Source organism: Homarus americanus, unplaced genomic scaffold (assembly GCF_018991925.1).
Source record: "Homarus americanus isolate GMGI-L3 unplaced genomic scaffold, GMGI_Hamer_2.0 scaffold8020, whole genome shotgun sequence".
Classification (NCBI taxonomy): domain Eukaryota; kingdom Metazoa; phylum Arthropoda; class Malacostraca; order Decapoda; family Nephropidae; genus Homarus; species Homarus americanus.
In genome coordinates this window covers 129,833-274,011 of record NW_024712315.1, presented here as the reverse complement: position 1 = coordinate 274,011, position 144,179 = coordinate 129,833, and the positions used below count along the sequence as shown (strand labels likewise).

General features: G+C 38.8%; 10 protein-coding genes across 15 annotated transcripts in view; 6 read left to right on the top strand and 4 right to left on the bottom strand.

Annotated features, from left to right (window-relative positions):
- LOC121860079 (neuropeptide F receptor-like) overlaps nucleotides 1–3,717 on the top strand; it is a 93,857-nt gene extending 90,140 nt beyond the window's left edge. Inside the window, exon 3 of the mRNA XM_042357095.1 lies at nucleotides 3,333–3,717. The gene's annotated coding sequence lies outside the window, so the exon portion shown is untranslated. The remainder of the gene's footprint in view (nucleotides 1–3,332) is intronic.
- Nucleotides 3,718–14,580: 10,863 nt separating this feature from the next.
- On the bottom strand, nucleotides 14,581–28,254 carry LOC121860071 (alkyldihydroxyacetonephosphate synthase, peroxisomal-like). Its single transcript, XM_042357086.1, has 13 exons — nucleotides 28,009–28,254; nucleotides 27,372–27,467; nucleotides 26,739–26,875; nucleotides 26,296–26,445; nucleotides 25,736–25,887; nucleotides 25,384–25,520; nucleotides 25,033–25,211; nucleotides 24,519–24,698; nucleotides 24,070–24,195; nucleotides 23,689–23,819; nucleotides 23,213–23,327; nucleotides 22,427–22,560; nucleotides 14,581–22,064 (listed from the first exon to the last, which is right to left on the bottom strand). The coding sequence occupies exons 1-13, from the start codon at nucleotides 28,221–28,223 to the stop codon at nucleotides 21,885–21,887; spliced, it is 1,932 nt and encodes a 643-aa protein (XP_042213020.1). The 5' UTR covers nucleotides 28,224–28,254; the 3' UTR covers nucleotides 14,581–21,884.
- An 18,374-nt stretch (nucleotides 28,255–46,628) lies between these two features.
- LOC121860048 (flightin-like) lies at nucleotides 46,629–58,078 on the top strand. Of its 2 annotated transcripts, none has more exons than XM_042357059.1 (4): nucleotides 46,629–46,748; nucleotides 51,676–51,852; nucleotides 56,255–56,482; nucleotides 56,651–58,078. In XM_042357059.1, the coding sequence occupies exons 1-4, from the start codon at nucleotides 46,733–46,735 to the stop codon at nucleotides 56,800–56,802; spliced, it is 573 nt and encodes a 190-aa protein (XP_042212993.1). In that variant the 5' UTR covers nucleotides 46,629–46,732; the 3' UTR covers nucleotides 56,803–58,078. The 2 variants fall into 2 exon arrangements, with proteins under 2 accessions (XP_042212993.1, XP_042213001.1); XM_042357067.1 differs by having other exon boundaries at nucleotides 46,630–46,748; nucleotides 51,676–51,810.
- Nucleotides 58,079–58,385: 307 nt separating this feature from the next.
- Nucleotides 58,386–61,191, bottom strand: LOC121860061. Its single transcript, XM_042357079.1, has 5 exons — nucleotides 61,021–61,191; nucleotides 60,116–60,224; nucleotides 59,752–59,802; nucleotides 59,322–59,424; nucleotides 58,386–59,028 (listed from the first exon to the last, which is right to left on the bottom strand). The coding sequence occupies exons 1-5, from the start codon at nucleotides 61,026–61,028 to the stop codon at nucleotides 58,988–58,990; spliced, it is 312 nt and encodes a 103-aa protein (XP_042213013.1). The 5' UTR covers nucleotides 61,029–61,191; the 3' UTR covers nucleotides 58,386–58,987.
- Nucleotides 61,192–67,534: 6,343 nt separating this feature from the next.
- On the top strand, nucleotides 67,535–71,372 carry LOC121860127. The gene is made up of 5 exons (XM_042357164.1): nucleotides 67,535–67,591; nucleotides 69,653–69,743; nucleotides 69,942–69,992; nucleotides 70,212–70,458; nucleotides 70,669–71,372. Exons 1-5 carry the CDS (start codon nucleotides 67,587–67,589, stop codon nucleotides 70,707–70,709), a joined length of 435 nt encoding a protein of 144 aa, XP_042213098.1. The 5' UTR covers nucleotides 67,535–67,586; the 3' UTR covers nucleotides 70,710–71,372.
- Nucleotides 71,373–71,425: 53 nt separating this feature from the next.
- On the bottom strand, nucleotides 71,426–73,235 carry LOC121860136. Its single transcript, XM_042357177.1, has 5 exons — nucleotides 73,144–73,235; nucleotides 72,946–73,033; nucleotides 72,431–72,529; nucleotides 72,090–72,252; nucleotides 71,426–71,840 (listed from the first exon to the last, which is right to left on the bottom strand). Exons 1-5 carry the CDS (start codon nucleotides 73,149–73,151, stop codon nucleotides 71,809–71,811), a joined length of 390 nt encoding a protein of 129 aa, XP_042213111.1. The 5' UTR covers nucleotides 73,152–73,235; the 3' UTR covers nucleotides 71,426–71,808.
- Nucleotides 73,236–77,352: 4,117 nt separating this feature from the next.
- LOC121860119 lies at nucleotides 77,353–80,469 on the top strand. Its single transcript, XM_042357152.1, has 5 exons — nucleotides 77,353–77,415; nucleotides 78,123–78,201; nucleotides 79,393–79,500; nucleotides 79,770–79,935; nucleotides 80,071–80,469. The coding sequence occupies exons 1-5, from the start codon at nucleotides 77,408–77,410 to the stop codon at nucleotides 80,097–80,099; spliced, it is 390 nt and encodes a 129-aa protein (XP_042213086.1). The 5' UTR covers nucleotides 77,353–77,407; the 3' UTR covers nucleotides 80,100–80,469.
- A 4,666-nt stretch (nucleotides 80,470–85,135) lies between these two features.
- Nucleotides 85,136–93,565, top strand: LOC121860108. The gene is made up of 10 exons (XM_042357140.1): nucleotides 85,136–85,250; nucleotides 86,204–86,289; nucleotides 86,524–86,613; nucleotides 87,260–87,402; nucleotides 88,229–88,382; nucleotides 88,699–88,826; nucleotides 90,175–90,248; nucleotides 91,338–91,432; nucleotides 91,767–91,905; nucleotides 92,748–93,565. Exons 1-10 carry the CDS (start codon nucleotides 85,175–85,177, stop codon nucleotides 93,563–93,565), a joined length of 1,803 nt encoding a protein of 600 aa, XP_042213074.1. The 5' UTR covers nucleotides 85,136–85,174.
- Nucleotides 93,566–98,347: 4,782 nt separating this feature from the next.
- On the bottom strand, nucleotides 98,348–123,784 carry LOC121860016 (mothers against decapentaplegic homolog 4-like). Of its 4 annotated transcripts, none has more exons than XM_042357033.1 (14): nucleotides 123,413–123,784; nucleotides 120,841–120,969; nucleotides 120,389–120,493; nucleotides 120,100–120,274; nucleotides 117,359–117,555; nucleotides 116,877–116,912; nucleotides 116,116–116,212; nucleotides 115,428–115,517; nucleotides 113,620–113,946; nucleotides 112,913–113,016; nucleotides 112,512–112,648; nucleotides 111,431–111,599; nucleotides 110,009–110,141; nucleotides 98,348–109,144 (listed from the first exon to the last, which is right to left on the bottom strand). In XM_042357033.1, exons 2-14 carry the CDS (start codon nucleotides 120,967–120,969, stop codon nucleotides 108,930–108,932), a joined length of 1,914 nt encoding a protein of 637 aa, XP_042212967.1. In that variant the 5' UTR covers nucleotides 123,413–123,784; the 3' UTR covers nucleotides 98,348–108,929. The 4 variants fall into 4 exon arrangements, with proteins under 4 accessions (XP_042212967.1, XP_042212974.1, XP_042212981.1 ...); XM_042357040.1 differs by having other exon boundaries at nucleotides 117,359–117,552; XM_042357047.1 differs by lacking the exon at nucleotides 116,877–116,912.
- Nucleotides 123,785–137,503: 13,719 nt separating this feature from the next.
- Nucleotides 137,504–144,179, top strand: part of LOC121860000 (protein MEMO1-like) — a 19,517-nt gene continuing 12,841 nt past the window's right edge. The window contains exons 1-8 of one of the 2 annotated variants that reach the window (XM_042357023.1): nucleotides 137,519–137,639; nucleotides 139,481–139,559; nucleotides 141,319–141,400; nucleotides 141,751–141,819; nucleotides 141,967–142,079; nucleotides 142,240–142,351; nucleotides 143,610–143,715; nucleotides 143,996–144,179. The exon at nucleotides 143,996–144,179 is cut by the window's right edge and continues 35 nt beyond it. In XM_042357023.1, coding sequence (XP_042212957.1) covers nucleotides 139,544–139,559; nucleotides 141,319–141,400; nucleotides 141,751–141,819; nucleotides 141,967–142,079; nucleotides 142,240–142,351; nucleotides 143,610–143,715; nucleotides 143,996–144,179 — 682 coding nt within the window. In that variant the 5' untranslated portion in view covers nucleotides 137,519–137,639; nucleotides 139,481–139,543. Of the gene's footprint in view, nucleotides 137,640–139,480; nucleotides 139,560–141,318; nucleotides 141,401–141,750; nucleotides 141,820–141,966; nucleotides 142,080–142,239; nucleotides 142,352–143,609; nucleotides 143,716–143,995 lie in introns of both variants that reach the window. The other variant, XM_042357015.1, reaches the window with a different exon arrangement.

Below are 144,179 nucleotides of genomic sequence, written 5' to 3'. Positions count from 1 at the left end.
AGCACTTTTAAAATACACACAAGCATGCACTCATATTTACATACAGACACACACACACACACACACACACACACACACACACACACACACACACCTACCTCTTGTCAACCCTTTTCAGTTATGGAAAAACAAAAACAGAAATCCAACATAAGAGTCCACAGGTAAAGTAATTCCCCACACTACACTCTGTACGGATACATAATACACGGACCGCTGGAACATACAATACAACCCGGATTAAAAAAAAACACCTTAATTACCAAGATGGCGGGGGTCTTTAGGTGAGACTCTTCATTGCCTGTTATAGCGGTGTTTGGGACTGTGTAATGAGGGGGAAATATTGGAACGAGAGCTGTTAGTGGCCTCTTGGAAGTTTGTGTATGTGGGGAGTGTGGGTTATGATTTTAAGGAAGTAATATTGGATCGTGTGAGAATATTACTCGCTGAAGTTAAGGAAATAGTTGTAATAATGATTAATGTTGTAGTAAATGTCTAAAAATAATATTACAGGTAATAATAAAAGAAATGAATAAATTAATTACAAAATCAAATTAAAAAATAATATTCTGGTTTAGAAAATATAAAACCTTCGCAAAAAAGAATATTTTGAAATAAAATTAACATTACGTAGTAGAAAAATATTACTTTCAGATATAAAACTCATCAAAAATATAAAAATTAATAATATTGTATGAAAAAATATAACAACACGGAAATATACAATACTTACAGACAAATAATAAAAAATATATAAGGAAAATTAATAACGATAACTTTTAATAGTTTCTGAGGTGAATTAAGGAGTAATGATAGTTAAGTAAACAACAAAACTATTTCTGACTTTGTACTTTATGTAAGAACTAAAGTGGGGGTTTAAACTGTAATTAGTAGAATTTGTTTATTAGTGTGTGTGTGTGTGTGTGTGTGTGTGTGTGTGTGTGTGTGTGTGTGTGTGTGTGTGTGTGTACTGGTATATTTCATGTCCCTAGAGCTCAACCCGGATTTACGTGTGCTAAAACTGCGGGTTACGAGTTACGCTATGTTGAGGTAAGGTTAGTTTATGGTGTGTGTTAGGTTTGGTTAGGTTAGGTTAAAGTCTAAGCCATCAGCCTTAAAACTGCCGGACTTGACATAACAAGATCATATTACCCTCTGTAGCTGTCCTTTGAGGTACCAGGTAAACGCTCTCTCAGGTCACCAGGTAAACGCTCTCTCAGGTCACCAGGTAAACATTTTCTCAGGTCACCAGGTAAGACGGAACTACAGCATACAAACAGGCATTAAAAAATCTGGTCTTAAACCTTCTTTCACTATCGGAGAATATTTCCCAGGAGTAACTCTTCACCCTGTAATTCCTTTACAAGTCTCCAGTTGAAAGCCAGCAACAGAGAATCCAATCCCTCAGAGCTTCATGTGAATTATTTAAAGCTAAATTTTAATCCTTCGAAGCTTATGCATAATACCTTAAGGCTTATTTGTTCCCATAGAGCTTAATTTAAATCCTTTTCTAACTTAACCTGAACTAACGTGAACCTAACCTAACCTAACCTAAACTAAACTAACGTGAACTTAGACTAACTTGAACCCAAACTAACGTAAATTTAACTTAACCTAACGTAACCTAACCTAACCTAACCTCACTTTACATAAAATGACCAAATTTTACTCGGAGAAACATTTAACATCTGCGGAGGTGAAGTCGAATCATGCCTTAGCTAATTGCGTATGAACAAGCGGCCGTATAACTGTTACAGGACAACCGTGGAGCCTAATTACTGCTGAAACGGAGCAATACCACTGTGCAAATGGGGGTGGAGGAGGAGGGAAGGGAAAGGGGATGGGGGTGTGGGAGGGAAGGGAGAGGAGGGAGGGAAGGGAGGAAAGGGGAGGGAAAGGGAGGGAAGGAGACACTACAGAATATCATATACGATGAGTACAACAAATTAGAAAAGACAGACAGACAGACAGACAGACAGATAGTGGCTGTAAATAAATAAATACTTAAATAATAAATAAAACCTTTCCGTCCCTTCCTCTGACTCGAGATAATGATCCCCGGTGAACCAGAAGAAGATAAACAACTGACAACAACAACACCTGACCGTCGACGTTCAAGGGGGAGGAGGTGGGGAGGAAGGGGGGGGGGAGGAGGTGGGGAGGAAGGGGGATGGGGGGAGGAGGTGGGGAGGAAGGGGGTGGGGGGAGGGAGGAGGTGGGGAGGAAGGGGGGTGGGGAGGAGGTGGGAGGAAGGGGTGGGGAGGAGGTGGGGGAGGAAGGGGTGGGGGGAGGGGAGGTGGGGAGGAAGGGGGTGGGGGAGGAGGTGGGGGAGGAAGGGGGGTGGGGGAGGGTGGGGGAGGAAGGGGGTGGGGAGGAGGTGGGAGGGTGGGGAGGTGGGAGGGGGCAGGGAGGAGGTGGGGAGGAAGGGGGGTGGGGGGAGGAGGTGGGGAGGAAGGGGGGTGTGGGGGAGGTGGGGAGGAGGGTGGGGAGGAACAGGAGGAAGGGGGGTGGGGGAGGGAGGAGGTGGGGAGGAGGAAGGGGGGGTGGGGGAGGAGGTGCTGGGGAGGAAGGGGTGTGGGGGAGGGAGGTGGGGAGGAAGGGGGGTGGGGGAGGAGGTGGGGAGGAGGGGTGGGGGTGGGAGGAGGTGGGGAGGAAGGGGTGGGGGGAGGTGGGGAGGAAGGGGGTGGGGAGGAGGTGGGAGGGAAGGGGTGTGGGGGGAGGAGGTGGGGAGAAGGGGGGTTGAGGGAGGAGGAGGTGGGGAGGAAGAGGTGTGGGGGGAGGAGGTGGGGAGGAAGGGGGGTGGGGGGAGGAGGTGATGGAGAAGGAAGAATTCAAGAAGGTGAGAAGGAAGAGGAGTAGTTCAAGAAGATTCGAAAGAGAAAGAGAAGGAGGCGTTAGAGGAGATGAGAAATAGAAGAAGAAGGAGGAGGAGAGAAGGAGGAAGACGAAGAAAGGAGGAGAAAAAGAAAGGGGTGGAGAAAGGGTTAATATATTGTCTCAGGTCTCCCAAAGTTATAATGAAGCCCCAAGTTTTGCATCAAAAGTAGTGGCTTCTTACTGCTCATCATCCGGGGTAACACGATAACAAAGGGGAGAGGTGGGAGGGGGGGGAGAGGGAAGGGGAGAGAGGCAGGGAGAGGGGATGGAAGAGAGGTGAGGTAAATAATATGATACGGGGAGGTGTAACTATCCTAAAAGTTGATGGAAGAGGAGGAGGAAGAGGTTTGGCTGCTTAAAGTTATCAGAGGTTAATGATGGATGACATTGGGTTTCACTCTCTCTCTCTCGAGTAGTACCTTAAGCCAGTCCTCAACCCCAACATCTCTTACTTCCAGACGATCGACGGAAGGAGGACCAGGAGGCGGCGACAGAAGAGTGTGGCCATGTCCTGAGGAAGACCCACACCTTACATCCTACCACGAGGAGTCTCCAAGATCCTAAACGGGAAAGAAAGAAAAATCCTTCAACACAGGATTTCATTTTTGGAAGAAGAAATTTCATATCTACTATTTCTCTTCAGAAAACTCATGTCTAGGATGTCAATAGTTTCCTTTAATCTAGTGTAGGATGTGCTTTGAATTTCTCAGCTGTAGGATATCACCTAAAAATCCTTCCTAATGATGACTATAATCTGACTGAAGAAATAATACGCCTGACTCACAAGCCTGACTCACAAATGTATATATTAAATAACAACTTTACATTCAGGCAAAAAAAAAACAGTAAAAAAAATAATGAAAGTATATTAAAAAGTTAATTCATGAGAGTAAATGAGAAAATATATTCAAGAAAGCAAATTATACAAAGTTTAATCGTGAATCAGAGACAAAAATTATAATCTAAAAACTGTGCCAAGGAAGAGACGTAATAAAATAGGAAAAATATTTGAAAGAATCATCCCACGTATAAATAATCAAACACAAACAAACACAAACATAGAACACGGGAAGTCTATATATTGCCCTAAGGAAATAAAACACCGTACATGAATAAAATAGGAGACGGACTGGACAGAGGAGAGAAAGAGGGTCAATATACAGTTATGCTAATCTAAAAATCCACCCAAAATAACAACAAAGTCATAAAATCCACTACAAGAAGAGATTACAGCTATAAATGTCTAATTGTCAAGATAAAACACCAAAGTGGGGCTACTTAACTAAATACCTTTGACAGAAAACGTAAATATTGTAGAATCATAGAAAACGTACCTAACCTATCATCAAAGAAAACGTATATATCACCAGTAACTACACTAGGAAGTAACACATGATGAATACAGAACATAAATCCCCTAATGATATAGATAATTACCCTATATATATCGTCAAGGTGAATAATTAGCCCAAGTTTCCTCAATATATCAAGAATGTGACCCAAGATTAAGTTCCGTTGCTGTTAAAAAAATGGAGTCGTGATTTATGGCTCTTTTGTAAGTCTTGGCAAGTGTGGTCGGGTGGAGTAGTCGGGGGAGGTGGAAAAGAGGTCGGGTGGAGTAGTCGGGGGAGGTGGAAAAGAGGTCGGGTGGAGCAGTCGGGGGAGGTGGAAAAGAGGTCGGGTGGAGAAATGGTGGTCGGGTGGAGATAGTCGGGTGAAGAATTCGGGTGGAGAAAGAATAACTGGGATGGAGAAATAAGTCGGATGGAGAAGGAGACAGAAAGAGAAATAACTAGACACAGAAAAACGGACAGATAAGACATGATGAACGAAAACAAAAGTAGACGGACAAACAGACTTAAGGTGAAAGGAACGTAGAGACAGACAGAGATGACAAATTAGGCCAAAGAATGGAGAGATAGTGAAATATAATTGATAAATACATGGAAATAAATAACGATTAGATAATAAATAATGATGAAAAAAGGGCAAAAATAAATAATTCAAACAGACGACAGAAATTAGGACAATAATACCCCGTTTTTTTTTGTAAATATAAAATAGTCTCCCACTACCTACACCCGCTGTGCGTTTTCTATAAATTAACGTTTTCTAAATTAATATCTTTTGAAGACTTATGGTATACTACACTAAGTGGTTTCGAACCTTCACTTAATGAGCCCAAGTAGAGGTTCGAATCCCTCATGATGACAACAACTTGAGCTCGGATTCTGAAACTGACCAATTATCTTAGGGCATTTTCCCTATGCTGGCCAATCACTACCCTTTCCTGGAAAAAAGCAGACCAATCATCTTCATCCCAAGGAACAAGCTTGACCAATCAGTGCTGTTCCTTGAATAAATAAGCCAATCCCAATCACTCCTAGATTCAAAATGGGCAATTACCACATTTCCTATAAATAAAACTGACCAATTACCATGCTTCCTGGAACAAGATGACCAATCATAATGTCTCCTCAAACAAGTTGGCCAATTATCCTCCACCATTGAACAAATTGACCAATCACAATTAATCTCGTTTTTTTCAGAATTCAAGCTCAATTATATTTTGTTCCAATAATATATATTTTCTAAAAGTCTCCAGAAATATATCTACATGTTTGTGTGTGTTATGCATTCAATAATATATATAGTATAAATTGAAAGATATATATAATGTATATATAAATAAACAGTAAATATATATATGCAGTATACTGTATTATGTATTATTTATGTATATGTATATGTATATGTATAAGGTTATATATAATAAACATTGAGTATACAGTAAACATGGGTACTGTTATTAATTACCTGATTAATTTATAATTTGGCTTCAAGGTAAGTTCTGAGCTTAATTAGTTTCAGGAATTGGTAAAGAGAATAATGATGATGATGATGATGATGATGATGATGATGATGATGATGATGATGATGACGTCAACAATCCTAAAACCTGAAATTACCTGCAGGAAACATTCACTAAATCTGCTCAGGCACATCAGTTTAAGCTCCAGGTATAAAGTACAGGTAAGAGTAATTCATTCCCAGGTGGTGAGATTAATAACATCAGATAGGTGTTGTCATGATCTAATTGGAAACTTACCTAGAGTCTAATTAACCTAGCCGTCTCATTATACCTGTCTCATCAACCAACCCCGTAATCACGTCACTCACGAAGTCTTTAATGTGCCAAGTTAAATTAATGTCACCCTGAGTTAGTGTGTTCAGTACTGGTTAAGCTGGATATAGTCAATGGTATTCTCCCTGATCTTCACGCTATCACCCTATCCTCCCTGATGATTGTTCTGTCACCCCATTTTCCCTGATCCTATTTCCATCACCCTATCCTCCCTCATCCACACTGTCCCTTTATCCTCCCTGACACTCCTTTCATCACCCTATTTTCCCTAATCCTCCTTCCATCACCCCCCTCTCCCCTGTCCCCCACAACCTCCTCCTCCCTGACCCACAACCTCTCCTCCCTGACCCCACAGCCCTCCTCCCTGTCCCTCACAACCTCCTCCTCCTGACCCACAACCCCTCCTCCTGACCCCACACAGCCCTCCCTCCCTGACACCCCACACACACCTCCTCCCCGGACCCCCAACCCTCCTCCCTGACTCCCCCCAACCCTCCTCCCTGACCCCCACAAACTCCCCTGCCTCACTACATAAACAGTCCTCAACAACACAAGGGCGCCTGGTACACTGGAGACAATCAGCGTGTCATGTCCACATTGAAAGTTTCAGTGGAGCAAAGTGCCCACTCAGAAGTTGTTTGTGTTGGTAAATTGCAGGAGAAAGAGAGATAAAATTGCTTTTTCGTTCCCCCTCTGATAGATAGCTGTGTGTGTGTGTGTGTGTGTGTGTGTGTGTGTGTGTGTGTGTGTGCGTGTGTGTGTGTGTGTGTGTCTGTCTGTCACGTGGAAAGCTCAGTTCAATAATCCATAATAACATCAATTAAAAGGTCAAAGATGAACATTTTATTACCTCCTGCCTTTATTACTTCAACGTAAAAATAAAAACAATAAAAAATACAAGATTTAATTACCTTAATGATAACGACAGACACACAAACCAATTACAACTGTTTGATTCATAGAGTTCACTTAACTGCAATTAGCATCGTGGTTCAACTTCCTTCTCTCTCTCTCTCTCTCTCTCTCTCTCTCTCTCTCCACACACACACACACACTCTCATAATCACTTAACCTAACCTAACCTAACCTAACCTAACCTAACCTAACCTAACCGTAAGAGCAGCTTTATTATAGAGTTGTCACGGTTACAATGATAAAATATTTCCCCTTGTAGAAGTTTTTTGTAGTTGAATGTGGGTGTGCCAAGTCCGTAGACTTCATATTGATAGATTGAATTTGTATAGTAAACATATTGTTGTTGTTTAGGGAGAGAGAGAGAGAGAGAGAGAGAGAGAGAGAGAGAGAGAGAGAGAGAGAGAGAGAGTAGTATAAAAAAAAACACTCAAACACACCATTAAACAAGAAAATAAACGCAATAAAACACCATCACATGACACAAGAACCCAACAGAACATAACACCAATAAAACAGAAAAGAAAATACAACAAAGAGAGTACAGGTGACAGTGATAATTAATTACCTGAGACCTTACCTTTGGATCTATCAAAGTCGAATGTTTACCTAATCTAACTTAACCTTCCATGAATTACTAAATTATCCAAACCCTTCCAAATAATTACCCTCTTTTTTATTAATCTTAGGATTATTGAATATAATTGTACACCTTAATTACTGTATTGTTAGTTTGAATGGTATTAACCTCGTGTTCCCAGAATCACTACTAACTAATAGCCAAATTAGTAACCAGTCAATTATTCTATACACAACGTTTAGAATAATAAAATACCCAGTAAATGGAGAATTAAAATTGAAATCGAATGTTGCGTAAAATAAAATGTACTCTTGCAATGGAAACACGTTGGTGAAAATAATAGCACCTGCGCTTTTATACACGTAAGGTGATAAAACAGTATGTATATATATATATATATATATATATATATATATATATATATATATATATATATATATATATATATAGATAGATAGATAGATAGATATAGATATATAGAATATATATATACAGATATATCAGCTCACTATTTTACTCGATAATAATGAAGAAGAAAGAATTGGATCACATGGAGATTAGACACACCAGTTTATTTATACGTGACCTCCCTTTACCCTACCCAAACTTAATCTGCCTTAACATACCCTACCCTCCCCTGTCCTACCCAACCCCTACCCTACCCTACCCTACCCTACCACTCCCTGTCCTACCCAACCCTACCCTACCCTACCCTACCCTACCCTACCCCTACCCTCCTGTCCTACCCAACCCTACCCCAAACCTATCCTAAACTTAACACACCGACCCTCCATACACACATATAACATGAGAAGTGGTAAAAGATCAAGTAAAATAAACTGGGGGTGTCTAATCTTATCACATGTTATTCATTTCCAACAATCCCAACGATACTTTCACTCACAATTAACCCCCACAGCTGGCTACCACACAAAACTACGAATAACCACGAAATTCCACAAAACACAAAAAAAAATTGACGCTAACCAAAATCCATCTAGTTGCCTTTTCCCGCGCTCTCTCCACTCTAGGTAAAAATTTCACAGCTTCACCCTACACGTATATAGAGTTCCCAGGGCAACACACAGCAGTCTGGGTGTCTTAAACTCCTGCGAGAATTAACAGTCCGTCATCATATACACAAGAGACATTCGGGTGTGATGATGGGTGACGTTGGGTGAGTAGAGGATAACAGGGAGTGAAATCTATCCCCAGAGTTTGGTGAAAATCTTGCCCCTGTTAAAATATTACCTAAAACATAAAAAAAAATCTTACAAATATTACGTTATTGTGTCAAACTCAATGAAAATAGTGGTAAATCAACGATAATATACTTCTATACTTCATGCTGGTACCTTGTGAATATATTACCATTATTTAGTTCATGGTTTAGTAGCTAGGGCAACCACCCCAAACACACACACACACACACTACCACTATCACCCACCACTACCACCACCACCACACCCTCAGGTAAGGTATCCCACCCTCAGTAGCCTCTCGTACACCCTCGTTAGTACAGTATCCAGTGTTCTCAGCTTCGCCACCATTATTCTTATAAAAGAAGAAACCAGATCTGTAGTCGGGTTCTCAAGACCAACGGGGACGCCACTCTTGATGTTTTATTTGGCTAACGGCAGACGATTTTATTCAGCACAGGGAGTCCCCGTACACAAAGGGTTAGTAAACTATCTCCAATAAGCCAGGGTGAAAGAAGATAGCTGAGGCAGAGTCACAGTGTATTTCCAACGCCATGTTAAATTTAGTTTAAGTAAGCCATTTACCTGCATTTTCACTGTACCTAGCCAGTCTGCCTGTCTATCAATCTATCTATCTTTACCTACGGCATCTCAACCCAACTTGGCAAGTCTCCAGAAGTGTGGGAAAACTGGCCCCAAACTGCGCGTGGACATCCCTCTAGCTTGGCCCGCTCTCCCGATAAACAGATCATTCTGTACTCTGATCCGCGTATATCTCCCAATAAATTCTTTATATTTCTTCAAATTTCTCTTATCACCGTGTCAAGGATAAATTTAAGACACAGTTGAAATTCGCTGAAGCAGAAAATAACAAGTTATTGAGTTAATGTTGTGTGAAGATTACGTCAATGTCTTTCTCGGGAAGCGAAAAACAAGAAATATGATCGGTTACACACCCAAAATAACGAGCTTGTGGCATCCTATACAGAGAATACGACGTTTTATCCTGTACACTGCAAGTATATTGCTACACCTATACCTCTTGGAAATTGGAAGAGACAAGATCAAACTGGTAAACTGTTACAAGAACCTCCTTAAGACCTCTCCTGGAACTGCCCAGTGTGTGTGACTCTAAAATAAGGCGAGAGCTCATTCAACGCCTGACCTGATATTTTACAGCAGTCTGCCCTTGAGATGATTTGACGTGGGGTAAAGTGATACTTGTGACTTATAACTTCCTGTTGAGGCTATTAATGAAGAATGTATCGATGAACTGTGTCAAAAACCTGTGTAAAGTGTATAATATCTCCCCCGTGAGGAATAAATATTATCCACAAGAAATAAAATTATCTTAAAGAGTGAATGAAGACTAGTTTTCGTGTGCTGCTCTCATGATGTTGACTTTACCTGAAGAATTGACACACCATCTTCTTATTTCACCTGATAATTAATCACCTTAACGCTGACCTAACCTACCCTAACTTACCCTGATCTAACCTGACCTGCCCTATCTTAACGTACCCTAATCTAATCTAACCTGCCCTACCCCAAGACTCCAGATAGCGTTAGGTTGGCTAATTATCAGGTGAAATAAACTAAGCTGTCTAATACTCAGGTGATGTTGATGTTTTGACCATTACAACAACAAAAATATCACGTCATATATTTTCCATTTTATTTATGATTTTTCCATAACACGAAGTAAACCTGATAGCGAACGATAATGACTGACCAAACTTTAATCGCCTAACCAGAGTGGCGGGAACAACTTTTGATATCATTAGAGTTTCTGGGAAGATTCTTGTTAATTAAGATGTATTACGTAGATAGCGGTGGCGAGGATACCAACAGGTGGTTCCTTCATAATATTACTTTTACTTTTTTTACTTTTGGGAAAATCATCGTACTTCTGAAAACACTATATTGTAATTATCGCCTCTACATTAAGTTAGGTTGGGATAGGTTAGGTTAGGTTAGGTTAGGTTAGATTAGGTTAGGTTAGGTTAGGTTAGTTCAAATTAGATTAATGTTACGTTGATTAACACTCAACAACACTCACACACACATGAACACAACTCAAGCTAACGTGTAGTAAACCCTAAGCCACAAGTTTTCCCCCATCAGCTACACGCACTTCAAAGTTTAGAAAGGAAGTGCGTCAGCAGTTTGATATGTGCGTTAGAAGTTTGGTAAGTGCATCGCTAGTTTGGTAAGTGCATCGCTAGTTTGGTAAGTGCATCGCTAGTTTGGTAAGTGCATCGCTAGTTTGGTAAGTGCTTCGCTAGTTTGGTAAGTGCGTTAGGTATTGGATAAGTGCGCTAAGTGTTAGATGTCTGTTATTATTTCTGTGTGTGTGAGAGAGAGAGAGACAGACAGACAGGCAGAGATAGAGACAGAGAATGGAGCCGGTCCCTCAACTTACAAGAAGAAAATTAGTTATCACAAGATTGGTTTCTGAGGTCGAACCCCCAGAGAGAAAGAGAGAGAGAGAGAGAGAGAGAGATGAAAGGAAGTGATAGGAATAAGAGAGTAAAAAAGAAACAAAAAGAATAAAGAAAAGAAAGAGATAACTAGAATCACGATAAGTAGGAAGGAAAAAAACGGACAGAGAAACAGACAGAGATTGACCAGTCGCTACAGGGTAACATAAATTAATCCGCGTGGGAGTAGTTTCAACTTTTAATTAAGGAACCCCTTCAAAAACAGTCATATATAACAACAGAAAATGGTACTGTACTCTATGCAGAAAATATATGTTGATTTATGAGCGTAATTCCTGTGCGTGTGTGTGTGTGTGTACTTAAGAGTTATCCAATTAATCACTACCTTTGAGCTAATAAAAATATTATCGTACGAACCATTTTGAGTCTGATTTAATAAATTAATAAGTCTTTGTTCAAAAGTTTTTACCTCACCCAAAATTTCATCTAATTTTTTTTTTTTATATATGCCGCCACGGTGTTATGTATGCCTTTAGTAAGTTGCATATGAATGCCAAGATATGTATGCCTCCATTAAGTTGTATAATTATTATATATAGAGAAATGCCAAACTCAAACCAAAAATATTAAGATAAAAATAGAATAAATATATTTCCTTCCTCTATCATTCTTTGGAACTTACATAATGACAAATATTAAAAACATTTCTGTGGCATTCTAGCTTCAAGTTTCCGTAAGATTTCGCGCAACAGAATTTCTACAACTTTCATGGAACGTAACTTGGTGTCCTACGATTCGTCTGGACAACTCAAAGGCGACACTAAATCATAGTTCCTTCCCTTACGTCAAAGACATTTATACGATATATATCAGACCGTAATCTAGTTACCCGCGCCCTAGTCTGTGATTGGTAGTTGTGGTGTTTAAAGTGTTATGTATACGCCTGACTGGCTAGTTACACACACACTACATCTGGGTCAGTGATGTGATATGTTACAGAAGTTAATATAAAACGATTCACAAATGTCCTCCTTCACTCTCCAGGTAACAAATATACGTAACGAGAAGCAAGAAAAATCCCAGAAATAAAATACTAAATTGGGGCTTTTGATGGCGAACCAAAGCTTCGAGGTACACGTAGGTAAAAAATAAAAATAAAAAGTGTCGAAAAAAACAAACATGAAAGAGTAAAGAATTCTAGAACCTCTCCCATTGTTGGTGCAGAAATCGCCGCCTCTTATCGGGTTTGCCTCGTTAAGCGTTTTTTTTTTTTTTTTTGAGACCGAGACAGCCTTTGTTCTCCAGGAGGGTGAAAAATCCTTTGCGGCGCTGAGACGGATTTGTTGATTATGATTAGAACTACGAGAGAGAGAGAGAATCCGAGAGAAAGCAAGAAGAGGAAGAGCGAAAACAAGAGAAAGGAAGAGAATAAAATAAACAAAAACAAGAGGAAAAAGAGAGAAAGCGAGACTACCAACAAAACAATTTTACCATTTATTTTTGTTATTTTAAGAGCCTAACTCAGCGTAACCTACCTTTATTCCTGAGCATAAATTAACCTAACCTACTCCTAACCCACCGTAACCTACTTTATCCTAACCATCATCTAATTCAACTTACCATATCCGTAATCTAACCCAACTTTTACCTAATTTAATCTAACATACCCTCAACACAACCAAACCTTGAACATTTGACTGAAGGGAGAACATCACGAGTCCTTAATATGTCATCAGGTGCAGCTTGCTCAAAAATTCCCGTCTCAAAAAAATTGCTAAATTACCCTCCAGTCCACCAAGCACCAACATTCAGTTCAGTTGATTGGCTCACAAGTATGAATGAAGTATAACGTAACATCCCAAAATCCGCTGATTGGTTAGATAATAAGTAAATAGCTGATTATTTCGCAATTTCTCTAAAAAAAAATCAGGGATATAAACCAATTAAATAACTCGAATGTTATAAATTTCCATCCAAAACGCTATACAGTATTTTACTTTCTCTACAGTGTCTCCTTATATAAGACTCATTCTAGAATTCTGTCCTTAACACTACTAAATATTAACCCCTTTAACTCAACGTGAAATATGTGTTACAATTTCATAATCATGGCTAGCACCTTAAATAATCAATAAATAAAAGGTATGTGTACTATACATACTGTACACATAAACATTAATAAGACGATAGATCAACAAAGCACCTGTACTCACCTACGTGTTTATGTTGTTTAAAGTTCCCTCCTGTCACCTCGTCATTTCTCTTATTAACAAATCATTTCTTCACTTAATACTAAATAGGTCACTCTTGGGAGATTAATAGTTTGTTATAATATGAATGTTGATGATGTTATTCACTTATAAACACTAATAAACGCACACAAAAAGGACACACACTTTCACGGGTGAGTGGGAGGTTGAGCACTGCCACTGTGCTTACTGAGTTACCTCCTCCTGCCCTCTAATTGGTCATTACTACCCCTCCTAACTTCTGATTGGTTACTGCACCTGTTTATGGTTGTTTGTCAAATTTTATTGACTATATATGCATACATACACCGAGAATAACACATTAAGTATTATTAAAGAAGCTTATGCTATTCGTCCGACTTTCAATGAAGTGAAGACGTTTTGAAACACCTGCACTCAAAACACAAAAACATAATTAACGGTAAGCCGAAATTAGTTTAATATGCATTTAATGTATTTAACAATCTCTTTAATACCCGATAATGCAATGGGACTAACAACATTCTGAGTTACAAATATGAGTTATCATCTGAAGAAGGCAATTCCCTTCCTCTTAAAAAAAATAAAATAAATTGTACGGTACTTTATAACTGCTCCCGTTTCACCTGAAGATTAACCACCCTATGCTCCTCTGTACAAGAATAACATGGCAAATATTTTACCACCTGAAGATTAGCCCCCCACCATATTTGACCGTAAGATTAACCACCCTAATTCTAACCTAGCCCTCCATGTAGCAACAGGGTGTTTAATCATCTGGTGAAATAAGAAAGGCTAATCATCAGGTGATCCAAAAATTGCCTCGGTTTAAGGAAAATATTAATACACAGAATAATTGTAAAGATAATTTATGAAGAATATTCGTTATAAAAACCATAATCTAGACATTCTTTTTTGTTATGGTTTAGCAGTTGAGGTTATTAGATAACATACTAAGGTTAGGTTTCTTATGAGACAAGTTTATAAATTCTAAGATTCAGGTCATATGTATCCTAGTCCTGTACTGATTAATCTTTGCCATGATAGCCACAGTAAATTGATGTACCTTCATCCTAAGACTGTAGAATTTCATGACTGCTGCCACCGAGGGATTTACCAAGCCTAGTAGTACCTCCTTAAAGCTACTTTTTGGAGATTGTGTACTTTATTTCTTAGGTTAGAATTGAAGTGAAAAAAGTATGTTATTAGCATTCATTTATTAATTTTTTATCATTGACTATTCCTTTAAGGATTTCTTCATTCATAAAAAGCGTCGATACAAATTTTGTACCGTACAATAAAACAACTTTATGGTGGACAATAATCAGACCAAATTAAAATTTTGCTGAGAACAATATAATTCACACAATCCAACACAACAAATACTCTTTACTCAATATACTTGGCATACATACTGTACTTTGGTATCAAAGAATCTATCTAATGTCAATACTTTTCACATCATAGCCCATATATATCTAATAAAATAATCATCAGCATTTTAATGAGATCACCACAAAACATCAGTCAATACAATTCTGTTTATTAAATTTCTTAAATCTTATTCTTTGTGCTTTTGCCTTTCATTATCATAAATGCCAGTAACAGATAATCAGACCATTCCAGTTATAGGAACCAACGATCTATCTTTGTATTTATTGTCTTTACTCCTGTCACTACTGTATTGTGTGAGCTGGATTAATAAGTACAGAAACCTCAAAGGATATTGGGCAGGGAATATTGGGAGTATTACGACAGAAGATTGGAGACTAACATACAAATGCCGACTTAACAACTAGAAACATCCACATACGCTTAATCACTCAGGGAAGTACGTCAAGGAACATTAGAGCAATGGTGTTCACTCCCTACATGTTTTACACTACTATACTACCTTATTACAGTACTATATAGCTTCCTTCTTGATCTCTGTAGCCCTTGATCCACCGACACACAAGTGGGAGAGGAGTAAAGATAATAAACGGTAAAACAATGTTGGGTACTTTCTGAGAGTATGTTCTGATGCTCACCTTAACACTTCCCCATTCCTTGACATTTCTGTACCCTTGATCCACCCCACATCAATACAAGAGAGGGGTAAAAACAATTGACAGTAAACATTCACTATGCTAATACTCATCTTGTCAGTTAATGCCTGTATAAGAACACAAGATTCACACTAATGAAAACTGAAATGTTCTTAAAATATGTATAATTTCTAAAGTGATGCCAACACATATCACAGGGTACAAATAATTTAATCACAGTTGTTCATTTCACGATCGTCACTTACCACACTCCGAGAGTAAGATGTGTCGTGACAGTAACATACGTAATAAGGTTGAAAACCAAGTAATTCTTCACCTTTGCTGCATAATACACTACATACCTGGGGAAAAATTTCTTAGAAGACTTTAACAGTTTAAATAAATCTTTACCAGTAAAATTGGAGACTGCATCTTGGCATGTCATACATACCCCACTTGCCTGTGGTGACTTTGTACACAATCCATTGGACTTTTTGTTTAATTCTATTTTGGATCTTTTACTTACGGTAAAGCCGATCCTTTAATCTTCTTTTTTTCAGGATATGTAATCCTGCTGACTGTGTGGTAAATGAAGAATAACGACATAAAAAGCTATTTCAAGTAGCTGTTGTAGTCATTTGTTGTCACAGTGGGACTCAAAACATTTTATTTTTTCTTCAGCCCTAAACATTTTAGAACATTGACAACTAATGATTTTTTAAAGAACTGGTAGTTTTGAGAAATAAAACACCAATTATAATCATATATGGTTTACCTTAAAAATTTATGCTTAACTGTATGATGTGAAGACTAATGTATAATTCTGAATAGCCTGAAATATATTGCTGTGATGACTGAAGTATATTAAGATAAAGACAGAAACATGACTGAGAGATGGAGCTTTATTCCTGACATTTCAAAGTATGTAATGTTCATTCGTTTGAAAAAGTCTTCTGATGAAACGTCAGGAATAAAAAGATCCATCTCTTACATGTTTTCTTCAATACCATATTAACACCTGTCCAATATGAACAATGTTCAAAGACTAACATTACTATATTAAATCACATCTTTGTGAACAAATCCTGAATAACTTTAAGTAAAATACTACAATACACAAAATGTTCCCTGTGATGCTGAACTTACAATATGCAGTTTATGTCATTATACACACTTCAAATGACTTTACTATTGATAACATGGGAGATTATATTGCCACTTCCATGACATATAGTATTTCAACCATAATCTGTTAAGATACTTCTTTTCCAGAAACTAATTTCAATTTATTTTGGTCAGGCTTTATGCAACTTTTCAACTTCTGGTTCCATGGAAACCAGAATAAAGATGTAAAACTAAATGCATGAATAGCAAAGGTTCTTAGGCCAATGGTGGAGCATCTCCCTCATAAGTGAAGATTCTCAGGTTGATTCCCAGCCAGAGTGGAAGATTGGGTTCCAACCTTGTACACTGGCCAATGTGCACTCAGCAAAACAATGAGTACTGTACAATACACTACTAAACGGTGCACTTGCTAAGGAAGAAAAAACAACACTTACAAACAACTAAGTTGATGGTTGTTTAGAAGTGGGGGATCAGCACCCACCCACCTGGCCAGCCTGTGTCACAAGCAGGGAAACACTGCTATGCATAAAAAAAATAAAAGCAAATAAAGCAAAATTTCCATCAAGTCCTTCGTCACTGAAAATCATTGCCCATTTCAGTGCATTTGCAATAAAGAAACTACTGCTTAGTACTTCAACAACAAAGCACATGAAACACGAACCTTTTTTGTCTGTGTCCCAAGAAGCAAATATTAAAGCATAGAAGTAAGGCGAACAATATGCTACACTTGAAGAGTAACAAAAATTTACTACTTGTACTACTGATTACTGCACAGTAATTGCTACCAGAATATGGTAAGCACACATATAGTATACTGTATATAGAGAGCCTTGTGCAATTCCACAATAATTCACTTAAACTAAGAAAAATTACATACCTCTTAAGTGACTATCACTCAAATCAATTCTATAAACCAAGTGATATAATTATACTACAAATAAATTGTAAGTTATAGCAATTAAGCGATAAAGATAGATCTTACACATTCCACACAAAAGACAACTGTGAGGATGGAAATGGATAGGAACAAGTCAACATAAAAAAACTGAGACACAGAAATGAATGGTAGTACTATACTGGACATGGTTACCCATTTTAACAATATAAAACATAAAAACTACAATACACACACTTCAAAAAGTATCTTTACGATTTTGTGTGAAATAATATGACACAACGGACGAGTGATTTTGACAACCCTACCGAGACAACATCGGGCCCCTCCGTAAAGATACCATTTACAGTAAGTGTGCATCTTCCCTTGGGTATATACTTAACCAGCACAAGGAGAGACGACATACAGTAGTTATCATTGTCAAACATGTCCACTAAGGCATCCCTCCCCATAACAGATCAAAGATACATTAAGCAAGATGTTAACTGTATCGATGTCAATTTAAGAATCTGGAGTCTATACTTGTATTAAAAATTGCTATTATTAGACCATGTTATTTCTTGTGTTAAGGATTGAAATTTACTTTAGTCCTAACATCCTAATAATAGAACACAATGTAATGATCATGACTAATAATCACAGTGCACTAAACACTCCTTCCCTAAAACTCTTGAGCAAAAAATAATAAATTATTATTAACTACCATGACAAATTAATCTTTCATTACACATATTACAAAACTAACAACAGCCAGCACATCAAGGCCCCCTCACTATAGAGAAACCAACCCAAACACAGTACAGTACACAATCCCTTCACAACCCAAATATAGCCAAAAATTCCCCCAAAATAAAAAGGAAAAACATTTTATATCAAACTCCAAATATTGTTGAATTGTATCCATTGACAAAATTCCATATAAATTAATTTTTGTTCAAGTTATCATGTTCACAAGTCTGATATGAACACTCATGGACATCACTTCCAAGTTTCCTCCCACAGTATACATGTAACAGGGATAATTATCAGAACAGCAAAATAAATTTATGTTCAAAATTACACTCACATAATTACACCAACAGAAAATTTCATCACTCATGGCAACCAATTTTAATGAAGACTTTACCAATAAAGCAAATTTATGTATGAGTCACCTAATTCAATACCTGTATTCTAAACAGATACAAATCAGGGCACCTTCGTTCATATCACCGTACCTCCATGATGACCAACCCAAATGACAGAAACACATAACACAGCCAGCCAATCTGAGGACAAGTTACCCAATATAAACAAGTTAAAATATAAGACTCTCTCCATAAACACAAGCAATACAGATGACTCACCTTACAACTTAGGTAGACTAATCCAGAAAGGAATCTTTTTATACCAAATTAACCAATATAATCACAGCATCATATTAAAACAACAGCTACAGCTAAATCTATCATAGCACTGTACTACCACAATAAAAGAATAAATATATAACTGAGATCAGAAAACAACACCCTACAGTAAATTCTATGAATAACTACAAATGGTAAGGACATAGAAATAGTGAATCTTTATTGTAAGAGACTCTATACCAGAATATGGAAAGGTAAAGATATCAAACTACAGTGATACAGTAAACCAGTTACCGAGAAAAACATTATGGCAAGAAGCAATTGAGAACCTTGACTTTGTGCATGCAGCTTTGTGCCTCAGTATGCCATATGTACAGTCTTCTTGCACTTATACCTGGTATAGTAGATGGCACATTTTGTGAGACATGGCAAATCTGTGTTTGTTTACATCGTACAGTACTAAAGCTCTCAGAATGGCCGTAAGGAACCTCACAATAGTAGCCAGACAGACTAAGTAGTATTCCACAGAGTTGCCAAATCTCACAAAACGTGCCAGCCACTGTATGAGGTATAAGTGCAGGTGACTGTACATTAAGTCTGCCCACATGTAATCCCTTTTATATAATATATAATGTTCTACAGAATGAAGGTATTTAATCTGAAGACCACATCATTATCATGCAATCTGTTTTGTTAAAATGACTACCGTACAAAACGAGCTTCTTGATTTAAATTGAAATCTAAATAAAAAGATGGAAATTTCTACTTCAAGTTTCATTTAAAAACGTGACACTAAAGTTACTCTGAATCCTTCCTATAACCTTCATGCTTTATACACTGAACACAGCAATCAAAGGCAGTGAACCAAGTTTCTTTTACCCGACTTTATAATGAGTTGAATGCACATCCCCCCCAAAAAATTAAGCCAAACAATCACTGAATATATACATACAGATACTTGATGTCAGTGGCTTCTTTGTTTTCAAATGTTTTTATATCTATACAAATTAAAATGAAATGAAGACCAGCACAAGTTTAACAAAAGCAATTGTCTTACTAACATGTGGGTGCAGTGGCTGAGTGGATACAGCATTTGCCTCCTGTCCTAAGGGTCACTGGTTTGTGCTATGGGAAACCCTTAGTCTACCCACCTGTGAATGGGACCTAACTTTACAGTCAGATAAAAAAAAGCAGTAGAATGCAGTACCAGCCAAAGAGCCTCCTGGGACCCACTCTCACTAAATTATGGAAGGGGAACACCAAAGTGGAACACATCAGCTACAGCCATCACAGAATGAAAGACTGCAAATGAAAGAAAAGTCTATATATACGTGCTTTCACCCATCCTGCATTATAGTGAGAAAAGGATTCAAATGAAAAAAAAATGTTTAAAACTGCAAAACAAAGTCTCTGCCAAGTACTATGGTGCTAAGACTCTCAAACAGTGCATGCAACCTGTGAAAAAAAAAGTACACAGTATTACCCATGTTAAATACATTTGTTTGATGTATCTGTTATATTTATGCTAAATATGGTTTCTGATTAATAAAGGATTACCATCAAAGTATCAAGGCACAAATTAAGGTTGGAATTTACATATACCTGTACGTATATAGTTTGAATGTGTGTGCATCCGTAAGCTCATGCGTACAAATACACACTAACGAGGAAACAGTTGTATAATAGCACTCAAGTTTATACTGTATCTGCAGTTTTGAGAATACACAGGAGGGTCAAGTGTTTCAATATCCTTCTCTTGGCTTTAGTTTAAGTAGTAAATGTCTGGCATACAGTATAAATAATGCAAGTAAAAAATACCAAATAACTATACTGAAACTGTACACTTCTTTTACCACAAGAAAATTATGTATCAGCAGGGATTTTCTAGCCCAATTTCAATGTGTCAAAACTTAAGTATTTAACGTGATACTAAAGTACCAATGACATCAAAGAAAATGGAGGACTCGGGCAAGAAATCTTATATTATGGTGGAGAGCACGGGACAAGTCAATGGGCCAAGAGAATAGTGTAGCCCGCTGCTGGAATGTGTGACGCTCCTTGGTCATGGCAGCCACTGCTAAAGGAATTTCTAGAGGAGATATCTCACATCTCACTCAATAATGAGCTGTAGGCTGTGAAAATAAAATTGAATGTTTTCATAAGAAAAGTCTTATCTTTTACACTGTGTCTGCTGAAGTTTGTTTACAACTAATAACTTAATTCCAGGAATAATTAGTATAGCTGGGGGCAATATTGCCAATACTGTTCCATATTTTGTAACAGAAGACTCCCCTGCTGTTATTTTTAAAAGCCCTGTCATGAGTTGAGGAACTTTCCTCTCACAGCATTCCTACACAATATAAAAATACTATAACCAATTTCAAATTGGAATTAAATGCAAAACAAACCTTTAATGAATGGTACTTGTGGTTTTCAGCTAGTCAATATGTCTCCTTGAAAACCGAGCTAGTACAGTAACATGTACTGAACAACAATGTAAAAGAAGTATGTGTTGTCTCCTACAACACTAGTGAAGTATTTTTGATGTTACATTACATCTTCTGGAATTTGTTTCAGAAGACAGTATCAGTAAATATTTTTATGCTTTATAAGCACAGATCAAACTCAGTCCTATATATATGATCACAAATCCATTATATGAAAGTCAACATTGATGTAACTGCATTAAAAAATGGACCAGAAAAACCCTGCACACACACACTACTGAATATTCAAAACTATTAAAACTTGTCGTCCATCACTGATAAAATATATACAGTATAACTCATCATATCTTTCAAAAATCTGCATACAGAATTGTTCTCCATATCTAATAAATCAATACTGTATATCTAATTTATATTTGCACTTGTAGTTATCATACATATATGTGTATAGTTTAAAGTTAGGGATGACCACATATAAAAAATGTGATTCCTTTACTAATGTTATAAATTTACAGCATTTAATTCATCTAAATTCATGAAATGCCAAAATAACTAAGACGGCATTTATCGGTCTTCCTTTCTTTCACTTCAGTGTAAATTAACACAAAGGACCAACAAGATAAACAATACAAATGGAATCGGATATTAGTCGACGAAAAAATCTTTACAACAAATTGCCATTAGCAAAGATATTTTCAGGATCAAAATATTGCTTAACGGCCTTGATAGCACCTAAACTAGGCTCCGAGAAGGTTTGGCTCATCCACTGACGTCGCACCTTCCCTATACCGTGATGGTGGGAGATGCTGCCACCACATCCCAGAATCTCATTGCGTGCGTTACCCTGAAATAATTATATAGAAAAACCAACTTATGTAAATAAACAAAGAAAAATCTACCCAACTTTACTTTCAATTACCTAAATTAAATAAAATGTAAAATATTCTACAACTACCATCATATATATCTCATATTTTCAAATGTACAAAATAAAGCAAAATAGTTCATGAGGCAATTGATCACTGCAGGTCACTAAATCTATTAATGTCTGAATATATTAGTCAACATCATATAACACTATGCTGTACTGTACCATGAATCGGTAAACTGCCCCATTATGAATTCTTCACTAGTTCTTAATATTGCATCATCAAGTTTAGCTTTAATTCTTGCAACAAAAAGTAAATTAATACTATGACAACCTACCTCAATTTCCTCATACACATGCACAGGATCTGAGAGACCTCGGTAGTTGAACGCAAAGTAGAAGTAAACACAGGCACCGGCATCGTAGGTCTGAGTTACACGGCAGGTAACGAAGGTGTGTTTAATCCCTCTTTCTGTAAGTACACACACACTTATTATTAACCTGTTGATATATTATTCTTAAACTTACAATGAATGGTAACCGGTTGATATTATTCTTAATCTAACTTAAAATGGGAAGGAGTTACCTTGTCTCTAACCCTAATACCCTGTACATGTATCTGTGAATCTCGTAACCCACAGTAGTAGGAATGACCGCAAGAGGTAAAACACTATGAACCAGACCTGCTTTATTTTCAACCTTCTATACAGTACTTAAATTTTCAGCAACATTGTAAAACTGTTGTCTATGCTTCACAATTTGAGTGAAATTTTATTATATTCACAGCATTTTAACTTTTCACCAGAGACAACTAATACCTGTACTGGCAGTCTATCAATTGATTATGCAGCTTTGTTTAAATAGACCGCCATGGCAATACACCTCACCACATACTGCTGCCAGACGTTATTTTTTTTTGGGGGTAATCACTGCAGTGCTGTACTGTTGATAGTTTGACCGACATCATCCAAAAGCTTTAGTCTTAACATTTAGATTTCAGTCATTTACAATAATATAAAATTCCATACTATAGAAAAATATAGTTCGCAGTATATCTCAAGATCATAAAACTGAATATCATTACACATATTACAAACACTACCATAATATACAAGTGAGCTAACCTTTACACTCAGACTTGATGCGATGTTTGACATTATGGCAGAGAGCGTAAACCCGGTCCCACGGAACAGAGGTCTCAAATGACTCGGCAACTATACCGTAGTCAAACCCGAGATCCTGGAAAATAATGCCCCAAGAAATTAGCCATCACATCAGTATATCTACCCAGGTAATATTTTATGATGTATATTCAAGGATCTTCATTTCAATGTACAGCTCCCTGATGGTAGTGGAGCTGTGTCATTGTGATCATGTACTTCCTTCTAAAGTGTAATCTCTTGATGGTATTCTTATCCTATTTGTAAAGCCTCATTCCCACAGGGAGCTTCCTGTTCAGAGGAGGGGCCACTACAGAACTGCCTCCAGTTGTCCTATAATCACATATTTCCTTTGTCCTCTGTATTACTTTTATCATATTGTATCTCTCTCTCTCACAGCATCCCACATAAGTGCCAATCATATGACATCATCAACTCACCCTTATGTAAGCTATGACAAACGTCAACATGTAGCCTCTCTCGCCATTTGCTTCACCGGCTGGGATACCTCCGTTGTTTAGTGCTATGGAGTATAAGCGCTTCTCCTGTAATGCCACATCCTGTTCAGAACCTGTTAGGGAAGACATGAAATATACATAACATGACAAAAGATTTAACAAGACACTTTCTCTCCTTCTTACTCCCAGAAGCACAGGATGCCACCACCATGATTAGTTTCACCAGACCATATCCCTCTTCCCCTTATATAAATAGTGTGGCTGCCCTTTACTCCTGGAGGCAACAACATGACAAAAACAAAAACTAATTGACTAAAAACTCTGAAATATGTTGACATCACTGGTGACGGGACTCTACAGTACCTTCAAACAAGAGAGTCGCGACACACATAGTGTTCAGGTCAAACCCTCGTATACGTGTAATATACATTTTCTTTATACCATCCGTGAGGAGACCCATCAAATCAGTCGGGGGCTTCAAGGCATGACCTGAAAAACAACATCAATTAATACACATAAATAATCTACCCCTCATTTACTGATCTATCACATATGAGAACTTACACTTCAAATGACATGAGTAAATCATATCATCGATCAATAATAATAAAAAAAAATAGGATCATGAAAACAAGTCTTACAACAAATATAATATAAATGAGGATTTAGAAGTTTTATTTATCAATACAGTACTATCAATTAAATCCTACATAAACTAGCTGTGTTATTCAATTTCCTTGTAATGATACACTCAATATAAATACAGTATAAAGACTCGGCTGATAAGATTTGAATCACTCAGATATGCTCACCAAATTTAAACTGTTCGTTGTCCATTAAGCGTATAGAGGCTGGCTGGCAACGGTGGAATGCAACTTCTCTCATACAGTTAACACCGCTGGAAAAATCTGGGAAGGCAATGGAGCCGTAGTGCTTGACAACAGGGATAGGTCGCACCTTCATTGTCACCTCAGTTATCACCCCAAGAGTGCCTGTGGGCAAAGTCACACCGTCAAGTCTTCAATTATCAAGCCAAAAAAAGTCATTAAGTAAATATAACAAGACACTCGTTAAAAGAAATTAAATCTTTAATTACATTTCAGTACATTTCTACATAAAAAAAAATTACTATACAGTATTACGCACTGAAAAGAAGATAATGAGAGTAAATTCATTGATGTGGCAGCACAACTCACTTACCAAACAACAACCATCAACTTCAATAAAATGTCAAGGCAGCCAAGGACACTTATATTATACGAATCAATAGACAAGTCATCAACCACACCCTAGCCCAAGCCTTATAACAACTACAGTATTACTCACCTTCAGACCCTAAAATAAAGTGGTGCACATCGGGGCCAGCAGACACCCGAGGACCTGCCGTGTACCGCTCCACAGTCCCTCTCGGTGTGGCCACTTTCACCTGGACTAGAAGGTCTTCAATATTCCCGTAGATGTTTTTCTTCATCCCTGAAGCTCTTGTTGCAACCCATCCACCCAGACTGAAGAGTAAACAATGAAAAGATAATTATGAAAAAATAAAATATACCGTACCTTATCGAGGACATCTTTATCTTAGAAAATCTGGGCATGTTTTATCTTGTTTTAATGTAGAAAATTAAATACAAAAAACATAAGTTGATTTATACATTTTTCACTCCTTAAAACTCCTACCTAGAAAACTCATAGGAATCAGGTTCATGCCCTGTGGTGTAACCTCTGACTTGAAGTTGTCTCTCAAGATCTTGTCCAATTATCCCTGCCTCTATCCTTGCTGTAAGGTTCTTCTCATCTAACCACAATATGCGGCACTGAAAAATAATTCCATAGCATGAAATTTAGACCTGTAATAATAGAACCATTATTAGCATACTGGGAGGCCCATTAACAACATTTTCTGTACCGTCTAGCCTATTTACCACATCCTGCGCCAGAATTACTCGCTATTTCATCTCCATATAAGCATAACACTTCAACAAATTCCTTATATCAAATCGTGAGTCATGAGAACCATAATGTTACTCACCATCTGTGATGTATCGAGGGACACAATCATCCGGCTCTCTTCCTCTGGACACAACAAAGCACCAGACACACTTGTGCCGCCACCAAATGGAATAAGAGCGACCTGACTCCTGGACGCCAGATCAACAAGTTTCTCTACCTCACTGTGGTTTTCTAAAAAAAAAAAGTTAAACGAAATACAGATCACTTTTTTCTAAACATACAATAATATCCAATAAATTCTTTCATGTTTCTAAATACAAAATGTTTTCAAAATACTGTACTATAATCACCACTAATCATTTCATCAGTCTATCGATCAACTACAGTATAGTACAGTACCATTATTTCATCAGCCTTACTCCTAACTTCTCCACCACTATTTCACCAGTCTCTCTGCCAACTATACTTCACTCCAATATATTCATTCTTGATATACTTCACGGAATTATCACATTACACAAGAACATAATTTACCCAAGAAAATAATCCAAGGTTTATTTACTTTCATACAGTTATTATATCAAAGAGAGAAATGTAAAAATTCATCTCAACCTTAACCGCCCAAACTCAGTGACTTACTTGGCCACACCACCAAGTCCGGGATTCTTGGGAACATTCCTTCTCGTAGTGTAAATATCTCAGCCAGTGTGTGACCATGAGCCCGGAAGAGACGGTCCTCTCCATCTAAGCTATGAGTGATCCCCAATGTTTGTACTTCATCTAGGAATTCTGGTAATATACAGATAATAAGAATCTATCAATATAAAAATCAGATGAAATAAAAGAAAAGAACATGAGGGAATTACAGAAATGCATAAAACACATGAGGAATTGCTTCTTTTTTTAGAGGGAATGGGATAAAAATTATGAAGGAAGAGAAAAGAAAAATGTTGACACAATAACATAAACTTGAGAAAATACAAAACTGAGACAATTATAAAGTTATTAAAATAGAAAATTAATGTTACAATCTGTGGTAGTGTTCTGGGAGCATTAAAACGACCCACGTACTGTACTCTTACCTTGCTCCACGATGGGTTCAGGATACGCCTGGGGCTCAGGGGGTGGTTGTGGTGGGCTACAGTCATCAAACTTGACTCCTAAGGTATTCTTCACCCAATCAGCAAAGTGAGGCAATACCAGATTACCAATTTTGTACCTAGAAAAGTGTTCAAACGCCTTTTTTTTAATCTCTGCGCATAATCTGTCCTACATTCTAAGAAAATTTTTTAATCTTTGCTTATAAATGGAAGATCAGATCTGTACTGACCTACTGACATGTATTTTGTAATGTAGAGAATCAAAAACTTGTGTGAAGTGATGAAAGACTAGTCTGAAAGGCAGTTACGAGACACACCACAAAACCAACCAAACTTAACCTACACAAAGCTAGATTACCTGTGGTTAGTCATAGAGATGTGATAAAAATTATTCTCAAACTTGTCTCTTCCTTGAACTCTAATTGATATCTTTTCTTTGCATTAAAACAAACATAATAGTGAAGATCTCATTAAAAAAATATCATGTCTAGGTATAAAGTGGGAAAACTTACCTAAGCATCTCAATCTATTTTATTTATGATCATTACTGTGTAGGAAGTATAAAATCATTATCGTTTGTGGAAAAATTATAAGACTTGTACCAGCTGCTCTCACCTTTCCCCCGTAAATGCGATGCAATAATCTTTCTCCTTGTGCACCACGAACTTTGAGTCTTTGTAGCCCCAGCCATTCCATTTTAGTAACTCTTGTCTGTTGGAGTAAAGATGATCCTAATAAAATGATTCTTAAATAATTGGGCCTATAACTTACAAAATTATGAAAATTGATGTGAACTAAACTAACTTAACCTATCTAACTTTATCTAGCCTGACAAGTGTAATTCATTTATCAATTAAGCTAGGTTATGTTAGTTATTTTTTACAAAGACCCTTTAATAAATGACATAGAGTATTGCCATAATCCACTGCACAGTGTAAGGAACAGTCAACACTCTTATTAATGTATATAACTTAAATGTGATTCTGAGTTATTTGTAGGGTATCATCAATAAAGTAATAGTCATAGTTATTTACAATGTTATCCTCTTAACTTACAACAGAGTATATAAAGCTCTGTTAGCCTCTGACAGACGGTATATAAAGTTAAGATTATAAAGGCAAATGATACTAAATTATAGTTTTAAATTAGTCTTAGGCAGTATATCTGTAACAAAGTGTGCAATGTATAGTAAATTATACAGTTTTAGGTTCGGTTTAAGTAATATATATGTAGAAAAGGTTATGTTTGTTACCGTCTCCTGGGTACAGTAGGGGCGGTGGGGGTGGGCGGCCTGGACGCTACTGGCTGCCACCCAACTCCTTTATGTTGCCGCCCTTTTCTCACAGCCTCATCACTACAGTTACCCACAGCCGAGCCTTCTGGTGTCTCATGTTGTAATCTGCACCGTTTATGACACACCAAATGTCTCTTAATGACAGCGAGTCGGTCCCCAGCAGACGATGCCATGGCTGTTGTGGTAATGTTCACTAACTCTGCCGCCGCCTTGGATAACACTACTTCAAACGTCAATATCTATAATATAATCTATCTTTTATAAATATAATAAACCATATAAGATTATTTTAATATATAAGTTTCATATATTATTAGTAGAATTTATATTAATTTACTATATGTATATTTTAATGATAGCGGTACATAGTTGCTTTATCGATCAGTATTATCAGTATTAATTTAACAGATATAATAAATATCTTTTGTTTATCATAATAATTATATTTTATAGGTCTTATTTTCAAGATAAAGCTGAAGTATAATGAATCCACTTTAAATTATCAAGACAGTTTGCTTATGTAATCACAATTTCAGGTAAATCTTAAAGTAAAACAACTACAGGAGTTCGGATAATAAGTAGTTTTCATTTTCCGTAATTAAATGACTGTGTATATCAGGTTATTCTAGAGTTTTAAATCATTGATGTTTAAGAGAAGTCAAATAAAATCAGTCTTTCCTCCCCACCACAGTCTTCCCGTTCCAGAATCCAGTCAAGTGAAGGCGTTGCTTAGCCATCCCCTTGTATCTTATTACCTGAAAATTCACTCGCCCAGCTCATTTCACCTTCAGATTAAAACACCCTAACGCTAACCTAGCCTAACCCTTCCACGAATAAGAGGAAGATAAGAGTCATAACCATCACCTCCTGTCTCATAAAGCGGACCAGGATACGCCTTTACCATATGACATGACTTAGCATTGACCAGTAATCACCTAGCCGACACGTGACTATTGTAATTAACTGTTCCACCACCTCCTCAAAAGTCATTATCAAACCACTTGTAAATGATTTCTTGATTACGGGTGTTCTATTGTGAATTCTATTTCTCTTAAAATAGTTTGTAAGTGTGAGATAAGGATTAGGAGTAACAGACACAGAGAAACACACCCTACCTTATCTCACGTCGTGGCTGATTGGCTGAGCTGACACATACCATTTGCATCACCTCACTCTTCAACTTTCACTTAATATAACAAACCTTGACGACTGTGTGCTGAGACCTGTCTATTGTGGCCTTTGGGTGACGCTGGGACAGTTCAAATTGTGATCAAATGTCTAATAAACTTAACCTAACCTAACCTAACCTAACCTAACCTAACCTAACCTAACCTAACCTAACCTAACCTAACATAACTTTAACCTAACATAACGTAACATAAAAAAAAATCTGTTACTTGGCCTTAAGTGTTAATTTGAGCTGCTGTTAGATAGTAAATGATAAGACAACTGAGTGTTTGATTGTCTGGCTCTATGATTCACTTTATCCAGGTTGTCAACACTTAGTTACCTTTAGGCTAAACTATATGTACTGACTACGATAACCTGGTGATTAAATATTATAATGCTATCTGGATGAGTTAGTTTAGGTTAGGTTAGGTTAGGTTAGGTTAGGTATCATTACGGCGTTTAATCATCAGGTGAAATAAGCTTGGGGGATAAGCTTCAGATGATCACATACAGTAAGGCTTTATTTTGCCCCACAAACTCAAGAAGCTTCGTGGCCGACCTAAGGTGAAGCTGACCTAAAACTCACTCATTATTCCTGTCCACGACTGATCTAGGAGGACAAGAGTTGTAATTCAGTAAGAAAAGAAGGACATACTTCTCCTCCCCAGAGAAGAGGAAGCAAAAAGTGAGGAAAAAGTTAGTCACGGGTTAAAATAATCTTCAGCCCAACAAACATCAGAGGGGCGAATCCAGGAATATCAAAAGGAGGGGGTCCAAGTCGTTGGGGAGGGGGTCAAGTAGAGGGTCCAAGACGTTGTGGGTTAGAGGGGTCCAAGACGTTGTGGGTTAGAGGGGGGGGGTCCAAGACGTTGTGGGTGAGAGAACATGACGAGCACAGCGAACCCACTCATGCAGGGGGGCTAGGGGAGGTGATGTAAGCCCCCCCACCGAAAATGTTTGAAATCTGACCAATATCATAGACATTTTGAAGCCATGTGCCTTGATATTAGGAGATATTTTGAGGTCAATAGTAATTACTTTTTACTATACATAAATGCTTGAGTACAATACTGCATTAAAGTATTGGAATTTTCGGATTAAAATGAGGGATCCGGACCCCCCCCCTGGAACTCGCCCTGGATCCGCCCCTGAACATTATTCCATTAAAACAAAAAATAAAAGATCTGAGACAAATTACAACGCCATGTAGGAGACAAATAGGTAATACTATTATTTTAACCTATTGTAGCTAAGAGTTTCCATTATATTTATTTGTATTTGAATGACCACGCCATATTATGTCGATAGTAAAATATACTGTACAGCAAATGGGCTAAATACAGTGAGATTTGAGATTAGTTCCCCTTAGAATACCATTTTCTTCAATAAATAATTTCTAACGAAGAAAACGAAGTTGGTAAGATTGGATGGATAACTATTATATTATTATTTATCTAATTCTCCTTCAAGTTACCTTAAACGAGGAGATGACTTGGATGAAAAGGGTAAAATGACAAAGGAGAAAATTAAAATGAGGGATAGGATATGGATAAGAAACAGAGAGAGAGAGAGAGAGAGAGAGAGAGAGAGAGAGAGAGAGAGAGAGAGAGAGAGACAAGGTGTGAGGGGAGGCGGGACCAACAGGTGAGTCATTCGTCTACAATCTGGCATAGTTACCTCTTGCCAAGCTCTCCTAGTGAACCCTTGCCCCCATCTCTCTCTCTGTCACACACACACTCTCTCACTCTCTCACAAACACACACACAGATAAACACACATTATTCTTACTTTTATCCCTTCCATATATCCCTCTAGTTAGGTTAGGTTGGTCACGAAGGACATTTTCAAAGGGATATACCTCCGTTTGCAGTCATGACGTCATATTCCAAGATGGCTGACATCACACGATATCATCAAAGTATATAATGTCAACAACAGTTATTCCTTGTTCTGTGGAGCTCTCACGTGTTCCTGGGCGGCTGTAGAAGGCATCATGGTGGCCAGAGGAGAGGAAGAGATATGTCTATTTATCACGTAAAAGATTTTCTATGATTTCACTGCACACTGACACACTGTACAGACGAAACAACAATACCATCAACCACTAAGGATGAATATCTCTTTTGGCGCTACTTTCCTGGCAGGACTTCAGCTATTGAGACAGTTACTTTCTTTTACAGGACGGTGTGAAAATCCCGTCAGGTGTGATTGGATGACATACCCAAAGGCGAACGATACATCTGCCAGTTTGTCATCAACGTTTTATAATAAAGTCTCACAACAGTACCTGACCAAAGTGAAAATATACCTTATTGTACAGTCTGATAGAACCAGTACGTACCCTAGATGTTGGTAGATGATAATGTTTACAGATAAATCAAACTTCGCCAGACAGGAAGTATCTCTCTTACACCACAAGAGCTGCTGGAGATATTATACAGTATTAGGGTCACTGCCTCCCCACGGTGCCTCACGCTCCTTGGACTTGGGGAGGGGAGGAAGGCAGCACCACCTGGTTTATACTTCAGTGTACATAACTCCCTTAAGCCTCCAGTTCTTCATCGGTCCTCCAGTGTACAATGCTCACGTGGCCAGGATAGCGTTAGCACAGTGTCTGTTTCTCTGTCTCTCTGTCTGTCTGTCTTCATCTCACCAAACTGATATATAACAAAAAATCACATGAATTTTCTTTCTTTACCCTGTAGCCGAAGTCTTCTTGTGTTTAATTAACCAATTTTAAATACACACTTATTTTTATCGTATACACATGAGTTGTTATGCTGTAGGACCAAGAAGGCATTATTTCACATCTCAGGCATCAAACTCATGCCTTTTATATTCTGTAGCATATTTTCATCTACAACTATATATTTTCTGGACCAAAATTGAATAGAATATATTTTTTTTAGTGGCGGCCATTTTGGATTATGACGTCAATATGCATACGCTTAGACGAGTCAGTGATCTATATTACATAACCATAAGTGATACTAATTCCGGGGGCATAGTTTGGCAGGTGACCAGAGGGTGTGACAGTACGTATTACACTCCATATAGCGACCTCCCCATAACCCATACTCTATTACCCATACTTCTCAACCCATTACTCTTCAGAATCCTAAATAAAATGAAAAGTGAAAACCCATGCTAACAAGAGACAGCGATTTCTGGCTGGCCGACACATAATGAAGACATAGAAATACTCTTTTTTTTGTTTTACTAGACTTGTAGGACAATCTATTCTTTGGAGCTGTAGAAGTAAACAAAATAACCCCAGAACAAGACAACCAGGAATCACGGGAAGATGGAACAAGTGCAGGAGGGAACTAAGAGATGGTTGGGGGGAGGCAGAGGAACATTGCCACCATGACACCGTCTCGTGCACAACATGTAAATTACACCAACTCACCACGTCTGCCAACATTAAATCATTTTCTCTTTGTTATACTATGTTGAGTATTATTAACATCATCCATTATTAGTAATTTACATCATATTTATGTAAACAGTTGTATATTCAAACATTTCATTGTCTGAATTAAGTTAAAAACGTCCCTGAATTGAAGTGGAATAGAATACTGTCAGGGATGACAACTGTTCCCCAAGATGGAGGTGGAGGGCTCAGTGGTGCCAACCGCTGCCCAAGATGGTGGTGAATGTTGTGCCAAAAATACGTTAAACCTCGTTATTTCAGGCCTGGCATTTTTCCCCTAGTAAGTATTGCCGGACCGCAACACTGTGCCAAATTTTCTGGTAAAACTGCACATCCATTAAGCCCCAGAAGTAAGCACAGGTCACCGACGGTCAAAATAAAACCGAATCAGTTTCATGAACTGTAATACAGCAATACCTGCTGGTCCAGACTTATAAAGACCAAGATGATCAATATTCCTCACAGGAAAACATATAACAATATACCTGACTGGTTAAATACCAACATAACATAAATAACAAAAAAATTACACAAAGTTCACTGAAAACTAATTAATATAAACTTAAAAAAAATAACAGAAAAAGACTTATTTTTGGTCAACGTTCATACAAACAATATTATCAAACAATACGTCTTCCTTACCTTCTTTATCAACAGGTGTTAGACAAGTCCCTCTGTACCTATAATAATCAATATATACTGTATTTATTTACCTGACCTGCCTGACCCCCCAAGAACTAACTCACACAAAATATCCGTCTTCATTGTGATGATTAAAGATGTTTTAATTTTGGTTCATGAATCTTTCCACACACACACACACACACACACACACACACACATACACACACACACACACACACACACACACACACACACCTTTATAACCATTAGTATTTACACGTTAGAAAACTAAAACTCTCATATGACCAGGACTGTGTGTGTGTGTGTAATAATATACTCAACTACCCAAGACAAGGACTACCTGATCACCATTAATTAGTCATCGGTCTACTAGATAAACGAGGGGTGTCTGTTACGGCCCAGCTGAGTTACATCCACCGTGGCTCGTATCTTCCCGTGCGAGCTGAGTGTCGACTAGCTTTTATAACCAACCTCCACGTCAAACTCTGTTACGTTACATTATATCACTCTAGGTTATGTTACATGAAGTTACAGATTAATTTATGTCGTGGTTGTGGTCGTGGTTGTGGTTGTGGTTGTGGTCGTGGTCGTGGTGTGGTTGTGGTTGTGGTCGTGGTCGTGGTTGTGGTTGTGGTGTGTTTGTGGTCGTGGTTGTGGTCGTGGTTGTGGTCGTGGTCGTGGTTGTGGTTGTGGTTGTGGTCGTGGTTGTGGTCGTGGTTGTGGTCGTGGTTGTGGTCGTGGTCATGGTTGTGGTTGTGGTTGTTTTTCTATTTATTACGTTTCGTGTTGTGGTTTATCGTAACATAATTGGACGAGTCACTGTGTTTTGTTTCCGCCAGCCAATCTCACTCGATAGTTTCCCTCTAACACTTCCATACCTCAAGGGTCTTTAACCTCTTCACTCAGGGGACGTTACCTTTAAGAATTTATTTGGCTAACACCTGACGATTTTATTCACCACAAAGAGGGCTTCTCCCTCCCCCCACCAAGGCTCCACACACCTGGAGTGGATGAATGTTGCCTCAGATGGGTGCCAGCCACATAGTGCTTCCACACCGTGTGCAGCCTTAAAGGAAGGAGTCCAGAGAGAGAGAGAGAGAGAGAGAGAGAGAGAGAGAGAGAGAGACGTGCAGGATATTGTTTTGTTCCAACACACTCTGAGACCAGTCCTGTGAGACAAACTTACTGATGAACTATGACACTGTAGTGAAGATAAAGAGACTTGTGGTGGAGGTAGAGTAGTGTGGTTGGTGTGTGAGACAATATAAATAACACAGTATCTCTGGTGAACGCGTGTGTGCCCAGGTATGTGTGTGTGTGTGTGTGTGTGTGTGTGTGTGTGTGTGTGTGTGTGTGTGTGTGTGTGTGTGTAGAGCGACACCCTCAACCTTTACATCAATAATCATCCTCAAGAAATGCCCGAGTCTGCCCCTGGAGGAGACGGTGTCAGTGTGGTAGTGTTTACACTTCCGTAAGTCCAACGTCTTATAGGATAAATTAATGTAACAGTAATTCTATGTTTAGACTCCTACACAACTTTCCACTGTACAGACGAATAAGGCTTCATCTGCCTGTGTATAGCGTTGGTGGCCCACACCTGTAAGGCAGTGTCAAGTGTGGTCGTCGACACCTGCAGTAATGTGTCAGGTGTGGTCGTCCACATCTGCAGTAATATGTCAGGTGTGGTCGTCACGTTTAGGAAGACCTTAAGAACTACTGAAGGGGTTCCATTGTGAAGGATCTATCCTCTGGGGAACATCTCCAACGACCACACCTCCTTCAGTACAGAGACAAGAGACCACGACGGAAGAACTGAGACGTTTAGGTCGTCTAATACCTGACAACACCTTAACACCCAATAATTTATAACATCAAGGTCGACACACACACACACCGACAAGACCTGTGGGTTTGATCACACAAGAGGCGCCTTCACCCGCTGAGTTGAGGATCCCTGCAACGTCCACCCAGCCTATAGTGTGTGGTGAGCCAGGAGCCGTGTACAGGGGGCATCACCCTCCACCATCTGTGTCAAATTGGTGACTGTTAGTGATTTACCTCTTACATGATAAAGGCTCTGTGATATTTATACGCCGTTTTGTTCTCCTCACCCACCCACCCACCCACCCACCCACCCACCCCACCCCACCCCACCCCACATACACCCCATACTACCCATCCCACACACACCACCCACCCCCAACACCACACCCTACGCCCCCCACCACCATGAAGCACACGTACACAGTTGGACTCATCAAGTATAAAATTGACCTTGTTGCGTGAGGGACTTATTTCAGCGCTGCCTCACGTACAGCTGGCGGTAGACTGATGATCCCTTGACGTGGTTTATTATTGTACCTCACCGTTTTTGTACATTGTAATCCGGATTCTTAAAATAAATCGGATTTTTTTGTCCTATTAGTGGGGGCGAGTTCTTTTATTTTATGTCCTTGTTAAATGAGTAATTAAGAAACTGAGGGTGAAATAGATAGATAGATAGATAGATATTCAGTAAAATCATCTTACAAGTTAACATGACAATATAGGTATACAATGTTACCTGGATAGTGAAGATGAGTTAGAATTAGTTGTTTAAAGCTTAATGGAGAAGACTAGCAAATTATTACCTGTATACTGATGACTTAATTAGGGAATATCAGGTAAGTTGGTTTTATTTCGAACCATGGCACTCAGAGGTAGGGTTCGTGAGTCATTACCTCTCATCCACGACAATATTGAGGCGTAGATGAGTTAATATATGGAAAGCTATATCTGGAACTAACTTAACCTAACCCTAACCCTAACCTAAGTATACCAGTCAAAATGTTTAGCGTAAGAGAAAGAACAGGATAGTACAGGTACACTATCTAAATATACCTGTGATCCTTCTCTTCCATCCCCCCTCCCTCTTCCCCTTCCTCTCCTCTACCTCCTCCTCCTCCCCTCTACTTTCCTCCCCGTCTTCTACCTCCCCTCCTTCTTCCCTCTTCCTCCTCCTCCTCCTCCTCCCCCTCCTGGCCGTTCACACCTGCAGCAGGAGAAGTCAAAGACCCACCAGCCGTGTCCAACAACATTTCCTGGCGACCACCACAGCGTGTTGACCAGGGCTCGTAGGAGGCGGGGGAGGGGAGGAAGAGGAGAGGAAGATGGAGGAGGAGAAGGGAAGAAAGAAAGAAAGAAAGAAAGAAGAAGAAGAAGAAGAAGAAGAAGAAGAAGAAGAAGAAGAAGAAGAAGAAGAAAGAAAGAAGAAGAAAGAAGAAAGAAAGAAAGAAGAAGAAGAAAGAAGAAAGAAAGAAAGAAGAAGAAAGAAAGAAGAAGAAAGAAGAAAGAAGAAGAAAGAAGAAAGAAGAAGAAGAAAGAAAGAAAGAGAAGAAGGAGGAGGAGGAGGAGGTTAACCAGGCAAGGGGAGGTGGTCAGCTGCGGGTAGAACTTAAAACAACGGAATGTGTAACAAAAAGAATGGGAACACTCACCTTATATAGACCACACCTACCACCCTCCTCCCCTAGGCCTTCTCTCCCTACCACCCTTCTCTCCCCACCCTCCCTTCCCTTGCCACACCTCTTCTCTACCACTTCCCTTTTCCCTACCATCCCTTCTCTACCACATCACTCCCTTTCTACCTTAGCTTATTTTACCTGTTGATTAAATTCCTAAACAAGAAGAAACAAATCATTGGCAGTAAAGTCCGGAAGAGATGAAATTTAAAGGATTCAAATAACGTACAGTAGAGTCAGGTGTGTGTGTGTGTGTGTGTGTGTGTGTGTGTGTGTGTGTGTGTGTGTGTGTGTGTGTGTGTGTGTGTGTGTGTGTGTGTGTGTGCTAATAATTATGCTCTTCACACCTAACCATGAGACAGTTGATTTAAAAACACTGTCACCACCATCACCATTACCACCACTACCATCACCACTACCACCACTACCATCACCACTACCACCACTACCATCACCACTACCACCACTACCATCACCACTACCACCACTACCATCACCACTACCACCACTACCAACACCACTACCACCACTACCATCTGCCACTACCTACTACCATCACCATACCACCACTACCAACACCACAACCACCACTACCATCACCACTACCACCACTACCATCACCACTACCACCACTACCATCACCACAACCACCACTACCAACACCACAACCACCACTACCATCACCACTACCACCACTACCAACACCACTACCACCACTACCATCACCACCATCACCACTAATATGTCAATCAATACTAGAGTTATATTTCCTGCCATCGGATTAACAGACAGACAGACAGACAGACAGACAGACACATCAGCTGTCAACGGGGACATAACGAGAGCCTCTGGGAATAACGCCTTCCTTCCCTCCTTCCCTTACCCCCTTCCTCCCCTCCTTCCTTCCTTCCTTCTTCTTCCTTCCTTCCTTTGATGACTGAATAAGAACTGTATAACTGATGGTAGTAACATGCCCAGCAGCCACACACACACACACACACACACACACACACACACACACACACACACACACACCTCCTATCATCAACAAACATCACATTAATGGTAGTCGTCAACTCATCTTCTTCAGTTACCAAATTATATATTTTTTGTATCATTTATTATGGTCCGTACCGCTACAGTGCGGCCGTCAGCCAGCCTGTGGTTGGTGGGAGGCGCGTGGCAGAACGTGTTGGAAAAGATTAATGAAGTGTGGGAACAATCCTTCTTAACATGACTGCAGACAACACGAGGTAACCTAACCTAACCTAACTTGAGAGAGAGAGAGAGAGAGAGAGAGAGAGAGAGAGAGAGATGTCGTCACCTCACCACACAGTTTACTTACATCAAGACGAGATTCATAAGCTGTTGTTAAGACGGATGCCAGGGCCATAATGTAGAGATATGAAGAACCGAAGAGAAAATAGAATAGAAAGGAGAAGATAAAGAAACGAGAGAGAGAGAGAGAGAGAGAGAGAGTGCCAAAGAGGTCAGGTGCCTTGTATGGGTGCCAGGCTTTGTGTGTTGAGGTCACACCGAGAGAACGTCATTAGTATTGCATTACACACACACACACACACACACACACACACACACACGGCACAGTTTCAGAAATAAAGTTCCACTGTTTACCAAGACGAGACAGTTGTAGAGATTATGTATATACAGTATATAAAGACTTTTAATGAGTATTTAGTATTGGTGTGAGTCTTCTTCTTCTTCTTCTTCTTCTTCCAATTATGATTATTATTATTATTATTATTATTGTTGTTGTAATTATTATTTACTGATATTATTCAAAGTATTATTTTCTATAATTGGGCAAAGAAAAAGTTCCACGGGTTGAGTGTACTGTATACTGTGTACTTAAAACCGCCTCACCTAATTGGCTCATCTGAGAGACCCACCTAATGACTCCTGTAAGAGAATCACCTAATTGACTCACCTGAGACTCACCTGAGACTCACCTGACTGATTCATTTACTGTATGAGAGAGAGAGAGAGAGAGAGAGAGAGAGGTTCCCTAAGAAGATGCCAGTGGTATATAAAGGTGGTATTGTAGAATTGGTACTGAGTAATGATGAAGAACTGCCTCTTGTCATCTCTACCACACACACACACACACACACACACACACACTGGCGTCATAACCTTCAACCTTCTCTGTATGTTGAAGCACTCCCTCCTACTTCCCTCACTTCAGCACCTCCTCCTCCTCTCCCCACCTTCCCCTCACTTCAACCACCTCCTCTTCCTCCTCTCCCCACCTTCCCCTCACTTCAACCACCTCCTCTTCCTCCTCTCCCCACCTTCCCCTCACTTCAACCACCTCCTCCTCCTCCTCTCCCCTACCCAGTTTCTACAGTTACCCCTCTGATACACACAGCATATAGCCAACACAGGTAAACATTATAGTGTGTTTACCTGTCTATCCACGTTAATGAAGAGGATACGTATGTAAACATTACCTGAATATATTAAGTGAGGATGAAGAATGTTTAGGTTGTTACGATAAATGTTTAAGTTTGTTCTTGTTTGTTTTTTGCAGGGTTGGGTTAGGTTAGGTTAGGTTAGGTTACACACACGTATGTTAAAATATTAATTGTAAGTGACAAGTGTGATAATTATGATGTTAGGATTGTTAAGCTAAGAGTTAATTTAGAATTGTGGTAAATATTGTTTTTGTTTATATATTAACTTAAACGTGTTAAAGGTGGGACACACACACACACACACACACACACACACACACACACACTTTACGACTCACTAAATCAGCTAATTTTTCAGAGTGAGAATAGATTAGCTGAGTGTATCCTAGCGAGGGAGGAAGATTAGCTAAGTAGGCAAAGGTAGGGACATGGAGACGTGAGGAGGATTAGTTAAGTAGATAATTAGGATTAGTTAAGTAGATAAGAAGAGGATTAGTTAAGTAGATAATTAGGATTAGTTAAGTAGATAATGAGGATTAGTTAAGTAGATAATGAGGATTAGTTAAGTAGATAAGATGATAAGTTAAGTAGATATACCACCCATCTGCACCATGCCGCCCCTGCAAGACCACCCACCTACCCATCCACCACCCACACCCCACCCCCCCTTGCTAAGTACGAGTGGGTTAACTCGTATAAAACCTTAAGTAGTAATTTTTTGCACGTAGATGATGGTGTTACGAGAGATATGGTAAGCAACACCTCAGTTATCACTCCAACAAACTCACTCCCCTGTGTGTGAGAGAGAGAGAGAGAGAGAGAGAGAGAGAGAGAGAGAGAGAGAGAGTCAGTTGTTAAGATATAGTGGAAAACTAAAAAATACGTAATAATAATAATAATAATAATAATAATAATAATAATAATAATAATAATAATAATAATAATCCTCTTTATTTTTGCAAACACCTTATTTTTTATTTTCAACTGCTTTTAATATAACTGAGGAAGGTGACTCACAAGCACCAGGTGTGAGTCAGAAGCACCAGGTGTAAGTCACGATCACCAGGTGCGAGTGAGTCATTAGCAGTGTGGTTGGTGGTAATGGTAGTGACGATGGTGGTTGTAATGGTGGTAGTAGTGATGATGGTAATAGTGGTTATTGTTTTGATGGTGATAGTGGTGACTGGTGAATAGGACAGAGATAATAATAATAGTGGTGATAATGGTAGTGGTGATAGTGGCGATGATATTAGTAGTGGTGGTGACAAATGGTGGCAGGGGGGAAGGGGGGAAGGGGGGTGGCATAGTAGTGAACTCGGACTAGGCTGCAGAGTGGAAATAGCCGACGGTATTTGGCAGGAGTGTGTTTATATATATAGCGACTCCTCCTCCACTCCCCGCCAGCTTGTGGATCGCTGGCCCCCGACACTGATTACTGGCGTCCAAATAGAATGGCCTGAGGAGGGAGAAGAGGGTGAGAGAGGGAGAAAAGGGTGATAGGGAGGGAGGTTGATAGGGTGGGAGGGTGATAGGGAGGGAATGGGGAAGGGAAGGGAGAAAGGGGGAGAAAATGGGGAGGGAAGGGAGAAAGAGAGAGAGGAGAGTAGAGATGTATCCAGTAGGTAAAAGGAGAGAGAAAGAGAGTAGAAAAAAGAGAGGAAAAGGAATATGGGGAAGGAAGAAGATGGGGGGTGTACCATTCCTTTCCCATTCCATTTTTTCTCACCCCTCCCTCCCCCTCCTACCACCTTTCTGACCCTCCCATAACCCCACCTCCCCCACCCTCCTAACCCCCACCTCACAACATACCTGTCCTCATATCCCCACCATGGAGATAATTAACACAGGTATCCATCTCGCGTTACCTGGAGTGAAGCCAAGTAGGACAACCTTGTCTTGATGGTAAATATTGCTTGTCTGTCTGTGTGTAATACCCGAGAGAGAGAGACACCATCACAGCAACAGGTAAAGAAAAACACCTTCCCATCCTCCCTCCCTCCCTCAATCTCTCCCTCATTCTCTCCCTCCCTCCAACACAACCTAAGCATCAACAATTTCACAAGTTCTTATTCTACACAGACTCGTAAGTTGGTTTCTGCTTCAGTAAATGTGGACCAACACGACTCACCTATCCACGGTAGAGTCTCATTGTATGTTTGTCGTTGCAGTGAGTCAGTTGTCGTTGTAGTGAGTCAGTTGTCGTTGCAGTGAGTCAGTTGTCGTTTTAGTGAGTCAGTTGTCGTTTTAGTGAGTCAGTTGTCGTTTTAGTGAGTCAGTTGTCGTTGCAGTGAGTCAGTTGTCGTTTCAGTGAGTCAGTTGTCGTTTTAGTGAGTCAGTTGTCGTTTCAATGAGTCAGTTGTCGTTTCAGTGAGTCAGTTGTCGTTTTAGTGAGTCAGTTGTCGTTTCAGTGAGTCAGTTGTCGTTTTAGTGAGTCAGTTGTCGTTTTAGTGAGTCAGTTGTCGTTTCAGTGAGTCAGTTATCGTTGCAGTGAGTCAGTTGTCGTTTCAGTGAGTCAGTTAGATGTAACCATACGATTCCAATTATCGTGAAAATATGAAGTATTGGCCTTTGTGAATCCATCTTTGTGTCGAAGTTTAAGTGAGTCTTTCTCAATCTTGTTTAGTTAGGGAAGAAATCTACCTGGAGAATATTTTGAGAATCCAAGGTATGAAGTTGAAGTTAATTTTACGTTCATTAAGTAAATTATACAGGTACACACACAGGTGCACAAACAGGTACTCATACATACAGGTAAACATACATACAGGTACACATACACGCAGGTACACAAACAGGTACTCATACATACAGGTAAACATACATACAGGTACACATACATACAGGTACACATATACACAGGTATATATACAGGTACAGTACACATACACACACAGGATACATATACCCCCTGCTGAGTAAGCCTGACTCTGACTGATACACTCCACCACGTATACACTTTGTCAGGTGTGTGTGTGTGTGTGTGTGTGTGTCACGACAGTACAGCTGACGGGAAGCAAGTTACAGTGTGGGTCCATGGGCTCACTGAAGGGCCTTCTGAGTGATTGATTGATTGATTGAGTGATTGATTGATTGATTGATTGATTGACTGATATGTTAATGAGAAAAATATGATGAAAAAGATACAAGAAATAATTTGGCTTATACATCATAAATATCTAAATACCAAAACGCATAATCCCCTCATCCCTTATATAGTCCAGTGAGTATATAAAGCAACTCAGATTTACACACTGTTGCAAGTATTTCCCGGAGGTACTGTGTGGGTGTCTGTCCTCTCCTTGATGATGGCGACGCTGGCAGAGAGAGAGACATAAGTGAAGAATGTCTTAAGGTTTATAATAAGTTGTGTTGCTGTTTTGTTTACTTTATCAGGTGAAGATCAAACAGAGAGGGACCCACACACCCGCCCTGTTATTCTGGGGAAGTATTTTGGGAGAGAATTATAAAGGTGACCCCCATAGTTACAGGTGACAACAGGTGAAATACATGAGTGGTAATAATGTTTAATCACAGAGGAACATCTTAGAGGAAGTGCAGTACATATATCCAAGATGGTTGCTGTTGCTGGAGACCATTTTGTCTGTTATGTTGGGTGTGTTTACCGGTGCTTGTTGCTTGTACCACCAGCGGTAACAAGAGGTTCAGTGTGAGGCCTCAGTGAAGGTCGTGCAGGTAGAGGAGACTGACAGACCGGTCATCACTGTTACTCACAAAAATATACAGCTCATAGTAATGATTCGTGAGCACTTGAGAGATGAGGCAAGTGCTTGACAACAAGTTGGTGGTGGCCAGTGCCAGAGACCCAGTTCCTACTGAGATATGAACAGTCAGAGTGGAACCTTGAGGTGACCTTCACACAACACACGAGGAACTGACTTGATCTTATGAAATTGACTAAACGTGACATCACCAGTAGGAAGGTCACACGAGATGACACCGATGTCTTTGTGGTTTTTAATCACCGCTAACACAACCTCTCATACGGAGGTCCAGAGGCCGGTGTTATATATGGATAATGTGATATCTCAGACTCCTCCAGTCACTGAATCTTTCTCTGGGAGACTGATAGAGGGTGATAACAATGTTTCCTGTACGGTAGGCTGTCTGGGCGTGTAAGAAGGCACACCAAAAGCCCACCAGCGAGGCCCTCACCCAACGAGACACACTACAGGATCCCAACACCCCTCCCACCCTCCTCCGCCCACTCACCACGGCAGGCCACCCATCACCCACTGGAATGGTTGTATCACAGACCTTCCCTTCACACAACACCTAATGGTCATCATGTGTTTATAAGGTCCAGTGTTTATCTTCTCAATAACGAGGAGAAGAGAGACGAGATGAAGACATTACAGGGACCTTTACGATAATCAATGAGCTGAAAAATCTTCCTGTTACTTGGTATTGTACAGGTGTGTGTGTGTGTGTGTGTGTGTGTGTGTGTGTGTGTGTGTGTGTGTGTGTGTCACCCGATGAACGACGCTGCCTTCAGATGATCTAGTAATTAGTACACAATAATGACATCTGTTGATTCTATGTGGCAGGTGATGGAGTAAATACACTGGAGGCCATCATAACATCGACACACACACACACACACACACACACACACACACACACACACACACACACACGGTCACTTGTGTCCTTGTCAGCCATCTTGACAACCTCCTCACATCTCTCACAGTTGGCCATTATGATCAACTATCACTTGGAGACATAATGGCGACCTTTCAAATAATTCCCAACATAAATTATTGGTCTCTGTTAATGGTTTAGTAACACAAGCCTGACAGAGATGATTAATTGTCACTTAAAACATTTAAAAAAAAACTTGGGATGATTTCTAATACACTCATCACTGGAACATAGACGAAAGAGCCGTGTTAACCTTTCTGGCAGTCAGTTTGAAGATATGTTCACTCGCTTACACATTCACCTGGTACAGAGACTGGTGCGTTATGTGAGATGTGGCACCACTGTGTTTGTTTACATCGTATTAAAACTCCCGGAATGGCCCTAAGGAACCTCACCAGACTAAGGAGAGAGAGAGAGAGAGAGAGAGAGAGAGAGAGAGAGAGCCACAGTTTACTCTGGCACCCTCTGGCCATTAAGACGTGTTAGAGGAAGGGTGGAACTGTGTGTGTGTGTGTGTGTGTGTGTGTGGTAAGAAAGATATATACCATACATAGAGCCACTGTGACGTTAATGGTAATACTTGTAGATGAGCCAAAGACAACATTTGGTGGACATATTAATAATAATACTCACTGCGCATGCGCCACGCCTCGACCTCAACTGGTGTGGGGGTGACGTCATCATCCAGGGTCCACCTTCTCTATTGGCTATTCCTCGAGATGTCATCCTCCAGGGTCCAGTTCCTTTATTGGCTATTCATCATGACCTAAGATATCAGAATGTATCTAATTGGATGATATAGATTTAAACACACAAACCACATCCAATAGCATAAACATTACCCTAAGTCATTACCTTAACGAGAAACATTCACTGTACATCAGAAATAATAAAATCATAGAGAACTTTCGAAAGATACTTTACCTTGTTGGTTGCTAAATGATGCTAAATGAACGTATCTAGTTAAGGTAGAACACTTGTATAATTGTAACGTCATAGATGCTTATTTTGTGTTTCAATTACATACATTCTTACACCATCCGTACCGAGAAACACTACAATCGGATATTTTTGTTGACTTTCCTCGTAACATAATGTGACTATGCACTATCTTAAACCCTTAACTCTTTCCTGTGGATGAAGAAAGATCTATTTACATCTTAAATTGACACAAAATATAACCGTATCTTCCTACACCGTGTCAGAACAGGTGACTAAAGCTGACACAAGATTAAGATATGTGGTAATATCTTTTATGACGACAAGTTGCCATTTTTTATTTTGTTTACCCCAATATTAGAACCGATGGTACGAGGGAGGGGAGGACGGAGGAGGGAGGGGTTAGGAGGGAGGGAGGACGGAGGAGGAGGGAGGGGGTTAGGAGGGAGGGAGGACGGAGGAGGCGTGGGTTTCCCCCCCGCCGTAGAATAATTACTATGGGGAGAAGTTTGGGAGGAAAAGGGTAGATAAAATTATAGGAGGGAGGGGGAGGGGAGAGAGGTAGGCTTCATCAACTTCACGTTCAACATTTCACCAACATATCAACCAGAAAATTCAACCAACACTGCCAACATATATGAGTGGATGTACCATAAGTCTCGCCTCATTCATCTTACAAGACTCTAAAATGCCTCTAAAATCAAGTATATCATCACCTAGGCCTTCCCTTATCCTCCTCACATCATAAGACTCCAAAATTCACTCATATATCACGATAAATTAGTCACTAAAACAAAAGAGGTGGGTAATGCGCTCTCTGTCTCGCTAATTAGTCAAAATGTTTAGAAATTAATGGTTTAAAAACTTCCTAATTTGGGGGCTATGTCTTGTGACCTTTCCTTGTGGTTTCAATCTCGTTAAAAGTGAGAAGAAGAAAAATAGTTCTACAGGGTGTTTACGACCTTCAGGAGAACTGTCAGCAGATGTTTGTTTGGTGTCTATTTAAGGGGTTTTAGTTGTAGTGAAAATATATAAAGAGTTTGGAAGGAAAAAATGCAGTTTGTTGATGTTTTGTGACTCTTATAAAATTTATCAGTATAAAAGAAATTCCACTGTATCTCGGTGTGTGTGTGTGTGTGTGTGTGTGTGTGTGTGTGTGTGTCAAGACAGATTGTCAGGGGTGAAGGACAGGCAGTCAAGCGTGAGAGACAGTAGTGGTGGCAGAAGATGGTGTAATCGGAGATAGGTACACAGTGACCACCCGTCCCACACCATCACCCTAACTACTGCACCGCCTCCTTCACCCACCCCCCCACCCATCTTATCCTCGACTGGAAGGGATTACGAGCCACAAGATGGGTGTTTGTGTTCATAAGATGCCCCGCGGGGTAAGATCTTAGCCTCGCTGTGGCACTCGGCATTTGTTGTCCTTAATTGTCGAGAGGTACGAGTCCGACCTGGCACCGAGCGTCGGCAGAAATAAACCCTGCGCATGCGCACTGCCACCGGCAACCCGGCACCGTCTCACATACACCCAGCCTTAACCCGCCAATAACCATTTTTTCCACAGCTCATCGTCGAGTTTATTTTCTTTAAAACCTATAAATCCCATCAGTTTATGACCCCTCGGGTGTCTCGTCCCCACACATAACACCTTGCAACACATCCCCACACACGAAGACCACTGATGGAACACAACAAACACACCAAAATGGACGTGAGAACAGAAGGGGGGGTTAGGTGGGGGTGAGGGAGGGACGGTGGGAGGTGCCAGCTAGGTCGGACAGGGGGCGCTGGGCCGGATGCGAGTATAGCCGGCACCACTTGGGTGAGACTGGCGTTAGTTGGGGCGAGGTAGCCCGTGGGTGTGGTGACTATCGTTCTCCTTCTCTCTTTACAGCAAGATGGCCGGTGACGAAGGTAGGAACCACCTCCATCTTGAATAATTATCCGAATTCTTTTTCCCTCTCCGTCTTGGTGGACTGTACTCCGCAACAGTCGATCACCAGCACGAATTTTTGTCCCCATCTTGGTGCGATTCTCACCATCCCTGAGACACCAGACCAACGCGTCTTCAGCTGACTAGCGTTTCATTCATTCATCTTCAGTGGGTCATTTGTGTGAGGACTTATTGTGTGCTAATGCTGTGTCCGCCACGCTCATCAACTTGTTCCTGTAACCATCTCTAACTAGTCCACGTTCTACAGTGCCATCACCAACCCTAGTGCCACCATCAAGTGCCATCATCATCCTAGTGACATCATCACCAAGTGCCATTATCAAGTGCCATCACCAAGTGTTCTCACCAAGTGCCATCACCACCTTAGTGTCATTACGAAGTGCCATCACCAAGTGCCATCCTCAATACCCTAGTACCATCATTATTCCTAGTACCATCATCATCTTAGTGTCATCACAAAGTGCATCATCACCTTATACCATTGACACAGTGCCATTACCCAGTGCCATTATCATCCCAGTGCCTTAATTACCCTACTGCCATCATCCTGCACCATTCTAGTACCAAAGATACCCAAGTCTTAGTGCCATCATACCACCATCACCCTTGTGCCAGCACCATCCTGTTACCATAACACAATACCATTATCACACTACTACCATGAACAGTACCATAATTACCCGAGCGACTATCATCCTAAATTCATGCTATTTTCATATAATTTCAAGTATCATGTCATATCAGCATCTAGATCATGCCATATCATCACCTGTATCATGCCACATCACCTGTATCATGCCACATCACCTGTATCATGCCACATCACCTGTATCATGCCACATCACCTGTATCATGCCATATCACCTGTATCATGCCACATCACCTGTATCATGCCACATCACCTGTATCATGCCACATCACCTGTATCATGCCACATCACCTGTATCATGCCACATCACCTGTATCATGCCACATCACCTGTATCATGCCATATCACCTGTATCATGCCATATCATCACCTGTATCATGCCACATCACCTGTATCATGCCACATCACCTTCATGCCACATCACCTGTATCATGCCACATCACCTGTATCATGCCACATCACCATTATTACATCACACTAAGCCCCACAGTTTTATCAATAATCATCTATGGCAATAATGGCTTTTACTTGTATTAATTTCTTTGTTAACATCAACCATCCCTGTCTATATTACAGCTAATCTTGTCTCTAATTCACTATAATCTTTGTCCATGGAGAAGTTATAATTTACGTATAATTACAATATGTCACTATAACCACGGCTGTATCGGTGACTGGTAGACTGTATGTATGTCAGTCAGTCACTATATGGGTGAGGTTCCTTTGATCTGTTCCATAAAAGGTTGGCGCTTGTTCGTCTGGCGTAGATTACGTGGGTACATGACGCGTTGGTGAGTGCTCGCGTTGGTACGGGGATAAAATGAGTAGGTTTATATAATATGACTACTAATAATAAAAATAATAATGATAATAATAATAATGTTGATGACGCTTGCATGTTCAAGCATAAGGTAGTCAGACCCGGGCGTGTATGGCCTGTCCAGAGTCAATAACATTAAGAGCGCGCGTCAGGCAGGTTGAAACACGCCAAAGTAAACAGAAAGTGACTTCAACACCCAATGGACATAAGAGTCTTTGATCCAGCAACGAGAACGTCATCACAGATACGTTGAAGCTCGCCAAGGAAAACATTTAATGGCTCCAACATCTTATATGGAGCCATGCGAGCCACCAAGGAGCACTACTGAACAAAAACTTTATACCTGCTGAAGGCCGCCTGGCAGGAATTTATTTGCGCGCGGGTGTGTGGGTTGAGACGCACACACGTTTACATCGTCGGCCAACATATTCACCACCAAAATATGTGGGTGGGTTAGTTTTGGCGGGAAACCTTCTGGCGAGAAAAACTGGCTATGAGTCAGTGTTTACGTCTTGGCTCAGGTAATATTTATCAGATTTTTACCCGCGAATCAAAAGTTTAAGATTTAATGAGAGGGGAATGATGGAGACGACAGTAAGGTAAATATAACGCGAAAACAAGACAGTCTCGGTGTTGGGAAAGAAAATTCATTATAGAAATTTTCCCGTAAATACTAATCTGTGAGTCACTGTGAACACTTGGCAGAGGAAATCTTTTTGTCGCATTTATACAACAAAACCATTCCAGGAAGTAGATCAGTGACTGGATAAGTAATTTACTTCTTAATGGCGAACGAAGCTTTATTTTTCCTTAACTAATGCTGTAAATGATACGACGAGGCTCTACAATGATTCAAATACTGACTTGTCTTCGTAACAGATAAACTAAAGACGAGTGTAATGATTGACCTAAAAATACACACCAAGAGAAAAAAATAAATCTAAAAAAAAACTTAAAAATCTCATGAGACAAACTTGACTAAATACATCCATAACATTTAGCAGTTACGAGACAACACTAATTAATACCTGTGTGTACCTGTAGTTGGACAGTACCCAGGTGACCCAGTGACCACCTACAGATACTAATGAGAAAATATAGAGACAATTACTGTACCTGAGCAACACGAAGACCCATTCCTCAGTTTCCACTCTCAAATATCAACACTTCTATAATTTTAGATTTTAGAATTGTAATAGAACCGCAGTGATTATTAGTGTTTTTATTAAATTAAACAAAAATATACTTGTTTTACGATAGAGGAATAAATACAGTAATACTTATAAAACCAAATACGATCGGGCACTCGAATCCAAACAGACGGACACCTTGGTACATCACAGAGACAAACGAAAATCATCAAGGCACAAGACTACCTCAGTTCCCTACTCCTTACAATACAAAACAGTGAAGAAAAATTAACATGTCCAATTTAATACAATAAGAAGCAGAAATTGGCCATTTAATGCAATACAAAAAAAAAGTTTACATGGCCATTTTAATATATTACGAAGCAGAAGTTGGCCATCTTGGTACACATCCTTGAGTAACAGTTGGGCCGGTCACTCAACCTATATTTACCTCCCAGTGACCACATGTTCGTCTAGGCTCTTGGCAGGAGTGAGTCATATTAGCCTCTGTGATGTTATTGCTCACTGGGACCACTGGGACCACAGCCTCTTAAGAAAAAAAGTTTGGAATGTAATTTTCTTCCCGGCTGGAGTTGTATGGATGCATCATATCACCTGAAGATTAAACACCTCGCCTTATTTCCCCTGATTGGTCTAAAACAGATTGGCCCTCGCTATTAGAAGAGAAGAGATGACCCCTTGTGATTGCCAATGGTCTCTAGAAACAGAAATTCCCTCGTGATTGGTCGAAGGAAGAGTCAGTTATTCATGATTGGTCGAAGGAAGAGTCAGTTATTCATGATTGGTCGAAGGAAGAGTCAGTTATTCATGATTGGTCGAAGGAAGAGTCAGTTATTCATGATTGGTCGAAGGAAGAGTCAGTGATTCATGATTGGTCGAAGGAAGAGTCAGTGATTCATGATTGGTCGAAGGAAGAGTCAGTTATTCGTGATTGGACGCGAGAAAAGAGACAAGCCTTCTCAAGAGACCAAATTAGTTGAAAATCTTCTGCTATTGGCCGAGGGGGATCATTCAGTCGCTCGTGATTGGCCGAGAGCTTCATGGCGCGTACCAATGCGATGACCAGTCGTGGCTTGTAGTAGGCAAACCTATTCTCACTCACAAATAGGCGACAACCGTGCCAACGACGTGACCTAAACCAGACGACGATTTCTGGCACAGACCCACGACGAGAAGGGGGGTGAGGGGGAGGAGAGGGATGAGTGGGGAAGAAGTGGAAGATGGGGAGAGGGAAGATTTGATTAGATGGACCCAACATAGAGGAAAAGGAGGAAGTGAAGGTAAGACTGACAGAAAGAGAGAGAGGGTTAGGAGGAGAGAGGGGGGGGGAGGAGGAGGAGGGGGGTTAGAGGAGGAGAGAGACGAGGAGGGGGGAGGAATGCTTGACATGTCTTACCATAAGGGTCGACTGGCGGGAAACTCGACTTAGGTTACTCTCAGCAGCCAGAATTATTTAACTAGACATTCTTGGGATTCCACCGCCCCCCCCCCCTCCCTCGAACCTAACCTAACCTCACTCACAAAAAAAGAAAACGTAAGATAACTAAAGAAAACGGGAGATAAACAAAGAAAAAGTGAGATAATATAGAAAACGAGACACAGAGAGATTGAGAATAAGAGAGACATTTATTTATTTGGGGCTCAGTTGGCCAAGGTTCAGGGGGGTGGGGGGTCTGAACGTGGCATTTAGGCTCCCCGTAAGGTAGCTGTCTGCTCAACCAGGTTACTGCTGGTAGAGAGATAGATAAACAGGTAGACAGATAAGGGTAGTATGTTAATAATGATAGTCAAGAATACCTGAGATTAATAAAACAGAGCTAAGTGGAATTGTTTACCTGTATTAAGTAATTAGGTTGATAACGGGGAGAAGGAAGTGATTAACGAGACCTGGTGACCTGGAGACCTGTAGATAACGAGAACTAGTGACCTGGGGACCTGGTGTTAGAGAGATGACTCAGAGGAGCAAGGGGGTCAGCCACCAGCCAGGTATTTATGGAGGTGACACAAAGTGAACCTGAGAAATATTAATGAGTTGAGAGGTCAGTCACCGGTGCAGCCAAAACCTTTACTACTGTTCTATTATTATTTCACTTTAATAAGAATGGATTATTTTATTTCACCAATTATGGTCTGTTGTTGTCTTCCATTAAGAGTTTGTTTGTCTCACTAAATCAGTAGGAGAAGCAGGTGAGGTATAGGTAGACACGAAGGCTCTAACACCTGAGTCTTGGAGCTCCTCACTCACTCTTAACTTTCCTCTAATAAAGACAAAAAGAAGAAGAAGAAGGCCAAGAAGGGAGAGAAGGAGGAGAAGAAGGAAGAAGCTCCTCCTCCGGAACCTGAGCCGCAGGCGCCAGAGCCGGAGCCGGAGCCGGAGCCCGAGCCAGAGCCACCTTCAACAGGTGAACCACAGGAGGACACCGTCGTCACCTATTGGGAGGAAGGTCGGACCCGCGGTCATGTGTGTCTCTTACGCCACCTGCCGCCGCCGCTGCCATTTCTGCCGCTGCCACTTTCGCCATTGCCACATTCACTACTGCCACTTTCGCTACTGCCACCTTCGCACCACCCATAACCCACCTCCTCATCTCTCCTCTGCACCAGGTGTGGCGTACAGTGACTGTGGAACACAGCGGTGTACTGTACTCCACCAGTGGTACAGGAGGGTGGTGGTGGGTCACTAGCCTTCAGCTGGTGTGAGAGCCAGTAACCTTTTCAGCTGTAGCTACAGTACGCCAACCCGGGGCACGTCCCCAGGGTCACACCCTACCCCTATGGTAGCTCCCTTCCACCCCTGGCCTCCCACATACCCCAAAAGGCCAGGCCACCCAGCAGGGGCGGACCGTCACGCCTGCGCCAGCACTGGGTGTGGGTGACGGACGTGTTACACCATCCGTCACCACACATCACTGTTGGCACAAGCCTGGCGGGTCCAGCTTGCCCCGAAGTAGTATATTAGTGGCCTCGCCAGACGCTACACTACTGCTGCCACTGCCAGCAGAGCAGACAGCTAAGCTAGCAATGCACCACATAACTAGCAATGTACAGTTATTGCATCAATATTACAGCTCGCAATCAACGGTCATTCTAGTCTATGCTTGGTAGCACTAAGCAAAAAACTCGGTGGCATATTCTGGCAGCACGGCAAATAGCAAAGCTAGCACTGCACCACATAACTAGCAACGGTCAGTTATTGCAGCAACTTTACAGCTAGCAATCAACGGTCATTCTAGCTTATGGTGGGCAGCACTGAACAAAAGACAGAATGAGCGGCGCATGACGGCGGCGACACGCGGAGTGACGACAAGACACCGGCTCAGAGACACACCAGAATGACCAGCGGTTCTGCACACATCCCCCTACGGAACGCCTCTAGCTAATGCCTGAAGAAACGTTTTTTTTAACTAAAATTAACCATAAATCCGTCTACTTCTATATTTCATTACATGTGTTAACCTCTGCAGAGTAGCAGAAGGACGTAGCCAGCGGATATATCTGTCTGTTGTGTGTCTCTGTTTGTCATTTGTTTTAGTCTAAGCCGACCCTGTCAACACCCTAGATATGTAATGGTGTTGACTCAAACTTTAGAGGATTCAGAATGTGTCTTAGAGCTTCCAATCCTTTCTCTACGATGGTCTACACTACATCCCAGGCCTTCAAACCCTTTCCCAAAGAGGTTTACAAACTTTCTCCGAGAACTTTCAAACACTTTCTCTAAGATGGTGAAAGCTCAACTCCTACTCTTAGAACCTTTCTCCTAGATGATCACTTTCATTCTATATATCTCCCCAGTCTAAAAACTTGGTTCTCTCTCTCTCTCTCTTTCTTTCTTCCTCACTTTCACTGTTTCTCCTTCACTTTCACTGTTTCTCCCTCACTTTCTAAAACTTTCCCTAGTTTAGTTATCCCCTCAAGAGTGTCATTCGTAGTATATAGCCTAGGTACAGTGCCTCAGTTGTCTGCTAAACACACCTAGTATAGCCAGTCGACCCTACCATAAGCGAGCGCCAGTGCTAACAGAGAACTGGCGAATATTAGCCTGGCGTATCTCTCCATATAAGCATCACGAACGCCAGGCACTGCTGACTGCTCGTGCTGGCGCTCCATTATGGTGGTTATTAGTTACGTTCCTCCTAAAGTGCCCTTAATACAACAATTATTTATTATTTATTTAACTAAAACATCTTAATAAAAAAACAATTATTTTACGTTCTTTATATATTTGAGAAATTTTCGAACGATTTTTTTTATTTCATTTATACATATTGCAAGATTTTGTTAATAAAAGAAAGAAATATTTATGCATTTTTTATTTTGCATTTTGTTCTATTCATTTGTATTTGACTATTTGAAAGCATCACTATTTTATTTCTCTTGGAACACTAGCAAGTTACTAGTTCAATTTTGGGTTTTATAAAAATCAATAACCAAAAGGGACGATATATAGATTTTTAAAAAAACCTTCCAACTAGTAAATTGCTTTATAGGCTGTTAAGGGCGATAGTTCTCTCCTTCAGCTTAAACAAAACAAAGCTGACATAAGCTGAGGAAATAAAAGCTTGATAGAAAGTAGATATTTGGTTAATAATCTTGCATGAGTAGATAATTGATTCTGCAGCTTATTTAAAACTCAATAAAGTCGCCTAAAAATTAATTAATATAACTAATGCTATTTTAAAAGCTTAGATTAATTTTATTATTTAAATTTTAAGCTTTATATAAGTTTCAATAATATCAAGAGTAGGTTTAAAATTCTGATAGGTTTTAGGTAGACATACATACTGTACATACACACATACACACATACAAACATACATACATACATACATACATACATACATACATACATACATACATACATACATACATACATACATAACACGCATACATACATGCAAAATTACACAAAAGTACATATAAAACGCATATCCATCATTTACACCACACACACACACACACACACACACAGTTAAGGTGTCCCAATCGATTATTTTGTCTTTTAAGGTGTCCAGATAGACTGTGTTTCCCATTAAAGGTGTCCCAATAGATTGTCTCTCAGTTAAAGTGTCCTAATTAACCGTGTCCTTTATTTTAGGTTTCAAATTTGCTTTTTCTGTCATTTTGAGTTAATGTGTCCCAATAGACTGTGTCCCTCAGTTAATGTGTCCCAATAGACTGTGTCCCTCAGTTAATGTGTCCCAATAGACTGTGTCCCTCAGTTAATGTGTCCCAATAGACTGTGTCCCTCAGTTAATGTGTCCCAATAGACTGTGTCCCTCAGTTAATGTGTCCCAATAGACTGTGTCCCTCAGTTAATGTGTCACAATAGACTGTGTCCTTCAGTTAATGTGTCCCAATAGACTGTGTCCCTCAGTTAATGTGTCCCAATAGACAATAGACTGTGTCCCTCAGTTAATGTGTCCCAATAGACTGTGTCCCTCCCAGTTAATGTGTAACAATAGACTGTGTCCCCAGTTAATGTCCCAATAGACTGTGTCTTTAGTTAATGTGTCCCCAACAACAGACTGTGTCCTGTGTCGTTAATGTGTCCCAATAGACTGTGTCCCTCAGTTAATGTGTCCCAATAGACTGTGTCCCTCAGTTAATGTGTCCCAATAGACTGTGTCCCTCAGTTAATGTGTCCCAATAGACTGTGTCCCTCAGTTAATGTGTCCCAATAGACTGTGTCCCTCAGTTAATGTGTCCCAATAGACTGTGTCCCTCAGTTAATGTGTCCCAATAGACTGTGTCCCTCAGTTAATGTGTCCCAATAGACTGTGTCCCTCAGTTAATGTGTCCCAATAGACTGTGTCCCTCAGTTAATGTGTCCCAACAATAACAATAGACTGTGTCCCTCAGTTAATGTGTAACAATGACTGTGTCCTTCAGTTAATATGTCCCAATAGACTGTGTCCCTCAGTTAATGTGTCCCAATAGCTGTGTCCCTCAGTTAATGTGTAACAATAGACTGTGTCCTCAGTTAATGTGTCCCAATAGACTGTGTCCTTCAGTTAATGTGTCCCAATGTGTCCCCAGTTAGTTAATGTGTCCCAATAGACTGTGTCCCTCAGTTAATGTGTCCCAATAGACTGTGTCCCTCAGTTAATGTGTCCCAATAGACTGTGTCCCTCAGTTAATGTGTCCCAATAGACTGTGTCCCTCAGTTAATGTGTCCCAATAGACTGTGTCCCTCAGTTAATGTGTCCCAATAGACTGTGTCCCTCAGTTAATGTGTCCCCAGTTAATAGACTGTGTCCTCAGTTAATGTGTCCCAATAGACTGTGTCCCTCAGTTAATGTGTCCCAATAGACTGTGTCCCTCAGTTAATGTGTCCCAATATACTGTGTCCCTCAGTTAATGTGTCCCAATAGACTGTGTCCTTCAGTTAATGTGTCCCAATAGACTGTGTCCCTCAGTTAATGTGTCCCAGCAGATACTTTACACCAAGAACATGACAACAACAAACAAAATCCACCAGTTAATAGTTACAGTGACCCGTTACAGTTCCCTCTCTTTTACTCATCTCAGCGGACAGGGTCCCTCCCTCCCTCCCTCTTGTTAAAACGTAACAACAAAAAGTCTCCTCCTCCCGCCTCTCTGTTTTACTTGTTGCAGCAGACAGACTGTCCTCCCCTACCTAGTAAGGCATTACAGCCCCCCCTCCCCCCCACTGTTTACTCGCCTCAGAGACAGTCCCTCACCCCGGCAGACAGAGTCCCCCTCAGCAGACAGAATCCTCCCTCAGCAGAAATTGTATCTCAGCAGGAAAGTTCTCTTCCCTCCCCGTGGTCTTGTGTATTGCTCCGCCAGGTGAAGTAGACACTAATCTCTATACCCCTTCTACAGAAGCCCCGGTCGATGAGGCGCCACCCGCTGAGGGCGGAGCCCCTGCCGCTGAGGGTGAGGCTCCTGCGGAAGGAGAGGAGGCCCTAGAGCCTCCCCCAGCACCCAAGAAGAAGCCCAAGTTCTTCGTGCACTGGAATAGGCGCAAGCCTCGCTTCTACGACTACAACTGGGACTACGGCGACAACTACTACAGTTCCCTCGTCAAGTACATGGACAGCAGAGCCGGTGGTGAGTAAACCTGCCTCACTCCCTCTCTTCCTGTCCCTGCCTCCTCCTCTCCTCCCCCCCCCTTTTCGTCACGTGGCAGCAGTTATAACATCATTTTGGAAGTCACTGTTAATAACATTACAACAACTTGCCTATATATGTAATATTCCCCCGTCGTTTCCCCGACAGATTACCCTCGCCGTATGGCCTTCGCCGAGCGTGGCATCCGAAGCAACGTGGTCCGCCGCACAGTGCCCGACACCCGCACCGCCTCGCTCCTCGATGACGTCCGGAGGTCCATCAGGAACTTCGAGCTGTCGCAGAAGACCTACATGAAGTAAACCAGCCCGTCCCAACTCCTGCCAACCACCACCAGTTGTACAAGTCAACCAGACCTTATAGAAAGAGTCATCTTGTACAAAGTCATCCACACAAAGTCATCCAGTGTTGTTATTTTATGATGGGATCGACATTACTACATCCAACTCATATATGCCACAGTTGCATAAAAGTCATCCAGACATAATACATCATCCGTACTAAGTCATCCAGACAAGTCACCAACAAGTGTTGTGAAGGGACGACCTATTATCTGACTGCTACTGCCACACAACACCTCCTGGCACCGGATTGGTCATCTCCAGCATGTCTACGTCACCGATCGACCAATCAAGCCATGTTGCTCTCAAGGAAAAAAGAAGAAAACATGAAAAAAGATGAAAAAGGGGAAAAAAACCTTCCCTGAATACCTCTTGTCTTTCACGTTCAAGACAAAGTTATGCGTCACCCTCAGGGGCTTCGTCGCCATAATGGGATACCAAGAGCGCCATGATTTATTTACTTTCATATTAAGGAAGGACAACGTCATCATCATAAGTTAACAAGAAACATCTGTTATCTTCAGTTCTGTGGCTTATTTCCACTGTTAATTTTTAATTAGTATTAACATCACTTATTCTTTATCTCTCTGTCTCTCTCTGATCTTTTCTTCTGTGCTCATTGTTGCTCTGTGTCTGTACCCTCTGAAACTGTGTACTCCTGCTGTGTACGTACTCCTGCTGTGTGCGTACTTGTGCGTGTGCGTAACTGTGTTGTATGCGTACTGTTGTGAGGGTGTGTGTTAGTGCAGGCTCGCCCCCAACTCAGGCTGACCCCCACACCGTCCTGGCGGGGCCAACAAGTATGTGTCTCGGGAACCCAGCCACCGTCACGTAGTGTTGCTGCGGCAGGCGTGTGTGGGGCGGCCGGAAGCTGTCCTAACCAAGTGGCGGGGGACATCCTACGGCCAGGGCGCCTCAAACCTGCCTCCTGAAGGACCTGGGCGTAGGTCCGTAGGGCGTGCGTGCCGAGTCCTCAGGTGAAGGGGGCATCATCGCCAGTGGTCACATAGGATTCCCGCGTCGCAACAATTATTTTATTCTTTTCATATCACAGTCTTATCATTGTACGACTCGATCATTGATACTGTTGATGTGTTTCAGATATAAGTAATAATAATGATAACTGGGAGAGAGAGATAGGACGCCTCTCTCTCTCTCTTTTGATAATACTCTCAAATACTTTATCTGTAAAGTGAAGGAGAACTTTGATAAAAAATAACAACACCTAAAAAATATACCAGTTTGTTTTGTTTTCCTCAGACGACTGTAACACTCTAGTGAACATTGGAATGAACACTGATGAACATTATATTGAATAAATTTGAGCACTGATGATTACTACAACGAACACAAGTTAAACCTCTCTCTCTCTCTCTCTCTCTCTCTCTCTCTCTCTCTCTCTCTCTCTCTCTCTCTCTCTCTCTCACAGATACATTAACCCCCGTAACAATATATAACGTATAATCTGTACGCCATCATATACTATACTATAAATTAAACCAAAAAATACATAAACATTTTCTTTACTTACAAAAACTAGTAAGAATTATTGTATTACTTTATTACTCATTAACACAATAACAAGTGGATACAATTTATCTCTACATGTAAAGAGACGTTATTTCTTCTCTATTGTTTACAAAGCTTAATTCTGTTTACTGTTTACAAAGCTTACTTCTGCTCACTGTTTACAAAGCTTACTTCTGCTTACTGTTTACAAAGCTTACTTCTATCTACTGTTTACAAAGCTTACATGCCTGTCTACAGTATACAAAGCATACAAATGTAACATAGGAAAGGACAGAACTACCACACTGGAGAGAACTACTATCATGCTGGACAGAACTACCCCTTGGACAGAACTACCCCTTGGACAGAACTACCCCTTGGACAGAACTACCCCTTGGACAGAACTACCCCTTGGACAGAACTACCCCTTGGACAGAACTACCCCTTGGACAGAACTACCCCTTGGACAGAACTACCCCTTGGACAAAACAACTCATCAGACAAAACTAACCCCTGAGAAGTATCACCCGTGGAGGAAGAGACAGAATCGAGTGGAGTTCGAGGTTGACGCAGGTGGAGGTGGTGTGGATGAGTGTGGAAGTGACGGGAGAAACTGGGTATTAGTGGAGGGGGAGACTTAACCCTTGTATCCATACTGGAGTCGCCCACCACTGTTACCTGTTGGTGGAGAGATTAACTGTTAATTACACAGGTAAATTATAGTCTAATTTGCTATATAGGATAATGGATGGAGGTGTGAAGATGGGAGAGGTGTGAGAATGGGAAGGAGGATGGGAGGAAGGATGGGAGAGGTGTGAGGATGGGAGGATGGGAGGAAGGATGGGAGAGGTGTGAGGATGGGAGGATGTGAGGAAGAGAAACATATTATACACCGGGAAGAGTAAACAACAACACCAACAACAACAAGAGGTAGACAAGGTAGAGGGCACCACCACCACCACCACACACACCTCCATAACCTGCTCCGTTCCTCACCACCGTCACCGTCGCTGTTACCGTCTCCTTCACCGTCTCCTTCACCGTCGCTGTCACAGTCTTCGTCGCCGTCGTCGTCTGTTGGAATCAAAATATATTATTGAGACATACAGTCAGATATATGGGAGTTAATTTAGGTTTCATTTACAGACTCTTTCTGGATGTGTAATCATTTTAGTAGTTATTTGTATATCCAGTGTGTGTGTGTGTGTGTGCGTGTGTGTGTGTGTGTGTGTGTGTGTGTGTGATAGAATTACTCCATCAACTTGAGGAACTGACATCCCCACCACACCCACACCTAATAAAACCCATTCACAGGTGTTAGGGTGTTTTTGTGTTTACCTGGTGAAGGGGTTAAGTGGACCAGGAGGTAGTGTGTTTACAGAGACGGTAAACAGTACTCACCTCGGTCACAGTTTCCGTGGTAGTGATTTGCTTCACCGTGGTCGGGCACAGCTGTCGGAAAAAAATAATAATATTGGGAAACTATTTCATTTTTTTTTTTTATGAATTAGATAACTGTAGAGACAAGTACAAGGGTGTAGGTGATAATACAAGTCCAGGTACAATTACAGGTGGAGACAATAGTACAGTACATGAATTATTACATTACTAACACATATACAGGTGCATGACCCTTGACACTGACCTACAATGACCCATGACCTTTGACATTGAGCTATAATGACCCATGACCTTTGACACTAACCTATAATGATCCATGACCGTTGACATAGAGCTATAGTGACCCATGACCCTTGACACTGACCTGGGTACGACCGCCTTGGACGTAGTAGCCGTTGTAGCCACGGTTACCAGCCTCCACCACCACGAACAGCATCACCACCACCGCCAGCACCGACGTCAGTTGGTGAACCCTGGCGAACAAGAAGTAATAACAATAATAATAATAATAATAATAATAATAATAATAATAATAATAATAATAATAATAATAATAATAATAATAATAATAATAATAATTGATTAAAAAACACAAGGGACAAACATCAACAGAAAATGGAAAAAAAAACTTCTCAACCTAAAATTGTCTTGCTTGAACTGCCAATATTATTAGTATAAAAAGTAATGTAGCCTTGGTGATATTAACGAAATAGAATGTATATAATAGCAATAGTATAGCCATCTAGCCATCGACTCGTCACATAGATCCATTGGTTTGACAAAAAATATATCAACATCAAACAGGAGCTATTGTTGTATACGCCTTCCTAGGACCATAAGGATACTCTGAGTCCTTCCCTGGACCATAAGGAGACTCTGAGTCCTTCCCTGGACCATAAGGATACTCTGAGTCCTTCCCTGGACCATAAGGATACTCTGAATCCTTCCCTGGACCCCAAGAATACTCTAAGTCCTTCCCTGGACCCCAAAAATACTCTGAATCCTTCCCTGGACCCCCAAAGATACTCTGAATCCTTCCTTCTGGACCCTAAGAAAAATACTCTGAATCCTTCCCTGGACCCCCAAAGATACTCTGAATCCTTCCCTGGACCCCCAAAGATACTCTGAATCCTTCCCTGGACCCCCAAAGGAATCTTCCCTGACCCCAAGGAACTTCTGACACCATCCTCTGACACTCTTACCCCATTACTCCACCTGAACCCCCTTAAAATATCCCCTACCCCCCCTCACACTCATGGTACACATTACCTTGCCATGTCGTAGACAATCCTTTTGTGGTACTGTGGAGAACAAACTTATTTGGAGGAGCTGCTCTTGTTGGAGGCTTTGGAGTAGCTGTTGGAGGAGGAGTAAACCTTGGAGGAGTGACTAGGAAGAGGTTTAAGAATCACCAATATACGTCTGATTGATATGACTGCAGACGATGCTTTGATAGATTCATTTTATCGTCTATGTTTATATATCCTCTCCCTCTCATTTAGCTCCGCCCACTATCTAACCTCGGCAATCCCTCCACTCTTCCAAGGATCTTCCCCTCCTCCTCCTCCTCCTCCTTCCACCTCCTCCTCCTCCACACACCCCCATATCCACCCCCTCTCCCCCCACTTTCTCCACCCCCACCTACCCCTACCTAACACTGTCTCCCTGGTATACAAGTGACAAATTTACTACATGCTCCTGAACATTGGGAAACCTTGTATTTTTAGTTTACACACCAGGAAGTAAATATTAAGTGTAAAAATACTGTTTATTTGTCGAGTTATCTGTTTATTTTTGTATCTGTCTATCCAGTTATCTGTTTATTTATATATATTAATGTTGTATATAGATCCACGGATGATGAACGATAAATATCAATAAAAATCAATAAAATATAATAATTTATAATAGACAGAGAGAGAGAGAGAGAGAGAGAGAGGGGATAGTGAGCAACGCCGTATCGAGACGAGTGACTGATTAAAGGCATCGTGTTTTCATTTGTGAATTAGTGTGTGTGTGTGTGTGTGTGTGTGTGTGATAGATAGACAGATAGATAGTTAGACAGATAGAATGGGGATAAGATCAACCACAACAATAACAACCACAACAACAACTACAACAACAACAACACGGGACAAATAAACGAATCTATCTCATTTTACACAATATTTACTACACCTCATCTCCCTCTGGTCGTCATGGTTGGGTCGGGCGAGAGATTGAGAGACCAACAACTATGACTAAACTCTTATCTTCAGTGACGCTTCAGAAAGTTTCATTGAACGCCACAAAAAAATAAATAACAAGAAAATATTACCTTTATGTTTTATTATTTTTATTCGATGAGATTTTGATTAACACTTTTGGTAAACATTTTGAGATTGAGATGGTAGACGCGAGTGGTGCCTGAGATTATTTTAATGAATAATATTGTGACCAGATCGTCGACGGAAAGTTAAACACAGGACACAGTATCTGAGAGGCCCTAACACCTGACCTTCATCTCTCAACATGTTATACCAACTACTGAAGTGGTTGTTAAGTTTTAAAAGAGAATTACCTTATGTAAACCGTCTATTAAAAGTAGTCTACACGCTCTAAATATTAAATAGGTTGTAATATTTACCCTATTTTGTCGTTAGTAAATAATTAATACTTTATTTGTTCGTAAGGGGACTTATTTTCGTGATTTTCATTATGCAGGCGAGACTAGACCTTATAAATGCCATTAAAAGCTTTACTATTCACTAAGAAAAGAAAAGAAAATCTCTAATGGTGTAACTTTATTTCTTTTTAGGCAAAAATTAAATTATTCTAACCCAACCTAACCTAAACTGGATGCCTTATTTTATCACATAAGATAATATTAATAAAAGGTGACCATGTATTACTCAGAACTACATTAGTCCGGGGTGTGCCATAAGCCCGGAAACAAGAGGTGCTCGCGTGGTAGAACATCATCAAGATATCACTGAGCCAAGTCACGTTAAATCTACTTATTATTGTTTGTATTTTCAACTCACGAGTATGACTCAGGGAATCCATATCCAGGGAGGGTATTTTCCCCAGTAGTGAGGGTGATGAACAGTGTGGTGGGGGAAAACACTCACAATAATCCAACAGTTTTAGGGGAAAAAACAGAAGCCTAAAGGTTTTCCCTAGATTTGTAATGATCCATACAAGTAACTCATAGGAAATATATCCTTAAATATATATGCTGTGCTATTTTATGCCACTCTATAAGTATCCCATAATTATATAAATGTCGGTCAATAAATAATAATAACAATAATAATAATAATAATAATAATAATAATAATAATAATAATAATAATAATAATAATAATAATAATAATAATAATAATAATAATAATAAAATAACAACAACAACAACAGCAACAACAACAACAACAACAATAATAATTATAATAATAATAATAATAATAATAATAATAATAATAATAATAATAATAATAATAATAATAATAATAATAATAATAATAATAATAATAATAATAATAATAATAATAATAATAATAATAATAATAATAATAATAATGATGATGATGATGATGATGATAGCTGTAATAATGATAAATAGTAAGAATACAGTATTAACAATTCTAGTCCAGTGTCTTCCCTCAATAGTTTCATTTTACTCAAGTATAATAAATAGCCTATGCCCGTTCAGCACTAACCGACAAGTGACGAGGAAGATAAAAGTAGTTACCCCATAAAGTTTCTGTTAACTTTCATTTTCTTTGATTTCTATATATTCCGTTTTCTATTATAGTCTTATATAATATAGTACGTATATTATTGGTGGAACCTTCATACATTATTTTGTTTCTTCGTCGTTCTAGTCTTGTTGATGTTGTTTTAATTTCTTTCTTTATTTACTTACATTTTCTGGACATTAATCTTCAGAAGACATTTACATCAGTTATCCCTTAGTAGGTAAGGAGGCGCGTTACCTGTGACCTCTCCTCTCACCTCACCTTCTCCACGGTTGTAGGAGATGGTTATGACCTTCTCCGCGGCTGTAGGAGATAGTTATGACCCTTATGGAAGAAAGGTGAACCAAATGCCCTCAAAATAAACCAAATAAGAAAAAAAACAAAGCAAAACTAAAGAGTGAAACATAAACAAGCACAGGGGAAAAAACCAATTCTTCCTTCTTATAAGCAAGACGTAATGAGAGTAATGAGTCCACGTACAACACCACAAATTATTCCTTATTGCGAAATACGAGGAAAAAAAACATACGTAAATACAAAGACAAAATATAAATTAGTTCATAAACCGAGGCGAAAGTTGCAACTGGGATAGCAACATCTGCAATATTTACAAAAACACTACGAACTTTTAAAAATAATAATAATATATACCACGTAAATTAATAAAAAAAATATATATAAATATGTTAATGAGTAATATTGGGTGAAAGTACTAACGAGAAAGCAACATCTGCCATATTGTAAATAAATCTGGAGGAACGGAACTCAAATTGACGTCATTGGTGTCAAGTTTTACAGCGGCCGCCAAGCAGTAAATTTTGATCATAATTTTGGTAATATATGAGAGAAATTTTGGAACCTAAGGCCGTGCAGGGAGTCTAGTTTGTTGTCTCTTTGTTCAGCCTTTGATTTTATATTGTGGTTATTATTATTATTATTATTATTATGGATCATTACAGATCTAGGGAAAAACCTTAAGGATTCTCTTTTTTTCCCCTAAAACTGTTGGATTATTGTGAGTGTTTTCCCCCACCACACTGTTGATCACCCTAACTACTGGGGAAAATACCCTCCCTGGTTCGCTTTTGTCACTTTGTCTGATGACTTATATTATGGCGGCAGATGTATTGGTCGACAGTGATTTTATTTTGGAATAATTACATCACAGGTCAAGGTCATGGGTCAAGGTCAAAAGGAGTATCCGTTATGACTATTGTTGGAACAAATATTTCGGGGAGTCACTCTAAAAATCAGTCTAATAAGAATGTTATATATGATGAACTCTGCCTCAAGGTTTATACTGTGAGGATTAAGTCTCTCTGAGGGGGAATATTGTCAAGCGTTGGACTGTATTACAAACACGCTTCTGTAACTTGCAATCCTGCTACCCGGGGAAGGGGCAGAAGGAGGGGAGGGGGAAGGGAGGGGGGGAAGGGGGAAGTACGGTTGTGGGATTTTACTGCGGGACTTTCCGACGTGTTGACCCTGTTGAGGCTTGGCGCGACAACACCTGATGCTTGAGCTTCCTCGCGCCGCTGGCTCGTGTGTGTGTGTGTGAACGCGGTTTAAATTTATATAGATAATCAATGTAGTTATCATATACTCGCACTGACGGACAGACAAACGGACGAAAACCAGACATGATTAATAAAAGTCAACCCCACTTTAGTATGTGAGTGAGATCAGCGCGCGCGCACACACACACACACACACACACACACACACACCCGATTATTTCACGTAATTAGGTTAATTTTACAACGGATTACTGAGCTCTAATAACTATGACCTTTAATTTCGTATTCTAGGTCAACAGCAATTACAGATTATGTTAGGTTTAAGGACCATGTACTGAGACTAGTGAATGAGTAGGTGTAGGGGGGATGATGATGATGATGATGATGATGATGACGATAATGATGAAAGAGAAACCTTCATCTGCCACTAAATTCCTCTAAAATACAGATCACCCAATATTACCCCCCATCCCCCCCTCCCCATCCCTTACCCCTCCCCCATCCCTTACCCCTCCCCATCCCTTACCCCCTCCCATCCCATACCCCTCCCCATCCATATCCCCACCTTCCTCCCAAGGTCATACACACACTCGTCCAGGAATCACCCTAACGATCACGACCAAACCAAACAATATATCACCGACTTCGCTCCGCTTTCAAAAACACAAGAGAAAAAAAAATTACTATGAAAACCCCGAGGATTCATTTCCTGGTAAGACGTTCGAGTTCCTTTCGCGCGCCAGTGAATGAGTTCTAGGCGTGCGTGACTCCGGTGAATACGAACTTTCCGAATCTATTTTACCATTTTAGAATTGGTGTGTGTGTGTGTGTGTGTGTGTGTGTGTGTGTACCTCCCGCCCGCCCTTCATGCGCCCACGGACCTCAAAAGTCACCAAGAAACGGAAGTTACATTACACTTGAGTTCTTGAAAATGTTAACCTCGAACTCTTCAGGTACAAAGGTGGTAGAGTTATTATCTGATGTTGTTGTTGTAGTTATTGTTGTATTTGATGTTGTTGTTGTTGTTATTGTTGTATTTGATGTTGTTGTTGTTGTTGTTATTGTTGTATTTGATGTTGTTGTCGGTGTCGTTGTTTTTGTTGTTTTAGTTATTATTATAGTTATTTTTGTCATTGCATATTGATAAAGTTTTTTTAATTATTTTTTCCATAGTTGTTGATTTTGTTTTATTAAATTTGAAAGTGTTGTTGTTGTATTAGTTCCTGTAGCAGTTATTATTGTGTGAGGTCTTGATCTAGTGGTTATGTTCGTTAGTTGTTATTACAGCTGAATATCTATTATTTTTGTTGTAGTTGTTGTAGACTAATAGTAGTTGTTGATGTACTTGTTTTTGTTGTAGTTCTATTAATATTCCTTTACAAGTTAATTTTCATTATTTCTTATTTTCTTTTCATCATTTTAGTTTGCATATTCTTATATTTCTTTTGTTTGTTTCTTCTTATTTTACTCTTCTTTTTCTTATTCTTTAATTCTTCTTTTCTTCTTCTTTAATTCTTCTTTTCTTCTTCTTTAATTCTTCTTTTCTTCTTCTTTTACTCTTCTTCTTTTACTCTTCTTCTTCTTCTTCTTCCTCATCATGTGAATGTGTCAATGTCAGTCCTTAATGTTTGACACAAGAAAATAAAATTGGTGAAAGCCGAAATGGATTACGTGAGGCGATGATCATTATTCTCTCTCTCTCTCTCTCTCTCTCTCTCTCTCTCTCTCTCTCTCTCTCTCTCTCTTACCAGAATTTGAAAACACCTATTTAGAATTAACATATGACTTAGGTGACAATAAGCTGAGAGTGACAATGAGCTGAGAGTGACAATGAGCTGAGAGTGACAATGAGCTGAGAGTGACAATGAGCTGAGAGTGACAATGAGTCGAGGACACGTACTAACGATGAGTCACCTTCAGCAAGAGTATTTTCCTAATCTTTTTCCAGTTACAAATTGACCACAGAGGCACAGAGATGTCGATTTCACGTCTTTGTCGCCAAATTCACGTAAATATCCTTTTTTTTTGCTACGCCGCATTAATGTAAGAATTCCTATTTTGGCGCCAATGTTTTTGTAATAGTTCCCTCTTTAGCGCCATATCTACATAAATCATCAATTTTTAACGGCTTATTAATTTAATAGTCGTTTTTGTCGCCAATATCTCTTAATTATTCCAGGGTTTTTTTGGCGCTACATTCATGCAAATATTTTGTTTTGCCGTTACTGTCAACATTAAATATTTCACGGAGTTTTGTTCGGTACAACAGTATATTTTCTCTATACGAAGTGAAAACAGGTGAAGTACAATATTACATCAGAGGCAAATTATCAAGACATAAATAATATTGTTTTTAGCAACTTCTGATATTTAGCTAGAACAATTTAAAATAAAGCAGAAAAAAGAAATTCGGAAAACACAACATTTTTTTTTTTTTGAAACGCCATGACCGTGTCAGGTCTTTGGGTCATTAGTTTTCAGTTGAGGTATATAAGCAAGGCAGACCCCGTGTTGCCGCTCACACCCACCAGGCGGCAGCAGTAACAGGTCATATCTCCACATCTTCCGTCTATCCAACATTATGAGGTAAGCAGTTGCTGTTATTGTTGGTTATTTCACTTTATTCATCTATAACTCTGTAATGGGCCCCTGTCTCATCAACAGAACTTATTATATAAATGGGTCAATACATCTGATATTATATTCAGATTCACCCCCTGTAACTTTCCACTGTCTATGAGTAAGACATGAGTTGGACAGGTGAGCAGGCAACTCTCCCAGGAGGGTGAGACCCGTAGTCAGCATATCTGTCAGCCCGCACAGCGAGGCCCTCACTCTTTAGTCGCTCACAACAACTTATAGCGTAAGGACGTGACCTAACGTTTATAAGACAAAAACGCCGTCCCTTTCTCATTCACTCCTATACAGTGAGACTTACGGTCGATCTACACTCAGGAATTATATATACAATCCTTTTATAATAAAACAAAGGAACTACCGTTTGGGTTTCGTTACTTACACCCAAATAATAAATATATGTGAACGGCCCGGTTAATTGCACAAGCAGCAGATTCAACTCAGTTTTTTTCTTCGGTTTATTGTTCATTTTCATCTTTCATTTTAATCCAATTTTGTTACTCGTCTCTCAAAACTCTTCCTGTTCGTGGGTGAAACTGTACGTGAGAATTAACATAGCCAATGATTTAATACGCTTACCCCAATGCCAGTGTCTACACAAACACTCCTTACTTTAAACAGCTTATGGTATATTCTCGACCTACCATTCTTATTTTTTTCTTAGTATTAAGTATTGTGAGAACGTGTCATATTTGTCTTAAGTTATGTTAAATTTAGAAGCTTTAGTACAAAAATATTTATACAAAGAAACAAAACAAAACCTCCAAGACATAACACAGATTATGTCATTTGGAAATATTCACAAAAATACAAATGTCAACTTTAGATATGAAGAATACAATAAGTTAAAAAGTTATCTCAAAACAAAACAACATCGACAGTCACTAATCTATCCTTTTGTTGTGACTACGAGTGAGTGTTGAAACCGTTACTGTAATCATAATGTAAATTTCCGGGGTTTTTATTATTAATTTCTCATAATATCACCAATTAAAGAAAGAGAGACGACATAAGCTGTACCAGTGATAATATTCTTATTTTACGTTCATATTTACTTGTAGTCAAAGTTACATAAGTTAGGACATCAGCTCATAGCCTCACTTTAACTCAATATCAATACGCAATAACTTCCAATATAGTAGGTGAAGAAAATCATAAGAAAGAGAAAGATATAACCTGACTAAGAAGGATAATGCTAGAGACATACCCACCACGATACGTAAACCTACAACATAAAACAATCTTGGAAAATAATTATCGCGTCCGAGATAACGTTTTAAATAGTGTTTATTATTATTATCATTATTATTGTTATTCACAAGAAATATGTAACCCTTTGACTGGTATGGATTTCTCAGCTGAATAAAATCACCTCCCGTTAGCCGGAATAAAAATACCTCAAATGCGACACTGACCTCTCGTACGTCTACGGGAAAGGGTCGCGGAAAGGGGACGTGATTGCTGCCCGTATCATCATTGGGTATGACTTTGCTTGGGAGATTGGTATCCCCGCATCCCCTGAGCAACGCTCTTGTGCGTTATGCAGAAGACCCGACAGCAGCACCCTTATCCACTACCTCCTAAGATGTCCCCACACACAACGCTTCCGTGACGCCTGCTGGACCACCACTCCACGACCCCCTGACGGAGACACGATGATCCTCCCATACTGGCCAGATATTTGTAAATAATATTGATTATGTGTTAAAGGAACATCCTTCCTTCCTTAGGCTTTAGTAAGCCCCTTTATAATATTTATACTGTATATACTTGTGACACTTGCCAGATGCTTCTGGTGTCATTGTACAGGGGTACCTAGTGACAGCACTAGGATCCCGCTTCCTCTATCAAGGAATAAACAATTGAAATTGTAATAACTATACTCTTTAAAGGGCTAAAGGTTTAACTCACCAATAAAAAAAAATTTAAACCCAGAAATAAAATAATTACAATACTAATCAGTAAAGAATGAAATGATGAAATAATGTGAATATAAACACTTTTTCTTAGGTTCTTGGTAATGGCGACGCTGGTGGTGACAGCTGTAGTTGATGCCTCAAACTACGGCTATAATGGCTACCGCGTCCAAGGTCAAGCTCAGGTCAGTGCTTATAATCTTGGGTCATCGTAGGTCAGTGTTAATTTAGATAGAGATGATGAAGTTGATAATGCCGTACATACTTAAAAATATAGATAGAGAGAGAGAGAGAGAGAGGGGGAGAGGGGAAAGAGAGAGGGAGAGGGGAAAGAGAGAGATAACTTTACTCACTTTACACTGACGGAGAAGTCTTCCCAACAGCCGTGTGGCACTCAGGTGAAATACGTCATCCAGACCGTCACTGAATTACAGGTGAGTACACATCTGTCTCTCGTTGCACACCTGTTGATATATATATATATTTGTTAATATATTTTTGTTGATATACACTTCTTGTTTTACACCTGTTGAAGTTCACCTGTTGCACACCTGTTGATTACATATGTTTGTGTATCTGTTTAATTGCGTATTTATTTATTGTTATTTTTCTATTAATTCATGTACTTATTTACTGCTCTTTGCTCTTGACAGACTGAAACGGTGACAGAAACAGCGACCGGGACAGAAACAGCCACAGAGACGGTAGAAGTGACAGCAACGGAGACAGAAACAGCCACAGAGACGGTAGAAGTGACAGCAACGGAGACAGTTACATCCGAACCGGTGACCAAGACAGTGAACCAACTCTTCACCACCACCGCCGTCCAGAAGCAATTCGTGACTGTGGCCAAGGGGTGTGGTGGTGGTGCTGCTGGTGGCCATGGTGGGGGTTCAGGAGGTGGGTACTGAGGTGATGATGGGAAGGAGGGAGGGAAGGAAGGAGGGAAGGAAGGAGGGTCATCTAGTAGGATCCCTTCCTTGATTCTCCAGTTCATGGTGTTTTAAATATTTCTTACTAATACCTTCAGTTATCTATACATTTGTTGGTTTCTTTATCACTTTATACATTTTGTTAACAGTATTTATCCATTACTATTCCCTTCGTCAGGCTACGGGAGCGCTATCAAGTTCGGTGGCTACTCAGGCTGATGACGTCATCCTTCACCAAATTAATGACGTCATTTCTCATCGTCTATTTCTCTATGTAAATCCATTCAGATGTTTTTCATTGGCTAAAGACTAATGCATTTTGAGACACTTCACATCACACAGAGTAACGTTCTTCTAGGTAACAGTGATAAGTAGCACCAATATGTATCCAAATGTTAATGTTACTGGTGTGTTTACGTTTGGTGTCTATCACGTGATCTGACGTCATTAGTATACTTCCATTGGTTGTCCAATCGAGTCGGTCAGTAGGCGTCATTGACATACATCAGTGACGTCATATATTGGTTCACTAATGACATCACATCCCGGAGCATGTCAGAGAAATGATACAGCATAATTGGTTGACTAATAAACCAATCACCAGATGATCATTACACCCATGACATCAGACATACACACTCATTGGTTATCTATTGATCCAATCAGGAGGCGTCTGTCATGCCCCACATAATTTTGTCCACATATTTTGCACCTGACCATATATACATACGTGTGTGTATATACGTATGTATGTGTTTCATTTATTACAACATTATTTATATAATCATCAAAGGTGTTTTGTTTCACTTAAATACAAAACATGTGCTGGTATTGTATCCTACAAGTTATTTATACATTAGTAAATAAATAAATTACAGTTAATATCTGTCGTTATTAACCCTCTTGATACACTGATGTAGGAGTGACACGCCGAGTAACTCTTATTTTTATTTGTGTACACAGTTTAAACTTACATAATACCCGGGCAGTAAAAGTAAACTCAATATGAACCTTAATACTAAACACAATAAAGGCGAGATGGCATCATAATGAGGTGTTGTGACGTCATATACCACAAGATCGTCTCAAGGTGAACAAATTATCGTTTAAGTAAATATTGGCGTCACAGCAATAAAGCCTTTATGGGTTTTCAAAGTTCCTGAGTTAATATCTCCAACATGAAAAAAAGCCTCTGATAAGTCTAACACGACACTAAGACTCTAGTACAGAAGCATTTAGGACGAGGCTTTAACTAAGGAATCTTTGTTGACGTTTTAACGATGGTGATAACGTTATAATGTTTGGGTCTTTAATAACCCTAATAACTAGGCATTGGGCGTCCACCATAACCTGAAAGAATTATTATCATTATTATTATTATTAGAAGTAGTAGTAGTAGTAGCAACTAACTCAACACAGCGAGGGTAGCTACTTTTGTATTAGGATATTTAGTTTTAAGGTAATAAAGTGGCGACGAAGGTGTGGCTATTGGGGGAGGCTGGAGGCCATAATATTAAAAAAAAAGTAGTAATGGGGTAGTAGATGTAATGGATTTGTAGTAGTATTAATGGGGTAGTAGTAGTAGCGACAGTAACTTACCTCCCTGGGGCTGACAGTCGGCCTGGACGGTGACGTAGTGAGGCTGAGGGATGGTCGCGGTGACGTAATGCCTGACCGTCTCTGTCACGTACAAGTCGAGGCTCTGTGTGGTGGTGACGTACTCTGGCACCACCTGCGTCTCCGTCAGGTACTGTGTGGTGACCTGTTGACCCCGGGGAGGATACACACGGTGTTTAGTGGTGGCTACAAAACACACACACACACACACACACACACACACACACACAGACACACAAATAGGAATATCAAACTAATTTCTCTAATCCGGACTCCGTAAAACCGGGATATCATTAATTAACGCCAGGTGAGGTAGTGATTACCTGGGTCACGTACTGGGTGTCGGTCAGGAACTCAGTCTTTGTCACGTGCCGGGGAACAGACTGTGTTATGGTCACGTACTGAATCTGCGGTGGACATGCCTGGGGGGAGGAGATGATGATAATGATGATGATAATAATAATAATAATAATAATAATAATAATAATAATAATAATACATATAATTACAGACAAACTGCCAAATTCTAAAAATTGTAGCCAGAAATTCTAAATTAATGGTAATCCAGTAAAAGAGTTATGGTAATTTGGATAACCTGAGTCATGGTATTTGAGGAATCTAATACCATAACTCATGGTATATAACAATAATGGGAGTCTAATTCATGGTAGATAATAACGATGATGTGATCTATGGTAGGCGATTGTCATGGTAGCTTATGACATCGTTAAGTAATGGTAGTAATAACCTGGTAACCTGGCAATGGTGACCTGAATCATGGTAGTCTGAATCACATGTAATGGTAGTTATAGACAGACAGGCATGCAGACAGAAGTACCTTGGCAGTCTGATGAGAGTCGTAATTCAGAGCCTGGGCCGTCACCACCAGAGCCACTACCACCACCAGCGTCCCCTTCAGGTAGGTTCTGTAAAGGAAGGTTTGTTTGTGTTAGTTGCTTACACCTCTCTCTCTCTCTCTCTCACTGCGTCAACAACAATATTTCCGCAGCAGTAAATGTAAGACGTTCTCTCTCACCCAGTCATGATGAGATACAGTCAACACACAAGACAGTCAGTATAGACGACACTGAGACAGTCAACGGGAGGGAGGGAGGTGTTGTGGGTGAGTGTGGCGGCGGGTCTAGTTTGTCCGCTCTATATACTGTAGATTCTTCCTCCTCCTCCTCCTCCCCCCCCCCCTGTCCCTTCCTCCTTCACGGCCCTACTAAGGTCACTCTGATGATGATAGTCTTGTGTACTCTGAGGCGATGATCTAGATCTTCTTTTGTTTTGTTTCTGGCATCTATTGTTATCCGGAAACAAAACAACATCAATGCTGGTCCATATGGATTCGATTCTCAAAAGTTCAGAGACGCCACATTTTTCCCTATAACACAAGTTTCATTTTATTTTTATTTTATTTTATTTTATATTTTTGTTTTTGTTTTTTTACGAGGATTAGCCCACCCGGGCACAGGTCACTGACCCACATCGGGGCCTGGGGAGCGAAGATATTGGAAGCATAATGTGTTGTCTAATGGTAGACCCTGCTGCCATATGGCATCACGAAAATTGTGACCAAGTCCCAGGTTACTGATCTGACTTTCTGTCTCATTTACACACAACTGTGTGTGTGTGTATTTTGTGTTGTGTCGTCAATGGTAAAAGAAACAATTGAGACCCTGCAATTGTGTGTAAATGAGACAGAAAGTCAGATCAGTAACCTGGGACTTGGTCACAATTTTTGTGATGCCATATGGCAGCAGGGTCTACCATTAGACAACACATTATGCTTCCAATATCTTCCCAGGCGGTAGTCCCTCCCTGTTTGGCAGCTGCCCACTACCAGTACAGGTAAAGATACAAATACAGCTGTAGACACAGGTATAATTACAAGAACAGGTAGAGAGTCAACATGGAAGCAACGCCTGTGCATATATTATTATTACTAGTCACGTCCCACAAGGCCTCACCTACTAACAACTTGTCGGCTCACAGTCATAAGATAATTACCTGACCATAAATTAGGTCGTTCGTGACGCAGCTAAAAAGAAAATTGGGTAGATAATCCTTGGCGGGAAATTTCGGCTTGTTTTCCCCAGGATGAGCAACAATCGTGACTAATCAGGAGGGCTTAACAGGATTGAATTGCTTGGTAGTGGTTCTTGTGTCTGCGTTAGTTAGCTCAATGCCTGTCTTTCTTAACTGACTAACTGACTGACTGACTGAATGAATAACTGACTGACTGACTGACTGACTGACTGACCGACTAACTGACTGATCGACTGACTGACTGAATAACTGTCTGACTGACTTAATGACTGACTAACTAACTGACAGACTGATTAACTAACCGACTGACTGATTCACTAATAATGTTTTAATCATCGTAATAGCTGTTTAATTACTTAATCTCAGAACGGAAAATCAGAGGTATTAATCCCTCAAGAAACTACAGGAAATCACGCAGTAAATTTATTGCCACCATTACTGATAAAAGTGTGTGTGTGTGTGTGTGTGTGTGTGTGTGTGTGTGTGTGTACATATCATCAACATCTTATAAACACACTACGTGTATTTTTTTTCTTTTCATCTTTATCTTCGTATTATCTTATTTTATCATCTCTCTCTACCTCCTCCATCATTTATCTTCTTCGTTATTGACTATCACGATTATCTCCGTCCTCTTTCCTCCTCTTCTTCTTGTTCTACGGAAAGTGAAACTGAATAAGTGAAAAAAATACAACTTTTCTCATCTCTTTAAGTAAATCCTCCATATAACGGACTTTTCTCTATATAATCCGTTAGATGGGGGTTTCACATCTAATAGTTCCCTCGATATAATGGACTTTCCTCTCCATGTAGTCCGATAAATAGAGGTTTTACTAATTTCTATCTCATAACTGGTGCCAACTGAACGTATCTAATGATGCTGTAGTCTCGGTGTGATTTTACTGCCATTTTGAAGGTTTTCTTAATATTAAATCAGTCAATTACGAGAAAAATCATATTACGAAGCTCTGGGAATATTTTTTTTTCCTAATTAGAGCTTTTGTTGTTTTGGGTTTTAGCTGTAGTGATTTTTTTTCTGAGGATGAGCTGTTTGTCATGGGTTGCGTTGGGCCTACCCCCCCCATCCCAAATGTTTGTTTACTGTAGATAAGGGACCAGGCGAGCCGTGATTCTGTCATCACTATTTCATTAGTGGGTATGTGAGCTAGTCTATGGGAGGAGGAGGAGGAGGAGGAGGGGGTGATTGAGACACTGGTGTATTGTTCATCGCGTCTCACGCCCAAAACCACATTTTAGTCAGTGGGCTTTATACCTTGGGTTAGAAAAGGCCTCCTGCTCCGCGGACTTAAGAACAGGGGCCATACAGTGCTACGAGTGCTACGAGTCTGTGTGTGCTAATCCCCGAGATTGTTGTTAAGTCCAGCGACAAGTTAACACATCCTGTAAAGGAAGTGATCAATGGTGAGGGCCTGTTGCTACAAGAGCACTCCAGGCCGGCCTAATAGATCTAAACGATTAATTCTCCAGGTTGACAAACTCTCCCTTATAACTTACGGTACTGTGGCGTGAATGTGAGTGACTGACCTATCCATGCAAATTATAAGTCCAGTATATGGAATTGTGCCAAATAAACCCAAGTGAAATTATCTGCCCGTATCTGTGACCCCTCTATTATTATTACCAAAGGTAATGACTGATTGGTTATGACAAAGTACAATCAATAACCTAGATTGGTGTTGGAAATTAATGAAATTCATTAAATCATCATTTATCAAGTACACAACGCATTGAATGCCGGAAGCAGAGTGAAATTCTACGTAGTGATACACCATAATCTCCTGGGTGAGTAACCAGTGTGAAGGTATCTGAGTTCTACGGTAAGAAAACCACTTTCCTGCATTTAAGACGTAACACTGTTGTTGTATTAGTTTTAGCTGTAGTGATTTTGGATCACCTGAAGAATCATCACCCCAGAATGTCCACCTGAAGAATCGTCACCCCACGATATCCCACCTGAAGAGTTGTCACCCTGCCAAACTCTGGGGTGACAATTCTTCAGGTGATCCGTGATTTTTTCCCCAGGAAGCAATGAAGTAGGCTTGTCTGTCTGTTTCTTTCTCTATCATTGAGAGGGGATTCGAACTTATGTCTTGGTCTATGGTAACGAAGGTGTCTTTTGGCGGATAGTAACGAAGGCGTCTTTTGGCGGGTTGTAACGAAGGTGTGTCATAGCGGGTACAATAATATATAGTAACGTCAGGATACCTCTTCCGCCTTCAGTTTGCCTGCTGGCTTGAGTTAATAACGTAGTGGTGAAGTACTTGGTGTGTCGTGACGTTACGGTGGTTTAGTCATTACCATAAAACTACACCGGAAGCTGAGACACACTAGCTCTTAATGTTGCTCCCAAAATAGTCGTCGCCTTCATCACAGTTATCGTACCCAAACAACTCTTGAATCACCTGAAGATTAGACACCCTTAGCATGTTTTACCTGAAGATTAACCAATCCTTAAGCTACCCTATACCTAACCTAACCCCCCGGTAGAATTTATCTTTCCTTTTTCTTTTATCCTCTTCACCAATTGATCGACTCGTTAGCCGCTTGGGCGATCGGTCACGTCTCTGTTACATACTGTTGGCAAGTACTGGGCATGCACCGGCTCCTGAATGTACCTGAACCCGCTCCAGTGTTGGTCAAGTCTGGTCTTGAAAGAGCTCACACTCGGTGCCGTCACAACACTTTCTGGTAGATTGTTCCAAGAGTTTACAACTCTCACTCGGAAAAAGTTTGCCCTCGCAGTTTTCTGGACCTGCGGCTTCTTCAATCTTGAGCTGTGACCCCTTCAGGTTCACTTAATCAACAACACAGAGATGGGAAGCAAAATGGCGCCAAAATTGCACTGGTACTCGATGTTTCTAACCGACCTATTCAAAACCAACGAAATTTTTAAACCTTCTTCTTATATACGTCCTTGAAAAAAAATATATAATGGATCTTGTTGAGTGTTTTGGGCGAGTGAGTGAGCGCTGGTAAGGACTAATGACACACACACACGCGGATCTTGTGCGTTACAGTACACATTGACCATAATAATTAAGTCTATAGTGACCTTGACTGAGGTGAGGAGGAGGGGATGGAGGGGAGGAGGAGGGGATGGAGGGGCAGGAGGAGGGGACGGAGGGGCAGGAGGAGGGGATGGTATATAGAGCGGAGGAGTCACTCTCGCCACCACACTCATCCAAACGCCGTCTTTGTAACAGTCGCTTCAACTAAATCTCATCAACATGATCAGGTAATATTAGTTTCCCAGTTCATCCATCCTTTTCTTCTTCTCGTGGTGAGGTCTCTGCCAGCTCTACTATCATCCAAACATCATCAGCCTCTCATCCATCATCAGTCTCCCTCATCCATCACAACTATCCTCTTCCTCCCTTTCCTATTTTCATGTAACTAAACTCACGCAGCCAAAGTTGAAATTAATTCTAAACACGGGTAAGAAACTTGAGGAAATATTATATATTTTTTAAAGTCTCTAATCTAATTATACTCAATAATAGACCAGATAGTCTCAGATAAATTTCAACGTCATTTTAGAAGTCCATCGTCATTTAAATAACATAAAATATATATTTTTTTTCATCTCCAATTACGATGAAAATTTAACTTATGAACTCTGGAGAATTCCGATGTTCGGATTCGAGTTCTCAAAGATTTAATTTTCCTTGTAACTGTAGATATAATAACGCATCTAACTGGCTCACTAAATTAAGCACAACATTAACATCCAAAATGGGGTAAAATTACACTGAGACTCGACCTGAAATTTGATATACTCACTTAACACTAGGAACGAAATCAACACCCAGAATACAGTATTTCTGAATCTTGATCGTCGTCTACTACTTATCTTAGTCCATCCACAGGAATCTTAACTTATCATAAACAAATATATTATAGATTAAAAGTGTAAATAGCTAAATACAGTTTTTCGTCACCAAGACCTGTGCTGGAGATACTGCTGGTGGTGGTGGTCACCTCACAGGCCCACAAACACTACGGCAACTACAACGCCAATAAGGTAAATTAAAACGCACTTTCGCCACGAGTTTTTTCCTAAATTACGCGGGAATGTTCGTGAAAGTAACTATAATTAAGAATCTTCCGTATTTTGTCCTAAATTACGCGGGAAATTGAGGTGAAAGTAAACAATGCATATTAACACGTCATATATGTAAGATTTGTAGCGTTCTGGGATTTCATCAAAATTATCAGGTATTAACAAGTGGTTACATAAGATAGCAACTCTCGCTATGGAAGGTCTGACTGTGGAATAATCTAAGTACTGTACTGTAATAGTGTTGAAAAGTCTTAATAGTGGGAGTATTACACACTTTTTAGGAAGAGAAGTGACGGGCATTCTTCGCTTTAGATACTTGGTTAGATAAGTCAGTGTCCTATCCTAATGCTAGGAGATAACATTATGTCTACGGACCACAATTCATTGCCAGACTAGCTAAGTACAGTACCTCTCCATCCGGGCCTGAGAACGGAATCAGGTGTCATGTTTTCTACATGGCTTAACTACGGCGTCAGTGCCAGATTTAGACCTGTGGAGGCCCATGGGCAGCTTCTTTGTGGAGGCCCCCCTCATTACAACTACCCAAGAGGGTGGGGTGGCGAGTGAAGCGAGCCTAAACATCTGGGAGTTCCGGGGCGCTGTAAGCCCCCTGGGAAAATTTTGAAATTTGAACACTTCTTTGGAGAATTTTGAAGCCATATGCAGTTATATTGAGGAAATTAGAACACAGCGCCCTGATGGCATTCGTAATGGAAGTGATAATGAAAAAAAATATTTTTATTTTTTTTTAAATCTCAATTTCGTTATTCCATGTAGTTCATTTTTAATCAATATATGTTTGTGAAATTCTAAATATATTATTAGCAACACAAACAATAGCATTCATTAAAAATATACGGTTCATGGGAAACCAGGTATTCATGAATTTCAAGGAGTAGCTAGCCTAATTTCTACCACGCCTCTTGCTGAACATAGTTGTACGTGATGGAATAGATAAACATGAATTTTACAGAATAAAAATGAAAATAATCCAAATGAATAAACAAATAAATAAAATATTGTAATATGTGGAGGCCCTCAGATTGTGGAGGCCCCTGGGCAGCTGCCCACTTTGCCCACTCCTGAATCCAGCCCTATACGGCATCAGTTACAGCCAGTTTTTTAGTTCAGGGTGATTGTATCTCCATCCAGCCCCAGGCGACGTGTGTGCCGAAGGTTCAGTATGTGACAACCACGCAGACGCAAACCAACTTCATCTCTACGACTCTCTACCACATCAACACACAGTACACGACCAGGGTGAGTCGACCTTCTTCATGTGTTGTTGACCAAACTTGTATTAATGAACCTTCTCTTAGTATTGTATCCGTGAATAATATATTATAAAAACTTACAATATTATACCAGAGCCAAAGTAATCAGTAATAATTAATAACTGTCAAGAAATTCTAAGTTTCAGCATTTCCAAAGTGTAAATATTGCAGTGCATTGTGGATATTTTGTCAGCTCCGTTCACAACACGTAGAAAAAATTAACATACCTCTAACCCAGCCTCCTCTCTCCTGTAGTACCAGCCCCAGATTCTAACGCACACGCAGCAGCAGACGCAATACTTGACGCAGACGAGGACGGTGTCGCAGTACATGACGCAGACCGTGCCGGAGTACGTGACCACCACACAGTACGAGCAGCAGTACATCACGGTGACGCAGCCATGTCAACTAGAGACTGTAGGTGAGTGAGTGTATTATACAGTACAGTATCAAACTCTAATAATACCTACCAAATATTGACAGCCAACCAACCACATTATTAGATGTCTTAAATAAATTAATCACTAGTAAATAATAATAATTTGTTTCTCCACAGGCTACAATCAGCGAGGCTATCAGGGCTAGAACCGAGGGTATGACTATGATGCTTTAAGACTCGTAAGTTAAGTTTCTTTGGTAACTGATCATTTGGCTGACATTAAAGCTACCATACTAAGATGACGGGCAAAACAAGTCAAAGTTGCTCTGAGATTCAACTCTAACAAAATGCGTTCTATTACCCTCAGTTACCAGGGATACGTTAAGTTACGGATCTTTGGGAATTCAGAGAGGATCTTTATTGACGTGTACATGGAGCTGAATTCTGGAAGATTTACCCAAAAAAAAAAGCATTTCTGAATGTCTAGGCGTGAGGTTTATCGTTCTTTACGTCTCTGAAAATTTTGTATTTTGAACTTTGCCTTTTTCACTATTTGGTAATAAATAATAAAATCGATTATTATTTTTGTTGCACCCTGACTTAATCTAACCTGAACTGAGGATATGAAGAGACTCTTGAGATGGAAAAATAAATTATTATTTTTAAAATGGATCTCGTGAAGGGAAAATAGACAACAGAAAGAAATTAGTGGGAGGGACACAGTGCCAGATTTAGACCTGTGGAGGCCCATGGGCAGCCTCTTTGTGGAGGCCCCCCTCATTATAACTACCCAAGAGGGTGGGGTGGCGAGTGAAGCGAGCCTAAACATCTGGGAATTCCGGGGCGCTGTAAGCCCCCTGAGAAAATTTTGAAATTTGAACACTTCTTTGGAGAATTTTGAAGCCATATGCAGTTATATTGAGGAAATTAGAACACAGCGCCCTGATGGCATTCGTAATGGAAGTGATAATGAAAAAAAATATTGTATTTGTTTTTTTTAATCTCAATTTCGTTATTCCATGTAGTTCATTTTTAATCAATATATGTTTGTGGAATTCTAAATATATTATTAGCAACACAAACAATAGCATTCATTAAAAATATACGGTTCATAGGAAACCATGTATTGATGAATTTCAAGGAGTAGCTAGCCTAATTTCTACCACGCCTCTTGCTGAACATAGTTGTACGTGATGGAATAGATAAACATGAATTTTAAAGAATAAAAATGAAAATAATCCAAATGAATAAACAAATAAATAAAATATTGTAATATGTGGAGGCCCTCAGATTGTGGAGGCCCCCCGACTCTCACATCCTCTCTCACTACATCCTCACTTGCCCTATGACCTCCTCCTACAGGTCCCCAGCCGTTACCAACACCTCTTCCCTCCCAGACCAGATATCCCTCCTCCTAGTCACAGGCCTGGCATTTGACATTATTAGGGACCTGCCACTCTTTGCCATAAACAGATAAAATGTACCGGGAACTTTCCCCCCACACACTCATCATTCTCTCACTTTATGTAACTTGACAGAACCTATGACCCTTCAGGCTTTTACGCCCTTAATGTACGAGTCATAAAGGCAAGTATGAACTTTTCATACTTCCCTGTTGGGCGCTGTAAACGCTTCTGCGCTTCACCTTGCACAGGATGTTAGGGGGTGCCCAATAAACTAGCCCCCTCGGGGGCAAATCTGAATCTGATTGTGGAGGCCCCTGGGCAGCTGCCCACTTTGCCCACTCCTGAATCCGGCCCTGGAGGGACGTGTACCTCCCCCCTCCCCTCCCTCCACACTTTAAGTCTGCTTATGAGTAAAACATTCAGCAAAAATATTGTGATATACAATAACAAATAATAGGGAGTACAGGTATTAACAAATCAATCTGAAAACCACGAGTGTGTCACAGCTACTTGAGTGTGAGGCAGCGTATGGACTGTGGAGAGTCATTAAAGAACAATCTGGAAAGCATAAGAATAAGACACCATAAATTTAAAATAGGAACTTGGATTGTGAGGTCATGTGATGGTGGGAAGGATGCGGGAGACTAGTAGAAAGATTGACAAGTTGCAGTGAGACATTTTGAAGATCAAGTGAGATAGGACATTTATTGTATTTGGATGTTTAAATGCAATAATACTATAATTAATCACATTTAATTATCCAAACGTTAATCATCAATGTGTACAGACAGTGATTTCTTCTTTTTCTGTCAAGTTAAAGACAAAGAAAACATGAAGTAGGTACAAGTGCCAACGCTCTTCGGAAGATTTATTATCCCTATTTTTTTCTGGTTGTTATCTTACACCAGGAGTTACCAAGAGTAAATATATTAAAACTTTAATTATTGAGGCACAGAAAGAAATATATACAACAAGAATTCTTTACTGCGGTGGGCTGAAAATTGACTGTTAAGGTGACTGTAAAGGAGTGACCCGATTGAGTTATTGCTGTGTTGACTTTAGTTAAATAACAGCTGTTCGTGGTCTACTGGCCTCTCCTGGTGATCTCTCGTACTTATTTATGACGGTAAGTTTTGAGTATATTATTCAAGTATTCTTTAAGTCCTTCGATATATATACCTGAGTTAATCCTGTGTATGGTCTCAGCATGGCAAGGTCTCAGCTCATTTGCCCTGGTTGGTGAGTTGGTAAATCAGCTGAGCCTTCCTGGCTTGTCCTCTGCAGAATCCGGGTATTTCAGTTTGTTATAATCCACTCTGTCACCCCCACTGTTGATGGTCACTATATCTGGCGCCCTTTAACCACTTCTTGTCTAGTACCTAGCGCCCTTTAACCACTTCTTGTCTAGTACCCTTTAACCACTTCTTGTCTAGTACCCTTTAACCACTTCTTGTCTAGTACCTGGCGCCCTTAGCCACGTCTGGGGTACAGTACCTGGCGCCCTTTAACCACTTGGGTTTGGGATCCCCTCTGTGGTGATTAAAGTCGTCTCCCGTTAACGAGTGACATCCCTGTTGTGAACGGGTTAATTCATGCTTTGAAATGATCCTCTTAACAGCTAATTTACAAAATATGAGATTTATTTAAAAAACAAAGAGTAACTACCTGAGGTTGAGGGCGTGAACCTACATTTCTCCACAGATATTTAATGTTTTTTGGTGAGATGAACAAAGAATAGGGAAGGGAAATATTTTTGGATTATATTTAAGGATAATCACCAAATAAAAAATCCCTTTAAGAAAAAACATGATTAATATTCTGCAAACAATGGTAAACGAGTCTAAATCATAATTATATTTTATCAGTGTTTGCAGAATAATTACTGAATACTTATTTCTTACCTCCAGGCTGAAGTAATTTGGGTGGATGACTAACACTTCTATTCTGGTTTTTGTCCATAGTTTTTCCCATAAATAATGACAGATGCTGCTGCCATACACCTGCTTTGATGTTATTTTGCGTGTGACAATTGACAAACACATTACACACTGACATTCAAACTCTCTGCTTTATGAAGTATCAGTTTGTCATTTGCCTACATGACCCTAATCGTAATTCAATATAATAATAATATACTTCAATCCTAAGTTATTTAAGTACAGTAGGGTTTGTTGGTTCACATGTTTCCCCCAAACTAGTAACTATGTCAAATTATTGGGAAAATTCCAAATCTTACCTACAGTACTGTTATTAACCCTTAGAAGGTGGTTATATTTATGTGCAAAGCCCTCCCAGGATGGAGCATACCTAACCTAACTTAATAATAATAAAATAATAATAATAAACGGTTTATTAATAGAGTTGCAGCCGGTGGCTGAAAATATATAGACTTACATTTGATTTAGACATAATGATATAATATGCATTGAATACATTTACAGGGCTGTGCAGTGCATAAATCAGGAGTTGTTTATTATTTTAACAATAGATGGGATGGTGCTGTTCTTATATCTATCGGTGCGGGCTCTTATGGGCTGAATTTTGTTGTAGTGGTGGACTGCGCGAGTTGGGTGGGGGGCTGCAGGTGGCAGGAGGTGGCGATGGCAAGGGTGGTGCAGTAGTCCACGGCCAAACCTTTCCAGTGCTTGGTGGTGGAGGTCACTGAGTGATGGCATTTCCAGACTGGAGAGAGCGTTGGTGTAGCCGGAGTATTCTGCGCCGAGCATGATTCTGCAGGCCCTTTTCTGTGCCTTCTCTAGCTGATGTTGTTGGGTGGAGTTGAGAGAAGACGACCAGGCTGGTGACGCATACGTTAGTTTGGGGAGAATAAAGGCGTTGTAGATGGTCCTCAGCTCTGGCGTGGGTGTCCCAAGTGACCTAAGTCTTCGTAGCATGTAGAGACGGTACGAGGCTGCCTTGACTGTGTTATTTACATGGGCCTTCCAGTCAAGTTTGTTGTGTATAGTTACACCCAGGAGTTTGGCAGACTGCACCAGCTGGAGAGGATGGGCACCCACTGTGACTGCTGGGGCTTGCACTGGAGTGGTGGCGGTATTGATGTGCATGACTAAGGTTTTGGTGTGGTTGATGGTGACCTTGTTCTCCGTAGTCCATGCCTGTAGCCTGTCCAGGGTGCCTTGGAGCGATGAGTAGTCTGGTGCGGTGTTGTCCACTGAAACCCCCACAGTGCAGTCATCCACGTACTTCCACCTGTGAGGAGTGTCTGATAGAGCGTCGTTGATCAGGATGAGGAAGCACAGTGGTCCCATCTTGGTCCCCTGGGGAACACCGCAGGTGAGGTGTTGGAATGTAGAGACCAAGCCCCGATACCTCACTGCTTGGCGACGTCCACTCAAGAAAACAGTGAGCCATGAGACCAGGTTGGTGGGCAGCCCTAGTGCAATAGCCTTGTTGATAACAGTGCAGTGATCAACAAGGTCAAAGGCCTTCCTGAAGTCCACAAGGGCAACGGCCAGTGATGTCTTACGTTTCTGCAAGTTTTTGTGCAGAAAATCCAGAAAGCTCACCAAGCAGTGTGATGTAGAGGAGGTCCTCATATTGCCAAATTGCTGTGAATCAATTGACTGATAGATACTGGCAAATGCCCACTCAAAAACAAAGTCCTCACAAAGTAGACTGGGTATGGTGTCTGCAGGCCCTTAAGGGTTAATAAGAAGTTATGTCTTCCATTTTGGGGAGTAATATTATTATTGCAATGATATAATGGGAGTTTACTACACGAACACAACAATGGAGTAAGTGAAACATATTCTAAGACCTTAAGTATGGTAAAAGAGGTTTGTGTCTAATGGTTGCTAATTCCTGGTCATTCTTTATAGGTAGAGGTCAGAGTAAACAACTGAGGAGTCGTCATCATGGCAGACATATTCAGTCGTGAGGATGCAAAGAGCCTACTGAAGAAGAAAGTGGTACTAATGATGGGAGACTCCAGTAAGTTTGAGGCCTGTGCTGTCACCATCTCTCTCTTGCCCCCCTAGTCAATACTCCATCTTCTTCCCCTCTACCTCCTCTCTACATTTTCTAATTCCTTCCTTCACTGTCCTCCCCTATTACATTCCTTCCTTCATTTCTACACTCCCTCCCTCCCTCCCTCCTACTACATTCCTTCCTTCCTTCCCTCCCTCCCTCACTCACTACTTCCTTCCTTTTACAGTACCCCTCTATCTCACCTGTTCCACCAAGCCAACATTTCTCCACAGAATAATCAATAACTATACAGTATGTGGGTTATTGGTTGTGGCCAACTCATAACATTGTGTTTTATAGATTTGTACAAGTCATATTGTAAACTGTTGTCTAAATTGTTTCATAAGATATGCATTAAACTAACTCAGAACTTTGTGTACTTAGTAATATGGGTGATATATAATATACAGTAGAAATTTTGGTAGTAATTTGTTATATAATAGAGGTGAGATATAGGTAGAAGTTTGTTATATTATAGTGGTGAAATAAAGGCAGTAATTTTTTTTATACTAGGCAGAAACTCATAATATTATGCATCATTAGAGATACGTGGAGCTACACATAAAAGACATGTTACTTGTACTGTAGTTGTGTATGGTGACCAGAAGTACGCTACCATGACCTAACAGTGACCATTAACAAGACGACAGAAATTTCAACGATGGCTAACGATAGAACGACGACACGTTATGTTGTGTATCTGCTACTTTAGGTCTGCTTGGCCAATTATGTAATATTATGTAAATGATCGTTCTCAAAGGGTTAAGGGTACTGGGTGATTGTTAAATAGTGGCCTTCCAAAAGATGAATTACGTAATTTTACTTTCAGAATATTATGGTGATAGATAAGATGGATTTTTTGGGGGGAGCTGTTTTCATTAAGCCTTTGGTCTGTCTTATTGCTTTTACTTTTTCAGATATGCGAGCATTTTATAAAGATCTTATTCGCCTGCTTGTGGAGGGTGACATCACACCATCTCAGGCCTTCCGTCGAGGAGGCCCTGTATGTATGAGGAAGCATTTTTATTACCCAGCATTACTGTAACATACAGTATACGAGACTCAGTAGATTATAATTACTTCTGTGGGTTTTAGGAGTGTAGAATAATAATTTATAATCTTCAAAAACGTTTTTCCACAAGATAAAAGTATAAGGGACACACACCAACACACCCTGCACATTAATTCTCACCCACTGGTCTAAAACACTATAGATGTCGTTCTTTTATTATTACAGAAGAGAGCTTCACATTGTGGTGATGAGGTGCTCGACATATCTCAGAATGATAGAGCTGGACGAGATTATGTTGAAACACGACAATATAAGGTAGCTACTGTTAAGCCTTTAGACTCAAATTTAGAATTATTTTGGGGCCTTGAGTGTTTGGGGTCCTAACATAAATTAATATCTGTTTAGTCATTTGCTGTGCCTTTTGCATGCTTACATCTCCCTTGCTCTGTTATAAAAGGATCAATCCTTTATATTTTAAAATGGTTATATCAGACACTTCTAAAACAAATTTACTTCAAGTTACTGTATCTTAAACTACCAGTCTGGTCTGACATTATTATACAGTATGGCATATTTCCTCCCTCCTGTGAATCTGTTCTTAGATAAAGGTTTTAGTCTCTTACAAGTGAAATTGAATTTAGACCACTGTAATCTCATGGTTTACACACCTAACCATTTTCCAGTAAGAATATTAATACTTAATATAAGATTGGGTCCTGACTTTGTGTTATTTGTTCATCACAATGTTGTAGACTTCATTACACCACAAGTAATTGGCTGCTTACTCTTTTATCGGGTCTGGAAATAAGCATCTCATGGCTTTGTCAGCTAACCTTGGTCAAAGTGCCAAAATATTAATTATTATTATTATTTGTGTGTTAATATTTGCATAAATGAAAAGTGACTGAATATTTAGTAATCTAGTAATCTTGTGATAGTAACCCTTGAATCTGACCACCAGGATGATGATACCTTGGTCCGTTTTCACTTCCTAACACGCGTGTACTCCTCCGTAGTTAAGAAGGAGTTGACAGCTATTGAAGATGGATCAATTCCCATACCACATGTTGTAATAGTAAATTCCTGCCTCTGGGATATTACCAGGTAAGTGAATCAAAATGGTTGGGTTTCCATTGCACGAGACTAGAGTTTATAATAACTAACTTCTGGGATTTATTGTGGTAAGTGACTGTTATTTATTTTCAGAATATTAGAATTTTAGGGCTTTGTTTTGGTAGGAGAAAAACACATCAGTTATATGCAGCAGTAAGAATGAGTGAATGGTGGGAGAAGCAGTATTTACTTGTGACTTTATAAACCTTTATATACATTTCCTTAAAACCTGACCAACACTAGAGCAGTTCAGGTACATTCAGGAGCCGGTGCATGCCCAGTACTTGCCAACAGTGCGTAACAGAGACGTGACCGATCGCCCAAGCGGCTGACGAGCCGATCAGTGGCAAAGAGGGTAAAAGTAAAAATACAGACTGTCTTTTCTATATAAACACGTTAGTTTTCTCTTTCCAAAACATTGTCATCTGATGTAAAAAATATGCCTGATCTTGTGTTCGGCACTTAAGGTCATATCATGGATTTTGTTCAAATTTCATGCAAAGGTACTACTTCACATGCTGATTAAGGTTCTGGGTTAACAATTTAAAAATTTGAGTAATTATTGTTAATTAATGACATTTGAAATAATCAAAGATACGGTAATTAGAAAATTTAAAACGTCAGTTATGTATCAGCAACCTAAAATATAGTAATCATTCAGGTTTCTCAAATAAAAAAAAAGACTCTACTTTGCATTTAGTCAACAAAGATTAAACTATGTTTTTGTCCTCTAAGTCTGGATTGTCATTTAAACTGCGTAAGATCAGAAATAATGTTAATAAGCTCCTAATTCTGTACTTGAATCTTTCTTGTGTAGGTGGGGAGCTATGCAGGAAGACCAGTACAAGGAAGACATGGTGCGTTTATTCCAACATCTGCGTCGTTTGTTACCCGATGATACTTTGATCATTTGGACGACAACGTTACCTGTCTCAACAGAAAAAATCAAGGGAGGAGTCTTCATCAAGCAGGTGAGGTTAAAGGTCACTTGGAATCGAATCTCCGCATGGGGGCATTTTTTTTTTCCAATTTAATAAAACATGAAAGAAAAAGTACAAACACATGTCAGCCATACATATTGTTTGCTGTAATTTGTATGGCACTGTATACATTATTACATCTTTTCATCACCACAATTTTATTGGTATAAATATGAATAATTATGAATATGGTTTTCCTGTAGTTGCAGTTTAAGGGTTAAGAGAAGCAAATGAAGTCATGGACATACAGTTACAGAATAGAAGCCTTAGTCCTTGTCCCTTTATGATGATCTGATGTTGCTTGCAGATACAGTTCATGAAACACAGTATGCGGTTTATAATCCTGGAAGCCAATAAATTCGCCCAGCAATTGTGTATGTCATTTGAAATAGACCTACTAGACCTCCACTATCATATGCGATTTCAATTGCACTGGTGAGGAACTACTCTTGTGTTTTACAATATACTACCTGTATGTCTCATGGTTTTCAGTAAGGAGCCCTCAGATGGTTTTCAGTAAGGAGCCCTCAGGTGTTTTGATCCTGCATTTAGTATCTTCAGTAACAGAAGTGAGGAAGTGAGATCTATGTTAAGATATGTATACAGTATATATATATATACAGTAGAGCCTTGCCATTTGCGAAGGATAGGTTCCAAGAAATGGCGCGAATTGGCAAAACCGCGAATAGCCACTTATAATACCTTAGTGCACTAATGTACAGGAAAACCTATACTGTGTATGAGAAACTTAAGTCACAATACTGTACTTACATTCATATGTGGAAGTCTGAAGCTTGATGAAGTGGTGCACTGTACATAGGGAGACATCTGGTTACTGAAGCATAGGTGGATCATCAGGATCACTGGTGGAAGAAGATTGAATCAGTGGTGGTGGTGGTGGAGCGACGCACGACCTGGAGGTGGCACGTAGCTGGGAGGAAGAGGAGGGTGGAGCAGCAGCGGTAGTAGCTGGTTCTTTCTTGATAAACATGGCAATTGGTAGTTGTTTCCTCTTGGTTTTGAGGTCTTTAAACATTTCCTGGTGAGAGTATAACACGGGATGCTAGGTCACAGGTACTGGGTGAAGGCAAACAGAGCAAGATGAGACGCCTGGGCGAGTGAGTGACTCGTTGCGCCGCTGGAGAAGGCTCGCATGCTAGCCACCCGAGCCACCAGCTGCTTACTGAGAATCACCGAAATTGCAAATCATAAGCCCGTGAATGGGAAGGGTCTACTGTACAGTAAAACTCCTCTAAATTGGACTTCTGTAAGTCAGATTTACTGCTAAGTCGGGCTCAGTCAAAGTGTCTCACCACTACCCAAGCAGCCTAAAAGGCACTGTGTTTCTACCAGCAGTGATTCATCCACACTTTTTATTCCCCTTTCATTCTCCTCTGAGAGTGAAGCAGTTGACAAGCCTGGACCCTCTGGTGCTAAAGGGCCTACCAAGTCACGAGTCTCAGACTTTGATCTTTATATGACACCCGAACTGCCGGATAATGTGACAGCATTCAGCAGTGATTTAAATTATTAAATAGTAACTACTGTACAGTACAAAGTTTTATGTGATAAAATTTCAGTTTAGTGAAACTAAGTTTATCCTGTAGTGTAATTGCAATAAGTCTAGTGTAATACAGTACAGCACTGTACATATTTCAGGGAGTCTAAACAATGCATCTTGCACATAGAGACACTATTGCACATCCTCGGAATGTTTCTGCATTTGTTTCAATAACAATTTGTAACTGGAATACAAGATAGGTTTATTGATGGTATTTTGCAGGCGAGCCAGTGATGGCTTGCACTGGGAGCCTGTAGCAGTGAGACATATGGTCAACTTAATCCTCACACACACAGGTGAGTCATAAGTCTCTTATCATCTGTTTTTTCAATACTATTTGCTGTAGGATGTTCATATAGTTACAGTAGGTTGTAAGGTATTATTGAGTTACTGCATTACTTTTGGAAAGATTGGTAAAAAGTGTGTAAATTGGGTGTGGATGAATGGTAGAAAACCAAGGAGGGGATGGAGTGAAGGAAGGGCTAAAAGTAGAGGAGATGGAGTGAAGGAAGAGCTAGAAGTAGAGGAGATGGAGTGAAGGAAGAGCTAGAAGTAGAGGAGATGGAGTGAAGGAAGTAGCAGACCATCAATAGAAATTGGTATCATCAAGTAGTTTCTTTGTATGTCATAGCAGTTAGAGAAATGGATGAAAACTATAAAAGGAGGCCATGGTGAGTTAATAGTGCTAAATGAGACGTGTCTAAAATAAACAACTAATTCAGAAAAATTTTCAAATTTGAAACTCTTTCCAACTGCCAGCATAGGCCTCAAAAGGTTGTATTGTGAGACATCAGTTTCTAGGACTGAGGAGTCTTGTGGTAACTGTAGCACGCCAAGCCAAAATCACAGTGACCCCAGTTCAATTTTACATGGATTAGATATTAGAAGGGTTTTTACATGACCCAGCTTGAGGATTTGCTAACATATTAGTAGCACAGGTAAGCACTAACTTGGCAGTGTACACTCCTGCTAGACTTTAGTTATGTAGCTGAAATATTAAGTTACTGGGGTGTGTCATGTTAATGACTTAGTATCACAAACTGGAGAGGCAATGTGCCAAGTGTGACACCGAAAAAGTTAATGGCGACTTAAGTCATACTGGCCAAACAACTTTGTTAGCTACATGAATGGTGTCATGTGGAGGTTGTGACCCATATTGAATTTTAGTGAATTTTTAGTACTGTAGTTTTCTTTATGTACTGTATTTGTTTTCTTATAAAGTTTAGAGCAACAATTGGCCCATATTTAGTTGACAATTAGGTATTATTGATTGAAAGGTAAAATAGATGTGCAGTAATACTTTATATATGACAACCCAACATTATTTTTAAAAGTTTGAACTCTAGCTTATTAACTTGACTTGAATATTTTTTGGTGTGTGTTAGCTCTGTGTTGGGACAAACCACTGCCGGGTAACTTCACCGGAACTTATGTACAAGATGCTGAAAGGCGTATTAAAGAAGAATCACTGGAGGAGAAGGTAAGGCATCAAAAGTACTTAATAAACAGTAAGGAATGAAATACTTTTAATTTCAACATACGCATATACAAGTACTGTACGTACACACACACACACACACTTACATTTATGCACACACATACACTAACAGATGCATACACACAGATGCATGTATGCACACACAGATAAATGCATGCACACAGATAAACATGTGCATACACAGTTAAACATGCACACACACAGTTAAACATGCACACACACACACACCTGAAACTGATGATAATATTAGATTCTGTTGAAAGATTAAGAGTGTGGTGTTAATACAGAATGAACAAACAACTCAATTCTTTCTCAGGGAGAAATTAAACTAGACCAGAAGATTCATGAGTTTTTACAGAAGAAGTCACAAGAAGAGGGACCCAAAAAGCAATCCCGAACTTCCTTAGGAGACTCTGTTAATAGCCAACAACAAGTAAAGAAGCAAAGCACCAGAGGTTTGTTTGTGAGAATATCAATGTTGTGCAGCACCTGTATGTATGTACAGTATGTAAGCTTTTTCCAATCTAATTTGTTACTATTTTACTCTTATGGTAAAACCTATACAATTTGGCTACTTTTGTTTAGTCCAGAATGCGACGTCTAGCTTTATACATACAGGCAATTAAAACATCTAATAATTACTTAAATACGTAATATTAGGAGGACATGTCGCTACCTGGCATTTAATTGCAATTCTCAAAACCCCCTCCTGCATTGTTGACTATTTATACTTATTTCACTATTACATTTTCTTAGTTACTTACTGTTAGGTGATGAAACAGTAACGGATTGTGTGTGAAGGTTATTCTTTTAATATTGCTCATAACATTGGTACTGTACTGAGAATCACCATGAAATAGCTAATCGTGGAGTATGAAAGATTTAAAGGATGAAGATGTGAAAAGAATATGTGGAGTTGAGAAGACCTTGAAGAGCTTAATGGATGAGAGAGCATTAAAGCTATCTTGGTATTATATAGTGTAGCATTGATTTATGATGAAATGTTGCATCTGATACAATACATAATTATGTAGTAGGTTAAGGGGTATTGTAGTTTGACAAAATTCAGTGATTTGTAGTCTTCGCAATTTCAAGATGCTACACAAAATTGAATGATGACTGTCCGTAGATTCAATTAAGAGATCATTTGACTGCAGGGTAATGTTATTTTGCTTTTGTCCGTAAAATCTAGTAAATCATTTCTATTAAGTTAATGGGTTTTAGTCTTGAGCACCACCTAAGATTATTGTGGGGTGTTCTGTGCAGAGTTGATTTTAAAGATAATTTTCTTCTCCAGTTCCAGTTAGAGCTCCTTGTTATGAAACAGAAGATAAAAAGAAACCCTCTACAGTTAATAAAAAGAAGCTCTTTAGAGTTAAAAACAAAAAAAAGACTTGGAGAGCAAACTTTTCTGGTGGTTCCCATCCCCAGCAGATGAACTTATTTGGCAGTTCCCATCCCCAGCAGATGAACTTTTCTGGTGGTTCCCATCCCCAGCAGATGAACTTTTCTGGTGGTTCCCATCCCCAGCAGATGAACTTTTCTGGCAGTTCCCATCCCCAGCAGATGAACTTTTCTGGCAGTTCCCATCCCCAGCAGATGAACTTTTCTGGCAGTTCCCATCCCCAGCAGATGAACTTTTCTGGTGGTTCCCATCCCCAGCAGATGAACTTTTCTGGCAGTTCCCATCCCCAGCAGATGAACTTTTCTGGTGGTTCCCATCCCCAGCCGGTGAACTTCTCTCAACATAACATGAACAGAATCACCCAAGTTCAAGATGCAACCATCCAAAACTTTAACCCATGGGTAAGCAACAGTAGTACATCATTTAGACAAAGTTTAAATGCTTGTGCAGGAGATGATCAGAATGCAATGTTCCATGGAGCCCCACGACGGTCTGATTTTAGGAGCAGAACACATAATTACCAATTCCCTTCTCAGCAAACTTCCAGGACCCATGACTACCATATGAATACATATTCTAGTTTTCCTTTACCTTGTAATGTACATGAGGAAGCTTCTACCAGCCCCTGGTCACACCAGCATTCTAATGAACACACTGCATATCCATTTTGGCAAGATTATCCAGTATCTGACTTTCCTTGGAATAACTGAAAATAAGTACCTGTAGCAAATTTAAAGTCAGTTTCCAATCAAGTCATTGTTTGCAATTCTTCTTTGGATGTTTACTGGACATAATTATTTTAATATACATTTTTGTATTTAGAAGAGGGTGATAATTTTTTTATTTAGTTTTTTTAACTTGGGTTTCTTGAGTGTAATTCACTAAAAATAAAAAATTAGTTAATTTTTCAAAATGTAAAACTAGAGATATTTTTATTTTGGGTCAATGTCTACTTCAACATTAATGAGTTTGACATGTATGCATACTTCACTGACTGCTGCACCACACACCTTGGAAAATTACTTTACCACTATTGGCATCCCTTAATAAGTAGTCAAGGTGGCTATCAAAGTTAAGCAGCGATGTATTTACCTGTACAATGTTTATTGTTTTTAAGGCACATGTATTCTTTACTAATATATTAAGAAAATATATATTGATAAACTTTGTGAAGATACCTTGAGTTCAGAAACATTTTCCAATTTTTCTTTTTTGCCCTAATTGCTCCTTTTTCCATTTTTTCGTCCTAATAACCCTTTTCACTCTAATTGCCCCTTTTTTTGCCTCTGTCTCACTCACGTCCCATCATACTGTGTATACATCTCACTGCGACCTTTGTGTTTCGTTCTCATAAAATCCCATCATGGCTCCAAAACGTCCCTCTAAAAGAAAAAGTGTTGTATTCGAGAAAGTTGAAATAATAAAGAAAATTGAGAGCAGCATGAGCTATGCGGCATGCAATGGAGCACATGGGGTGAACAAATCAACAGTTCACTAATAAAAAAAAGGGAGAGAAAGACATCGTTGATGCTAGTGCGCCAGCAGCAGCAATGGTGACACAACGTGCGAGAGATCCGGCACTGATTGAAACAGGAAAAGTGCTGAACACTTATATAGAGGATTTAAACCGCCACCACACACCGTTCGACTTTAAATTCATCCGGGATGAATGGTAAACTTTTGTATGCACAGTTCCATGGTGAAAGTGGTGATAATCATTTATTCATCATCATCATATGCTTTGATGTACCAGGGAGAGAGTTGGGAGGGAGGTTCAAGATGACGAAACAACATAACTGGACTGGTGAGTACAGTACAGTATTCCATATGCGTTGTATTTTTTTTTTTAGGTACGTATTATATAAAATAATTTGTATTTTTATTTTCATCTTTATTATGTTGTCTTTACATGATATTTAATGATATGTGAGAGGGAGAGAGGTTTACAGATCATTAGAAACACGTTTAGGGCCATACAAGTGATCTGGGATAGATTATAGGTCATAATATTGAATATTACATGGTAAGTGAAAATCCGGAAAAGAGTATTCGCGGTTCTGCTCTTTCACGGTAATATCAGGAGCGTTAACCCCCGCGAAAATCGAGGGACCACAGTCGTCCAAAGCCAGGCATGGTTTATCTTCACACATATACACTACAGAGTAACCCTAGAGAGAATCTGATGCACACTGTAGGATAAATGAAGAACAAATTAGTGTTCCAGTTGTCTTATTACCGTGTTCATAAAATACATAGCCTAAGATTCAACACTCTCAAAAAGGGTATGACATAGTTTACATCTCACTCAACCGTCAACATTACTAAGGTCAGTCAGTCTTCTAAGTCGCAGGGAGGCGAGATTGGCCACCGCAACTTGGGCAATACCAAATTTTTAATAGCATGCTTGGCTGTACATATTTCTTTGGAACACAAAAAATTACTTTGTTCTATTTGAGCTACCAGTTTGCTGAGAAGTAAATGAGTAACAATCATTATTCATGGTAAAAATTGCAATCTCAAATTTATTTTAAAATCATAGCCCTGCATTTTTGTATTTTTGAAGAGGTATACATTAAGAGAAGCCTATCTGCATTATAAAACTCTTATTATTAAAAACTACTCCACTGCCTCACAACATCAAACTGTTTGCTTTAGCCATGTCGCATCTGCTGGAAAGATTTTACAATTTTCATGTTTCCACTAACTCTTTGACCCCTGATGCAGAAACAGGATCATTTCTACAAAAGAAGTTGACATTACCCCAAGAAATAATGTCAACTAATTTAACTTGTTATTGCCATTAAAATCTAGTTTTATTTTTTTATAAAAGATCCAACCTTGTTTTAACAACAAGCAAGTTCTATAATGACAGGGAAATAGTGGTTAAAATTTAGTTATTTTGAGCAATACATTTGGCAAAGTTATGTTTCAACCACTCTTCACACACCCTTATCAAAGGTACTTTTATGAACATCTCCACACACTACATAATTCAGATTTTAATGCCAATGGGAAACTCAGCAGTCATCACTCTTTTTCTGAAATCTGACCAGAATCTAGTAGGCTTTTTTAATGTGCAAATAACTTGACAACCTGTTATTTAAAAGCTCTTCATCTTTGAAATTGAGGTGGCTTGACAATAAAAGGAAATTCTTATGCACTTTAGAATTGCAATCTAATGATGCACTAGCGAAGACAATAAATGTATTTAGAAATAAAAATAACTCATGGTAGTAGACGCATGACACTGCTGATGTGCTTTTGCTCACCTTAAGAAAGCTCGTTTACAGCCCTCGTTCACGGACAACCATGCCCTTGGCTGTTTCGCGCTCATCATAAAGCACGAAAGCGATGTCACCTTTTCTTTACACCGGCCGTTATTAATGCTCTGTAAGTACGCTACACTGTCAACTCTAGGCACCACTCAATGACGCAATTCTACAGCTTCTCAATAAAGGACGGATCATGAAAACTTGAACTCATCTCACTGGTAGTTACACTTGTACAACTGTAAACAATGCTCTATTGTTAATTTGGTCTGTGATTGCTTAAACTACATTACATACCCTTTCAAAAATACTTAAAATTCGGGTCTAACAGGCAGGCACACTTGTGGCATCATTACTATTTTTTAACATTTTTTTTTCCATTTGAAATGTACTTTAACAAAGCTTATTCACCTACTCTCCAGCACAAATAATAATACAGTACATTGGTTTTCTCCCCTTAAATCAATATTTTCCATCCAAAAAGGCAAAAAAAATAAAAATAATAATAAATAAATAAAAAAAAAGCATCAGCCATGAAAACTTTAGAAGCTATAACAGGGAGCTGTAGTGGTCTTATAAATGCCAGAATATACATGAAAACATATGCTGATAGCTTCTAACTGTGCCACAGGTTGGTGGTTATGAAACAGAGGTAATAAAATTTAGTTTTACATTTACAGTAATGGTGAATGAATACTAATGATAAAATATCCTATGCAATAAAAAATACAACTACTAATACATAAGTGTTATCATTGTAAACGAATACTGATAACTTAGATCACACAATATTTGTTTACATTAGGCGAGGGTAGCAGTTATGAGCAAATATTCTTATGAGTATATATATATATATATATATATATATATATATATATATATAATTAGTACCCTGAAAGATTAATTCAGTTCATTCTAATCATGGTAATATTCAATAAACACCTGAACTTTACTGTCTTTAAATCAATTTTAGTCAAACACGAGCTCATTTCAACAATAAAAAATACCCACTGCAAATCAAAAGGTTTCTGTTGCAAAACACAACCACTTTTAGAGGTTACTTAACAAAATAAGTACAGTACAGTATTTGAACTCCAGTCTAAAAATAAAAAAATGTGAAAATACAAAAAAAATTTAAATTCTACCAGAGAGTTTCCTGAAATCAATGCGCTGTTACGACTGTCATCCTCTTTTGAGTGTTTATCATTCTGAGTTTTTTTTTTTTGTTTTTCAATACAAGTTTTATTCACTTATTTTTGTTGAATTTGCTCTTATTCTGCCTAAGTGTTGGTGTTATGTATAGAGGTGTGAAGGGAAACCATGGTACGCTTACCAATCAGCAAAAAATTGAAATTTGACAAATTTTATAACCTGAAGGAGCATTACGGTGTAGTTAACAAAACCATGTATCAAGTAGCAACAGGATAAGCCAATATGAAGTTTCATTAAAGTTTTATGATAAGAGCGATTCAAATGAGGGCATTCCCAAGCACAGAACCATTTACTGGCAAATATGACGCTAGATCGGCTGACCTTGATAAGCTTGTTTATTAAATGTTTAAGCAAATCTACAGTGCTTTTGTACCTATTTCAGGAACACATCAGTATGGGAAGTAAAGTAAACCCCTCAATAACTCGGCACACATGGGGCTCTGGCCTTGCCGAGTTATCCCAAATTCTGACTTACCGAGGCACTTCCCCCATCCTACAACAATACAATAAAAAATTATCGACCCATATATGTGTACAATGAAAGACAAAAGTCGTGTCGCTAAGTTTGGTGAAAACATATGCCAAAGGGCTAAACTTTTGGTGTGCTCTGCCTTGTGGTAGGGCTCTCATAATGTTTCACGAGTTATATTTAATCTTCGGACAAAACCACGACACGACTTTTGTCTTCAGTTGAACATGTAATTACTAAATGTAAAAAAGTAACACTTACCAGCACTGCAGGCGAAGAATGAAGCATCATAGTAGGTGACACAGAGACATGGTGGGTGACAGAGGTATGGTGGGTGACAGAGGCATGGTAGGCGATGCAGGTGGCCAGATATGCCGAGATTTTCCCAGAGTTATACTAATACATTCCGAGAACACATCCATGCCGAGTTATCGAGGATTTACTGTATAATCAAAATATATCCATAAATTGGATCACTAATCAGTCATGACAAATTCAGACTGGGGGTCATGTACTGTACTGCTGTAATTTAAACAATAAAATTTTGCTGGAGTTCAATTGTATTAATGATTTCATACATATAGTGAAATGTTATACATTAATTAACATTATGTATTACTGAACAGTGTTCAGTGTTACAACTAGTAATACCTCCGTTAGCCGGAATCCCTCTTAACCGGAACTCTCCGATAGCCGGAATTTAAATTTTGTCGGCTTTGGGATGGGGGATATTTTTCTGGCTTTGAAAGATGATGTAATGCACAATTTATGGAACTTCCGAGAACATTTTTCCGTTACCCGGAAAATTCCGGGGATGAGGGATTTTTCTGGCTTTGAGAGAGTCGTCTCGTTACCCGGAAATCTCTCGGTCCCGGAAGTGCTCAGCACCAATTGTGTTGCCTAATGGAGATATCACTGTACTGTAATGTACTAATAAACCTGTGTCTCTTTATCAAACCAAAACCCCATTTCTGTAAATACTAAAAAAGTTACACAGTGGGGTATGAAAAATCCACAGGGATATTTAGTTTACATTGCAAGCTATTGTATTCAAAGAGACCTTACTCCTCGCAACACAATTTTATAAAATTTTCATTTCACACACCAAATGAAATCTACATAAATCTGTACTGTGGGTACGTTAAACTATGACAAGGAAAATGGTAAACAAACATCTGAGAGGTGAATGTACAAAACAAACAGTTAAAATAAACTTAAACAAACTTTATCAACTTCCTGCTTATCTCCTGATTTTTCCTGACATTCCAAGAAATACACAACTAACCACTACTGGTTTTGAAAATAAAAACAATGAAAATTTCCAACATTCTCATTTTTAGCAAATGTGTTTCCCAATTCTGAATTAAGATACAGTACAAGTTTCTGAATCTAATGTTTGTCATCGCCAGGCTGTCTATCAATTACTGGCATTACAAAATCAGAGAAAAAATCCCTCTTTCAATTCATCCACACCTATAAGTTTTGTCTGAATTCTTTGTTATACAGTAGAAGTCTAAATTCATGTTTCCAGGTACCCACATCAACACTGAAATGATCAATGCACAATATGGCAAAAATAAGGTTGAATTTTTGGCTCTGCAGTTATGAGGAAATATTCATTATAAAATTATAAAAACCCTAATATGGCACTGACTTCTACATTAAATATCTACACAAGACACCATCCCAACCCCACATACTGTACACTCATACAAGCCCTACACACACACACACACACGTAAATACATTGAATGAAACACACTCCACCAAGTAATGTCAATACTGTACATATAACCAATTACTCATTCCCAAGATACCACCACTCCCTCCCTTTGAATCCCCCTAACACACATACATACAACATCCTCATCAACCATCACATCATTTCAGTTTAATTTAATGCCCTTTTCTTACTAAAAAACAAAAGTAAACAAGTATGGCTGGAGAGGGTGGTGGAAGGAGGTACTTAACACCATCCCCACACTCACTGCACTGCCCCCCATGTCCCCCTCCACAAATACTCTCTCTCCACAAGTGACGAGTATTTACCTATTATAATTAGTGACTACAACACCAGTTATCCCCTCTAACATACCATCATCAACCATCATATTACCAGTATTTCAATATGATTTAAAACCATTGTTTACATTGTACAGTACACTTTTATACTGTATATAATTTTTTCATTCTTAATATATAACTGTAATCTTAATTTCTTTTTATGGACTGTGTCACAATGATGTAGTATTTCTTATTGTGTTTGCAGTTGTGTGTTCTGCTGCAGTCACTCAGGCATTAATAACATGACAGCCTTTCTGATTTGTCCACTAATTTGCTGCAGAATGTGTATGGTGGTGTATTTGTATCTCACTGTGAACAAGATCATGTTCATTATTTTATTGGATGTGCAGTAGCTAAAGCAACTATCTATACACACTTTGTGGGAAACAATATGAAACCATGGATGATAAATATTGGTATATGAGGGCTGTCACTAGTCACACGTAAAATTTTGGAACATATCGACCCCCACTTGCACATATACTGTAGTTGTTTTAGCTACTGTACATGTACGTATCTATATACAAAATGGTTTGGGTCTCATAGAGCAGGATATTTAAGATTTGAGGCATTGTTCTACATTTGACAACTGTATAGCATCAGCAACATCTACACATACTAAATGTCCGAACATTAAAAAAAAAAACTTATTAAACAATTAAAATATGGAGTTTTCTGTATGTAAAATTAATAAAAATCATACATTGGATTATTGACTTTTCCCTTAATGGCATGGGCACCCTTATATTTCACAGTCAGTGATACATCTCTATATTTAATGCATAACATGTCACCATTTGCATAAAACATGTATATACAGTACATCCACCAAAAAAGTATCACAAATTCCCTGAGTGAAGAGTTGCCCTAAGGCTTCCGACACAATCCTGAATTTCATATCCTTATTTGGCGTTTCAATTTGCTGTTTCATGTTACAAATATAAACGTTTGTGATACTTTTTTGGGTGACTGTACTCGTGTAAAATTGAGTTTCAAATTCACAAACTTAAGTAGTGTAAATTACAACAGCACTTTCTACTCACAAACCTTAAAACAATGTTCCAATTTCATACAAAACACTTTTGATTTGCAACTGGGTTATTTATTGTCCAAATAAATTCATAATTTATCAAAATTTTCTAACCATGGGTAATGTCAGGTAAGTAATATCTCCGTAAGCCAGAATCCCTCTTAACCAGAACTCTCCGACAGCCGGAATCGATTTTTTTTCTTCAGAAAATCGTTCCCAAAGCCGAAATTTTCCAAAAAATTACGAATTTGGGACCAATTTTCTGAGGGGCACATTTTCTCGATAATTCCGATAATTTTTTTCTGGTCCCCGTTAAATTGTGAGGAAGGGGGATTTTTATTCCGGGTTTGAAAGATGAAATAATGCATCATTCTGGAAGATTCCAAGAAAATTTTCCCATTACCTGAAAAACTCTGGGAATGGGGGATATTTTCTGGCTTTGAGAGAGTCGTCTCGTTACCCAGAAATCTCTCATTCCCGGAAGTGCTCGGCACCAACTGTTCCAGCTAGCGGAGATATCAGTACATCTACCATATATATCAGAAAGGATGGACCCTTCTTTCTGGGTAACTATATGTGTATGGTTGAGTATTTGTATTATTGTGTATGTGTATATATATATATGACAATAAATGTAAAAATTTCAGGTCATGGCACAACTTAACCAATTTCCAAGAAATTACAACCACTAAATATCCAATAACATGTATGAACACAAACTTATGGCACACCATAATGTTTAAATAATTGAGATGGATTTCTAAAATAATAAAAAAGGTTGAATTTACCATGAGGAAAAGTAATAATAATAATAATAATAATAATAATAATAATAATAATAATAAATGTGACCAACAACCCTGGTGGGCGTGGTGACCAAATAAATGTACACTACAGACTACCAGCATCCTCAGCTTCTGTTTCTTAACCACCAAAATTATACTGTCTTCAGTGAATTCTTGAGACAACACAACAAGAGATTTACCATTGACTCATTGGTTAAGTTCTGCTTACATCTGGCATCCTCAACAACTGTCACAATTTATGGAAGTTGATTGGTTGGTGGCAGTCAGGTGTGTAATGTGAGTTTCAGCAACCAACAACCAATTGACTTTCATGAGCCGTGACAGTCGTTAAAGGTGTCAAGAAGTTAGTCAATGGGTTAATTGAAAGGGCTCTTCATTACTACATATGTGTGTGTATAACCTTTTGCTCATTAAAAAAAATACTTTATTCTGTATTTTTAAATGAAGAGAAACTGCATTCAAAAATCTTCCAAAAATAATGAACATACATTCATTCAAGAACACATTTTGTTCATTCATTAAAAAACATGCATGCATAAAACATAATTCAACTGTACATGTTAAAACAGCCTCTAAAAATGAGGTAATTGTATGAAAGTCAGTTTAATGTCTCTGATGACATAGTGTCCATCAAACCCACAACTATTATTATTATTATTATTGACGGGCAAGATATCGTAGGGGACATTGGGCTACAAATACATTTTACACCTAAGGGGGAATATAATGGAATGTAAATAGAGCCCAATATCCAAAGAAAATGCTCAGGAGAGAATATCCAGCATTAATTAGAAGCCCAATTATGCCAAATAAGTCATGATTCAAACTTATTTATTACCTTCTTGATAATAAACTTTTAATTCTTGAAAAAAAAATCATCAGGAAACATTAATGTCATTTTATAAGTTTGAGCAGATATTAAAATCAACAGCTTCCAATCTTTACTATTTGAGAATATATATATATATATATATATATATATATATATATATATATATATATATATATATATATATATATATATATATATATATATATATATATATATATATATATATATATATATATATATATATATATACTGTATGCTGTATTAGGTGCATCCTATGTCCTACATTACGTATATGATTTACAGCATCTTCACTAGAAAAAAACATACGTTTTTTAAGCCATTTGAGATCCTTTTTTGTTTCCAATCTTGACTCCCTAAAAAAAATAAATAAAATAAATAAATAAAAAATAAATCAGCCATGAGATATTATTAATGTCATTACTGTATATTCCTCTGAATGTCTTACTGATAAAAAAAAGTTAATATTAATTACCTAGACCTTTAAAAGTTCTTGACATTAACATGACATGCAAGTGACATTTCACAACATGACGAATATAAAGTGACATGCGCAATTCTATTAGCTTTTGTAGACTGGTATTTATTAAAAGACTCTTTACTTATTTACTTTGCTTGCTTTTAACACTGCTGTCCAGTACAGGCACCCATACATTAAGATGACACAGAGGAGCCACATGAGGGTGTTCAAAGCTGGCATAACTGTTGTTTATAGTGTGTCTATGGTAGAGCGGTTAATGAATCTATATTATTTTTCAGGAACTTTGCAGTTGGCATGACATTGATTTAAAGGCCCACAGACACGCTATAAATGTTGTCTTCTTTACATGCACACACACACAGGTTCTAAAAACTGTATTGTGCCTCAACACCTGATATGAACTGTAAATAGCATGAATACACACATCGTAACTGATCCTTTGTTTCATTCTAGATACGTTTTACACTCGTTGTGACCTAATGTATTCCTCCTCCAACTACTGTACTATTACTACTTCAATTGTCCCTACTGGCAACTTGTTGTGATATTACCTTACCTGGGTTGCCCTGTAGTAGAACATGATACTGCAGAGAAAGGAAATACATATATGTACATTACTCCCAACCAAAATGGTATCTTTACACTATCATACTTTGTGAAATTATCAAAACCTGAACTAGCATGCCTTAAGCAATCATATCATTTAAAACATTGAAAGTATGTTAAAAAAAACTACAAATATAGTACCTAAATATCATGTTATCATCTCAATGTGCACAAAACCATTTGCTAAATAACCTTTGCACATAAAACTGAAACATTATTCTACATTAGACTTATCAAAATACAATAAACAAAAACTGCTTAAACAGCTACAAATTCTTTTATTTTGGTGACCAATACTTCTGGTTATCTAGGAAACTCAACCAGAAACATTTAATACCCAAAATTATATTCTTACATTACATTAACTGAAGATCTTTCAGCATGTTGTTGAATTAGAATGAACCATGAAACTTCTTGATAAAAATTAAATGTAATTAACTAGGTTTGAGATGACCCAAGTACAGTATTGGTAAAAATCACTGTGTCACAGAGACAAGAGGTGAATTCACCTGACTGACGATAACAATATATGTTCACTGTTCAATAAATAGTAAGTTCAATGTTTCCATCAAAGCCAGCCAGTCTTGAACCTTGGATAATACTAAAACTAACTTTTCTGTGTCTTTACAATTATATAATGAGACTTGATGACGGATAATACTAAAACTAACTTTTCTGTGTCTTTACAATTATATAATGAGACTTGATGATTCTCCACAATAAAGCCAAAAGATATGTACATAGTTTCCAAACATCTTTCAATTCTATGGACTGAAAAAAAATCCTTGTCTGATGTCTTCACTGTCTACTTGTTGGGTAATTATGTTAACAATAAGGTGGTTTCCCTTGAGGACAGTTCAACCTCAGCTTCAACATTTCCATTTAAGGATAGAAACTGAAAATAATTATGAAGGTTTAGTCATTTGCCATGTGTGTCAATTTCAGTTTCATTATAAGTTCAACAGCAGTAAAGCCCAAGGTGAGCACCGATAAAACAGAGGATTGAAATATGAAATACTATTTTATGGCCATGGGGAAGTGGCAAGTGACCTGCAGATTATCATGCCAGGGCTCGTCTTGTCCAGAGGACTATCTACATCCTTACGTTTGTTTACTGTCCTGTTGGATCCGTGTAAATTGCTTCATAAACCACTGCTCATCTCGGCAAACAGAGAAATGAGGCAAGCTGTGACTCTGATCTGGTAACTGCTTTGAAAGTCAATAAGTCAGCAGATACACAGGGATGAATGTGGGAGCATAGAACTAGTTCAGTGCGCTCAAACCTTGGATCTCAAATTTCCTTGCTCACCTTTTCCTAACAACAAAGAAACCCACCAAGGGTGAAGGAAGGGATTCCAGATCACTTCTCTTTTCCCTTCACCCTCAAAAGGGAATTTATACTTTTATCCCTTTTTATGGACTATGGTTTGACAAGTGACCCAAAAGAATCCAAATCATCTATAAATGGGATGGAGGTCATGATTCACAACAACCAACTAAAGCACCTCAGCTAGAAAGCAAGTTCTTTGTAATAAAAGGACTAACCATAGACACTTCCAGCACCACACAGTCTGATATAAGATTTATCACTCAAAAAGAGTCAGGCCCTTCATGTCAATACAAACAGGTAGATTAGTAAATAGGCTTGGAAAGACAAGAACCCAAGCAGAACAGTTGAGTGGTACTGGTAACAAAATGAATGACTCAATCTGGTATCAACTGGTTGTCAGACCCCTGGAGGACACCTCTATGCCTTGATACAAAACTTAAAAAAGGATATAATAATTTCTTGAAAGGGACTGGTGTGTGCAGGCCTGACCACTCAGTGCACTCCACCCTTTAACATCCCTAATAGAATATCCTGTAATTTCAGACTACACCAGGGATGAAATGTTCCCCCATACCTGAAAGCTGGCTAACATCCCTCTAGGTCATTAGGCAACTATGAACACTCTTGCAACATAAAAGTAAGGAAGACAAAGACACCCTTTACACTTATGACTGTAGCTACAGCCAAAAACTGATAATGAAAGGGTAAAATTAGCTCCTGACAAGACTTGTTGACAAGGGAGAGGTGTTCACTCGGTCTGGCCTTTGCTTGAAATTGAGGAGTGATCCAAGATATGGCAGTATACAGATATAATTTAAGCCAAATGAGGATTCTGGAGCACAGGTCACCCTGCCAGTGTAATGGTTACCCAGTACCCCCAACTATAAATGGCAATTGTTTTATGATAATGTCTGTTTTTAAATACCTGGATGTTAGGACAAGGAAGAAACTAAGAAGTTACTTTACTTTAGCCTTAGTTGGGAACATAGCAAACACAGACTGACACCAGGCCAGAGGCATGTAAGTGTAAGAAATGATGTACTGTATCTAACCCAAATTTGTGACCGAGTGGTTCAAATCCCGATAACTAGTACAGTACGGGGTTTGTTACAGTGTACCAGCTGAGTTGGTGGCTTTCAAAGTAGACACTGGATCAGAATCAAAGTTTTCTTCTTCAATCTTAGTCAAATGGACAAGTAGCTGTGTATGAAGCAATTGAAACTAATCCAACAAGACTGCAATACTGGGCAAGGAAGGGTTTGCCAAGGGGTGTTCCAGGTCACTTGTCAAATAATCCTAAAGGCCATAAAACTATATGATTTGAAAACTTTGCAATAAAAAAAAATCAATAACACAATCTGCTACACAGCAATGAACAAGTCACATTTTACATTTACTTCACACTAAGACAGTCTTCTGATGCACAAATGCTCATCCACACTGGTTATTTCTTCCCCTCAAAATTTCACTTTATTTCTAGCCAAACCATGTTTCTGCTCTTAGGATGTTACATCACTCCTTATTATCTAAACAGGTTATGTAGTCATGGAAAAAAGACCTGTCAGTCCTCCGTTCGTTCCATCCATGAACCGGTGAATCCCAGACGTAACATATTGTTGGGCTCATAGATGGCACGCTGTGATGTCCTGAATGTCACATTATGCAACATAACCTAACCGACAAATCCAGCCATCATTCACTAATATAAATCGGGAGTTATCTAAGTGATGATGCAGGATTCTCTTCAACATAATACATAGGGATGGACCACCTCCTGTACTCTCTACAAGTCTACTATGTCATCCCTCTTTCATTGTCATATAACTAACCCTCCATTACCTTGTTTTTCCAGAACAAGAGTGCCAAACAGTGCCTTGTACTCCATATATTTGCTCGAGAATAAATAATAAATAAAAACAAATATATAATAAATAAAAATAAATAAATAATAAATAAAAATAAATAAATAAATAAATAAAAATAAGTAAAATACATAAATAAATAAATAAACAAATATTAATGTTCACCCAAAATTGGGAAAGAAAAAACAAAATTATTTTCACCTGAGTGCAAGTAACAAGGTCCTAAGTATCCCTATCTCCTCTCTTAATCATCTTGTTCATACAGGACATATGAGGGCAATCAATCACTGCATGCCTGACATCTCTAAGAGCCAATCAACACACTTTTTTACTATAGTGTCTGCAATTTGGTCTCGACACACTGAAGCTCTGGGAGACATGTTTTGCAATATTCTGTCTGTTTTCATTCCTCAGTTTCTATCCAAAACCTAAACTCCTGTAGAAGAGAAGGGAAGAGAAAAAGTTACTCTCAGACAAGTCAACATCTCAAAGTTAAATCATCCTTTACTGTCTCCACATCATGGCCAACATCTGAGTAAGGAGCAGAGGGGCAGTCAACATGGTTTGGCTAAAAACTTTTATCCCTTACATTCCATGGACCCCTCAAAGAATTTTGCTTCTTCATGACACTAGAAATTGATAGCAGACTTTATTTCATAACTCTTATAATAACAATATTTATGATCCATGAAACTTGAAAAAAAAAAGAAAAAATTAATGGTGAAGAAGAATAATCCTGAAGTCCTAGAACAGCAGGATTTTGGAGATGTCTCAATTCTGGAAAATAACGTTAGTGAAGCATATATATATAACTATAGAGAGAGAAGATGTCATCCAGGTTTAGGGCAACATACTCATTGGAACACACAGCCTCTTTTGGCTTTCAATTAACCAAATGATAATAATAAAATGTTTTGTGTCAATTTAGTAAACATCAGAACATTATTAAACTAGACCTCACTCCTCTGCAACCTCCTTTACTATTAATAAGGTTTACCTAAATGGAAACATGTGGTTTGACTGGACTTAATTACTGTATACTGAAAAAAAGATTTCTAATGTGGGTTCAATTAATAAAGTTTCAGGATAAAATTTAAAAACAAGGGAACTATTTACATTGCAATGACCCCCCAAACCCATATACTGGTAAGCACTGTCCAATTCTTAAAATGCTAACATACCTCTAAGAGAAGATGCAGCAATATGAAGTCAGTGAGCCAAATAATATGTTTATCCGACAGTTTATACACAGTAATGGTACAAGCAAGTAGCATAACTTTTTTTTATTTTGTTTTAGAGCACAGTGTGCTGCCATAGGTCCTATTATATAGGCAAATTAAGGGTGTAGGAACTGGTTCTGAACCAAGTAGAATCTTGTGCATTTATCTAGTGGAGAACAGGTAGGAAGAACAAGGTTCTAGTTTACTTACAAGCCTCCTTCGTTACTGACTAAATATTAATTTCTGGTAAAGACTAAATTCCCATTCATAAAATTGACACACCGGGCATAAAGTCAATACGTACTGGAGACTGAATCATAATCCACATTCAAATATGATATCTTAAACTACTAAATCAATATCTAATATACAAGATCCAACATAGTAAATGCGGCAACATCAGTGACAAGACTAATTGTAATACAAAAGCTGAACTAGATTTTACTATAAAATGAACGGGAAAATTAACTTTGCACCAACTCCCCATGTACTCAAAATTGTTCAACTTACGAAAAATTAGATTGACGTTTTAAAAATTACACCCAATCTTACACTCCATCATAACATAATTATGAGAATAAACGAATTGTGCTTTAACACAACTCTATAGATGTCTAGCATTTCTCATATCCATATTCTTTTGATGTGGTCCATTGCATGGGCCATGCAACGGTGTATTCTCACTTAGAGAAAGACACGGGTGTACGTATGTGTGTGAACTTGGTACGTGCATAGAGCCAAAATCGAGGGACATGCATTCACATGAAAAAGGGCATAAAGATCAACTGATCTTCGCCTTGTACATCTTCTAATGTGAGTATGAGTTGATCATCCTGTGAAACTATCTCTTGCACGTCCCTCGATGGCTCATTGCATCACTCTAGAGGCCGTGGACCATCAAGGGGGATGGTGTGGAGAACTTCATCTAGAAGCTGAAGCGCACGGTGTAGATGAACCTCTATCCAACACGGGGTCTCCTTGATGGTCTGTCGTGGGTAGTCTGGACCCCAACCCTTCACGAAACTTAGACGCAAGATACAAAGTCTTCTAAGATCATCCACTCCTATTCCTGCAGCAGCTGATAGGTTACCTGTGTAGGAAGGAGAAAGTGGCTGTTTCTGATGGATTAAAGAGTCACTCCTGATTATATGACTAAGAACAGTTTACAACTAATGTCAAGATATCAACACATTTGATAAGTGACAAAATTCAATACTGTAATCTTTTTTCTTTTTTATAATTTCAACTATCTCCTTACTTTAAGCCAACCATTTCTGATTAAAACAATTATAATGTATATGGGCAAATAGCTATCATTAACTTGGATATTATTATTCAGAGTAAAACCATCATATTCATGAGCAGAACAAGACAAACACTGACAAGCTATTAATTAGATTACACTTGTTTTATTATTCAATGCATGGCTCAGTTGGCAGCATTCTGGATTCACAACCTATGAGACCTAAGTTTGAATCTATAGTAAAAAAAATTTATTCCCTAATTTTAAATTTTGTTGTCAAGTTAGAGAGATACTGTATATGCAATTCTAATTAATGTATATACCTGTATGTCCTTTTCCTTAGAGAATTTTGTACAATCAAACAACTAAGATGAAAACAAAACACATCCCCTACCAGTCATACATTTCACAAAAGATTTGAAGTTTATTAGTGTTTGTTATTCCCTTAATTTATGCCAAGTAATTCTCCTGTAGTTTCCATACAATGAGTTAGTAACGTGTAAAAATAGCTGCCGACAGACCATTACTGATCGCATTAAAACATTACTCGATTTGTGCTTTCTTATCACCAAAACTTCAGACAAATTTTAAAATAAAATCTTCAGTTGTTTCAGTGTAAAGATAAGTGATGGAAAACTGAGGATAGATGGATGGACAGACAATCCTTTAGTCTCCTCCAGGAAATTTAAAAATACAGTTCATATTTCTTACCAGGAGAGATTCCACCCACAGTAGCTGGACCTGAGATCTGTCCAGCAACAGCAGCTGCTTGTGCTGCAGCTGCTGCCTGAGCTGTTGCTGCTTGAGTCTGCATCTGACGGTGGCACTGACTCAAATCAAATACCTGTAATAAGGATATGTTTAACGGTCATGATCATAATCACCTGAAATATGAACAAGTTTATTGTCCTTCAAGATGACCAACAAAAATAATACAAAGAACTAATGTGAAATGAATGTGGTTAATAATTCTGAAAAAAGCTGAATAATACTAAGAAATAATTGTGGTGTGAAAACAAAGTACATGTAGCTTTCTCAAGTGATCCTGTTCTGAATCCTCCTCTAAAAAGGTCCCTACATCATAAGGGCATCGGACTCAGCTTGAGAAGACCTGTGCATAGAAAACAAGTTCCCAACATGATGGTGAAACACACATATGATTCACCATTCCAATTACAGCACTGTACTGTGCCATGAAAGAACTTCTAAAAGTATTCATACATCACTCATTAAAGGATTGTTAAAGCTTCCACATAAAGAATAAAGGCACTATGCTTAATAATGTATACTGTATACACCTAAGGAGAAAGAACAAAAACCCATACCTCAGACTCGAAGCATAAACCAGATGAGAAGATATTCCTCTAATGAAGGAAATACCAGTTTCCCAAATACAATACTGAGATTTTTAACAAAATCAAATTTTGGGCCAAAATGGCTGAAAACTAAGGCTTATGCCTTAAGAATATTTACACCGAAATACTGTATACTTTTCTCTCAGAATAGGAATTTATGGGGTTTAACAAATTAAGTTCTTCCAGAATAACACAAAAACACCCAAATCATACCTCAGAAACCCATAGTTAGCGAGTAATTGGCATTGAAAATATAATTAAAACCAAAAAAATAATTAAAATATTCCAAGCATCATTTTGACCACTAATTACTCCACAATCGAATGGTGGACCATAGATTTGGAATCAGCATGCTCAGGAAAGTTATCCACTTTCAAAACTCCACAAGCCAGGATACAGAGAACTACATTCACTGAAAAGAAACGAGATAACAGATCCTTCTGAAGCTGAAGACCCTAAACCTTCATCTCCGCCCCTTGTCAGTAGATATTACCTCATGAGCTCTACCCTTTCCATGTCTTTCCTGATATGATTTAGCAGTCAATGAAAGTTAATTATTTTAGGTTTACCATAGTCTCACTTGAGGAATAAGAGGAAAAACATTAACCCATATTAAAGATGGTTAGACGATAAGTGCAAAGGGGAAGTATTAAACATCCTTACACAGGGAGGCCATGTCTTAAGTATACTGTACTCACCTACACGGAGGAGTAATAACAACACCATGTGTATACTCACCTTCGTAATATAAAGGGCTATAAACCCAGCAGTCACCCACCTTGATACAAGCACAGGGGTATATCTTGTGTACGGCATCACCTGGGGATCGGCCCGCTTCACGGTCGAGATAGTAACTCTGGACAAACACACTGTGGTCACTCAAGCAACGCAGCCACACGTCCCCCTCGCCCCTCAGGTCCAGCTGAACTCCCTTACCAATGTGCAACCTACATCATAACAAGATGTAACTCTCTGAACCTCCCCGGACATTCACCATAATTATCTGCTTAATATGAGACACACCAAACCTCCCATGGAGATATTGATACATTAAAATTGATACAACATTAAGCATTTCTATTAACTGTAAGAAAAGTGTGAAAAAAATTATGAACCAATGCCAATAGTTGTCATGAAATCTTGAAATTAATAAACAATGAAAGACAGAATTGTTATGTATGTACAGCACACCAAAACACGTAGGAATGAAAGAGGTACATTCGGGAATAACTAACATATTGTACAAAAAATATATAAACAAAACATAATGAAAGTAATGTTTGCTGGTGAAGTACATAGGCCAAATTTTTTGAGAAAAAGATGATTAAATATTTATCTTTCTGGACACAGTATTATCTTATGCAACTTAATAATGAAAAACCCAAAACATAAGAGACTTTCTACACATCTCAGGTCATCATAGTGAGACCCTTTCACCATATTCCCATTCATTATAGAGGAGGGAACAGAATCCTCACCACTGTCATCATTCACAATCAAATGCCACCATCAGAAGAATCAAAGCAATTATTCACACGATGAAATCATCTCAAATATGGGACAAACACAAATTTAGAAAAGTGAACAGAAATTTGGTGAATGAAAGTCAGTAAAGGGTCATAAAAGTTTGCAAAAGTTATACACTTTCATGCCGTGGTTTAAACTTTAATGTTCTGAAGTCTAGTATGAAGGTGAAGGATTTTTAGTCATTCAATTCTTAAATCCCTGGGACCACCTGGGACCTAGGGATTCGACCTCCTACACTTGCTGACTATAAGGAATCTCTTGATCTTTGAACATGTTTATGAAATCTCTTTCAGTAATAAAATACTGAAAAATTATTAAACACTTCCACTTACCTAGCTCTTTCACTTTGTTCTGTACGGTGAACATTGCTCAGTGCTCCCAAGCAGAAGCGGTTGCCACCTGAGGGGTCTACATAGCCATCCACAGTCACTGCTGGACAACTAGAGGGCACCTTAAAAGTCTCGCCCACCTAAAATTCAAGTGAAAATTTAGTGCCACAATTATTATGACAAACAAACAAACAACCCATATGGACAAGTGCCATATAAACACACCTTAAACCTTGTTATACAGAACATTCATGGAAAGCTTTAGAAAAATTTAACCAGTTGGACAATACATGCATGGATTACCACCCAAACCATTTTTACCCAATGTATTTTTCTGCTGGAATCACTAATAAAAATATTTAGTTTATATAGTTTATATCCCCCTTATTTATTTATCGTCTCACCTGAGTGTCTAATTCAAAGTATGCTATCGAACACCAAAACTCCGGGCCTGGTTGGGATGATAGTGGTGCAATCTGGACATCCTGCATCATCTGCTGCTGGTCCCCTGCACAGTAACAACATAACATAGTCAATTAATCGAACACCATATAACAAGACAGTACAGTATTTATAAAGTTAAGGAAACTAACTCGGTCAAGATAAAATTAATTTATTACTTTACTGTACTACCAAAAAGTCTTAAAATGCTACACATGTGATGACAATTTTTGGTGCATACTATAATTCAAGCCAAAAATAAATATAATAAGTGAAATACATGCAATGGAAGACTCAGAAGTTACTGGGAAACTGTAAATGTTTATTTTATTTCTTAAACATGAAAATAAAGTAAATATAATCACTACATACATATGCTAAATAAAAAAGTAATTACTACATACAGTCTATATATATATAAGTTGTGAGTTCCTTAAACACAAGTTAAATAGACAGGTGTGTTGATGTTCCAGAACCTTCAAGTGAATCATAAATAATTCTCGTCTCAATGAATAAACATCCTAATTTGATCTTTTATACCAAGTACCTGTACACACCTAATGTAGAGATTAAGAGAACAAATGAAGGGGGAAGTTCATAAGAAACACTGTAAGAAATGGGTTACCAGAGTGGAAAAACTTATTGTATTCGATTGTAATGGCTTACTTACAGAAGCTATGGTTCTGTCGATCATTCATCATGTTGGGTGTATAAGAGAGTGTGTTCTGGCCACTCCAATTTGGCTGCGAGGACATGGAGTGTGTGGTAACTGAGAGAGGTGAAACTTGCTGGGGAGACGCAGCAGCCTGGCCAAACTGGGAAGTGACTGGGCCTCCCTGGACAGTTCTTGAGTTGGCTCCTGTTCCACTTGTCAATACTGTAAACCCGTTTTGTTGTTGCTGTGGCTGTTGTATCGGCTGAGGTTGATGTTGCGGCTGTGGCTGCGGTGGCTGTGGTGGCTGTTGAAGGTGGGGTGACAACTGGCTCAAGCTACTTGCTGAAATAAAATAATAAAACATATAAACATACAAATGACAAAAATGACTAAAACTAACATTCAAAAGACAAGACCATCAACACAACAGAACACCAAGACACCTGCTAAACATCCTCAATTATGAACCTAACTTACAATAAATCTTAATACAAGAATCAGCCAGTAATTGCATCAGCATGTAAATACCGGAAGTTCATTATCACTAAAAAATATCACATTTCCTATCAAAAAGGTCATAGAATAAAATTATTTTTGTTCTATGCATAATCTCACATATATACACCAGCATGGAGAGTTTTATGAAAATGGGTCAAACAATTACAGAATTTCTGGATACAGTGGTCCCTCGGTTAACGAGCACAATCCGTTCTAGAAGGTTGCTCGTTAACCGAAACCATTGTTTCAATGGGTTCTTGGGTAATTGGTTCCAGCTCACCGAAAATTGCCTAAATTCAACAAAAAAGGTAGAAAAGTACACTTACTTTGAGGCGTGTATGTAGAAGGCTCCTGGATGATGATGATGGGAATTAGAATGGGGGTGGAGGAGAAGGGAGAAGAGAAGGCATTGGGGTGGAAGAGAAGTCGCCCCATGGCGCCATTTCACCCATAAAATTTTAGTTCTCTTGATGTAATTCAAGATTATTTTCTTTAAATCAACACTGCACTGCATTATGTATTGTCAATATGTAAAATAAATTTCAAAATGACCAATATAATTTGCTTGTAAACACAGAAAAAAAGCGTTTAGTTGAAGAGAGTCTCAAGCAAGATGATACCTCCACTGAAAAGACACAAAGACTGACGCCTGTATGCTGTGTTGGTAGGCTGGATGGCGTGCCATAAACTAGTGACCTTACCTTCAATTATGTTCAATAATTGTTAAAATGACTAAAAAATTTAATATTAAACTTTTAAAATTATTGAATAGTATAAACTTCTTGATATTTACTAAAAGGATAAGGAATTTAAGCCCTAGAACCGATTACTGTATTGGCGGACTAATACTACAGCTGGTGGACAGCCAAATGCAAGCTAAAACATGTTGAGGTCGGCTCGTAAGAAACTCGTTAATTGAGGGATTGCTCGTTAACCGAAGTTAAGAATCTTATGGGAGGTAACTCGTTAACCGAGGCACTCGTTAACCGAGGATCCACTGTACATATTAATGGGAATTTTTCTATGGAATTCACATTTTCACCAAATTAATGACAAAGTAAAATGAGTTTACTGTCTGTAAACAAAATATAAGTTGACAAGAAGGCAACTATAACTGTATGTGCTGTTAATCCATTATCACCTTACAATGCAAAATAAATAAATAGAGATCTCAATGCATATCTTCTCATCTATCTCGCCAATGCTGGACAGTCAAAATAACAGTCAAACTATGCTGAACACTTGATTGTTTTCAGGATAATCTGTCCAGTCGGGAGTTCCTTAGTCAGGTAAAATGTCCAGAGTCCCGACACTGCAACACTTACTTGATACACTGTCAGGAAAGAACTGCTGGGGACCTGGAGTTGATGGGCTGGGAGACTGAAGCCCTTGTGACATGTGACTGGACGTGCTACCTGTAAAAAAAAAACACATACACTTAACTCCTACTTCATTCTATTTACTTCAAGAACTATCATCTACTAGATCATAAATTCTGGTCAATCTTCTCTACAGCCAAGGTCTTCATAATCAAATATAATAATTACATTTTTTCCCAGATAATGTAAAAAAAAATTACACACTACTTCAACTTGAAACATGTTTAAGTACAGTATTAAGTTTATTTTTTTCCACTCTTGTATACAATAATACATTTACCATTACCTATAAAACAATATCATAAAGCTCTAGATAAGGTCCTGCCTGGCCTTTGACCCTTTGTGCAGTGTGGAAAATGACCCTAAAACTTTGATGAACTTTGATGATGATGACACAAACACCACACTCCCAACAATGTACAACCTTTGACCTTAACCTTTGACATAACAGTAATACAAGCTCATGCCTCATAACTTTAAGAAGATACAATTAAAGAATTCTTTGCAATTAAAAAAAGATCCAGTGAATCACCCAGCTGGGGTGCAGTAAAGACCTAATAATGCACATTCATATACTGTATATATCTCAAAAGTACTAATATCATTCCTGAAGGAGAGCTGATAAGGGGTTTACCTGTAGGGGAGAGCAGAGAGAAGGACGGGTGAGACACTGGGTGATGGGATATGGTCTGCTGTGGGGCACTCGCCACTGTCTGATGAAGACTTCCAGCCTGACAGAGAAATAACATAAATCTAAATCCAGTACAGCATCCAGAGAACATGTGCCTCACTATATGAGAATCTGTAATGTACACGAGTTAAAAATTTATACACGTGTCTTCAAATCTATTTTCAGTGTATTGACATAACAACATGAAACAAAAGATTATGCTAACTACAAACATTGTTGAGAAATGAAAGAGATTTTGAAAATGACCCGAATAACTACACTAACACAGGATTGGTAGTGGTGGGAGATTAAAATGCTAAAGTGGGTAATATGGAAGGGATGAGAGCACAGGTAAGCATGGAATGTAACAAATGAAAGAAAATGGGGAGAGAATGATAGTAGAAACAGGTATTAAAAAGTGAATTTATGATAGGTGACAGTGTGATATTCATGGCTTAGAGGCCTCGTCGTCAGAGGGAAATATTATAGAAAACATCCGATAAGGCAGTTAGCTAGAGAGACCGAATAAAAACTAATGATGGAAGAGTCTTTAGTACAGTACTCAAGATGATTCCAGTGACCTTGTATACTGTGCAGAAGAAAGGTTGCATGAATAAAAACAAATAAAAAAAAGAGGAAGCATCTAAATAAATAATACACAACATATATACTAATATCAACGGCAACAACGATACCGAAAGACAATAAGAAAATTTTTACCCCACCTGTGAGGATGTTGGGCTAGCTTGAGGTCCGGCCGGCTATTAAGTGACAGGTGGTTAATATACAGTACCTAGATAATGACATGACATTTATCTCTCTTCAGTCTACCATAGGTTTAAATTCTTACATATTCAAGAAAAAACAAACATATCTTGTTAAAATTGTAAACCCCTCCTTCATTAAAAACCAAACACTAATACTGTACCACTGAGTAAGATTGGTCAAAAAAACCAAAGGCGGTGAGTAATTAGCATTAGAAAAGTAATTATTTTTTTTAGATGTCAGTTGCACAAATAATTATACAGATATCAAATTACAGACAACATATCCTTAATCAGCATATCCTTAATTACATATCCTTAATCAGCATGTTCAGGAGTAAATATATTGAGATTTTGAACAAGTTCTCTAACACTGATTAGAAAGACTTGTATATGAAAAGGTGTTATGTGTGAGTCAGGGGCCCTGCCTAAACTTGTCCTACCTGTGAAGACGTTGGGCCTGGCTGTGAGCCTGGGGGCTGATGCGGTATGGCAGACAGTCCTGAGGGACCCGGGGTGACTGAGGGCTCCCCTACACTCGCAGGTCCCCCACTCACTTCACAATCCATGCGTAGTCCATACTCGTCCTTCACCAGCTGACCTGTAGATGCACCCTGCAGGCTCAGCCCAGTCAAGTCTGCTTTGAGGAAGAGACCGTCAGCTCTAGCTTGTCGTAGGAATGACAAACAGTCAGGATGTTTATCAAGCATGAGGTGTTAATGTGTGTAATAAAATCATAAGGTACTTCATAAAAATGTTCTATGTCTAATAAGATAAGAGAAGAAAATAAAATTGGAAAAAACAGAGATGTAACTAAAATTTCAAACAGGCCGAACCTAGATATTGAATAAGTTTACATTCTCGAGCATCACTCTGGTTCTCTAAGTATTCCTTCACTCTATATTCTAATGCCTTAATACATGCACACACCACTTCATCTCATTCCTGAAATATCTCTCCCATTACAGCATAACTATATCCCTCAACTGACCAATCAAAGATCCCGCCAACTTGTTACACACTAAAGCAACTCATCCCCAAGGGAAAATTGGACAGAGCTTCCTTACAAGTGCTATTAATATTAGAAACCACACATTTCTTCTTTATTTTCTATTTCGTTCCTTTTATTTCTGTAATTTTTATGTAAACCATTAACATTTGTACTGTATATTCAAATTTAATATCATTAAGTTAATATGACTTTCAGTAATGTGACAACAATCATGTTTTCTGTAAAGTACTACTAATGATACTTACCAAGGTTTCCAAAAGTGAATGCTATACTGTATGTGAGAACAATATTAAACATATATGCACCTTTAAAAATAGAAGACTGAACCCGAAACCCTGTTCACAAACTAAGGTGGGATAGTGGAATTCTGTATAGCCAGCACTTGTCCATTGAAAAGATGAACCAAAAATTGTGAAACCACCACTTGTCCTCAACACCTGTAGCCATGTGGCTCAGAGGCAAGAGCCAAGGAAAAAAGTCTCATGAAGGCTCCAAATATTCCAGAGAAATTTCCTATAAAGTTGAGGATATAAAGGACTAACTCTAAAGACCATGCCACAGCAATATTTCACACTGGCCTTTTCAAAAAGAAAAATCATAAAAATTTACTAATATCCCTGCAGAAAAATAAAAAATAAATAAACTTTCTCAGAGGTCCAACCAGAAAAGGCGTATCAGATGCTAGCACGCCAGCAGACAAATATTGAAACTTAAAAACTTAAAAATACTGAACTCGATAATAATAATCATCAGGATTTATACCTCTGATGAATCATTGGAAATGTTTCTAATGTGACAGACGCTGCCTATTTATAGACACCCAAGAGCACTCAGCACTGGCACTATGGATAAGCTTCTAAGAAACTGAATCCTGGAATTGAAAACCTTTCACAAACAATAAATTTCTCCCCCTAAATTCCTTCAAACCAAATCTGTAAGATAGATCATCCCACCATGCAATACTATACTGTACTCTCATATCGGGGGGGAAGGCTCCATCATAATGAGAAAGGTCAGTTCTGCTCTGACAGACATTTCCTCTATCTGGCCAAAATCCTCATATCTACCCAAACTACAAAATTTTTATAGTATAGTTCTAAAATACAGTGGTGTGTGCCAACTCCTCTACCATCCAAGGCCAGTCATCCCATTCGTTTGTTTGTTACTGGAGTCACAAACAGAAACTACAGTATAGTAATAAAACAAGTGCTGACCAAGAAAGTGTTAAGTTTTACATTCTCCTAAAGTGTCTTGGCATTTATATGCAAAGTACGGTAATTAATAATAAAAGTATGCTATGGTTACAAATATAACAGTGTGTGTCAACTTAACCATCTTCAGTAGCTATCAACCAGTTACTTAATTTGTTTGTGTGTTATTACATCTCAAAAGCAAGAAATTGAAATCAAATAAGAAGATTAAAGTTCTTATTTATTATAAACCACATAAATAATAAAAGTACCAAATAAACAATAAAGTGTCCCTCCACCCCCAGATGGCACTACACACTCAGACTTTTATCTGTAAACTGTAGTGCATTTCCTGTCAGTCTTTACTTTATTATCTTTAAGTAAATAAAAATTTCTCAAGTTCATTCCATACATTTAACTCTAAGTGGGCATGTATAACACCTCTGCCTGTAAAATGACATATCATCCAAGATTGGCATTGTGAATAAACAGTCAGTTAAGAGTTAGGTGTTATTTACTGTAGGAATGAGTAAAAAATAAAAGAATCAAGTTAAACACAATAAAAGCTAATGTTGTCGGCACACTGGGATGGCCACTACCTCCTCAACTATACTGGCAAGGCATGATGTCAGGAACTTCAATACAGAGATATAAAATAATTTTATGAGAGTGGGGGGGGGGAGTATGTGACCATGTTCTGATAACTAAAAGGAAGAATGTAGTGATTAAATGCCATGTTATTAATTGTAGTTCAATAACATTCTAAACATTTCATGGTCATTCATCTTCAGGTCTAAAAATAATGTATTGATTGGAAAATATATGAACCATTAGTACATGTACACACAGATACACACACAGATACACACACACAATCTGTATCATCAGGAATAATAGCAATATACAGTACACAAAGGACCAAATCATAAAAAAGGGTTACATATAAATCCTGATAATTCCTTAATAACTGGTTTTAACTTACCAATGCCAGGTGAGACCACTCGTTCATAGTGGTAAGGGTTGACACACACCGAGTCACACTTGAGATCAAATGCAAACTGGCAGTATTTGACGTGCTTCAGCTCATTTTTATGTAGATCCGGCCATCGCCAGATACGAGCATATATTACGTGAGGAAACCCCTTCCGACCCGCTACCTGTACAAATCAAGAGTCCAGGTAAGTGGATTCATCTTACAGTGAACATAAAATTACCATCAATCAATTTCTATTTAAAGTCTTATATGAATTTGAACTAAAATGATGTCTTACCTGTAATCTCCCATCAAGAGTTCGCTGTATAGTGACACACTTGCTGGGGTGAGACCCATTTGTTGTAATAGCGGTTATCAATGAATCTAGTTCGTCTCGCTTTTCCTGGAAAGATATACAAGTGTAAACAATTAATAAATAAATAAATTCAATAAATAAATAAATAAATAAAACGAAGGACCAAAGTAGACCTATGGAACGGTCTACCAGCTCAAGTCATGAACAGTAATGGGCATCAAAATAGCCCTTAACAAAGCGATCAAGAAAAATGGAGGGATCCTACACAGGCCACTGGCCTCCTTTTCTCAGCATGGTCACCTCTAGTGGGTGGCCATTAGGTAAATAAGAGGTCAACACCCCTTTCGTTCACTTGTACTGTATACTAAAAACTTCCAGATGAAGATTTCCGAGAAAAAAAAAAAAACACACCACAAATCTACCTTCTGACCTACCTTAAGTTTTTTGACAAGACTCTCAATGGCTCTTTTGGCAAATCCCTCTGATTCTCCCCCTTGGCGATGGCACATGAGGGAGTGAACGATGCTTAAACACGCATCCGCAGAGGTAGGGGCCGCCGTCATCTGCAAATGTGAGAAAGCGATGTTTAACACAATCCCAACAAAATTTAATCAAAAACATTTCAAAACAAAGTAACAAAATGTTTCAGGCTTCAGGAATAGTTTCTTAAGAATTTTAATAATCCCTAGTAATTACTGAGGAAAGTCTTCCATTATCATAGCTATCTAATGCTGCATTAGACCAATACAGTACAAATGAATTTCACGATAAAATTCCTCAAGTAACGACCTCAAGAGTGATTCAATATTGTAAATACAGTACTATATGTGTACAGTACAATACACCTACATGTACATAAATATAAATTGTCCTCTCCTATGTACATGTGTGTATATACAGTATGTATGTGTGGTTTAGGACAAATTAATATTTTATAATAAACCTTACCAATTATAATGATTATCAAAACAGTTGAACATCCCAACTGCACTATTCTGAGCTGCAAAATAATGTAACAGTACTGAACTATGCCATTGTACACAAACAAGACACAAGTATTGCTTCTCAACTGTCTAGAAAGCAACAACTTTATGAAATATTGACCTTGGGTTTATAAATCACATCATTAATAAAATCAACAGCAGCAAATGGCTTGCCAAATGTTCCCAATGTGTCTATCTACAGAAGAAAAAAAACAACATATGTTTTACATTTTCACCCTAAAATGGTTTCTCGCAATAGCACCACATTTACTCTCATGGTGTGCAGTGCTCCTAAATTTACCTAACAAAAAATCTTACCAAAATATTCCTTCATTATCATTGTTTATGGCCATTTTCCATGCTTGCATAGGTTAGCTACAGTTCCTAACATAGTTAAGTCTATTTCAGGCAATTCTATGAAAAATAAAAATAAAAGACTTAACTGACAAACAGCTTAGATGACTATCACGTTTTTCTGACAAAAATGATGAAGTTCTCTATGTTTCTACAATACCGTAGTCAATTTTATGAAAGGTAATCTGAAAAACGTGCCTTTAGAATTATTACATGGTAACACTTTTGTATATGCAGTACCTGCAGCCTCCATCTGCTGTGGCAAATGAAAACAAACCATCATAGTTTTTTGTCTAATTTTTACAGATATGGACAAAGTTTGAAATTACTCAGTGGTCCATATCTACCAAAACCAGACATCATACACTGAAGGTTTGGTTTAAATCACAGGAGTAAAGTGAAACAGAGTGGAGGCCAGAGCCAACTTGCTTCAAGAGGTTATCAGGCAAGATCTCCAAGAAAAATTTAAATTTTCAAAAATAGATACGGTAGTTCAAGACATGAATGTACCTGGTGAATATACTACAGTACTTTTTTATGAAGGTAAAATGAAAATAACACTATTGCCACTATTAAAATACAGGTATATGCATCCAAGTCTTTTGTCTCACATGCACAGTATTACGAGAATTTAAACTTATTAAAAATACGTACTGCTTCAAATAATATAAATTAAGCGCACAAATAAAAATGTAAGAACACTGTATATAATTATTCAATCTCTGACACTACGCTAATTTAGTTTCTTTCACGCCATCTTTCGTAAATTATTTAATATTGCAGATTCATACATCAAGGAATGTTAATAATTGCCAGACGGTCTTCTTCAAGCATCGGCCTATATAATGGGATTCTAATTAACATTAACAATTAGTTCAGATTCTTAATTCTGCTCGTAATTTTTTTTTTAATTATGAAGACCAGTATCATAGTCCAAATTAGCTGTTTCAGTTGTATGACAATCTTAAAGTTTGACTTTTACAAATATCATTTAATTGTAAACAGCAAACAAACCATTTTTCTATAACAGTCAAAACAAATTATCAAAACCTAAATTGACTGGCTAAACAAAACTTAATTATCTTAGGCAAGATTCAGCAGGTAAGGTTAGGTGAGGTGTGGCTGTTTTGGTGGGTTTAAAAGTTGACCACAATACCTCAATCACCACAATGGAAATATCTCAAGAAAATGATCTTCAAAACTACTGATATCATTTTAGGATCTGCAAATACTGTTTTGGTAAAAGAGTTTTTGTTTAATGCATCACTGAATAAAAGAATTACAGTATATATAATAGCTACTCCATCACCACAAGTTATTTTTTTCTGCTGCACAACTGAATATACATACTAGGCATTAAAGCAAACATACTCTTGAAGATAGGGATGAAAAAAATAATAATTAATAATGCAGAGTCATTCTAGATATTTGCCATTGCTTTAATATTTATAACTGAACAATAAGAAAATAACACTTAATTTGAAACTTAAAATTCCATATAAATATAAGAAATGCATCTTAAAAAATATAAATTATTAAGTTAATTACATTTTATATTACTGTTAGTTTAATTAATATAGTTTGTTTTTGTGTTTGAGGGGAGGCCGTGAGCACCCTAGGCCTATAGTGACACGACCAACAGCAGCACACACAGGTCACCACCACTCACCTTAAGGAGATATTTGAACTTGAAGTAGCAGCACACTCACACACTACAGCCAGGGACAATGCATCTTGGAGGGGGGGGGAGGGGAAATTACCACAAGTGGTTTAAATGGTCATTGTTTTCTGGGAATGACGTCTTGCTGCCTCACAGACCCTCACTTCTCTCCTCCTCTCTCTCACTCTCCTCTCACCCTGTCACCATATCTCTCACTTCTTAATCATCTCTCCACTTATTAAGGAAGACTGTATGATCAGGAACACTGCCACTAGTTAAACTGGGTGATAGAATGAATTATATTATTTTGTATTTCGTAATTCCAGCCCTACCAGCGGGCGAAGCAAAACAAAGCTGAAACAACCGACGGTCACCAGCGCTGCCATGTCGGCTTTACCAGTTGTCGCCTACTACCACTAACTACCTACCACATACTCTCAAATAACCTTATAAACTTAATAATTCCTGCCTAATTGATAAACTATTATCCATTGTGCATAATACCGGAATGATAAAATTAAGTTGCAATTAGATGAAATGTGTTATTTTATAATTAATATGTATAAATTCTCTAGTATTAGTTAAAAATTTGGATAATCTCCGTTATGAATGGATGTACTATAATTCACAAAAGGGTCTACAATTAGCATAATATCCCAAAAATGAAGGAATTTGCGTTACTAAAAGGTTAATTGGCAACAGGAAATGCCATTCGAGTCAGGAGGTGTTTTCATGATCCTTTATGCAGCGACATGTCTCCCACACCACTATTTCCCTCCCTATCTCAGCCTCTCTCTATTATACTCACACTTACATGTTCTTTACGCCCTTCACTCACTTAGTAGTGTATATATTATGTGGCATGATCAATGAAGCACGTGGGATGGTGTCATTAATAAGGTAGTGGCGTGCAGATCGATTCTGATTGGAGTACTGTAATTGTTGATGCAGACACACTAGTGTGGTAAAAATTCACAGAGAAAATAAGGATTATAAGACAATCCTGTTACATTCAAGAGATGTATACGCATTTTAATAATCTGAATGAAAATCTTAATAATTGTACTGATATATTGAGAGTAATGAGAAAAGTTGCACAATGTTGTACAACAGTACAAGAAAGTTCACATCCCAGTGTAAGCAATAGCAAGAGCGGCAGCTATGGTCATGTTAGTTTACCAAACACTGAACAACTGTGGAACAACTCTCGCCATTCAGGGCCACGATTCTCAATGATCCGTGTGTTAAAGTTCCCTCGCAAGTGGAGATGTAAGAGGACTTACCTTGTGGATTTAAGTCATAGCACCTATAATGGCATCACAATTATACCAAGAATTTTCCGTCATGCGACCTAGAATTCTCACACATGCCAAAATTCAGCCGATCACTTCGTTAATGTCAAATTCAATAACTTTGGTCGATTTAATCACGTGTATAGAATGTTCTGTATCTGAATTAAAACCAAAATTACTAGTGGATGTTCTGAGCTCATAGGGTCAACCTTTGAATCGGCCATTGAAACTAGGTATAATTTAAAAGGGAAATTCTGCGCCTTGATCTAGTGTCTGTACCCTTATCCTACACATAGTCTGGATATATCTGATGATGAAAGTTTTGGCTTTGGAGATGCAAAACACAAAACAAAAAGCCGCCAAGAAAGACTAAAGTTGCCATGGGTTGTAAAATATGGTAGGTTTAGTTGAGCTCAAGTTGAATGATTATTCAAAATGGAAATCAAATGTATCAAAATGACCTATTGAGCGTTTGGATGTATGAGTTGATTGTATGAGTCGAGGTTTTCATGCTAACTGCAGGTAATGGTCCCAATGAAGGTGGGGTTTCTGCATAGTATTTACTGCGTAGGAGGCTAACTGCAGACTCTTGACACCTCTTAAGTTGGATAGCTGGATTGTGCTGGTTCCCGTCCCAAGAGAGGAGGGTTATGGTCAAGGTTATCCAAGGCATCAGCCGTGACCAGCCCTTTTCTTACTCAGGTGTGGTAAGACTACACTATCATTATTAATTTCCTCTCACAGTTTACCAGTCACTGAGATATCATCGTCCAAGAAGCTTTCAATGGAAGTAATGATTCCCTTGTTTGTCCATCGGATCAGCCCCGTTTTTTAATTTTTCTCAGGTTGTGGACATTCTCGCCACCTTACAGAAGACAGGTGGATCTTCTTCCCGAGGGGTGACGGGTGTGAGCCTTTCCAGCTGTTGCTCTTTCTTACAGTACTGGACCAGAGTTTGGACTAGTGAGGCAGACCTGTGAGTGCTAAAACATTTCCGGGCGTGTTTGGTCCATACCGAACATAACTAAGAATATATCGGGTTGAAAATACCAAACCAAACCTAATTTAACCCAACCTAATCTGACCTAATTTCACTTTATCTTTTATTCAGAGGGTTAAACTCAGCATGCCTCAAGCTTTCAATGAAGTTTTGATCAACTACACATGCCCGGGACATTTTCAGCACGTCGCCACACCTGATCAAGGAAAGGAGCTTCGTGTTGAGGCTAAGCTTACCTGACAGAGAACCAAAGCTGCCGGAAAATTTCAATATCAAGAAATGTTTAGTCTTTTTTTTTTTGGCGAGTCTCGTTGAAGAGAGTATTTTATTTAGGCATTCAACATCAAACACAGATGACATATATGGTTGTCACATTAGTGTTGGTCGTTGAAGTAGGACCTAACATACTGTAGGTCCAAGGTTCTAGCTAGGATGCTGACGAAGTTTCTCACTACGGTATAAAACTTGAAGTGTGGTGATGGGATGATGGTGTTGTCAAAACTTATGGTGTTTTATGCAACATCATGTCTGTGTCTAAATATTATATATTTTGTTTTAGTAATATTGATGTAAAACAAGTTGGATGTACCTCGCCCAAATATATACAAATACAAAGACTTCCTGCACGTATGAGAATGTCTTCACTGACATTGAATATTTATTATAATTTAAGACTAGGGCAGCCAGGGTCACTGATCAATGAAGAGCTTAACAAACATCTACATAAAAGTGAAAAGAGTTGGTGGTAGTGAGGAACCTTGAGGAACCCGAACTACAGTATACGGACTCGGCGATTGGATTAGGAAAGAAATGAAAGAAACTAAGGAAAAAAAACCCATGGGAGGGCAATCTTACAGGTAGGGATCGATGATGATATCTATAAATGCTCTGAAAATGTCAAGCGTTACTGCATGGGTCTCGTTACGGTGGTCTATTGATCGATGGCCTGGACGTGTGTGAGGAAGGATTGGCGATCAGCACCAGAGCGTCCATGCAGTGCGGGGGGCGCTGAGTTAACTAACCTTCTAATGATTTTTAAGAATATGATCATTGTTCACCATTTTGATGTGAGGTAAATTCGGCGATAATTTAAAGGGATTGGCTTTATCACCTTGTTTACATATGATTGAATTAATTTGAGTATATTTTCATGGAGGGGAAAGAGACACGTTGCAAAGGAAACCACAAAAAACATTATGAGTAAGAACTGGAATAATTAAATACCAAGAAACGTTAAAATGATAAATAATTACTTCCTAAAAAAAAGGTTTTGAAACGACAATATTCGACGTTCACTTTATGAGACTTGTCGTTCATCCTTCACTCTGATAAAACATAAGTGAAATGATATGAAAAATGGTGAATCTATGTGAACACTTAGATTTGCTCTGTATAATGAGTGTGTGTAAGTTGAACATTATGAAGAGATGTCTAAGTAAATTTATAATTGTTGTTGTCTTTGCATTTTCCTGTCTGAGTGCGTCTACACTTGTCTGGCACCAAGTTCACTGTCATTTCCTCCCTGCTTTGAACATTCTTTATGCCTTGATCTCTCCCGTATAAAAGACAGACATGCAGACGGACAGACAGGCCTCACCGAACTTAACCTAACTCTAACTCCCTTAGGTAGCGTTAGGGTGTTTAATCATCAGGTGAAATAAAGTCCGGGGTGGAGAGAGAGAGAGAGAGAGAGAGAGAGACCTTTACCTTGAACAGAAGAAATGGAGAAACATTTTTCCCTTCGATAGTCAAGTTGTATTTCCACTTGTATTGGAAAACAAGTGAGTGAGTCATCTCGTTATCGTGGAGTGGAGTTTGTAAACACTAGTGTGGCCTGTGACGCTCCCTGCCCCTACCACACACTCATACACTCTCTACCACACACTCTCTACCACACACACACTTATACACTCCTTACCACACACCATAATACTTTCTACCCCTCACCACGCACTCCCTGCCCTTCGTTAGGTTAGGTTAGCATTAAGCCGGTCACTCATAAAGCAAAATACTCGTTAGTTAGGGGCGAATAATCAGGTGATCCAATTTATACACGTACCACAAAAGGACAGACTGACATACCAAGGCAAGTGAACAAGCAGCTACTCAAATGACTTCACCCTTGACACCGGCACATGACACTTGCCCCTCCACCCCCTTCCTCTCCCAAGTGTCTGAGTCAAATGATATCGGAGTGTTTCAGGATTTACTACCATATATTATTTTATTCTTGAAATGCCATAATGTCGTAACTACACTGGTTCTAGAGGTAACGACAGACATTTTGTAAACCTGGCTTCTTTCTTGTTGATTTTTATTTTATTTTTAACATTAATTATTCATGCATAAGGATTTTTTTCGCTGGATTTTATTTTAGTTTATGTGTTTTTCATTGGATTTTATTTCATTTTTTTAACAACATTTATGGGGAAATGTGTTACGTCAAGTATCTATAATGTTACCGATGTGTTTCTGTTTGATTTCGTCCACTAGGAGCAAGAAAACTTCAGATGGGTTGTACAAGATCCTGGTTCTGCCACATCTGGAGTATATGCAGTCGGTAGATACAGTGTGGTGGCCCTACAAGAAGAAAGATCCGCGCTATCATGAGTCACTAAGAGCTGTAAGTGTTCAGAGAAGACAAGGGAGTGAGAGGAAGGCACTAGGCTGCTGACTGGCTGAGAAACTTACGAAGAACAAATATTCAATGTCAAAATACCATCAATAGTAATAGTATAATGAAGACGAAGAAGATGATAAAGGGAATATATCTTGAAGAATGTCCCAAGAGGTGATAGTTTTGTGGTGAGTTAGACATGTATGTACACAGACCAACCCGAAAGGCAACAACTTCTTGGACTTGGATGCGTGTTGTGGAGGTAAGGAACAACATATCCCAGCAGGTGGTCGCCTTTCCAAACGTGTTGACTTTCGAGAGACGACTGGACAAACATTGGGTTAATCAATATGAAGTGTACCGTATTATGCTGTACAATAATAATAGAACTCAAGAGTATTTCAAAGTGGTAGAATAAATCTCAATAACCTTAAGAGTTATCATCCACACAAACATTTACGCGCTGGCTACTGCTCTACAAACCTCGATGTCGTTCTTAATCCTTACGTTACTATGTCCAGTGTGGATGACCTCCCCCAGGTTTGTGTGGCTAGGGATGGGACTAGAGGGATCCTTAACACCCGCACGATGAATTTTCCTCGTAACCGGAATTGAAGGAACGCATGTAATTGGTTAATTCTGGATTAAGTATAAATTTAACGACTAAAATGACCAAAGAATGACACCCAGACTCTATAAGGACTTGGGCTGAGGTAGTTAGGTTCTGGTGTTTGTGCTGGCTTGTGTGGTGCCTGAGTCCTCCGCCCTGAGCCCTGACTGTGCTGCTGGGAGTCGTGCTGGTGTCTGGAGATGGTGTGTGTTAAGGTTTGCTGTCGTGTTGTGGTTGTGGAGGAGGACACCGCGGCTCCAGACAGTGACGGTAGTTGAGAGGCAGCCCCGCAGCAGCCGGGTCCAAGGTGAGTACCAGACCATTCTCTTTTATTAAGTTTTATTGAGATGTTATTAATGTATTTCACTATTCCAACTATATTGTTGTATTATTCTGGAAACATCGGGTTACGAGCCTTCGACCACCTGCACCCTCCTCAACCCACCATCCACCATCATCCCCCTCACTCGTGAATGTTCAGATTCACGAGTCGAGACACTCAGGGTTCACAACTCACGGAGAGGGAGGACTGAACGGTGAGTGTACCAGTCGGAAAAGTCCCCAACTGTACGCTCTCATACTCTTCAATACCGTCACTTATCACCTCTACCAACTTCATAGTGCTCTTTATCAGCCATTGATTGAAGTAATAAAACTTTAATTGGTGTTGTCCTTGACCCAATAGAACGATGCCTTCAGTGTGCAAGATTCCAGGTTTTATTTATTACTCGCTGCAGCCTGTGGGTGCCATTATCCACATGTACGGACGACCATCCCCCCCTCTCTCCCTCCTCCTTGGGAAACCCCAGAAACCGCTGCTGATTACTACATTAAATTCCCCCCCCCTCCCAACTTAGAAAAACATTCCGCCCTTCTGTGATCAAATTCTACGAAAGCTTGATAACACACTGATACGCTTATTCTAACAAGTACTAAATATTTCCAAATTAAACTCAGTGTATCAGTTCAGTTCTGTGTAAATTTCATGCTAATATTTACACACGTGCTTAATATACATTAAATACCTCAAACTTAACCTCAAGACATTAGTTCAACTCTGTGAAGCTTAGTACTTCTTTCTATAAACTTGTTAATGTTAATCTTGTAAATATTCCAGACTTAAGCAGAATCATTCAGACATAAAGTTAAGCTCTCACATCACCAGGGGAAAAAAAAAGTGCTTGGAGAGATTATTTGTGGCTGGAGTGTTGCATGGACGCGTGGGTATGTAGCGGGGGCATCTAGACAACCAGCTGAGAGCGACAGTGTGGAATGTTAATCTGCCCGCGGTCACTCAGCCACGCCATAATAAACTCTCCCGGATTCTCAAAGGTTCGTACGATGAATGCTCCTCACGAGTAAAGATGTAAGAATGCACTTCACTGTTTGACTTTAAATTAAAGCACACACTCACACACAAAAAAAAAATCATATAATTGGGATCAAAATTATATTGAGACTTCCTTGACTAGACACGTTCATTTAATGACATTTTATGAGGTATATTTATATTGAAACTCATCCTAAATCAGATATATACATTTATTCAACAAGATAAGTTCACATTATTGCACTGAATTTTTATCCAGGGTTTCTGCGTATTTCTTTTGTTTCTTAATTGGCGCTAAGTGAAATATTCTACTTAAGGGAGACTTACTGCAAATATTTTCTCCTAACTGGTGTTAAGTGAACGGATGTAGTTAAGGTAGAGTCTCAGTGTAACGTGATCACCTAACTGGTAATAAGTGAATGTATTAAATTTATGTAGTGTGTTAGTGCATCTTTACGGTTAAGCGTATTATTTCGGTATTTTTGTGTTTTTAGTCAACTAGTTAAGTGCATTCTAACATCTTCAGTGTGTATTTACATAAGCTTGTGTGTATAGTCGATCACATTTATTTACCTAATGGCCACTACCCAGAGGCAGCCATACTGAGGGAGAGTCCATGCAGTGGTCGATATTGTCCTGTATGATATATTAACCCGGGCTTATGTTGTCAGTCTGCCTGTCTGTCTACTTCGGCCATCTAGTTGGTATAATTTAGGAATAATCTTAGTCGCTTCAGTATATGACAGTCGATTACTTTAACTTTTACTTTTTTAATTTTTTTTTTGATAAACAGTCGATCATAGTAAGCTTAAACAGTTGATACATTAAGTTTAAACAGTCGATTACATTAAGCTTAAACAGTCGATCACATTAAGCTTTGATGTACATTCGCTCACATGAACCTTACAGATACTGGTAACTCTCATAGGAGCGTTATAGTTTTGTTGCTGGAGAAATAAACCCTCAACGTTGACTCGTACCATATAATTCGGTCAAAACCTGTCAAAGGACAATTCACATATAACAAATGCTGTTATCTCAGGACACATAATATGAATAATACAGTCAATATACAGTACATAGCCTGTTAACATCTTAAATATAACTCACATGTTATAACTGTTGATACATCAGGAGACAATTTGTATAATATGATCAAATTACAGTACATAAATATACTTATTAAAGTTATTTAGGATTTCTTAGAAGATTCTAATACTTCACGATCACTCACGTTTTAGGGTCTAGTGGTCTGAACCAACGTGTTGTCTGTCCTGTAGAAATCTGTAGACTACCGTCGAGGGCAATCACAGCCCGAGGCGAGAGCCATATGTTTCGTATTTAAACACCTCAACAAATTCGTCGTCAACACTATATCTCTTCTCTCACCCTCTCTCTCTCTCTCTCTCGCCTAGTTTATCTTATTGTGGATCTCCCTCTCTTTCTCTCTCTCTTCTAGTTTATCTTACTGTGGCGGTAAGAGATACTGAACCAAGCAACATCGCCATCACTCGCCACTGACAACTGCTCGCCATATACCTGTTAAACTCTGTGATTAGTGAAAGTAATCGCCAATATGTTCAAGATTTAACACGGATATAACACTCGAGCTGCAGAGATATATGAGGCTTACGTAGTAGTAGTAGTAATAGGAGTAGTAGTAGTAGTAGTGATTATGATGGTATTAGTAGCAGTGGTGGTATTGGTAGTAGTGGTGATTATGAAGATAGTAGTAGTAGTAGTAGTAGTGATGGCAGGGGTGTGTGTACCTTGAGAATGTGGGCCTGAGAGCAATTAGCCAGTATTGCCAGAGCCAGTTATCCGCCAACCCTCCAGCCACCAAGCCTTCAGGGCCGGCCCCATCTTATATAGCTCCCTGATTATGAACGACGACACACACACACACACACACACACACACACTATAAACTACACGCATTTTGTTTATTTAACTTGAAAGAATTTAGTGTACGAGTTTCAAAAATAACAATAATATACTTGACCACAACTTAATTGACTATCACCAACAAAACGCCCAATAATTAACTAGCCAAATTAGTATATATTCACGTAGAAACAGTGTAAAATCGAAGAATTTTACCACCAATACTATTCATTTATCAACAAGATTAAGTTAACTAACAGCCTCGTTAAACCAAGCACCGATAAACTGTCTTCCCGAGTGAGTGAAAGTAACCCAGTTATAGCCAGGATAGATCTCACTAGGCTAAGTATATCATCTATCGTCAACCACACCAGACATTAGTTTCAGCTAAATACAGACAAAAATCTAGTATCGTCGTCTCTTATGACTGGTGAGACAGGTGGTAATAGGTACAAGATAATGTAAAAGGAAGCTAATTAAGCGTAACAGTAGTACAGTATATTCTGTTGACTGAAGCCTGATAGAACAGCTATATAATTAGTTCTGATCTGACAAAATCTAGATTGATGTACACTAGTAGAACACAAAGTTAATATTGTCAAGATAGAGAAGATTAGGTTAGGTTTAATAAAGTGTCAATAAATTTAACCTATGTTTTATCTCTATACTGTTGTTTTGTTGCTGAAGCTGCATGATGTGTAGGTTCTAACTTCTAACATGATGTAAATAAACATAGTTGATGAAGGATACATTGTATAACCATTAAAAAAATTGCAGCTGAAGTAGATTTTAATAAAACCTGAATGAACTCGCCTTTACGTAACTCCCTTCGTCTGTTTTACCTTCAGACAGAACTACACCTAGCAATACTTAACAAAACTCAACGCAACATTTTATTAACTACATTGTGTTGACAAGCGAGGCTAGTATACTTAATTAGGTTTTAACAAAATCTACATGAACTTAAACAAAACCCGACTCTATCGTTCGCCTCCATTACCGAGGAGCTATATAAGGTTTAACAAAGAAGAACGTAAGCGTACTTCATTGGCGCGGTAGAATGGCTTGTGAGTTATATTAGACCGGTTGTGTTTGAGTGTCCTGGGGAATAAAATAATTCAAGCCTGGGGCGCTGGGTGTGCATTCCTGGGTCCCGATTCACAAAGGTTCGCACGATGTGTATTTCTTGAAACCGGAGATGTTATATGCACTCAACTAAAAGACTTAAATTAAAGCAAAAAAAAAAAGTTTGAAAATACCATCAACATTAAATACTATCATACCTTAACTACATATATTCACCTAGCATCAGTTAGGAAAAATAATTAAGGCAACTTTGAAAAGGCTTATCGACGTTAATTTGGTCTAACTAAAGTGAATGTAAGTTAAGATAAAGATTCTTTGTGATTTTAATGTTTTTTTCATTTATTTTTTGTTTGTGTTATAAGGTAATTAAATCACTCGGCTTCTGCTGTATAATTTTATTTAAGAGGATTATTTTAACGTACGAGCCTTTGAGAATCTGGTTCCAGAATTGTGACCCTGATAGCCTGGATCATCACAACCAACACCCACCATCACACCTGTCCCTGGTTAGCCTCGTGTATGTGTGTGTGTGTGTGCGTAAATTTTCGTATGAGTGTATGAATACCCCCCCACACACACACAGTTCATTCACCTAGTAACTGTACAACTAACATCAATCTTGTAAAATATCCCATGAAAGAAAAAATAGATGCCACGTATGCTTTGGGACAAAACCGAGCACCTGATATAGATCTTATCTCACTTATCAAAATAATCGCTTAACGACGAATTAATGAACTCATCTCAGTACTTCTCTTTACTAAATTTCAAGACAATCGATCCATTCCTTGAAGACCTAACTCTTTCACTTGTAGGATACGACAAGGAGACTCATGGTTATCTGGTAGGGAGAGTAACACTGGAGAATACTTTGGAGGGGACTACGTAAACAGTGTAGACATCCCATACAATTAAATAATCACTTGCTTCAACGCCACAAAGTATCTACCTGTGTACTGTAGCTCCCAGCAATGCCCCCCTCCAGCAGCTAACTCGAAACAACACTACCGACAATTAATTTTTCGTCCTCCAACTTGGCAAAACGAAAACTGAACTTTTTCTTTTCTAAATCGTTTGTATTCATTGTAAATTATGTTCGATGAAATAAAAACAATAAATAGTTGAAACATAACATATGAATTGAATCAAGATGGAGTGAATAAATGTTTCCTACTATATTATTTTGCTTGTACTTCTCATACCAGAGGGTCGCGACATAGAAACACCGCTCTACACTAGTTACGGAGAGTCAGTGTGAGTTAACCATCTTGTCCACAGCCTTTGTATCATATTTGAAAAAGGGGAGTTACATGCATTCTTATATATTTAGTTAGAGTAAGGTCTTTATTCGAGCCCCGAGTCCGGGTTCTCGAAGATTTTTCTTCATTGTAAGTGAAAGAATTCACTTTGAAACGATAGTATAAATGAAACAGCGACGCATTCACTTGTCTTTCTACAGGGGGAAATGTTTAATCCCCCCCCCCCTGCACATACTCCACGAGCAACCCTCAGGGGTGAAAATACAACCATCTAGAATTGAATTAAACTCGACCTACAAAAAATTGTCTGGGAGTGGTCAGCAGCGCCTGGGGGACGAAGGCAAGCGTGCCTGCAAGCAGTCCTCCATTTACCACCGTGTTGAGTACTTGCAAGACGATCTTACAAGGCCACGCAACTTATTCTAGTGTAAATAATCACCGTACTCAGTCTGTAGGAATTATGGCATAAAAGGTTGTGAAATTAGGTCACTGGAAATTAATAATTTCAATACTTGTTAGTGTACAACCTTCATTGCTCAGTATAACATCCTTCTCACACCTGACCTGAGTCTTTACCCCATCATTGCTTAGGTGGCCGGACAAGAGCAAACTCACACACACACTTTTCCATTATTCCGTTTAACTTAATCACTCTTACTGCTGGAAGAAATGTTTCACTAAGGTGCTCTCATAACAAGGCATCAAGTTTGGATTACTTGTCACTTCAAACAAGCTCCCACCACTCACCAGCAAACACCTCCTTAAAAAAAACCACTTGAATCCATCATGCTCTCCATTCATTCCCTGGATAACCATCTTCACCTTTTCCTCCCATTTCTTCTTGTTCTCTCCCCCCTTTCATTATACCCCTCAGACTTATACACTCTTTTTACCTATATCTATATCTTTCCATTTACTCAGTATGTCCATCAGTGACTCTCCCTGTGGCAGGTCACTGAAAGTGGGACAAATGAGAGAATAGTACTGAAGAATATTAGATGTAGGAGTCCCACTGTTAAACAGTTCGAAGAAGGACAAGTCCAGAACATCCTCCACCTCAGACTTGCCAAGTCAGGACATTTTCCTGGAGTCCACAACAGTACTTACAAAGATTTATCGGGCACGAAAGAATTGTTTACATTGTACATACAGGTATTTAATAAAAACAAACTTATTTCCATAATGTACAATGAAAGACAAAAGTCGTGTCGCTAAGTTTGGTGAAAACATATGCCGAAGGGCTAAACTTTTGGTGTGCTCTGCCTTGTGGTAGGAGGCTCTCATAATGTTTCACGAGTTATATTTAATCTTCGGACAAAACCGCGACACGACTTTTGTCTTTGATTGTACATATTATTATAATCTATTCATAAATATATAAAGATACATTTCAGCATAAAATCTCAAACCAATTTACTGAAATAAAGATACAGGAATATTTTAGTGTAAATATCAAGCCTAGCTTGGAAAAATAATCAGTTCACCTACTTAGTCCATGCACGTGACCAACCTGACACGAAATTTTTTTTTTTATAAATACTGTATATTACAAGACTTGTTCAATAAAGAGTCATAGTGTTTGCTTTATTCTTTAAAGCATTATGCATATAAAATAGCACCACCCACGTCCAAGTTTTTTAATAAAAATTTCCGACATTTGCTCATTTTTAGAATATGTTCATGCATATGATTCATTAAGGTAATTCACACAAAGAAATGACATGGTAATTTACTGCCAATAAAGACCAGCTTTGAGCATTATGCACTGCCAGTTTAGTTAGACATGACACGGCTGGAGAGTACTGTGTAGTATTGTCCATAAACATCTATAATGCAGTAACTACACCGCGCTGTAAAACGATCTTCACGCTCTTCCGAGTCGTCTCAGACGTCCTCAGGAAAAGTTAAGTTCCTGCCTTTATATCTCTTCCACAATAACTACAACCAATGTATATTTTATTTACCTACTGTACTGTACATACGAAATCTCATCTTAATAGACAGCAACAGATTTAATACAGAAACTCATGTGAGAGACGCAACAAAGGTTTACATTGATATAATATACAGTTTAAGTTAAACTAATAGACCGTTGGCACGCGGTGCTTTGTCACTGTTAATACAATTACGGTGCGACTAGTCAGTGGATGTAGGCGTGAGCTGTGGATGAGGAGAAGTATATGTAAATATTCTTACTTGGTACCTCGTAACGATCTCAGGTAGTGAAGTGCTTCCCCGCCTGGAGAACTGTCACCCCGGGTCCCTGAGATATGCTTCGGACTGTCAGTTGATTGAAAATGTCCAAAGGAGGGCCACCAGGCTGGTGCCTGCACTTAGGTACCTCAGCTTCCTAGAGAGATTAGAGGGCCTGCAATTGCCTTGCTTTTGCTACACACGGGAGCCTTATTGAGGTGTATAAGTGTCTCAACGGGCACTACTCAGTCGAGTGTTCTTACCTGGAGCTGGCGGATGTTCACCCAACAAGGGGTCACAGCTCAAGGTTGAAGAAGCAGCAAGTCCAGAAAACTGCGATGGCAAATGTTTTCGGAGTGAGAGTTGTGAACTCTTGGAACAATCTGCCATAGAGTGTTGTGACGGCACCGAGTGTGAGCTCTTTCAAGACCAGACTTGACCAACACTGAAGCAGGTTCATATACTGTACATCCAGGAGCCGGTGCATGCCCAGTACTTGCCAACAGAGCGTAACAGGGACGTGACCGATCGCCCAAGCGGCTAACGAGTCGATCAGTGGTGAAGAGGATAAAAGAAAAAAAAAGACTACACTTGTCCTACACAAGTTTCCACTATTATTATGTATATCCATTGCTTGAGCTCTTGGGCCCCTTCATCAACCCTACAAAAAGTAGAGAGCACCAAGTACAGTAAATAGACATGAAACAGACGAGAAATAATAAATACAAAATGGTATTAACAGCAGATAACATAATATAATAGTTAGGGGTAAGTGTGTGCTTGTTTTCTGTGTGGGGCTAAACACGAGTTAGTTGGTTGTGCTGGGAAAGTAACCGCCTTGTGAGACGAAGGTTCATTGTTGTCATTTACTTTAATTTCTTTATTTTCTCGAAAGTTTACCAAAATAGGTATCAAAATGTCGGCTCGGCGCGCCACCCACGCTGGCAGTTGGTACACTGACTCTGGTAAGTTGATAGAGGTAATATGGAGGTGTGTGAGGGGGAGAGTGAGGTAAGGGGAGGAGTGAGGTAACACCCTGGACCTTTACTCCCCCGAAAAAGAGGTCAAGTTGACCACTTATTGTTAGGGTCACAGGGCCATTTGTCAGCCACGCTAACCTCATATTATGTTATATCCAGCCTTAATACCTATGGCAGCGAGTTTTTGACAATTCTCTCCGTACCATCTGGACCTACATACCACTGACACACTTCACTACCTCCTCAAAATTGTATTTTCTTTGTCTTGTACAACTTTTTGGATGACTCTCAGAGGCTCAGAAAAACTCACTACCAAACCCCTGAACCTTGAACTCCACGTGAAGTTAATGTAATCATAATTGTAATATACAGTATTCTCTAATACTTCATGATATTTTTATTATCTGTGACAGTTATTATTTACACACAAAGGAAACGTTTACACATTTACCAGGTGTGGAAGATATTGGCCTAATAATTCCTACACTAAGAATTAAAACACCCAAGTCTTCCATAAACGAGTGAAGTTTTATAAAATTTTCTGATGTGGATAACCATAAGTAATAATAGATGTATATACCATAAAGAATAAGTCAGGTTTAATTACTTAGAAAGAAGGTTTTTTTCCTTTTATGGAGTCCAGTGTTTAATATTAGTGGTTGGTTATACTTGACCACACAGTCTTGTAGGTTATTGTAGGTAGAAATATAGTTCATAACAAAGTAACAAAGAACCGTCCAACTAATTGAATGGGTAGTAAGCTGATAAATGGTGACATAAATTGAAATAAAATTAAATATGGCTGCAGGCAGATAGTAATGAATTTTCACCTAGTTTAATTTCTCCTTAAATCTTTGCATACCTTACCCATCTAATCACAGGCATAGACAAAATGGGAGTAAACTAAAAATGTATTATGGATTTTCTTCATCTTTCATTAACCTGGTTCATATATAGATGTTAAGTGACACTGACCTGTTATTGTTTGTTTATATGTAAGGCATCCTCTCCCATACTTCTCATTGGCTACATATCTTCTTCTAACAGTCACCCAAATACAGTACAAGATGGGTTTTCATGATTCTGTATATACATCAAGGTGTGCAGTGCTAATGAGACTTTCTTTCGGATTTTTTTTTATTGTTTTCGTTGGTGGGATGGTTAGGGCTGAACATTTCTTAGTAAGATTCTCTAAAATACAAGAATTACACAACTTTTCTGAACTAATTAATTTTCTTGGGATCTTCCATACTGGACTCCATTCTATTACATTACTTACCTTTACTTTCCTCTATTCTATTCACCAATGGTCAGCTTGCCAGCCGGTCGGGTGGTCAGTAATTTCTCTGTTACCCGTTGTTTGCAAGTATTGGGCATGTATGGACTCTTGAATGTTCCTGAAGATGTGTCTGTGCTGGTCAAGTCTAGTCTTAAATGAACTCACACTTGGTGCTGTCACAATAATATTTAACGTGTGGTGGAATGATGTGGCTGACATATTCATTCATCATTGAGAATAAAATCAAACACTTCGGGGATGATATGTAATTAATAAGCAGAGTAAATTACAGTTCTGCTGGAAGGAAGAACACTGGATTTGTGTATTTTCCATATATGACTGTACAGAATTAATGCCCATAGGAAGGGTTCTTTTGTATTGACAATAACTTATTAGGATTTATGCTTTTGTATAACATCAAATGCACTAAAACTTTGGCACAGGAGAAGCAATGAGCCTTTTTGTTGGATATACTGTACACCTAAACCATTGATCAAACCAGATGGGTAAAAGGAGCCAGGGGGCACTAATTTTATCAGTTTCTCAGGGTTTACAAAATGTGTTGGCGACTGGTGATATTGCCCTCTACTCTCTCATTGTTGCTGTCTTCATGGGCCCTGTAACTGGTATGTGCTCTGCATAAGGATGCTATCAGTTTACTGCACATAAGAATAAGCATTTTGATTTCTCAGTGTCTAAATGTCTGAAACTACCTTTCTAGCACTCTAGATTTCAAAAGTTTCTAGGGGAGAGGCATGCCTGATCCCTTCAATGCCAGCACTAACAAAATGTTGGTGCCTCTTACTTCTACAATAGAACTTCCTTCATTACTTATTGAAAGTTCTAATTTCTACCTGCCATTTTAGAAGATTATGCACCAAAATAAATTAAGATTTAAGCTGTATTGATATTTTTAATGGATTCTAACTAGCAAAACCTTATATAACCTGTGTTGGCTAGTTCATTACTACCATACAAATATTGGTTTAAAGTTTTTCGTTTTTGTACATCAATCCACAGTTTCCCTTTCTCAAAGCTTGACCTCTCATAAATGTTACTGTACATGGAATTGTCATATATTTACTAAATTACAAATGCAGTAAAAGGACACTACAGAGTTGAAGTACTGTATAGCAAAGGAATTTACTAAGTATCCAGCTGATTCCCCTAAACTGCAACTTTACTCTTTTTCAAAATATTAAATGATAGTTTTAGAATTAAATAAAGAGCTGTAATATTTATGATATATACAGACACTACACACATATAGTACAGTATATAAGTTTACTGAAATTAAAAATACTGTACAGTACAGTACTGTACTAGTACTTACAGTATATGACTCCTGTATTCTCAGGATTTGGACTCATTTTACCTCACAATGCACAAGAAATTCATTTGTCATTTTGTGCACACCACTGTGAGGCATAGATAGTATTGAGGTCAGTGTGTACTTTTGTGAGTATGGTTATGATAGGTGGAGACTGTTAACTTGTGCCTTTGGATAATCTAGGAGGCTCCGGGATGGGCACTTGATATCTACATAACTATTTACAGTATACTACTTGTTATAAACTGTAACTTGACATAATTGATGCTGTTAGAGTATCAAAGAACCTCGGTTTCTAAGTGTTGTCTGTTCCTAAATGAGTCCTCTAAACAAATTACATTAATCAAATTTTGTTCAAATTTGTGCTTACTACTGTTCACATTAGTGGCTATATGATGCAAAACTAGTGAGTAAAGTACAGTATTTGATAAAACAATCTCTGCTGATCACAGTTATCATATTCTTATGCCATTGGATATACTTTGTTCATATTTTGTGAATATTTTTAAAGATACAGTACTATATCAAGTGTGTGAGAGTATATCTACTTGTGTTTGCTCCCTCCTGTTGCTTCCTACTCTGCTCTCCCCTATCATTTCTGTCCGTCTTTGAGGCACCTGTTCCAACCCACATAAAAGTGGAAGAGGAATACAGGTAATACATTAAAAAATTAAACAACATCCCAGTCTTACTTATTGTGTCAACCATTTCACCTTCATCACTGGGTATGACATTATGTATCTCAGATGTTGAGTTGTCTTGGATGATGAACCCTCACAAGGTATTGCATCTTCTCTGTCTTGTGTATTTAGCTAAATTATACACACTGACTCCACTCTCCTAGATTTGGCATCCATGTTTTTCATTGCAGTGAGAAATTTTTATATTCTCTACACAGTACTTTTGTATTTTTTCCTTCTATGTGACTCCCCAAAAAACGAAAAAAGAAAATCTACAGATATTATTTCTACAGATGACAATTATCTATAATAAATATAATGTATTTACTGTAGTACATACAGTAATTTACTAATGTTTTATTCTTTTGTTGACAGCCACAGATCTGGCACGCCAGCTGGAAGGATGGTTAGGGCAGGCAGATCTCTCACATGGACCTGCGCGTGCCATAATTGCCCCGTAAGTCTTCTGTACAGTTTATTGAAAATGCTGGTACTGTACTTGGAAAAGTTTCTTTTCTTGTTACATGTGCTTGACTTCATGATGCATTAAATTCTTAATTGATAAACATTTAGTTCAATCCCTTAGACTGTTTTTTCCTTGGTTGCATAAATGGTATTACAGTATAGATGTACAGTAGACTTGTTCATACATTTCATTACATCACGATGTAACTCAGATTCCACGAATTTATATGTTGATTGAATCTTTTTTGTAATGTTAAAACATTTCCAAAAGCGATGGATTATATATGAGTTAAATGTTTGTTGGAAATATTGATACACCATTGTATGTTTCATACACTTGAGACATGCGGGGTACCAGTACAGTGGAGCTGTTGGTGCCTATGCCTACCGACAAGTGTCTCCAGTTGTCGTGTGAGTATTCGTCTACGGAACTTACCTACTGCATATATTATAACAATTGATCCTTCAGTGGCAAATAATATATTACTGTACACTGTATTTACTGTAGTATTAATACCCATAGGTGAAGCACAGTTATTCAACGTCTAAATCTCACAGGAAACGTGTCTTCATACTGGGTCCGTCGCATCATGTCAGGTTATCCGGGTGTGCTCTGTCTTCTCTCACCAAGTACCGGACGCCCCTCTATGACCTCATAGTCGACCAACAAGGTAAGGAGCTGGTTTTTGCTTATGGTTTTTTTTAACGAGTACGTACTGTATTTATGCTTTCTTCAGGACCCTGTAGTGTATTTTAATGGGAAATCTATTTTTGGACTGTTAGGTATATAGCATATTTATGGTGTGAATTGACTGATGATTTGTTTTACAGTATACAATGAGCTGTATCAGACAGGGCACTTTGAGACGATGAGTGTGTCTGCTGATGAGGACGAACACAGCATAGAGATGCACCTGCCCTATGTTGCAAAAGTTATGGAAGAGTGAGTTCATTATTTACCTACTTATAAACTAGGTTTGGTGAGGTGTGTCCTGGGTGATGGCTCAGCAACTACACAACCAAATCTCACATCACATTTCATTATTACTTTCTTGTTTTCTCTTTTATAAGATTTGGTTATATTTATCTTGTCTCAAATAGTAATAAGGTTTGTTTTTTACTGAATTATTATTAAAATTTGGTAATGTTTTCCTTGTTATGATATTATTCATAGGACAATGGGGAATAGTTTCTTTGTACACTTCATGGAAGAGTTTTTAGTATCCTGTAGTGTTATACAGTACAGTATTTTCATTTATAAATCATATGTTTTTTATTTGTTTTTTCATCTACAGCTTTCATTGTACACGTGCATGTTTTATGTGCACGGTCAAGGTTGTTACGTTCTGTAATATTGTGTTTATATCAGAAAAGACTACTATCTCCAGCCTTCTCACTAATTACTCATGTTATATAATGCAATAGACTCCCGAATACTCTGCAGGGTCACTTTCCTGGGCGACTCGTGGATATACTACTCCACCAATAATTGATCAGTGAAACTTATTGGGGGAAGTAGATGTGTTCCGTGCTGGCCAGTTAAGGGGAAATATTTATTATTAAAACTAAAATACATATTTATGCATTAATAAACTACTGTATATGGTAATAATAATACAATGTATACTATATAATGTGAAAATGGGTCTCATGAACAGATGGTCTTATAGAGGCAGTACACTTACAGCACACGGGATACTAAGACTTCAGTACACAGGAGGCAACATAGCCAGTCGTGCACTGTAATGCCCCAGACATGACTCAGGCTGTGAATTGAGTATATTTGAGAAGTACAATTTTGGTAAGAGTAAAAATGACAGTGGTTTATATTGTACTGTATATTATTTTCATTCTTCCAAGCCTTTTTCCTCTGTAATGCAGGACGGCTGGAATCAAGACTTAAACACACAGTCCTCCCCCCCCCTCCCCCCTGTCATTTGTTGTAACTTATGTGATCTGCTGTGGTCATCCTCCTCCTTATCATAGCACCCAAATTTATTGAGGTTTATCTCCCTCCCTTGACACAGCCTGGCATCACCCATAAGCATCTATATACAGTATACATATTTGACATATTGATGAGAGAATGCACAGACATCTAGGTTAGATTATTAGTAAGAAATTTACATGTTTTACCCAGTCCTCTATTTCATTGTAGTGTAAGTAGTGATTATTATTTTTAATTTTTTTTTTTGGTTCAGTTTCCGGGATCACTTCACCATTGTCCCGATCTTAGTGGGGTCCCTTACGCCCGAACGAGAGATAATGTACGGACGTCTCCTTGCACCGTATTTGGCCGACCCTCAAGTGAGTATTTCACCATCACGTACATGATTCAGTCTACTCTATGTCACAGCATATCTATAAAATATCCTGATCTGGGCATGAACATAATACAGTTACCTACATCAAGAAACACATGATTCACACCTCAGTGCAGATGTAAAAGCCTGGCAGCCAGACAAGTGGTGGCTAGCAGTTACCAGTTTAAAGTGCATTTGTTAACAACAGTGTGAATTTTCTTGTACAGATAATATTGGTCTTTCTATAAATTTTTGCTAAACACTTTGTCTTTGTCTCTTCCTAGAGCTTGTTTGTGATATCCTCGGATTTCTGCCACTGGGGCCAGCGCTTCCGGTACACATATTATGATCGATCTGTGGGTGAGATTTGGCAGTCTATACAAAAACTTGATAAGCAAGGGATGAACCTGATTGAGACGTTAAACCCGAGTGCCTTTACTGAGTACCTGAAAAAGTACGGCAACACAA

What these genes read in the sequence shown, in the direction of transcription:
- LOC121860061 (XM_042357079.1), bottom strand. An exon ending in CCACGGAAACTGTGACCGAG is followed by an intron (nt 59,425 to 59,751) that starts GTGAGTACTGTT and finishes TGATTCCAACAG; the next exon opens with ACGACGACGGCGACGAAGAC. An exon ending in GAACGGAGCAGGTTATGGAG is followed by an intron (nt 59,029 to 59,321) that starts GTGTGTGTGGTG and finishes CTCCACCAACAG; the next exon opens with GTAACAGTGGTGGGCGACTC.
- LOC121860071 (XM_042357086.1), bottom strand. Translation starts at nt 28,223, where the DNA reads ATGGCATCGTCTGCTGGGGACCGACTCGCTGTCATTAAGAGACATTTG. An exon ending in GGACTTGGTGGTGTGGCCAA is followed by an intron (nt 25,888 to 26,295) that starts GTAAGTCACTGA and finishes TTTTTTTTTTAG; the next exon opens with AAAACCACAGTGAGGTAGAG. An exon ending in CATCAAGTCTGAGTGTAAAG is followed by an intron (nt 22,561 to 23,212) that starts GTTAGCTCACTT and finishes GTGTACTTACAG; the next exon opens with AAAGAGGGATTAAACACACC.
- LOC121860119 (XM_042357152.1), top strand. An exon ending in GCAACTACAACGCCAATAAG is followed by an intron (nt 78,202 to 79,392) that starts GTAAATTAAAAC and finishes ATCTCCATCCAG; the next exon opens with CCCCAGGCGACGTGTGTGCC. An exon ending in ATGTCAACTAGAGACTGTAG is followed by an intron (nt 79,936 to 80,070) that starts GTGAGTGAGTGT and finishes GTTTCTCCACAG; the next exon opens with GCTACAATCAGCGAGGCTAT.
- LOC121860127 (XM_042357164.1), top strand. An exon ending in GCGTCCAAGGTCAAGCTCAG is followed by an intron (nt 69,744 to 69,941) that starts GTCAGTGCTTAT and finishes TCTTCCCAACAG; the next exon opens with CCGTGTGGCACTCAGGTGAA. An exon ending in CCATGGTGGGGGTTCAGGAG is followed by an intron (nt 70,459 to 70,668) that starts GTGGGTACTGAG and finishes TCCCTTCGTCAG; the next exon opens with GCTACGGGAGCGCTATCAAG.
- LOC121860108 (XM_042357140.1), top strand. Translation starts at nt 85,175, where the DNA reads ATGGCAGACATATTCAGTCGTGAGGATGCAAAGAGCCTACTGAAGAAG. An exon ending in ATGCGATTTCAATTGCACTG is followed by an intron (nt 88,827 to 90,174) that starts GTGAGGAACTAC and finishes GGTATTTTGCAG; the next exon opens with GCGAGCCAGTGATGGCTTGC. An exon ending in CTTAATCCTCACACACACAG is followed by an intron (nt 90,249 to 91,337) that starts GTGAGTCATAAG and finishes GGTGTGTGTTAG; the next exon opens with CTCTGTGTTGGGACAAACCA.
- LOC121860048 (XM_042357059.1), top strand. An exon ending in CGTCACCTATTGGGAGGAAG is followed by an intron (nt 51,853 to 56,254) that starts GTCGGACCCGCG and finishes CCCCTTCTACAG; the next exon opens with AAGCCCCGGTCGATGAGGCG. An exon ending in CATGGACAGCAGAGCCGGTG is followed by an intron (nt 56,483 to 56,650) that starts GTGAGTAAACCT and finishes TTTCCCCGACAG; the next exon opens with ATTACCCTCGCCGTATGGCC.
- LOC121860136 (XM_042357177.1), bottom strand. An exon ending in ACTCTCATCAGACTGCCAAG is followed by an intron (nt 72,530 to 72,945) that starts GTACTTCTGTCT and finishes TCCTCCCCCCAG; the next exon opens with GCATGTCCACCGCAGATTCA. An exon ending in CGACTGTCAGCCCCAGGGAG is followed by an intron (nt 71,841 to 72,089) that starts GTAAGTTACTGT and finishes TAATTCTTTCAG; the next exon opens with GTTATGGTGGACGCCCAATG.
- LOC121860016 (XM_042357033.1), bottom strand. Translation starts at nt 120,969, where the DNA reads ATGACGGCGGCCCCTACCTCTGCGGATGCGTGTTTAAGCATCGTTCAC. An exon ending in GAACAAAGTGAAAGAGCTAG is followed by an intron (nt 111,600 to 112,511) that starts GTAAGTGGAAGT and finishes GTTATGATGTAG; the next exon opens with GTTGCACATTGGTAAGGGAG. An exon ending in TGTGGGTGGAATCTCTCCTG is followed by an intron (nt 109,145 to 110,008) that starts GTAAGAAATATG and finishes CTTCCTACACAG; the next exon opens with GTAACCTATCAGCTGCTGCA.